Consider the following 144,179-nt stretch of genomic DNA (forward strand, 5'->3'; position numbering starts at 1 on the left):
TCCAAGGGCTTGGTGTCGCTGATTTCCTGTCAATCTTTGCATGTGGTAGCATTTCAATAACGAATGAATGTTATCCGATCTTGGTGGATTTTTATAGGGCAAGAAATGGGGGAACGCATGTACATTTCAATTTGCACGAAACTCACGTGCATCGGGTTACCATGGCCGTTGCCGTGATGCGTTTGGGCGATCGGTTTTATTTTCATCTGCTTTGTTTTTTTATCATCAAATTTCATTTTCCCGGACAAGGTAATGTTAAATTTTAGAAACTTTGACAAAAATTAGCTAAATATTTAAATGACAACTTTTCATGCAATGTTACTTGGGGTGACGTTTCTTTTGCGGTTTAGTATATAAACGTATATGATATTGCTGTAAACTACATGTGTATTCCATATGCCCATAGTGCTGCTGAACGTGTAGTACGTGCAGCTCCATGGCTCTTTTGTTAATGCACTGGGTGCGTTTTTTCCGAATCGTACGTGTTTCCCAACTAATGATTTGCATGTCATTGTTGTGATCATTTTGATCCAGGAAATTTGTCACTGACACTATTACACATTAAACCTCTTCAATTAGCACCTCTTGGTCCGCTTTTTTTGCTTTTATGGCCCAAAATATCCTTATTGCGTTTCTTTTTTGAAGAGTATATTTTAAGTAAGTTATCTCATATGTTGTATTATAAATGCATAAACCGTTTTGGGATGTTGAATGTTATGTATTGACTGTAAGTGATGAGGAATATAGAAGGAAATTGTGCCTACTGAGATTGCATGAGCTGCCTGTACGCTGTAATGTACGGTGGCCCATAAGGGACATAGAGTCTGTTTTTCAATATTTTGATGTTTCACTTACTTTTATGGTAATTTACCTTTTGCAAATTAACACAATTTGTCATACAAATATGTGATAAATCATGTATAAAAACAACCGAAATCATGGAAAATGTACTTTCAAGTAGCTATTGAGTCGCTGAAATGTGAACCGAAAAATGTCAAAAACTAAAATGGAAATGTCAAAAACCAAAACGAAAAGGTCAAAAACTAAAATGAAAATGTCAAAAACCAAAACGAAAATGTCAAAAACTAAAAACGAAAAACCACAGAAAACTATTTCCACCGCGGTGATAATATTCCCACCGCGGTGTAAATATTATCACCGCGGTGGAAATAGTTTTCTGTATTTTCATTTCACTTTTCAGCGATTCAATATCTTCTTTACACATGATTTATCACATATTTGTAAGACAAATCGTGTTAATTTGCAAAAGGTTACGATAAAAGTAAGTGAAATATCAAATTATATATACAGAGATAGATATCAAAATATGATGGTTTATCTGCAATAACGAAAGTTGTGTGTTCGATCCTTAGAAATATGAAGAAAACATTTGTCTTTTGGTTTTACATTTAAAATTTCTAGCGAGAAACATTCATATGTTACAATTTGCACGTAAGTTGTATTAATAAAATCCCTGGAAAATTGTAACATCCCTGTTTATGAGATTTAACACGACTGGAGAACATTAGGATGACGTCACTGGAGATTGATAAGTATATTTATATATTCATACTTATATGTACACTAATCATGTTTCATTATTGCCCAAGGAATGTAAAATGTATATATATATAAGATAGCTACGTGATAAATCGCCAAGAGCAATGAATAGCGAAGAGTGGTTTCTTTCACGATAAAACATTGTTCTATCATGACGTCATTTCTGGAGATTCGAAGATGAGCTCGCTACTTGATGAGTCGTAAATTGGACGACGTTATCTTTGAGAGGGAAGTGTCTGGGCAGAATTCCCCCATAGATGTAACTGGGCAACGTAGATAATCGCAATGGTCGAACGATTTCACCCAAAGTGGAAGAGATATGACAATCGGTATTGGGAGGAAGGGTACAGATAATCAACGTGAAAATCGTGAGAATATGCAGGAAAGACCAAATCTAATCCCCCTGTTCCTAAAATAGACTTGTCCAACATTGCCGAAGTCGGATTCTATTCATGGAGTCACCATTATTTAAATAGGGTAAATAATCTTAAAGCTTGTACATTTTATGAACGCCCTTACAGAAGCTTTACATAATATTGATATCTCATATAAGAAATAAACCCCGAGTGGGAGATGTTTATCGTACAATAAAACACTGCAGGGAAATTTAACCATGAGGGTAGAGAAAGACATTGGTTAAACCAATCATTTTGATCCATAATGTTTGCTTGTTGTTTTACGCCGCACTCAGCAATATTCCAGCTATATGACGATTGTCTGTAAATAATCGTGCCTGGACCAGACAATCCAGTGATTGACATGAGCATCGATACACATAATTTGGACACAATGACATGCATCAACCAAGTCAGGGAGCCTGACCACACGACCCCATTAATCGCCTCTTACGACAAGCATAGTCGCCTTTTATGGCAAGCATGTGTTGCTGAAGACCTATTCTAACCATGGTTTTTTTTTTCAAAAACTCAAAAATGCTTTTCCCAATAGATAAGGGGGCAGGGTAGGCCCAGTCCTCTAAGGTGAGGCAATTCACTGTGCAGAGTTTAGGCCTGCCAGAAACCTATGATTGTGTGTTTGAATCCCAATTTACTCTGATTTGTTCTTGGTTCGTCAGCACCATTCTTGTGCTCCCAACCCCGGGGTAGTCCATGGAGAGTATATAGGTCCCCAGGACCCTAAGCATGTTGTAATGGGTGACTGAATGGATCAAATGGTCAGACTCGGTGACTTGGCTGATGGCATGTCATTGTATCCCAATTGTGTGGATCGTTGCTCTTATTGTTAATCACAGGATTATTTACAGACTGCTGTGATATAACTGGGATATTGCTGAGTGCAGCGATAAACATAAATACATTTATTTTGAAAAAAATAATCTGTATTATATATAATTTTACCAAAAAAAATTAATAACTCGATCACTCTGGATGTATTTGTTGTGGGTAAGAAACAATTGTTTGTTCCCTCATTTCAGAGAAATGATTGTATTTCTTTAAGCGCAAAGTGGAAAAATATTATGTCTCATTCAAACATCCCAGGCCACCACTCTTAGAATTATGCATGGTTTGCCCCAAGAAGCCCCTGTTACAGAGGGATGCTGAATAACACTTCCTCCCATGATCCATGAACCATGCCATCTCACTATGGTCAGTTAAACAGCAGAGAGCTGTCTACCACGAAGCATGACATCTCACTATGGTCAGTTAAACAGCAGAGAGCTGTCTACCATGAAGCATGCCATCTCACTATGGTCAGTTAAACAGCAGAGAGCTGTCTACCATGAAGCATGCCATCTCACTATGGTCAGTTAAACAGCACAGAGAGCTGTCTACCATGAAGCATGCCATCTCACTATGGTCAGTTAAACAGCACAGAGAGCTGTCTACCATGAAGCATGCCATCTCACTATGGTCAGTTAAACAGCACAGAGCTGTCTACCACGAAGCATGCCATCTCACTATGGTCAGTTAAACAGCAGAGAGCTGTCTACCATGAACCATGCCATCTCACTATGGTCAGTTAAACAGCAGAGAGCTGTCTACCATGAAGCATGCCATCTCACTATGGTCAGTTAAACAGCACAGAGAGCTGTCTACCATGAACCATGCCATCTCACTATGGTCAGTTAAACAGCAGAGAGCTGTCTACCATGAAGCATGCCATCTCACTATGGTCAGTTAAACAGCAGAGAGCTGTCTACCATGAAGCATGCCATCTCACTATGGTCAGTTAAACAGCAGAGAGCTGTCTACCATGAAGCATGTCATCTCACTATGGTCAGTTAAACAGCAGAGAGCTGTCTACCATGAAGCATGCCATCTCACTATGGTCAGTTAAACAGCAGAGAGCTGTCTACCATGAAGCATGCCATCTCACTATGGTCAGTTAAACAGCAGAGAGCTGTCTACCATGAAGCATGCCATCTCACTATGGTCAGTTAAACAGCAGAGAGCTGTCTACCATGAAGCATGCCATCTCACTATGGTCAGTTAAACAGCAGAGAGCTGTCTACCATGAAGCATGCCATCTCACTATGGTCAGTTAAACAGCAGAGAGCTGTCTACCATGAAGCATGCCATCTCACTATGGTCAGTTAAACAGCAGAGAGCTGTCTACCATGAAGCATGCCATCTCACTATGGTCAGTTAAACAGCAGAGAGCTGTCTACCATGAAGCATGCCATCTCACTATGGTCAGTTAAACAGCAGAGAGCTGTCTACCATGAAGCATGACATCTCACTATGGTCAGTTAAACAGCACAGAGAGCTGTCTACCATGAACCATGCCATCTCACTATGGTCAGTTAAACAGCACAGAGAGCTGTCTACCACGAAGCATGCCATCTCACTATGGTCAGTTAAACAGCACAGAGCTGTCTACCACGAAGCATGACATCTCACTATGGTCAGTTAAACAGCAGAGAGCTGTCTACCATGAAGCATGCCATCTCACTATGGTCAGTTAAACAGCAGAGAGCTGTCTACCATGAAGCATGCCATCTCACTATGGTCAGTTAAACAGCAGAGAGCTGTCTACCATGAAGCATGCCATCTCACTATGGTCAGTTAAACAGCAGAGAGCTGTCTACCACGAAGCATGCCATCTCACTATGGTCAGTTAAACAGCAGAGAGCTGTCTACCATGAAGCATGACATCTCACTATGGTCAGTTAAACAGCAGAGAGCTGTCTACCATGAAGCATGGAATTATAACACCACTTTAGAAAAAACACTGTATTTCCCTTTTCATACACACAGTTTATATACACAAGTCAATCAACTACGTTTTCCATTCCCACAAGCAAAATATTCCCACAAGCAAAATAGTGTTCTTAATCCATTGTCACAATCCTGGATAATCTACAAGAGAAATTTAGGACACTGCACAGTCCTATAACCATACATATATACACCTAACAGGATTATATCTGTCTTATTGCCAAACAAAGTGCAAGGACAAATCTTCAATAACAACCACGCTTTAACTTAACCTATTGGTAATTCATTTCCTAAGCTCGATGTATGTTACTTTGATTTGATAACATATTTGTTATTGATAATGATTGAGTTTATTTAGATTTTTTACTTTAATCTTTAGCAATGTTTAGGACTGAGAAATATTATATGTTGTACAAACATGAGAAGAACGGTCGAGTTAATGGTGGTGTCACTTCACATGCTCCATTGCCAAAGGGAGGTAACTAGCATCTATTCTTCCCACTCATCTCCATATTTGTTCTTGGGTTTGCCTGGAACAGAGAGATTAAAGTTTTATAAGCATCATGAGGTGCATCTTCCCGAGGCAAGGGAGATAACTGACCATAAAAGTCCAGTTTCAAGGCTGGAATTATGGAGTTATAGTTTGGCTGGACTTAGAGTCTATACATAGTCCAATCAAAATCACGAAACAAAATCGCCTTCCTGTTCATAAACTGCTGTGCACATTTCAGTTGATTGCAGGGTTTGCAAAGCATTTATATCAACAAATATTTTAATGTTATAATCAAAGTGCTGACGCAATTTGATGCCCTTCGTGAGGTAAGACCCATTTTATTATGATATAGATCTTGATTATCGGTCTGATTGTCTTGACCTTGGCGTTACCATTTTGCTTGAAGCAAATGCACGTGATATCAGAGGTGGAATCTGCTTGCTCAGTAGGAGGGACATAGAAGGGACATAGAAGGGACATAACTCATAATAGCCACTGGGGGCGTTACGATCGAGCCCAGAAATTCCAACCTAGTTTGGCAAGGGTGGAAACTGGAGTATATAGTCAGTTAACTCTCTTGCCTCAGGAAGATGCATGAGGTGAAATACAGACTGCTGGTTTAAATTTCCTGTATACTACTCAACATTTGACAGGGACACACTGAATGTCCAGGTGGGGGATTTATCAACAGCAGACAACAATGTACATAAATGTTTACGTTGGTTTATTATGAAATGAAGCATAACATGCATCAGTTCCATGCCCAAATCACATCCCTTTTGAACGCAAATAACTCCCAACAGCCAGTCAGATTTATCCCCTATCTGGCCACTCTATCTGGAATATCCTTATCAAATGTTGAGTAGTATAGAATTGTATATCAGGGTCCAGGGGACACAACATGCTAAAATAGATATGGAGATCCACAACAGAAATGTGTGAGTGAGTGAGTGAGTGAGTATGGCTTTAAGTCGCTTTTAGCAATACTCAGCAATATCACAACAGGGGACACCAGAAATGGGCAATATACCCATATAGGGAATGGAACCCAGGTCTTCAGCGTGATGAGCAAACACTATAACCACTAGGCTACACCACCGCCCCCTAACAGAAATGTAGTGCTAGAGTGAGTGAGTGAGTGAGTTGGGTTTAACGCCGCTTTTAACAGTATTCCAGTTATATCACGGCGTGTCAGCTTAATGTGGGAGGAAAGCCCGAAGTGATGCAGGTCTCAGACGTTTACCACTTCGGTGAAACCCACGAGCATGGGTATGGTGCTGACAAACCAAGAAACATAATCGGGGCGAACCGGGATTCGAACCCACTATCGTAGGTTTCTGGCGTGCCCAAGGGACGCAACTCTGCACAGCGATGTAGTGCTAGAAGATTGTGAAGCATTCTAATGTGCTTGGTATTTTTGAATATCAATTTTTAGTGGTACCAAATTACAAAATAGCATCATTCCTTCTAAACATTCATACAAATCTTTTGCCCTTTGTATTTTAGCATATACTGTAAACAACATTAAGGCTGTTCCACTATATATGTATACATGAAAATAACAAGCAGACATATTAATTTCAAACACTGCTATGTTGTACCCAGGGTTCAAAGCTCTACAAGAACATGCTGTCACATGACCTTGTTCTTTAACGGGATTGGCCTAAATAACAAAAATACATTTCCAATAATTATTCTTGCAGTGATATACTCTGTTGTGTTACCCAGTGCCACAGGAAAATTTGAGTGTGTTGAGTGTGATTTCTATTCTAAAAAGGCACACTTGATATCAAGAATGTCCTGTGCGAGGTATGATTTCACTGCCAGGAAACCTACTTGTTTCTTGTCGTGGGGTAGGCCTTGTGAATGGTCTCCCTTGAGAAGATGGTGGTGCTGGTGCTGGCCATGGAGGCTGGTTCAAGGGGCTGTCACTGGACGCCATCTTCCGCTCGAAGTCCATGCGGTTTTGGTTCCTGAGGTCGTCATATGACTTGAAGCTGGGTGCAGCCTTGTCCTGAGCTAGTAATGGAAAACCTGGAACACAGGGAGTAAGTGAGTGAGTGAGTGAGTGAGTGAGTGAGTGAGTGAGTGAGTGAGGGGAATGCGTGAGGTGAATGAGTGAGTGAGGTCAATGTTTGAGGTGAATGCGTGAGGTGAATGAATGAGTGAGTGAGTGAGGTGAATGTTTGAGGTGAATGCATGAGGTGAATGAATGAGTGAGTGAGTGAATGTGAGTAGGTGAGGTGAGGTGAGGTGAGGTGAGGTGAGGTGAGGTGAGGTGAGGTGAGGTGAGGTTAACATGGCAATGTCAGCTGAATGTGGGAGGAAACTCAAGTGATGTGGGTGATAAGTTTTTGCCCACAGGGATAAAACCCACAAGCATGGGCATGGTTCTGGCAAACCTTGAAACACAACCTGGGCGAATGTGGTAACAGAATCTATGATCCCAGGTTTCAGACACACCTGTCGGTGTACTGCTGTAGCTTCCTGAGGTCGTAAACTTCATGTCTAACCATGGCACGACTTGAGAATCAATTATAAACTGAATAGGAGATAGTCTTATATGTGATAGCGAGTGTCTAATACACATATCTTATCAAAAGAGTTTCCTCAAAAGCAATTTCCAGTATTTTCTTTGCAACAATAGCCTCCCAACCATCCCAGACGTACCTTCCTGATCTAAGCTGGGTCTATCATTGATGTCTAGCCCCTTAGGTGTCTGCGCTGGTGTCTTATCGGTGTCAAAATCTGTGCTGCGCATCTCATCCTTTGGTAGATCAGAGAGTTGTCCCCCTTCCACAGGTGATGCTGCCTGATAAAGATTCCTGAAGTGGAGTAAGAGTCAGTTTGAGGTAGAACCCTTTAACAGGTAAACAGCAGTTAATATCAGCAGAGCATTCTCAACATGAAGCTGGTTGTTGACATTTGCCACTTTGTGGAAACCAATGATCAGATTATTATAAGAGCATCGTTCATTTCAGGATTTTAGTTTGAGACATTTTATTTTTTCAGTACGCGCTGCAAGAAATGCAACATTTTTCCTGTAAAGCACCAAACAAGTCTGGGGGAACTCTTATTTTTTTTCAGGACATCCATTATAAAAAATTTACATTGTTCAGTAAAACCATCTTCCTGGGGCAAGGGAGATAACTGACAATAAAAGTCCAGTTTCCACCCTTTCCGAACTAGGCTGGAATTCTGGAGTTACAGTTTGGCTGGACTAACAAGTCTATAGTAAGACCCGTCTTATTACAATATAGATCTTGATTATCGATCAGATCATCCTGACTGAGCGCTGCCATTTTGTTTGAAGCAAATGCAAGTGATACGAGAAGTGGAATCCGATTGGTCAGTAGGAGGGTCAGGGAAGGGACATAATTCATAATAGCCACTAGTGGTGTCACTATGATCAAGCCTGGAAATTCCAGCCTAGTTTGGCAAGGGTGAAAACTGGACTTATATAGTCAGTTAAAGCCCTTGCCTTGGGAAGATGGGTAAAACTAGAGGGCAAATAGTTTTTCCAGCATTTTCGTGTACATTTCGTTTTTCTTCAAATAATCTCAGCCCCACCATCAAAATATAAAAGGCTCCCTCTCTTACTTCGAATCCTAATTCTGTCACCCAAGTACAAAATCCAAGTATGACTATGCTTGTCGTAAGAGGCTATCAACGGGATCAGGTGGTCACTGACTTGGTTGATGCATGTCCTCGTATCCCAATTGCGTGGATCGATGCTCATGATATCAATCACTGGATTGTCTGGTCCAGATTCGATTATTTACAGACTGCCATCATATAGTTGCCGAGTGTGGTGTTAAACAACAAACAAACATCAAAGTGCAAGATCCGATTTGAGTAAGGAAGTAGTGAGGGATACGGTTGTCCCATCACTGATACATGATTCTTCTTGTACTCACATTTCATCTTCAGGTTTTAGTAGTCCTCTTGCAGCCAAGCCCATGTGACTGTTAGGAATCTTAGCAATTATTTTCTTCTTACATGTCTCAAAGTAAGACATCTTGCCCACAATGAAGCCCAAGATACAGGCACCTTCATCAACAGAAACACAGATCATCAACATTACAATGTGCAGAGTTGGATCCCTTAGGCGAGCAAGGATCCTATTTCTGTGAGTGTGAATCCTGTTATTTGTTTTCACAAGACAGCCCCCTACGTCAACATAACACAGTTCGACATTACACTTCTGTTTGTTTCTTCATTTCCTCGGAACACATTGTGCAGTTATGTCCCTTAAGTGTGCAAGGATTCTATAATCATGCATTTGATTCCTAGATTATTTCTAATAATGATCCTTGGTTTGTCACCACTATACCAGTGCTCGTGGGTTTCTAGTGAAATAGAAAACGTCTGAATCACTTTGGGCTTTCCTCCCACACGAAGCTGACACGCTCTAATATGACTGAAACACTGTTCATAGCACTTCACTTGGCAGTCTGAATGTCAGCAACTAGCCCAAAGTCCAAGTTTAGTAAACCATAAATGTAGCTGATAGACAGTGTACAGAATTCCCAAACATTCCAGTCAGACAACCGGACTGGCAAAGTTACCAGACCAGATAAAATTCTAGACTAACGAAAAACGGTGGCAAAAAGGTAAAGACAAGAATAGTTCTCACAAAATAAAGTGCTGGATTGTTATCTTAGTAACTGTAACTCGACCATCGGGGGTGCAACTTTTAAAACATCCATCAGCAATACAGGCTGTCTTGGACTATCGGGCAGGAAAATACATATATAAACACAAAAGTATACTTCTGGCTTCTGTCAGTCTGTTCACGCTCACTCTTCATTCAGCAGTCTGTGATGTAAACTATTTGTCTGCAATTCGGGCCAAGTAAAATTTCTTTCAGTCAAGTAAGCATAGCCAAATCTGTACATTAAAAACTGTAAATGGCAACAAGTAACGATTTGGGGCAGGTAAAACCAAACATTTTAGCACCAACTGTGTTGGTTCACAACTTTTAGAAATTATTGTCTTCACCAATGATATCTTGAACATACATGCTGATGCTATTATCACAAAGTACATAAATTACGAGCATGTAGTATTCGGTTGTTTTCTACTCACCAATATGTTTGGGATAAACTCCATATGATGGAGAACGTCCTAAAACACCTGAAACAAAGGACAAGAACAGTGAGTGAGTGAGTATGTTTTTACGATGCTATCAGCAATTTTCGAGCAATATCACGGCAGTCGGACACCAGAAAAGATGCTTCACACATTTAACCCATGTGGGGAATCGAACCCGGGTCTCCGGCGTGACGAGCCAACACTTTAACCACAAGGCTACCCCACCGCCCCTGGACGAGAAGAAGAATATATGGTGTTAATACACACACAACAAATGTGACACAACCCTAACTTTCCCACAACAGAAGATGTCCTATATACCACTACATGATGTGACAATTCAGGGCACTTGCCTCCATGCTGCAACAGGTGTAGATCTTACTGACCCAATACAGGAAGGTGTAAACTCAAATGTTTCTTTCAACACTTGCCATTTCAAAATATAAAAATCAGTTCAATAATTTGATTAACTACTTTGCTTGATGTCAACATGATATCAAATATTGACAGAGAGAGGCATCAAGTCAGAGTGCAAGATCTTAAAGGATATGGTAGAAAGTGTACAGACATTTGCTTGAAAAAAACCCACAATGTCCATGCCCTCATTCACCCTGATCGATCTTCTTTTGTTCATAAACTCAAAATAATAACAAGATGATGCTAGAATACCCATGAGTTATTCACGACCTCATTTCATTTGCTTCCTTAAACCAGACATGTGTGACTACTACAAAGCATTGCGGTCGATTTACAGTGATGAAGGTTGGTTGGTTGGTTTGTTGTTTAACCTTTAGCCTGCTGAATTATTTTCACACTTCTTACCCCTGCCTGCTGGATTAATTTTAGCATAAGGCGCTCTAAAGAGGGTGGGTGATTTCAAACAGTCAGTGCCTCATTAAACAAGGGCCAATTGAAGAAATATTTTGCACATTTATTCCTGATAGAAAACTACACAGTACTATATTTGTTGTTTAATGCCGCACTCAGCAATATTCCAGCTATATGATGGCAGTCTGTAAGTTATCGAATCAGGACCAGACAATCCAGTGATTGATATCATGAGCATCGATCCACGCAAATTGGGACCGATGACATGCATCAAATAAGTCAGAGAGCCTGACCACACGATCCCGTTAGTCGCCTTTTACGACAAGCATAGTCGCCTTTTACGGCAAGCATGGGTTGTTGAAGACCTATTCTACCCCGGAATCTTCATGGGTCCAGTGATGGAGGAACACAGTGTATACAAACGTGTGAAGTGATGAAATTGGGTTTAATGCAGTGTTCAGTTTCATTCGACTTCCATAGCGATGTGCATGCACATGTGTCTGTGGCTGCTTGTACTAGTCCAGACTAATGCTGGTTTAATAGTGCTAGCCCACTGAGATACCATGCCACAGTTTAACACGGATACCCCACTCAGAATCTGAGCTGACCAGTCCTTGTTTTATAAGTACCATCTTTTTAATGTCTTTTGGTATGATGCAGCCTGGAATCTAACGACAGACCTTCCTCTCTCTGGGCAGAAGCTAAATCTATTAGACCATGGAGGCATCCATCTATGAAGCTTGCACAAGTATTGTGTTCATACATTTAGCATCTTGCCACCAAAGGGAGATAATCCATATTTATTTCTGATTGAAATTCTTGACTGTCTATATCATGTTGAAGTATTGTGGTTGGTCGGTTGGTTTGTTGTTTAACGCCACACTCAGCAATATTTCAATAATACTTATTCAAATCTGGACCAGACAATCCAGTGATTGAGTGAGTTTGGTTTAACGCCGCTTTTAACAGTATTTCAGTTATATCGCAGCGTGTCAGCTTAATGTGGGAGGAAAGCCCGAAGTGATGCAGGTCTCAGACGTTTACCACTTCGGTGAAACCCACGAGCACAAGCGTGGTGCTGACAAACATAGAAACATAATCGGGGCGAACTGGAATTTGAACCCCACAATCATAGGTTACTGGCGTGCCCAAGGGACGCCGAATCACGGCGATTTAGACGACTGGGCCCCCAATCCAGTGATTGATATCATGAGTATTGATCCATGCAATTGGGATTGATGACATGCTTCAACCAAGTCAGCGAGCCTTGACCACCCGATCCCGACCCGTTTTATGTACTGTGCATTAGGTGATGAAAACAGAACAAAAAAGCATGTAATCATAACATATAATACACAAAGGTAGAAGAGCGCCGGAGCGCCAATGAACAACATCGATCTCTCAAAACCAAACGGGTCATTCAGCAAACCATGGTCAGAAGAAAGTACAAAAAGACAGAATGGTGAAACATAACATTCCCCGACTAAAACAGAAATGAACACCGATTATGTGTGATGGCGGAGTGTATAATTTCATGATTACACTCTTTTGAGGTCTTTCTTTGACATAAATATTTCAATGCTAACAAGGAGTTACAACGAAAACACAACCAACTCTACATGTGATGAAATGAAACAGGTGGTTCGAAATGTTATGGGTACAAAACTTGAGGCAAAAGGTGAACAGATCACTCGAGGTGCACGATGACAATGGAATAGTTCATATTGATAGGTGGTTTCAGCTATACGACTGCAGTAAAACATGGTTAGATGAATAGTGAGTGAGTGAGTGAGTGAGTGAGTTTGGTTTAACGCCGCTTTGTGTCAGCTTAATGTGGGAGGAAAGCCCGAAGTGATGCAGGTCTCAAACATTTACCACTTCAGTGAAACCCACGAGCACGGGTATGGTGCTGAAAAACCTAGAAACATAATCGGGGCGAACCAGGATTCGAACCCACAATCATAGGTTTCTGGCGTGCCCAAGGGACGCAACTCTGCACAGCGAATCGCGGCACCTTAGACGACTGGGCCACCTGTGCCCCCGTTAGATGAATAGAGTGACCTCACAACAAGTATTTATTGTGAGAGTCGGACTAACATACATACATACCCCTGTTAACAAGAAGCTGAACGCCGGCCATCAGACTCAGGCTGAGAGGCAGGCCTTGTGGGATACAGAAAGGAAAACATGTCATTATTTCAATTAACAGTAATATTGCAAATAGTTAGGAGGAAAAAAAGTTAACATCCATATCAAATTTATTTAATTAGAATTACTGACATGTACATTGGGAAAAGCACATTAATTGAAACATGGGCAAATATTCCATACAAGTTTATTTCTTTAATGACAGTGATGCAAATGTGGCAAATATCTTACGAAGTTTATTGTTAGTGATGGAAGATCCTGACTGTAATTACTGGATTGAGGCTTCAAAGTTTCAAAGCATTCTTGTGTCTTCCACACAGGGTAAAGTGGCAATGGAGGAAGTTGTAAGAGTAAGAAGCCACATGTTTTATTTACCCTTAAAAAAATATAAAAGAATTGGTTCTCAGGCAATGGCTTTTGAAAATATAGTGCAGGTTGGCGGTGTCTTTTTGTTGTTGTTCAAACTTGTATGTAACCAAATAAACAGTTGTGTACACTCAACCTGTGAAGGGCCTACATAAAAGTATTCTTTGATGAGTTAAATACTGGAATACAGTTTTTGACTACCCTTGGACTCGGAATGATTAATTATATTTTTTTTTAAATGGAAATAAAAATGAATTTGATGACTGAGAACCAAGACTCTTATTTTTTTAGCCTTAGATTACACTGATTAACAAGATTAAACAGGAGTTCAAGGGTGGGAAAAAGAAGACACCTGTAAATGCATTCAACAAACCATTTTTGACATCAACTTGATCAGATGTAATTCTTTTGAAGGTACAGTCATTCATATCTTTTGCTAGATGTTTATAATTACTATCACATCAAGAAATATATTTTCATTATTGTATTTTGTTGTCAAGAAGCTCTCTTTAATGGTGAATACTTACATCGATAATAGAAACTTTCTTTGTTGCATTCATTGATCACCTCTTGTTCTTCCTTTGTTAAGGTATGGCGCTGTAATACAAGAGGTCAATCTGGTTATATTTTACTTTCTATTTTATCTCCTTCGTCGGGCAGTTAATTGAAGACCTCAGGCTTCTGCAAATGATAATGCCCTGACAATAGCTTTACCCTTACAATGTATGCCGACAGTCAGTCTAGGTATCATAAAAGACTCAGACTTGTGTTTAGTGTAATGTAACATGTTAGCAATGGACACAGATTCAGAGTCTATGACATGTCGCTTCATCTTTGTAGTGCTATTTCAATACTTCATCGTAATAAAGGGTTTTGGGAGAAAATACACTGAACAAACGAACCAATCTGTGTTTTGCAATCACTTGTAATCCATGCGTCCAAGAAGGGGATCATCCTAATTATATTCTTCACTACCATTGTACGTGTTCGAAATCACCAATTCATCTCTTGGGAAACATTAACATTAGGGCTGGGACAGGTAACTCGGGTTGGGTGGGTACTGAGTAGGACCTGGGTACGCACAGGACTACCCCGACCCAAGGTTAGCCACGTGATAAATTGTTTAATCATAAAAATTATCTAAAACTCTGTGATTACACAAGTCACTAATGTTCACATTTATTTCTGACTATGCACACATTCCCTCTGACTTGTATATGTTTGAATAATGATAAAACTTATGTCAACTTCAGTGTATACATGACCATACTTAACATAGGCTTACAATAGTCGTAGCGCTAAGATCGCTTTGTGCAAGTGGGCCCAGATCGTTTCATACCGTGTATCTGAATACATTTTGCCAGGGCAATAGCTAGAAGTAGAATATTGCTGAGGGCGTCGTTAAACACTTAAGTGATTACATTTCATCAAAAGAGCATCGCTAGTAATGGTAGCAAATAGACATGGCAACATATACCAATACCCTGAAAAAACATGTGGGAAAACATAAAGTGACCTGTGAATACTACCATGCAATATCGTCAAAACTTTCATCACTGGAGCCTCATCACTCCTAAGTGTTTATTTCATGACAGTTCAATTCTTAAATATAAATTAATGATCGACATTGCCCTGGACAAATGGTTAATACAATTGTCCTTTAAACCAGAGGCAATGACATGAGGCAACGTACGAGAATTCATTAAATTGTCATCTGATTTGGTCTGTCGTTATTTCGGTTATGTATTGCATGACAAACAACGATTAGGACACGGTCATTTAACCCTAAATACAAAAGTAATCTTTGTGTCTTGGAATGAGGAACCAGATACGTACCATCAGAGGCCGCTGCCCCTGTTGTTGCCTCTGATGTTGTTGTGAAGCATTGGGCGCAGACATCTTGAAGGCGATGTACTTTTAGAGTTACCCGCCCTTGTCTTTGCATTAATTGAAGCGGTCGTAAAATAAGTAACTCTTGTTACAAAGCAGAAGCTGCAAACCTACTCCACCAGTTCACATAGTGATCAAGTTTTCGTTCGTGTATAATTTAACCACCATTAACGTATGGCCATCTGGGTGTGTTTTGCTGCAGGTTGGGACGTTCTGAGCATGTTTGTCTAAGAAATTCTGTGGGTGGTCGAATCACACTATGACTGAACTGTTTTATATTGTCTTGTCTTGACTGTCACAATATGAACACTTTTAGATGCGGAACCAGTTATCAATTTGTAATATGAGTGATTTATTTTTAGATCGTACTCTGAAACCATACAATCTGATTAAATTAAGATATCTTGGTTCCCAACTACATCATCTAATTTACGGATGATCTGTAGGCCACATCACCTGAAAACTGGCATTGATCCACGTTGGTGGTCAATCAATCAAGTTTGTTTCGTAGCTCGTACAATTGTTAGATGAATTATATTTTAGATCACGTGTCCAGGGTGCTACACCTTTGACGATCTCATTTTAAATAATATACATACAAATAAAGCTTTCAAGCGTAGTACATTAATATCCCAGGAGTTAAATAAATTTGCAAACGTTATATTACCTTTATAATGTTTATATAATGAGGTACAAAACTGTTTCTCAAGTGAATATATTTCCCAAACACAACAAAAGATATGGTATTAACTAAATCTACTAAATGAAATTACATATATATTCTGTATGAGGCATATTTTACGAATAATGTCTCAAACGTTAACACATTGCTCTTACTAATCGTTTATCTCTGAGAACAGTTATATAAACTTCGGTTTGCAGAAGAGCTTTTATACAAACATAACGCACCAAAAAAGCTGACGATTCCAAACTGGGGTACCCTGTTTGGAATTAGAAATCTCTTAAGCGCCTTCTTAATGCAGACAAAAAAATGTTCTTGTCACCAACATCTTAGAATAACCACACATCCGCAAGACCTCTATTAAATAACATTTGTCTCACATACGATGCCCAGCTGACTTTTCAATTCTCATATAATATTATAAATATAACATAACTTTGGAAGGCTAATGCAGCACTTATTACCCTTATTTGCGTATTTATTAACATCCAATGACGTCCAGTTTCAACCAGAATAGCTTTGCTGTAAACTTACCAACACCAAGAAAACGTTTAAAATAACATGTTTGTATCTTTGCTCTAGACCATATTAACCGTGAGAGAAACAAAATTCCAAGATATTTATAGTACGTTCAAGTTGCCGTCCTTATCTTCACATTATCAAGTGTCCATGCTTCACCCTGAGTTTTTATCCCTCCGGCAACAATTCAGTTTACCGCGCGCAGCCCGAGCTCTACCATCCGCTCAATTACCGCGCTATAGTGCCATCGCTGCCTCGCTTTTACCGTTACAGAGCCTCACGCTCCGGTCTCTCGTTTCACGATCCGACACCCGTTTTCGGTCTTTGGGAAACTTACACGTCTTAACGATCCAACACCCGTTTTCGGGCTTAGGGAAACTTACACGTCTTAACGATCCAACACCCGTTTTCGGTCTTAGGGAAACTTACACGTCTTAACGATCCAACACCCGTTTTCGGTCTTAGGGAAACTTACACGTCTTAACGATCCAACACCCGTTTTCGGTCTTAGGGAAACTTACACGTCTTAACGATCCAACACCCGTTTTCGGTCTTAGGGAAACTTTCACGTCTTAACGATCCAACACCCGTTTTCGGTCCTCAGGGTAGCTTGCTTAAGGCAAGTGTTAGCCATAAATTCTTACCTTTTCAAGCGTTAATCCGGTTAATCCGATTGGTCGGTCATGTTGGCAATTCATTGTTTACTGAAGTACGCATGTTAATGGGGTGCTAATGACCCGTTAAACGAGCACTGATTACATGTGATAGCGCTCGTGGTCAGTGATAGAGCGTCGGCTAATAAGCTAAAGCCCCCACAGCGCTAATTGGATGTGAAAAAGTGCGCCCGGTAAAGTGCACTACCCCGGTAAAGTACACTGATTGTGTACACATATTATCTCCAAATAATATGAACCTAAATCTATTTTATATTGTCTTTTTTAGAGTTTGTTTGTTTTGTTATTTAACGCCGCACTCAGCAATATTCCAGCTATATGACGGCGGTCTGTAAATAATCGAGTCTGGACCAGACAATCCAGTGATTGACATCATGAACACCGATCCACGCAAATTGGGACCGATGACATGCATCAAACAAGTCAGAGAGCCTGACCACACGATCCCGTTAGTCGCCTTTTACGACAAGCATAGTCGCCTTTTACGGCAAGCATGGGTTGCTGAAGACCTATTCTACCCCGGATCTTCACGGGTCGTCTTTTTAATGATGTTAATTCAATACCACCATGGCTAATGTGCAAGTTGCAGTTAATGTCTTACCACACACTCGTGTCAGTAGGTTTGCTTATGATGGACAAAAGTATAAATTGAGTAGGATAAAAGAAGATACTTCTTGCTGGATCATACCAAAAGACGTTAAAAGATGGTACTTGTTGTTACCCTGTCTGGCGCTCGGCATTAAGGGGCTAAAACAAGGACTGGTCGGCTCGGAGTCAGTATACTGTGTCTGTAGGTTTGCTTATGATGGACAAAAGTATAAATTGAGTAGGATAAAAGAAGATACTTCTTGCTGGATCATACCAAAAGACGTTAAAAGATGGTACTTGTTGTTACCCTGTCTGGCGCTCGGCATTAAGGGGCTAAAACAAGGACTGGTCGGCTCGGAGTCAGTATACTGTGTCTGAGTGGGGTATTCATGTTAAACTGCGGCATGGTATCTCAGTGTGCTAGCACTATAAATCGGCATCAGTCCGGACTAGTACAAGCAGCCACACACACATACACGTGCATGCACGTCGCTATATAAGTGCAATAATCTTGGACGCGACGTTAAGCCCCATTTCATCTCACCTCACCTCTTGCTGGAAATGTAGTATTCAGCAATACAATGGAACTATTCAGACCATCAGTGACCGTATTATCAAGACTGTACCGGCTCAGCATTACCACAAGGCACTGGATACTGAACATGCTACAACGATACAGAGTATCACATGTATGTATATATTTACACACTATATTTAGTGTAGTATAATTATGGCTACATATGTGAACCACTTCACTTATTTCACAGTCCGATGAACACCGTCACTTTACACCGAACAAGCTGACTGTCAATAATAAAAGATCTTCACTATTCAAATAGTTCATGTTCCCTCAGCCAGAACGATGTTTGGATGAAAAAATATAAGTGACCTCATCGTTCCTAGCCAATCAGAAGCTATTAAGAAAATCTATTGGTTAAATACATCCAAAAGGACACACGGCATTATTAGTCAGTGATTACGCGGCTTCACGTTTCGGCAAAAATCAATTCCCTCTACACAATAGTGCCATATATACTGACGGGCGAAAGAACGTTTACACTTGAAAACAAGATACAAAAAATATTGTTTGTTTTTTAACGCTGCACTCAGCAAAAGTTTTAGCTATATGACGGCAGTCTGAAAATAATCGAGTCTGGACCAGATACTCCAGTGATTGTACGCAATTGGGATATGATGAAAAATTATCAAAGGGTTACATGGCTGAGAACAGTTGCCGAAACGCTGCAAATGAAAGTTCCAAAACACAACTATGGTTCCCGTATCGAATATATCACCATCGAAAAACGATTTCTTGTTTGTATCATTTTTAGTCACCATCGAACATGGGTATATATTTTCTTTTGCCCGGCAGTTGTTTTGATGGTCACAGTGACCGCTCGTTTGTTCGGATACCCTTACTGTCATCAATTGCGTGGATCGATGCTCATGATGTCAATCACTGGATTGTCTGGTCCAGACGATTATTTACAGGCCGCCGTCACATAGCTGGAATATTGCTGAGTGTGGCGTTCAACAAAAAACAAAAAACAACGGTCAGCAAAAAGTTAACTGGGGATACACCTTGATCAACACATGTTTACCTGGGTCGTAGGGTTTTGAAATCGAACGCAAGCACTTTGTCAAAGCAGCGTGTTTACACATAGTTTTCTTGTGAGAAAAAGACTAACAATGGGAGTGAAAAAATGTGTGAATATTTTTTTTCTCATTGAGACTCAATGTCAGCTCCAGTGCAAGGAACATCATCCGTGCGTGCGTGATCGCAACCCAACACGTTGCAGACAAATATGAGCATGTGTTTTTTGATTGGTTGTAATTTAGCCAGTCTCTTTGTTACCGCCCTGATTGGCTGGCGCGCCTCTCACTCCAATGAACACCATCTCTACCTGTATTCTGCATGAGTGAATATAGAACATGTTTTCCAAGACCCACAATTAGTGAGAGAGAGAGACAGTTATTTTATTAACGTTTCACATGTTACAAAAGAGAGATATATGCATGTTCTTTGGCATATTAAAAAGTAACAACCAGCCATTAGGCTTATGAGACACAATAAAACATTATATACATTATATACTATAAAATACATTGACAATAAAATTTACATGTCTAGCTAAATGCCCAGCTAAATGATTGCTTACGTTTAAACATCTTTAAAAGTGTACTGGCTAACAAAGGCTGGATTTCTTTACATTTTAAAATATAAATGAAAGCGTCATCAACGCTAATATTTTCAAATAACGGATTTAAAACAATACATTCTCTTAGTAAAATACTTCTAAGATCACCATATAAAGGACATAACATTAAAAAGTGAAATTCATCTTCGACAAAGTTTTGATGAACAAATTTAAAACAGTGCGGGCAGATTCTATTTTCTAAAAGGGTTGGTGGAGTTTTAAAACGTCCTGTTTCGATAGCCATGGGTAAAGATCGAGATCTAAAACTAGCTAAAATGCGACGGTGGTCCCTGTATTTAATACTTAAAACATATGGAGCAACAACGTTACGATCATGAATTGCCTGTAAGTTCTCAGTTTATTACCATTAACATTATGTTTATCGTTCCAAAGCTCTGTTCTCCATCTCCAAAAGTTAATCTTTTTGTATGAGAACGTTTTTAATATGGGCAATTTTCTTCTGTCGGGACATTGGAGCAGTTAGAACATCATAGATATTAAGATTACAGGCGATTTTAACAACTTTAGTGTTCCATGAACTTTTATAAGACTTAGACATAGTAAACATTTTCTTAATCAAATCGTTACAAGTACTGTTGTTAATCTTGATGTACAGTCTGATAACATTAACATGTAATTTAACAAACGGGGAGGAGAGACCCATGTCTCCATTAGTGGTTATATTGGAGGTACGTTTACTAACACCAAGAAAGAATTTACCCGCTCTATTTTGGATTAGATTAACTTCTCTATAAACGTTCAATCCCCATATGCTAGAGCCATAAAACATTACCGGCTCAACAAGACTTTCATACAATTTCATAAAAACATCACAAGACATACCCCAGCAGAATAAAACTTAGATATTAACGAAGACAACGCACGGCTGGCAGATTTGTACAACTCTTTAACAGTTTTCTTCATATCTAGATGCTCGTCAACCCATAGTCCCAGATAACGATATGATTCTACACAGACCAGTGTTTGCCCAGCGTAGAGGAATGAAACAGATATTCTCGGCTGTGATACATTTCTAAAATGAATTACATTTGTCTTATTCATATTCACTGACAGTTGCCAACGTGTTGACCATTCTTGCAGTACATTAAGCATGGATTGTAATGAACATTCATCGGGGCAATTTATGCAATATCGTCAGCATACATTAACATGGAGAGCATAGACTCATTAACAAGTACACCACAATTGAGATTGTTAATATCCTCAGCCAGGTCGTTAACATACACAGAAAATAAAGCTGGGGATAATGTACAGCCTTGCTTTACACCATGATTAACAGTAAAACGTTCTGTAAGAAATTCTCCTACACGTACAGTACAATTGATATCTACATACAATGACTGGATAGCATACAATATCTTTCCTCGAACTCCAATGTTCCTCAGCTTCAACCACAGAGAATCTCTATTAACTGTGTCGAAAGCCTTTTTTAGAATCAACAAATGTAACAAAGGTTGATTGTTTTTTGGTTGTTCTATACTGAATTATAGACGTTAAAACACATAAATAATCAATAAAATCTCTTTTTGATCTAAAACCATTTTGCTCATCTGCTGGGATATTGTTCTTTTCAAGCCACTCAGTTAGTCTTGAATTGAGTACATCAGCATATACTTTACAGGGAATAGATGTTACAGTGATACCTCTTTATTCTAAAGGGTTTCTAAAATCCGTCATACCACTCTTAGGAATAGGATGGATTATACCGCTGGTCCACATAGCTGGTACAGTTCCATTTTCAAAGCAATAGTTAATAATTCTGTACAAAAAAATCAACTGAATTTATATTTTTTAACACTTCAGCAGGAATATCATCTACACCTGCAGCCTTTCCATTCTTAAGTCTAAAAACAGCCTTTTCAACTTCCTGCACTGAAATAGGTTTATTTAAAATGTAAGTAACGAACGCGGTGTGTCAGCTTAATGTGGGAGGAAAGCCCAAAGTGATGCAGGTCTCAGACGTTTACCACTTTGGTGCAACCCACGAGCACGGGTATGGTGCTGACAAACCTAGAAATATAATCGGGGCGAACCGGGATTCGAACCCACAATCATAGGTTTCTGGCGTGTCCAAGGGACGCAACTCTGCACAGTGAATCGCGGCGCCTTAGACGACTGGGCCACCCGTGCCCCCTCATCTATGATTGACACATTGTACATATTGAGCAATCGATCATGCACAAACACACCCACCCCGCCAGAGCCACGCTTAGCAAGTTTGTTTATACTTTTTCTGTTGTTACCAAACCACTTGTAGTTATCTAAATGAAGTACATTATTCACCCGCAAGAAGGTTTCACATATACATAGTATATCAAAATCGTAAAGTGTTGCTGTATTTTTACGAAAAGTACCATTTTCGTGATCTAAAAGGGACCAGCCGTTAACATTCCAGGTACCAACCCGAATTTCCTATGCTGAATGTATTTTCAAGCCTTTTTTTGTTATGAATTCACCCGAGTTGACCTGTAAGACCCAGCCTTTGCCTAACTCGCGGATGATAGTTCTCAAATTAACATTTTCTTTCAACTCAGCGGGTGATTTCCAATTTTCTATGTACACATTTCTGTATTTCTGAATATGTTTGAGTACTGGATGACTGGCTGCGTGGACTCAACATTTCCAGGGACACATTGCACTTTGGAGAATTCACAGATACAGATGTGTCAAGTGTATTATCATGTATACAATATATACAGTATCTTATGTTTACCATGACAAATATTTGTTGTTGTAAATGATGAATGTGAAATGGACAAAAAGCACTCCGAGTAGCATTATTTTCGTTTCTCGAAATAAGAAAATTCAATGTTTATCCATGTTTATTAAATGTCGCTGTTGTCAATGCAAGTAGACCGGATTCATCACGCTTCAAACTCGGGCATCCCGGGGGATAACAAATATATTATGATTTGTAGAAACGTTTTTATGTATTTAGACCCTACCGAGAAGTTTAGATATGATCTAGTAGTTGCTTATAGCTAGAGAGTGTCTCAATCAACTTTGTCTGAAACCAATCATCGATCTTAGTTTCATTCAGGGTAGCTGAACTTCCTGATATGCCAGGCGATCACGTGTCTGTGTTAGCCTCTGATTGGCTCGCTGGCCACAAGAATTCATTCATTATAACCACAAGCATAATGCTTCACTGTGTCCGTGTCAACCGTTATAGTAACCCAGTCAGTTGGCTTTGTGCAGTCGTGCAGCGCTAATTGATCTCGCTGAATATTTACAGAGACGGGCCAAGGTCTCTGGCTCAGTGAACAGGTTCAAACGCAGGATGGTGACCAACTGATTTTCACTAATCCTCCATTGTGACGTCGTGCGTTTCTCGAAATCAGACACGCAGATGTCTTGCTTAATCCGGATGAAAAGTAAGCTAAAAGTAAATGATTCAGAGTTTAACAACTTGTGTTATTACAATGTCTACATGAGCGTACACATTGATTTACATCACAGTTATTGTCATTATGTTTCATTACAATACCCATAAACAAATACACACTCAAACTGTGAAGGTGTATATATTTAGCTAGTTTCTCTGCGTACAACAACTTCAATACGCTAAAAATATTCTCAAAATATACCTATCATAGAAAAATATTATGTCCAACCATCAATCACAAAGTTTAATATACTAATGTAATGTAACAGTCTTGAAACATTTGACTACTTTTATATATCGTGCATGAATGTAAGAAAATCCCTTTACATTGAGATTAGTTTCATGCTGTTTACAAATTCCTACCTAAAAATGAAACACGGACATTAGACTGCAACCAGTCTCTGTTTCCCAAATAATCTGTGAACATAATAAAAAACAAACCGAGGCATTGTAATTTGCATATATATTGCATGTATCAGGAAAGATCATCTAGGTAAAATCGGACACGGTTGACGTTTATGGAACACATATTACCGGATTCTATTCCTGACAAAACCAAAGAATATTGACAAAAACAATCGATTTCACGCTATTCACCTGGATATGATGCTGAACAACTTGTTGCAAACGTTTGTTGGCCTTCGATAACAGTATCAACTTGCATACATGTACATTGTATTTCTTTCTAAAGCCTTTACCAGAACACATAATATGAAAGTGTCTCAAACATGCAGACACCTTTCAAAATAAGCAATTTCTCCTATTATGACACAGTACATGCTCATCACAGCAAACTCTTACGTCATCCCGAACCACAATCCAGGGGGAACCTTATGATGAAAGCTTCTTTGAAGAGTATTCCTGTTATATCACGGGGTATCTTAGACGCTTACTAGTTTCCTGAAACCTACGACCACGGGTATTGTAATGACAAACCAAGGGTCATAATCAGAGCGAAACGAAGATTTGAACCTAGGACCTCGCCTAAACATGCCTGCACAGCAAATTAGACTTAGACGACAGGGCCACACGTGTCCCCTTATTCACATTATGTATATATGTTTACGAATATGTCTTAAAAGTTACATTTGTTAAGAACATGTAATATTAAGTTTCGCCTGGGGATAAAAAGAGTGTTCCTTCTTACTGTGAACATAAAAACTAAATAAATTGGAAGCCCCGGATTCTGTAATTATTTTTGGCTATGAATACATTTCACAAGATAACAGATTATAGATTTTGTCATTGATGCAAATACATTTTCATTGAGCATAATGTGTTTTCTGATTTGCGGGTCTTATAAAGTTTTTGATGCCAGGAATATTCAGCATGAAAACTTCGGGCATCTAATTCTCAATAACATCCGCAAATCTGAAACACATACTAGTTATCTTCTTATTATATAGTTTCACCTTCGATCAGCGGGAGAGATTTGAGAAGGATTGTACTTAAAAAATAACGGCCCACTCTGAGGGCTACATACATGACAAATTCAACGCACAAGTCTCTTAGTGCAGCTGGGACGGAAGGTGCAGTTGATGACGAGAAGCTATTCCAGGCATTTCTTTGTTTTAAATTGACCTAATATAAAATATTTATTCAGGCTGAACCATTCGGTGGAAAATAATGAACCCGGGTAACTGAATCTTCAGCCTATGAGAAACAGGCCATGAACAGAGCCAAGTTAACAGGCAATCTGAGCAAGTTATTCAAAACGTACTTTGTCTGCCAACTCAAATTTAACATATACATCGAAATATGAGTTCTTAACACCCTGATTACAGAGCGACAATGTCTCAATTTCTAAAATTTCACCAATAACAATGTATGGGCTGGAAATGACTTTACACAGCGGACTATTTTACTACCCTTTAAATAGCTAAAAACGTGTACAGGAAACTAAATAAAAGGTACCGATTTATTCAACAATTGATTGTGTTCTCTTTAATCGGCGATTTTCAACCAAAATGTCCAAAATCATCGAAACATGTATGTCACCTTTAAGAAAAATAAAACATGTTTAAGATATTTAGAAATTCGTGTCTAAATAAATTCCAGGCTCATACATACGCGAAGGGTTGTTGTGAATGTCAATAAAATATCAAATCTATCACCTTATATACCTTTCCGCAATACCAGAAACTATACCTGCAGGACACAGCAGATTTGCCTTATATCAAAACATTAATATTATACCATTACCTTGAAAAGTCATGTCTCATATCAATTTAGTAATGTATGTCTATTCCTCCACGTTGCGTATACATTGTGCTACAGTCTGTGGCCTCCTGAGTACGGACATAAAACAATAATTGATCAGTTTCGTATGATTTGGAGGACATTTCTACATGAGAAAATAAAGGTGTGAACCAATAACGTATATTTTGTAAACTTCTAAAAAATATACAGGGACACCCATAGGAAAACAAAAGTGGATGACCTATAACAGCGATGAAGGTTTATAAATGTGTAATTTAAAATATTATTGAGTAAAATAGTTTCAACTTGTTAGACTACGAATTCCTCATGTTACAAAAAGGCAACCCTGTTCTAAATTTATCAAGTCGTGTGCGAAGACAGCGAAGCCTCCATAATCTAAAAATAGAACTAGACCGGTTGGATCTCCTTATTATATATTTATACCGGCTTTGAGACGCAGAAAATCTTATATCACAAAAGGTAATCCTGTTATTAATATATCAAATCGTGCAAGAATACAAGGTAGCCATTCATAATCTGAAAATAGAACTAGATACGTTTTCGCCTGATCATTTTCTTTTCGAGTTTGCGGACGCAAAGCAACGCTCATGACTCACGTATTCAATGAGCGATGACTAAAATAACTCTCAGCGCGCGCAAGATCTCTGAAGTCAAATGCTACCCGGATGTCACAACCAGAAGTCAAATGCTACCCCGATGTCACAACCAGGAAGTTTCCCAGCCATTGGTGGAATCGCTCTCTTGGGTGGTTCCATAGACTATATAAGCTGCAGGGAGGACGAAGCAGCAAACGTCTCCAAGACTGCAAGACAACTCAACCGTAAGCTGACGCGCCGGCATCCACTAACCAGCCAGGATCATCAAGATGAACCTCCAAATGGTAAGTCAAATTTGTTTGGTTTTCATTTTGCATTAAGTTGTATTATAGCATTTGAGCATTGTAAAATTCGCTTCGAAAGAAATATTTTTCAAGATTTTAGTCAACATTGTACAATTGTCATGTCGCATCGACTTAACATGTTTAGATGAAATTGCTGTGACAAATATGATTGATTAAAGTAAGAATTCGGCAAATGTAAAGAAGTTGCAAATATCCTATATTCCGATTTTTACTTGTTGTAGCTAAAACCTAAAGAAAACGTTAAATCACTTAATATTCAAGAAATGTGTAATAAATAAATTACATTAATTTAAACCTGAACGCGCCTAATGCTTGTCCAATATTTCAATAAGTTTCTTAATACAGTAAATAATGGTTTCGGTACATATGCGAATTTGATTTGATTTCATTACCTATTTCCAGATTGTCTACCTATTCAGTGCATGTGTACTGATCAGTGCTGTGGCTGGACAATGCCCGGCTCCTGATGACAATGCTTTAAATTTGGAGCCCAACACCACCCTAGGTGTCATACGGTCATACGCTTCTCTCAGGTGAGTTCATGATTGGAAATACTACAGCAATGATGACACCAGGTTTTCGCTTAACTTTGCGCGTCCTACATCATAACGTATCCACGAGTGACATAAGTTCTTGTAACAGTGTTATTTTAAAACTTTGAAGAATTAAAAAAATAAAGCATAGAAAATGAAGTCTTTGAAAGGCATTTTGAAATGATACACATAAGGAGGAGAATTTATGGATGTCAACTTCTTTATTATGAGGAACACAACGTTTCGGAGTACATGCTTACTCCTTCATAACCTGATGAAGGAGTAAGCATATACTCCGAAACATATGTTCCTCATAATATAGATGTTGACATCCATAAATTCTCTTCATTATATAAAATGAAACCTACATGCATAATTACTAAACTGCCTGACAAAAGAAAGTATACATAAAAAAACCAATACATGGTTACAACTATACTATTCGATGGTGGTGTGTTTAATACGGGTGTCATAGTTGTGTTTTGGACTTGAAGTTTGCAATGTTTCAGGGACTATTGTCAGCTGAGTAACGTTTTGATAACGTTTGTAATTACTTTCAGATCCTTGAATACTTCTTTTGCCCGACAGTTTATTTATATAAACTACATACTATATTTCCAGACGACGTATATCAGCGTCTGCAACAGATCGACAGAGCCAGATGTTTCTCAGTGGTCTCGAGGACAGCAAATGCGCGGAGCCCAGGACAGTCTCTGAAGACAATCCCGACATCATATCAAGGTATACAAATAATACATGTAAATAAAGAATAAATATAATTATGATCTTGAATCCTGACGAATGAATCATTACCTATCATTAATAGTTCATGATTATTGTTTGGTTCTAGTCCCTTTTCTCGATTCCTGCAGGTCGCATTCCAAGCCGCTGTTTGAGGTCAGTCTCGCCGCCAGTGCATGTGAGCCATGTCCACCAAAGGTTAATTTCCTCGGCCGCTTCTACGGCAGCTGCTACGTCATCAAACCCAGCGAGCAGCAAGTCAGATACGTCTCCTGCGGGTGAGTTTACACGGGATCGTCAAACTACAGCCAGCTGACATAAATATTTGTCACTTCCAATAAGGCGGCTGTTTGTTTGCAAAATTTCGCTTTTTTGAAGAATCGAAGTTTGAAAGAAATTTTTAATGGCCTAACTTGGTCAAATTGCTCTTGATACGAATGACTTCATAAGAATCCTAGCTGGAATTGTGGAATACAATTGGCGAATACTAGTATACTCCAGACCAATATTGATCCAACTGTCATTGATAGCCGTGAAAAATTCAGCGCGGTTACCGATAGTTTCAGCCCGTGTTTGAATACATCTTTCGATTTGTGTTTGATTATTTGTTGTTTAACGCCGCACTCAACAATATGCCAGCTACATGACGGCGGTCTTTTGATTTTTAAGTAAATGTTCTCAATGATATTGAGATCCGGAGACTGTGCCGGCCATTCCGTCCCATTGACATTATTGTTTTCACAGCGCGTGCCCGCTGAACGGGAGCATTGTCATCATTTGAATGTGTACGCTTTGTTGGTAAAAACAGGCCCGAGATTATTTTCAAGAATGTCAATACATTTCAGAGGATATTATATTGCCTCAGTGTTTCGACACCTTCATAACATACTCACCCCCCCCCCCCCCCCCCCCCCCCCCCCAACACACACACAAAGCATAACAGATACCTTCCTTTACGAGCACACGAGATGGTGACTGTTGATTTCATTGTCCTTCCTCCAAATGAAAACTCGGTCGTTGGAACCAACCACAACCTGGCACCACCATCTTCATCGTCGTCTGCGATAGCTCATACCTAACCGTTTCTCTCTGGACAGTCTTTTGACAAAAATTGACTTCATTTCCCTCATTAATTATATTAGTCATTTCTTGCAAAATTGTTTTTCTGTTTCCTTTCACTACCTGTGACATTCCGTCTCATCTCTAATGCTAAAAGACTTCCTCCGCCAAATTCGTTCAAAATTTTCTACCGAACCGGCCATAATTTCTAGTAATACTGTTGATGGTTGTCCTAGGTATGCCGAATATTATTATTGCCAACACTTAGGGGTTTCCAGTGTGGTTTGATACTTTTACAATATTTTCTCGCTGCCCACTGCACAATTCAGGTGATTTGCGACCTATAAATCCTGCGGCTGACTGTGTAAAAACTGAGACAAGCAGACGACATAAGATGGCTGTCACGTGACTTGCACGTTACGTACAGAGCACACGTGATTCAGCTGGGATGTCCTCGCTCTTCGTGTTTCGTCACATGTTTTGCAAAGCGACGAATATTGAAGTCCAGTAACTGTAGCTCAAATATTTACATATGGGTAAAGTGATTTGTTTGAGAAGAGAATTTGCTCTAGGGAAAATATAATTTGACATGACGTATTACTGGAATATAAATCGTCTGCTGGACATGCTGGATGTCCTGAAGAAAGAGTGAAAAAAGTTAAATTGTGCGGCTCCTCCTTTCAAAGAATATACATGCGTGTTTCCAGGCAATTATCTGTAAGTTTGATTTAAACTGATGCTTTTCTCCCCACAGCAAAACATGCAAGCAGCCGTGCATGTGTTCCCGGAGCTATTGCCAGAGAACTCACTACACCAAGGTCTGGTTCCTATCTTACTGTACAAGAAGGATCGGCGGTTTCCAGAGCGGTTTGAACTTCCGTTTCCTGTGGCTCCCACAAGACTGTGCGTGCAGAAACTATTAACTCAATGGTTGACCTCGGCCTCAAGAGTTATTGGTTCAATGGCATTTCTCCGTAACAGCAATCTGACTTAATGTTACAGAACTCCTATTTGTTTATAAAACATTTTCCGTGAGTGTGAAAATATGTCATGATCAACTTATTGGTGTATATATCTGACTATAGAAAAGCACATTTCCTATATATGCATCTTGATGCATCTGTTCCACAGTATATCATTTCGAGCAGGCATTTTTACATGGTTTACAAATTACGCCATTCCAAAATGTTGAGAAGTTTTGGAAATCTAATAGTTTTCTTTCCTTCGATGTTGGAATTTCGGCCATAAAAAATCACACACATCAAATTTGGCCAATAACAGAATTAAAGACAGAAAAAACCGTTTTTATTTGTTGTTTTCATTGATATTGTTACAAGTGTTGGTGTGATGTTACAATCATATTATTATTTTGTAAAATGTAGTCAGTTCAGTTTGGTGTGTCATAAAAGAGAAAAAGATTATTCTTGTTTGTGTTTTCTTCGTTTAAAATACAAGCTTGCAGACGACTATATAATATACCTGGCTCACTTGAATATATATGTCTTGTCTGTGTATATTCACGGGTTGTTCAAGGAAGCCAGGTGTATTATATAGGAGTTCTTTTGTTTATGAATCACGATCGAATAGTGTCGTTAGCATGTGTTTATGAAAAGGTGATCGCATCCTGTCTCACCGCTGACACTATCACAAACACACGCAAAGGCAAGTCAATTGTTCACTGAAAAGAAACACTTGAATGAGTGAGTTGGGTTCAATGCCGTTTTTAACAGTATTCCAGTTATATCGCGGCGTGTCAGCTTAATGTGGGAGGAAAGCCCGAAGTGATGCAGGTCTCAGACGTTTACCACTTCGGTGAAACCCACGAGCACGGGTTTGGTGCTGACAAACCTAAAAACATAATCGGGGCGAACCGAGAATCGGACCCACAATCAGAGGTTTCTGGCGTGCTCAAGGGAGGCAACTCTGCACAGCGAATCATGGGGCCTTAGACGACTGGGCCACCCGTGCCCCCAGAAACACTTGAATTTATGGTACAAGTTAGAATAGGGTATTACATGGGACCTCATGTTTTGTCACTGATGCGTCAAATTTGGATATGTCCTCAACATTAGTCATTCCTCATGCCATACAGTCTTCATCTTCCCGAGGCAAGGAGTTAAGTGACTTTAAAAGTCCAGTTTCCACCCTTGCCGAACCAGGCTTGAATTCGTGGGCTCGATCGTAGCACCACCATTTCCAAGGACACATTGCACTTTGGGGAATTCACAGCTACAGATGTGTCAAGTGTAGTTATAATTTATCATATATACAATATATACAGTATCTTATGTTTACTATGACAAATATTTGTTGTTGTAAATGATGAATGAGAAATGGAAAAAAGCACTCCGAGTAGCATTTTTATCGTTTCTCGAAATAAGAAAATTCAATGTTTATCCATGTTTATTAAATGCCACTGTTGTCAATGCAAGTAGACCGGATTCATCACGATTTAAACTCGGGTATCCCGGGGGATAGTGAAAATACTAAGTATATTACAAATAAATTAAATTTGGAAAAGTAGGTAATGAGTAGTCAGTGGTTGGGGAAAAAGTGATAAATTGGAAATGATTTGTAGAAACGTTTTTATGCATTAGAGGTTAGACTTGATCAAGTAGCTGCCTAGCTAGAGAGAAATTGTTGGACAATTTTCTTACTTGTGTATAAATCAACTAAGTTTGCAACAAATCAACGCTCTTTGATTAATTCCGGTAAATTAAACTTCCTAATTTGCCTGGCGATCACGTTTCTCTGTAAGCCTCTGATTGGCTCGCTGGCCAAATGAACTCACTGTAACTTCATTGTAATGCTTCATTGTGTCTGTGTCAACTGTTATAGTAACCCGGCCAGTGGGCTCTGTCCAGTCGTGCAGCTCGTGTTAATCTCGCTGAATATTTCCAGAGACGGGACAGTGTTTGTGGCGAAGTGCACAGGTTCATTCGCAAGATGGTGACCAACTGATATTTCACAAATCCCCATTTGGGTTGTCGAGCGTTTCTCGAAATCATGCATGCAGATGTCTTGCTTAATCCGGATGAAGAGTCTAAAGTAAATGATTCAGAGTTAAACAAATTAGATGTGTTATTACATTGTCTACATGAGCGTACACATTGATTTACATCCCAGTTTATGTCATTGTGTTTTATTACAATATCCATAAACAAATACAGAGTCAAACTGTGAAGGTGTATAGATTTAGCTGGTCCGTCGTGGGAAAGACTTTCTCCGTAAAGTTGAATGTCAATACCCATGTCTTTCTGAATGCTGTCAGTGTTCAGGTAAGGTATGTGCGTTCTTAGTGTTAGGCGGATAATAGGCATACAATACAATTGAGGGGTTATTCACATAGGGCGGACCATTTCAAGTGTAAATGAAAAGACATCACTTTCAGATATAAATCTTTTTTCAATCATTGAAACATCCACTGAGAAAGGTACAGTCTTGATGGACGAGGTTTTACGGTACAGCAAACAACTTCAAAACATTAAATCTTCGCCAAATATACCTTTCATAGAAAGTTTAATATACTCAATGTAATGTAACAGTCTTGTGATATTTCACTACTTTTATCTACCGTGCATGAGTGTAAGAAAATCTGAGATATGTTTAGTAATAATACAAGAGCTGTTAAACCATAGTTTTTAATGTACCGAGCTGTGGTGCCCTATAATATACGGTGGGTCTATGGCCTACATCAGTACTGAATGTTAAGTTTACAGAAATAGAACACAGTGATTCTGCTTTCTGTCCACTCGTGAACAAAAGAGAACTGTTTATTTTAAGCCTGGTAAGCCTGGAGTGGGTATGCCACCTGTAGGTGAAGACATATTCTTTACCAGAACACATGATAAGAAAGTGTCTCAAACATACAGACACCTTTCAAAAAAAGCATTTTCTCTCATTAAGAAACAGCACATGTCGAGTCACAAAGCCTGGCTGCCTCATCCTCAAAGCCAACTTTACGGCCTTGTGAACCACAAAACAGGGGGGACCTTATAATGAAAGTTTTACTGAAGAGTATTCCTGTGATATCACGGCGTATCTTAGTCGTTTACCAGTTTGTTGAAATCTACGACCACGGGTATTGTTATGACAAACCAAGGATCATAATCAGAGCGAAACGAACATTCGAACTTAGGACCTCACATAAAGATGCAAATTAGACTAAGACGACAAGGCCACGCGAATCTCCTTATTCACATTATGTATAAATTATATGTTTACAAATATGTCTTAAAAGTTACATTTGTTAAAAACATGTAACACTAAGTTTTCGCCTGTGCATAACAAGATTGTTCCTTCTATCTGTTAACATAGAAACTACTAATAAACATAAAATGACACTTTGACAATGTTTAGTACATACAGGTGCATTTTCAACCCTTGGGGTTATATGTTTTGTTTGTTTGTTGTTTAACGCCGCACTCAGCAATATTTCAGCTATATGATGGGTGTCTGTGAATAATCGAGTCTGGTCCAGACAATTCAGTGATTGACACCATGAGCATCAATCCACGCAATTGGGATCGATGACATCGCTGAATTGCGTATATCGATGTTCATGATGTCAATCACTGGATTGTCTGGTTCAGACTCGATTATTTACAGACCGCCGTCATATAGCTGGAATATTGGGATTGATGACATATCCCGTTAGTCGCCTCTTACGACAAACATAGTCGCCTTTTACGGCAAGCATGGGTTGCTGAAGATCTATTCTACCCCGGATCTTCACGGGTCTGATATACCATGAATAAGAAATTACTATGAATAAGGATAAAATGTACAGTACTCATCTCTAAGCGTGTAAGTGGTAACACGTATGTAAGAACATATTTCAAAATATGACATGGACATGCGTGCTAAAATGTGATTGGTTGAAAACAGTTAAACGAAAAAGGTTAACAGGCAATCTGAGCAAATAATTCAAAACGTACTTTGTCTGCTGACTCAGATATTACCATATACATCGAAATATGAGTTCTTAATACCGTGCTTATACGTCCTTATTCAACTGCCTGACAAGTAAGTATACACCTTTGTTTGATGGTGCCTGAGCATAAAACAAACCCAATAAATTGTTACTAGTATTCGATGGTGATGTATTTGATAAGTGTGTCATAGTTGTGTTTGGGAACTTAAGTTCGCAATGTTTCAGGGACTATTTTCAGCTGAGTAACGTTTTGATAACGGTTGTAATCACTTTCAGATACTTGTATTCTTCTTTGCCCGCCAGTTTATTTATATAAACTACATCCTTTATTTCCAGACGACGTATATCAGCGTCTGCAACAGATCGACAGAGCCAGATGTTTCTCAGTGGTCTCGAGGACAGCAAATGCGCGGAGCCCAGGACAGTCTCTGAAGACAATCCCGACATCATATCAAGGTATACAAATATTACACAGAAATGAAGAATAAATATAATTATCATCTTGAATCCTGACGAATGAATCATTTGCTATCATTAATAGTTAATGATTTATTGTTTGGTTCTAGTCCCTTTTCTCGATTCCTGCAGGTCGAATTCCAAGCCGCTGTTTGAGGTCAGTCTCGCCGCCAGTGCATGTGAGCCATGTCCCCCAAAGGTTAATTTCCTCGGCCGCTTCTACGGCAGCTGCTACGTCATCAAACCCAGCGAGCAGCAAGTCAGATACGTCTCCTGCGAGTTTACACGGGATCGTCAAACTACAGTCAGTTGACATAAATATTTGTCACTTCCATTATGGCGGCCGTTTGTTTACAAAATTTCGCTTCTTTGAAGAATCGAATTTTGAAAGATATTTTTAATGACCAACTTAAAACGTGGTCCGATGCCTCTTTATACGAATGACTTCAAGAATCCTAGCTGGAATACAATTCAATTGGCGAATATACTCCAAACCATTATTGATCCAAATGTCATTGATAATCGTGAAAACTTCAGCGCGATTACCGATAGTTTCAGCCCGTTTGAAGACCTCTTTCGATTTTTTTTGTTTTATTGACGTTATTGACGTTTAACGCCGCACTCAGGCAAAATGCCGGCTACATGACGGCGGTCTTTTGATTTTTAACCAAATGTTCTCAATGATATTGAGATCCGGAGACTGTGCCGGCCATTCCGTCCCATTGACATTTTACTTTCGATGTTCGCTTTCACAGCGCGTGCCTGCTGAATGGGAGCTGGTACCGACGATGTAAAAACAGGCCCGAGATTATTTTCAAGACTGTCAATATATTTCAGAGGTGTTTCGACACCTTCATAACATATTCAAGGCCTGTGAAAGTTCCGTCTTATCTCTAATCTCGTTACAAATTTCCCGCCGAACACTCTCACCCATGTTTTCTAATTATACTGTTGATGGTTGTCCTAGGTATTCCGAATATTCTTGCCAACTCAGAGTAATTTCCAATATGTTTTGATGCTTATACAATATTTCTCACAGCCAAATGCAAAATTCAGCTGATTTTCGACCTGTAATTCCCGCGACTGACCGTGCAATAACTTGGGCAAGCAGACGACATCAGTTGGCTGTCACGTGACTTGCCATTCTATATATAACACACGTGATTCACCTCGGATGTCCTTGCGCTTCGCGGCGCAACAGTAAAGGAATGTTTCGTCACACGTTTTGCTTAGTGTTTTGCAAAGAGACGAATACTTATGTCCACTAACTGTAGCTCACATATTTACAGATGGTTAAAGTGATTTGTTTGAAAAGAGAGTTTGCTCTAGAGAAAATATAATTTGACGTATTACTGAAATATAAATCGTTCGCTGGACATGCTGGATGTCCTCAAGAAAGAGTGAAAAAAAGTTAAATTGTGCGGCTCCTCCTTTCAAAGAAAACACATGCGTGTTTCCAGGCAATTATCTGTAAGTTTGATTTAAGCTGATACTTTTCTCTCCACAGCAAAACATGCAAGCAGCCGTGCATGTGTTCCCGGAGCTACTGCCAGAGAACTCACTACACCAAGGTCTGGTTCCTATCTTACTGTACAAGAAAGATCGGCGGTTTCCAGAGCGGTTTGAACTTCCGTTTCCTGTGGCTCCCACAAGACTGTGCGTGCAGAAACTTTTAACTCAATGGTTGACCTCGGCCTCAAGAGTTATTGGTTCAATGGCATTTCTCCGTAACAGCAATCTGACTTAATGTTACAGAACTATTATCTGTTTATAAAACATTATCTCTGAGTGTGAAAATATGTCAGCTTATTTGTGTATATATCTGACTATACAAAAGCGCGGAATTTCGGCCATAAAAAACAAACAAAACACACACAATAAAAATCGTTTTTATTTTTTGTTTTTTATTCATATTGTTACAAGTGCTGATGTGATGCTACAATCATCTTATTTTGTAGAATGTAGTCAATTCAATTTGGTTTATGATAAAACAGAAAAAGATTATTCCTGTTTGTGTCTTCGTCGTTTACTATACAAGTTTGTGCACGTCAATATAATAAACCTGGCTTACTCGAAACTATATATAATATAAATCTTGTGTGTGAACATACAAGACATGGATTTTCGAGTAACCCAGTTTTATTATCTGGGATATGTCCTCCACATGTCTACCACAAAACTTCTTGAAAACTTTACTTAAAGGCCTTGGAAGCTGTTATACCGTGATCAGAAACCTTTTGAGAAAGAGCCGTTTGAGACTCTTCGTAGAAAGTGTAAGCTCGATTGTACCTCAAAAGTTTAAACACCAAAGGCTGAAACTGCTGGAACATTGCTTGATATAAAGGAGTCATCCCTCTTGTTATAGTCTTGTCATTCTGGTATATGTTTCTAGATGAACATGTTAGGGCTCAATCACAGATTCAGGACGTTTACTGCCGACCTTGACAGGACCATTCCCGATTAAAATTTGTGAAACGTCTGATCAAGATCCTGTGATTCGTGGTGGGGAAATTCTCAAACTATGAGATATTGTTCAGGAAGCGTCCCGATTCAGCCGTTTCCAACCGCATTCGTCCCGATTCTCCCGTTCTCAATCCGAATCTCATCCGATTTGTATCTTCCGCATGGTAAAAAAACTGTCCCGATTCTCCCGAATACGATCCGACAGAGATCGATCAGACAGTGACCGGACAGTGAATCGACAAAATCGGTTCGCATTCGGCAAGATCTGGACGCAATCTGGACCCAGAAACGGCAATGAACAATTTATGCCCGTTCATTACGACAGCGTCCAGATCCACAGGACATCGTCCAGACAACACAGGACATTGTAACGATTATGATTCGATAAAGCAGAATCTGTCATGACATAGTCACGATTGTAATCCAACTTGACAAAATCGGCTGAGTTTCCCGAATGTTATGGGACGCACCACACTGTTGGAAGTGCTTGGCCGAACTCTCTGGACCTTTCCCGATCCGTAGGACACTGATACGAACGTGTATACGACTGCGTTCAGACAATGATAGGACATTCCAGATCATTGAGGATCGTAATCAGACTTTTTCACTTTTCGTGTCGTAGCGCTGTCTGATCTCAAACGGGAGCTATAATCGGCACTGTGTGAACCTGGCCTAAGTTAGGGTAGGGAGTTCCTGATCTTTTCACTGGTATTTAAGATACAAATGGAAATCTGACAAATATACATTGCCACACTAAACAATATTCTGGCGATATGTGACCGACTTCAGTCAAAACGATTTAGACTTTGTGCCTTCCGATTAAATGTTCAGAAATGTTTCTGAAACTTTACGATACTACTAGATTCATAAGAATCTAAATCGACATATATTTTAAAGAAATTGTGTTTGGTAAGCTAAGTTTGGTTGATGTATTGCATGAAATACATGAATGCGATATCAAAATATCAACGGCCGATGTGGTCAGCATACTGCATACTGTTTCGGTAATATTTATACAAGCTTCTGTACCCCATACTGTTTCAGTATTGGCTAAAATACTTTTTCAACTCATTATGAAATAGGTAACTTTATCCTATGTAACTTCTTCTCGATGACTTACATTGGTAAACAATCCAGTTTGTTTTCAATGTTATCAGTTCATATGAATATAAGTCCTTCAAAGTGACAATACCGGAAGAAAAGTCATGCCGCTTAACATTAGGTAGATGGTCCAATCGTATCAGGCGTCGTACAGAGTTACGTCCCATAGGCGTACGAGAATCTTTGATCATGGGTTCAAATCCCTGATTCGACCTGATTAAAAGTATTGGCTTACAGGTTCTACTCCACCAAATCAGAACCAGTTTGTAAACTGCGGTTTTCGTAGGGAGCCTTCAGTGCAGATCGAGAGATATCTGCAGGCTGTGATTGGAGGATATTCTGTAAGATTTTTTTTGTCTTTCAAATGTACATCAATCCAGTTATGAAAACTGACCATGTTTTTCTATATTTAGTACTGTCTTTTTCAAACTGATGACTTATGCTGAATGTGACCACAGCTATTTTCAAGTAGGTGACATTTGGTGCGAAACTGGGGGTGGTGTGTTTAGCTTCCGGTACTCGGAAAAGGAGCTGAATAAGCTAGTCATTTTTATTGTTTTTATTGCTGCTTTGAGGCCAAACTGTGCACACACGTACAGGTAATAGCTGTTGAATGCTTAGTTATTTAAACAAAAATTATAACGTTACTATAGAAGTCTATGGGAAAACATTTGGTTGTGTGTAACCTTCAGCGCCAAACCCGTGCTCATGGGTTTACTCAGTGTGGCAAACCTCTATGACCTGCTTCACTTCGGGCTTTTCTTTCACATATACTTGTAGCTGACACGCCTAGATATAACTGAAATACTGATTAAAGCGGCTTAATCCAAACTCACCTGCTCCATTAACTATAGTGAGATTGGAAAGGATAACGTGACGCGAGAATGTATTTGAAACAAGGTTTACCAGAAATACATGACTTACGTGAAGAGGATGGTTCATTACATTGTTTCTTGTACTTAAATTCAAAACGTGTATGTTACTTTGTAGGACACATAGTCGCTTTCAGCGTTCTGTAAACGTTTCAGTTTGATTCTTAAATACGTTTGTCCGATTCCTGTTTCAAATCCTCAACTGGAACTGCAAATCTAATTTTCCTGAACAGTGGGTCTCTAGAAAAGTATTTTCCTATATTTCCGAGCTTGTATTATTTGGAACATACGTAACCATCTACGTCATTTGAATGTTCGCTGATGTATTTTCATGGACAAGATTTCTTGGTGTAGTAGAACTGTAGACAAATCAGAATATATTTGCACTTGTCAAATCTGTGATTTATGTATTGTATATATATGTAGCTTCTCAGATAAAAAATGGAAATTGGATTAAACTTCACTACTTGTTCCTATCCAGCATGTCTATATGGCACCAGAATACATAGTTTTGATGCAAAGAGTTGTGAGAGTTTAAGGATGTACACTTCATCAATGTTTTACAAAAGGTATTTCTGTATTAATAAAGAGGTTTCTACCTTCATGCCTTGGCCATGGGAGTTAATTCATATTTCATAAAAGAAGGGGGTCAAGGGTCAATTCTATAAATGATTGAGGCTGCATAGATCATATCACCCTAAAATAAATTTTTCGACTAAAAAAATTGAACAAATCTTTAAACCTCAAAACCAGTTACAATACATATTTAAAATTGAGTAGTGGTCTGTTGTTTGCCTTACTTTGCTGACATCATCAGAACATAGCAGAGTCTGCTACATTCATGGAATATGGTTTTGACACTCATGACATGATGCGATTGATATTGTTTGGGATTGCTCGAACTTACACCATCCATTGTTTATATAATTAAACACTCAAATGGCTGTCAGCATTTGGTAAATCATCAAGGGGGGGGGGGGGGCAATACTTTTAATCAGGCCGAATCTGGGATTTGAACCCATGATCAAAGATTCTGGTACGCCCATGGGACGTAACTCTGTACGACGCCTGATACGATTGGACCACTGATAACATTGAAAACAAACTGGATTGTTTACCAATGTAAGTCATCGAGAAGAATTTACATGGGATAAAGTTACCTATTTCAAAACGAGTTGAACAAGTATTTTAGCCAATACTGGAACAGTATAGGGTACTGAAAGTCGACAATATGGCCAAAAATTAATAACTGCTACTTAATTTAAATTACCATATTATTTGTCTTGAGGTCGTTTTAAAAAACGTTTAACAGTACAGAGATTTCCGTTACATCACAGTGCGACAGCTCAATGCAGGAGGAAAGTAAACCGTTACGCAATTCACAGAAATTTATGACCTTAGTGCAACTTTTGACGTGGGAACATCATAATCGAACAAAGATACTTCATTTCTTTTAAAAATACATGAGCGGCGGTCGGGTAGCCTAGTGGTTAAAGCGTTCGCTCGTCACGCCGAAAACCCGGGTTCGATTCCTGACATGGGTACAATGTGTGAAGCCCATTTCTGGTGTCCCCCGCCGTGATATTGCTGGAATATAGCTAAAAGCGGCGTAAAACCATACTCACTCACTGTTACCCGAAACGAATATGTCACAACGATGAAGTCTTTCTGATTGCAGATCCGTGTAGTAACACAACGATGTTACCCTCTATCGATAAACGTCAAGCTGAGGACAGCAAAGCCTCTATAAACGACAAGACGCTTCAAGCAGGCTGGTATGCTGTTCCCAGAGGGATGAAGCCTTTGGACCAACGACCTAAAGGACAGACCGCTTGTTCATCATGGTATCCCATTTATGCTATAGGTGGGGGCCGTGCTTTTGCGTCTTATCTCATAAACCATTTCAAGTTTATGTAATTTGATATCGTGTCACATGATCTTCTGGTCCACCACTTGATTGGCTGGTTTGTTTTGGCCGCCGTCGCAGCGCAGGAGTACTGCTGTGCGGTGTCGGGCAACAAACACCTACATGTACCTTCTTATGCAAATTGTGGGAGTGGCGTATACTAAAGACGGGGTAGGACATTCCTAACTTTTCTTTCTTGCGTGAATCGATGCGTATGATGTCAATCACTCGATTATCTGGCCAGACTCGATTATTTTACTGACCGCGGTCATATAGCTGTAATATTGCTGAGTGTGGCGTTAAACAACAAACAAACAAACAACATGCCTTAGAAAGTAAACTGAGTTGCAAAAGAAAGTATACCGAGTTTTTTTTTATGTAATTGAAAACTGATAAAAACTTGCTATATTTGACTGTGTCTTTTTAACCATCAGTCATTTCCGCAAAAGTCTGTAAAAAGTAATCTGTTGCTGGGTTACATCACAGTGCGACAGCTCAATGCAGGAGGAAAGCAAACCGTTACGCAATTCAGAGAAATGTATGACCTTAGAGCAACTTTTGACGTGGGAACATCATAATCGAACACAGGTACTTCATTTCTTTTAAAAATACATGAGGGGCGGTCGGGTAGCCCAGTGGTTAAAGCGTTTGCTCGTCACGCCGAAGAACCGGGTTCGATTCCCGACATGGGTACAATGTGTGAAGCCCATTTCGGGTGTCCCCCGCCGTGATATTGCTGGAATATAGCTAAAAGCGGCGTAAAACCACTAACTCACTTACTTAATTAAAAACACAGGAAAGGAAAAATAGGTCTTATAAATACAAAACTTCTAAAAACTATTTTGACTTTGCATGTTTATTTCTTTGACACAGCTACAGGTAGTTGATTTAAGCAGGAACAGTACTGTTGCAGTAGGGGTCAAAAACCGCAGTAGAGATCGAACTCAGGGCACCACCCACGTCAAATATGTGATCCTTTGAAGACGCGATCTTCGCGATACCAGCCTTATCCACGCTCGACGTCACTGTGACGACGAACACCTCCGCCTTTGCGTGCAGCGCCTGTATGCTCACGACAGCATCATCTTTGTATTTGCCGTCGGTGATGATTAGAACCACGTTCCTCGCATCTGGACGATCCCCCCTAGACTCAGTGTAGATGTTCGCGTTGGCCAGTTTGATGGCGGGATCTAGGTATGTCCCCCCACCCGTACCCCACTGAGAACTTAGAGCTGAGAGAACATTTGTTTTGTTGTCATATGTATTCAAATTGAAGCCAACGCGTGCCTTTGAAGAGAAAGTAATAAAAGCGACGTTGCTTTCCTCCTTGCTGATACTAGAGCCATTGACAAAATTCATGACGAATTCATGTGCCTTATCATTATCATGTTTCTCAACGGAAGAAGAGACATCCTCGATGATGAGAAGATCAACAGGGCCTGGGTTGCATTCTGCAACAAAGAATATACGTATTTGTGTTCATTTTGTTCTGCTTTCTAATTAAAGATTATCCAGGTATTACAGCTCTATTGTATGATGATAAATACTCTGGACCCATTCAAAACCAAAGGACTCGTGAAGATCCGGGGTAGAATAGGTCTCCAGCTACCCATGCTTGCCGTAAAAGGCGACAATGCTTGTCGTAAGAGACGACTAACGGGATCGGGTGGTCAGGCTCGCTGACATGGTTTGATGCATGTCATCGTATATTCCCGCTATTTGACGGCGGTCTGTAAATAATCGAGCCTGGACCAGACAATCCAGTGATTGACATCATGAGCATCGATATACGCAATATGGATACGACGACATGCATCAACCAAGCCAGCGAGCCTGACCACCCGATCCCGTTAGTCGCCTTTTACGACAAGTATGGGTTGCTGAAGATCATTTATAACCCGGAATCTTCACAGGACTGACGTTATCAAGTAAGACAGTAAGAGAGTGAATGAATGCGTTTAGAGCCGTTTTCAATATTATTTCAGTGAGATCAGGAAGCGTCACTTTCACTGAAAGAAAACCTTAAAGTGATGCAGGTCAGGCCATCGTTGACCACAAAAGTGATCCTCGTTATAATTAATGAAACTTGTATAAGTATTACCGAAACAGTATGCTGACCACGTCGCCCGTTTGAAAATTCCGTACACCTCCCTGTCTTCACATTTTGTTACCATGGTGACGAAGGGACCAGCACATGCTGTATATGGCGTACCAGTGCACATGGCGACCTGGTCACCTTTCCTCCCTGCAAATCATAAAACATAATTTGAGAAAAACACACATTGCTCAAGAAGGTATGAACCGATTAATTCAATAGCTATAGTTGAACCCGGAGACGATTTCGTCTTCAAGAACCCATGCTTGCCGGAAAAGGCGACTGTGCTTGTCGTAAGAGGGACTAAAGGGATCGGGTGGTCAGGCTCGCTGATTTGGTTGATGGATGTCATCGTATCCCAATTGCGTGGATAGAGGCTCATGATGTCAATCACTGGATTGTCTGGTCCAGACTCGATTATTTACACACTGGCATCAAATAGCTGATAAATTGCTGAGTGTGGTGTTAAACAACAAACAAACTATAGTTGACTTGCAAAGTCCATATAAATGTGATTGTAAACACGCCTACAGTGTATATGTCTTTCAGTCATTCCTTCACAAAAGCCCGTGAAGATCCGGGGTAGAATAGGTCTTCAGCAACCCATGCTTGCCGTAAAAGGCAACAGGTGCTCGCTTTTAATCAATTAATAATTAATGTCCTTTTGTGTGTCATAAGATTGGTTGGTTGGTTTCATTGTTATTTCACGCCGCACTCAGCAATATTCCATCTATATGGACCCGTGAAGATCCGGGGTAGAACAGGTCTTCATTAACCCATGCTTGCCGTAAAAGGCGACTTTGATTGTCGTGAAAGGCGACTAACGGGATCGGGTGGTCAGGCTCGCTGACTTGGTTGATGCATGTCATCAACCCCAATGGCGTGGATCGATGCTGATGATGTCAATCACTGGATTGTCTGGTCCAGACTCGACTATTTACAGACCGCCGTCATATATAGCTGGAATATTGCTGAGTGCGGCGTAAAACAACAAACCAACCAACCAAAATCCAGCTATATGACGGCGGTAAATGTAAATAATCGAGTCTCTCGACCTCGATCCCCGCAATTGGGATCAATGACATGCATCAACCAAGTCAGCGAGCCTGACCACCCGATCCCGTGTCATAGGAGATTTATGTTGGTTTTGGTTTGGTTTGGTTTGGTTTGGTTTGTTGTTTAACGCCGCACTCAGCAATATTCCAGCTATATGACGGCGGTCTGTAAATAATCGAGTCTGGACCTGACAATCCAGTGATTTACATCATGAACATCGATCCACGCAATTGGGATCGATGACATGCATCAACCAAGTCAGCGAGCCTGACCACCCGATCCCGTTAGTCGCCTTTTACAAGCATAGTCGCCTTTTACTGCAAGCATGGGTTGCTGAAGACCTATTCTAGCCCGGTGTCTTCACGGGCCGATTTATGTTGGACATCTTATGTTTTTATATAAGTTTGCTTTTTTCCGGCACAAATTTACATTTAAAAAAGGGCTAACTTAATTTCTTACCCCAATCTTTTTTGTACGAATTTATTTTTACACAAAATTGCCCAGCAACAGATTACTTTTTACAGACTTTTGCAGAAATGACTGATGGTTAAAAAGACACAGTCAAATACAGCAAGTTTTTATCAGTTTTCAATTCGGTATACTTTCTTTTGCAACTCAGTTTACTTTCTAAGGCATGTTGTTTGTTTGTTTGTTGTTTAACGCCACACTCAGCAATATTACAGCTATATGACCGCGGTCAGTAAAATAATCGAGTCTGGGCCAGATAATCGAGTGATTGACATCGTGCGCATCGATTCACGCAAGAAAGAAAAGTTAGGAATGTCCTACCCTGTCTTTAGCATACGCCACTCCCACAATTTGCATAAGAAGGTACATGTAGGTGTTTGTTGCCCGACACCGCACAGCAGTACTCCTGCGCTGCGACGGGGGCCAAAACAAACCAGCCAATCAAGTGGTGGACCAGAAGATCATGTGACACGATATCACATTACATAAACTTGAAATGGTTTATGAGATAAGACGCAAAAGCACGGCCCCCACCTATAGCATAAATGGGATACCATGATGAACAACCGGACCGTCCTTTAGGTCGTTGGTCCAAAAGCTTCATCCCTCTGGGAACAGCATACCAGCCTGCTTGAAGCGTCTGGTCGTTTAAAGAGACTTTGTTGTCCTCAGCTTGACGTTTATCGATAGAGGGTAACATCGTTGTGTTACTACACGGATCTGCAAATAGAAAGACTTCATCGTTGTGACATATTCGTTTCGGGTAACAGTGAGTGAGTATGGTTTTACGCCGCTTTTAGCTATATTCCAGCAATATCACGGCGGGGGACACCAGAAATGGGCTTCACACATTGTACCCATGTGGGGAATAGAACCCGGGTCTGCGGCGTGACGAGCGAACCCTTAAGTTATGTAACTGTGCGCATTAATACGCCTACATAAATTTTCGAGGCATGTGCACTAGTATTTGGAACGTCATACTATGTGCTCCCTGGATTGGTAATCAAATATCCCGTCATCCTTCATGCCCACTTGTAGCTCAGTACGAAAAAATCATCTACAGCTCATTTGCCTTAAAATATATCGACATATTGCTTGATTCACACAATGAAAATGTATGTTTGTTTTTTTATCAATCAAGTGTTTATTCTCCTAAATCCGTGTGATCTAATTAACCAGATCAGCCCTTTGTATGATAAGGTCGGGATCGTTCAATGGACTCTTTATGGTTATAGAAAGGGTTTTAAAGCCTTTATTTATTCTAAACATAAACAAATATCACTGCATCTGATTCCTGGGTCCACAAAGTGAATCACTCTCATATTCAACATGACTTCTTCCAATACAGAAAGTGTGTTAATAAACTTTGACTGAGACGTATTGCAAAACCAAAACAAAATATAATATTATTCTTGTGTTTGATTTATATACTCAACAAAAAAAGTTCCTCTGACACCAATATTTTAGTGTATTTTTCAAACAAGTAAAGTTTGTTTTTCAATATTGTAGTACATGTGTGGAATCAAGTCATGATCATAAAAACGCAACTGCTACAGAAAAGCATGCATTCGATGCAAGCCCCATGCATTTCACTACCCAAGAATGGGTATAAGAACATGTGCGTCAAAGGGATTCCATATGCATTGTTTAGCATCGTGCTGACAACAACAACTCAGAAAAACAACAAAATTACGCAATTATTCAACATTACGAAATGCCACGCCTGTCCGAAAATGAGCGTCTGCGACCCATTGGTATGCTTGAAGCAGGATCGAGTCAATCGACAAGACAACTTGATTCGAACAACACACCTAGGAAATCGATTCCAGCCAGCAACAGTGACTGCAAGAAGTTCCTGGCCTTACACGAATATCTTCACAAACCGTACGTCGTCGCCTCAGATGTGCAGGGATTGTCGCCAGAAGACCCGCCAGACGTCCCATTTTGACAGGAAACCACCGTCAAGCACAGTGGTGCAGACGGCGTCTACGCTGGACGGGCATGCAGTGGGGACTAGTTCTATTCACTGACGAGTCTCGTTTTCACCTCAGCCACAGCGATGAAGGGTACCGACGTCGTGGTGAACGTTACGTGAATGTCATCCCCTGGCCGGCTCGCTCCCCTGATCTCTCACCAATCGAGCACATGTGGGATGAGATGGATCGGCGCTTCGACGTCAACCACGTGTTCCACAGACACTCCAGGAAATTCGAAACATGCTCCAGCAGATATGGACAGATGTCCCACAGGACTGCGTGCGACGCCTGGTCCATTCCATGAGACTAAGATGTGTTGCTTGCATCGCAACCAGAGGTGGACTATTGATTTGTAAATTGACATTTTGGCATGTTCATGTTTTTTTATGAAATCACGCATTTTCTGAAGTCAGTTTGGCAAATTAAACCATTTGAACACTTACAGGGGTCTTTTATCTGTTGCAAACAGAAATTGTTTCAGATTTGGTAAAAAACTTAACTTTGCATTAAATCTTATTCAATGTCACAGGAAATTTTGTTCAGTATAGTTGAATTGTTTGAGTTTTTATGCAGAAAACACACCCACCTCCTTGACAGGTGGGTCCTGAAAACCCGTCCGGACAGCTGCAAGAAAAACCTTCCAGCGTACTTGTGCAGTTGCCTCCATTCTGACACGGTTCATCCTTACAAGCATTGGGTTCTAGAATGTTTTGGAATAAGAAGGTGGGTGTAGGTTATTGGAGGCGAGGTTAAATAGGGTTTGAAGTCGCGTTCTCGCGAAAGAGAGAGAGAGAGAGAGAGAAGAGAGAGAGAGAGAGAGAGAGAGAGAGAGAGAGAGAGAGAGAGAGAGAGAGAGAGCGAGCATGTACAAAAGTCCATACGTACTCTCAATGAGATACCATGCCGCAGGTTTGCATGAATACCCAACTCTGGCACATTAAGCTGATTCCGAGCAGCCCAGTCCTTATCCCCATAATGCCGAACGCGAGCCTCTTTGGAACACATATTTCATTTAAGATTAAAGCGGGGACATTCGAGAGGATAAATTCTTATTCATTTGAATTTCATATATATATATATATATATATATATATATATATATATATATATATATATATATATATATATATTTATCATATAATGGGTGGGTTTCTCGGCAGGATAAAGCCAACGGATAAAAACGATATCCGTTGGGGTCATATGCGGATAGAGATGCAAATATCAAAGGTCAAGTAGGGACTACTTTCACTGTTTATAAACAAACATGGCGTCACCCTCGTCATTCGGCGATCTAGTCAGAATTAAACATGGGGAATCTGGATAAACTACAGGGATAATTGCTATCAGTATCAAAAGTACAGTCTAATACACTGAAAATCAGTGTCTAACTGTGATGTAGCTAAGGCATTTTATAAGTTTTGGCAACCTTGGAGATGTAGATTTCGAAACAATTTTGCGAGGGCACCTGGCCCAGCCAAGCGGGATCAGTAGCCATACCTGTGCTTGTAGACCTCTGCGGCTTGAAACCTTCTCCACAAATTACATCGTTCGATTTGGCCGAAATATGTTTGAATTGTTACCTTGTTTCGTTTTGTCGCTGTGTGTACTGACTACACTTCTTAACGTTATGACAGGACAGCCCGAATGTCAACAACGTCTGACCGTTGCCGAGACGTCTCATAGACTATAGGGTTAGAGTAGCTTCCCTTTGACAAAGGGCAGTTACTCGAGCGGACAGACCGAAAACATTTCAGGAAAACTCGCAATGTTTCGGTAATGTTTGTGAGAAAGGGAAAGCGATTTTGAAGCACAGAATTAAAGAATGACATTATATGATAAAGAGGTTATCACGCGAGTGTGTTTGGGGATGGTAAATATCCTGCATTAGGAATAAACATTGTATTTAGCGAGCCAAGGCTCGCTAAATACAATGTTTATTCCTAATGCAGGATATTTACCATCCCCAAACACACTCGCGTGATAACCTCTTTATCATATAATGTCATTCTTTAATTCTGTGCTTCAAAATCGCTTTCCCTTTCTCACAAACATTACCGAAACATTGCGAGTTTTCCTGAAATGTTTTCGGTCTGTCCGCTCGAGTAACTGCCCTGTAAAAGTTGCCGTTTCCCCATGCATCTAAATGTTCACTGAGTGGAATCGCGCGGTTGTGTGGCTGCTTTATTTGTCAACGATGAAGATTCATTCTTCTTTTTAATTTAAGGTTCTGTCTTTCCGATATACATTTCATTGCATCCACTACAAACAATCAAGTAAATAACATTTCTAGTATCACAAATCATATTTTGTTTTACAGTAAATTTACTGTCCTTTGTAATTTGGACTGAACAACCTTGAATTATATTGCTGCAAGTTAGGCAACGTTTGTCACCGCACTTAGAAACCTGTGGAGTGATGACAACAGAATCAAATTTAGAACTTGTCAAAATCTTTCTAAGATTTTATTGGTTGTCTTTGGCTGTTTATAATTTTGTATTTGCTCAATATCTTCTACATTTTATATATAAATTTATATATATATTTATATATATAAATGCCGGATTAGGGAATCATACTTACGAAAACAAAATACGCTCCCAACAACATCGGTGCTTAGTCTGTACACTTCACTGGTCTGGCATTGCTTTGACACTATCTCCATTTCTTTGAAACAGGTGCTTGTCTCGTTTTGAATGCATACCACGGAAACACCATCGCCTCTTTCTAGAAAATAACACGGGTCATATGTACTCATTAGACATCAGATATTTATAGAGGAACAATCATGCTGTCAGTTCACATGATGAATTCCGTCAGGTGTTAATTAAAATGTATATGGGAAAAACGTGTTAATATTAAGTTGTCAATGAGAAAAATACATATTTCCCCTTAATGGCAAATTCGACGTGATGACTATCCTCTTCGGCGGTATGCTTGTGGTAAGAGGCGATTAACAGGATCGGGGGGTCAGGCTCGATGACTTGGTAGAAGAATGTCATCGATCCCAATTGCGTGGATCGATGCTCATGACATCAATCACTGGATTGTCTGGTCCAGACTCGATTATTTACAGACCGCCGTCATATAGCTGGAATAGTGCTGAGTGCGGCGTAAAACAACAAGCCAACCTCTTCGGCGGGGCCACGGGTGGTAATTCACTGCATAGTGATGAGTGTCTTAAGCGGTTCCAGTTCGACAAAACATGTCGTAAGTACGTGTATATGGTAAAATATTGGAGTAACGATCGTCTTAGCGCTACGGTTGTCGTAAGTACGCGTGTATGTTAAATTATTGGAGTAACGTGTACGTGTATATGGTAAAATATAGGAGTTACCATTATCTTAGCGCTACGTTTGTCGTAAGTACGTGTGTATGTTAACATATTGGAGTAATGTGTTCGTGTGTATGGTGAAATATTGGAGTTACCCTCATCTTAGCGCTATGTTTGTCGTAAGTACGTGTGTATGTTAAAATATTGGAGTTATGATCGTCTAAATGCTACGGTTGTCGTAAGTACATGTATTTGATTTGGTACATGGCTCAGTGAAACGGACCAATCAGAATGCGAGTTACAAACCAGCCTAAACGTTTGGTTGGAGAAAATTGGCATTACGTGAATGAATAATGCTTACATGGATGTGTAATGCTTACTTCGAGTAGTTCCTGCTGGGTGACCCCGTTTGCATTTTTATCAGATCGTGATACCAAGTTTTTCGTATTGGTTTATCTCATCTATTTCACTACCCATTAAAAAGACATTGCATGAGATACATTATCGTGTTTACAAGCAACAAATTCCAGAATGTGCCACAAATGTAGACAAGCAAATAAGTTCAACATAACTTATGATATATTTTTTCCCACGATTCGCTGTGCAGAGTTGCGTCCCTTGGGCACGCCAGAAACCTATGATTGTGGGTTCGAATCCCGGTTCGACCTGATTATGTTTCTAGGTTTGTCAGCACCATACCCGTGGTAATTTATATACGTCTGAGACCTGCATCACTTGGGGCTTTCCTCCCACATTAAGCTGACACGCCGTGATATAACTGGAATACTGTTAAAAGAGGCGTTAAACCCAACTCACTCACTCACTATTTGAAGGTATGAGTCCGAGCTGAAGTTACCTTTTCTCCAGATTGGATATTTTCCGCCACAATAACCTACACCAGGCGCATATTCCAATAGAGACCCTTGATCATTTGCACTGAAGGCTTTCGGCTCTAGTGTTGAATCGTCCATTGAACCTTCACCTTTGATAAACGGCCATCGTTTTTGAAGGTGGTTCACTGTGGCCATCCTCTCTCTGCAAATGTCTAGTAAATGAAACATGTTAAACATAGAGTCTTTTCTTGACAAATAACACGTTTATTTCAACTCATGACAAAAGAATGGCATTTAATTCGTGGCTGTGTCACTCTTGAAAATATCCACTTTGTCAGGTCTTTCGGCGAGATTACCATTGACAAGAAAAATAAATATTCATCGATTATGTTCCATGTATTGAATTGTTCTGTGCCTTACTTGTATTTTATTGAAGGACACTGGACGCTGCCTACCGCCACAGAGTGCAACACAATGATGTTACGATGTCATACAGTCAACACCATAATGTTACGATGAATACAGTCAACAACATTGTTTTACGATGACATACAGTCAACACCATAATGTTACGATGAATACAGTCAACAACATTGTTTTACGATGACATACAGTCAACACCATAATGTTACGATGAATACAGTCAACAACATTGTTTTACGATGACATACAGTCAACACCATAATGTTACGATGAATACAGTCAACAACATTGTTTTACGATGACATACAGTCAACACCATAATGTTACGATGAATACAGTCAACAACATTGTTTTACGATGACATACAGTCAACACCATAATGTTACGATGAATACAGTCAACAACATTGTTTTACGATGACATACAGTCAACACCATTATGTTACGATGAATACAGTCAACAACATTGTTTTACGATGACATACAGTCAACACCAATCCGAGTGTATAGTGAACAAATTAACTGTCACGCTCACTTGGGCCTGACACGTCAGATTAAATCTACCCATTGGTTTCAGTCTTCAAGAAAGTGCAAGTGTAAAAGAACATTTACTGTTAATGGTATAGAAAACGCATTTTATAAACCTTTCCCTCATTTAATATGTAACTGCATGAAGCCAGATCTAAACTGAGGGTTAAAGAAAGTTTGTTTTCATAGTAATTGAAAAATAAAATTAAATAAATTTGATTTTGTCAATTTAACCATCACCCATTTGTGCAACAGTTTGTAAAATGTAATCTGTAGCTGGGTAATTTTGTGCAAAAATGAAGACTGGGCTATGAAATAAATTTGCAACCACTTGTCCCTACCATGTTTGAAAATGCTGTAAATTTGTGCAGCAATAAGACATTACCGTATTCGACATAATAAGCGCCCGACTCTAATAAGCTCCCACGGCGATATTTGCTAATATATTGGCTAGTGAACAATCCCAATTAGCACCCCTTCCACAAGACTTATTTATTCGCACTCGTGTGTTATATGCACCCTTAATTAGGGCCATTTAAATTCTGGAAAAATGTATCTGTCGTACATAAACATTTCAGGCTGTCAGCATACACCTTGAAATTTATCTTTCAACTCTTTCTTTCTGTCTTTTTTCACCAAATAATATTCTAATAAGAGCCCCCTATTTCTAAATTTGAGAGCGCCCTGGGCGCCTATTAATCGAATAAGGTAATAGATTTTCTATCATAAGATGTCAAAGATACCCATCAGGAATTGCGAAGGCTGCGAATTTTTATTTTTATGTTTATTTTTCAAAGATTTTCAATCTAATTGCATATAAATAATAAAATACGCAGAAGTCTTCTATGACCAGTTAGTTTCTTTTTCTTGGATATAATAACGCTGAATTAAAGGGAAAGAAGGTCAACACTGTAACTTTGCTTTTTTTAATACTTTAGGGTATACTTAATCAAATATGTCTGCTCATCCATTAAATTACCGTATCCACAACTTATGTCACCTGAGATGTCTTCGGTTGTTTGCTCAGGGAATTAATCCTTCGCAGCCATTTGATTTTGGAATAGGGCCCCTTTGTTTTATTACCCAAAAAGATTTTTAGTAATAAAACGCTAGTTACCGAATGTTAATTGCTATATAATATTAATTATTCACAACGTCAAGATCAAACGTCTCTTCACACATTCAACAATATATGCACCAAATAATATTCTAATAAGAGCCCCCTATTTCTAAATTTGAGAGCACCCTGGGCGCCTATTAATCAAATAAGGTAATAGATTTTCTTCGGTTGTTTGCTCAGGGAATTAATCCTTGGCAGCCATTTGATTTTGGAATAGGGCCCCTTTGTTTTATTACCCAAAAAGAATTTTAGTAATAAAACGCTAGTTACCGAATGTTAATTGCTATATAATATTAATTATTCACAACGTCAAGATCAAACGTCTCTTCACACATTCAACAATATATGCACCAAATAATATTCTAATAAGAGCCCCCTATTTCTAAATTTGAGAGCGCCCTGGGCGCCTATTAATCGAATAAGGTAATAGATTTTCTATCATAAGATGTCAAAGATACCCATCAGGAATTGCGAAGGCTGCGAATTTTTATTTTTATGTTTATTTTTCAAAGATTTTCAATCTAATTGCATATAAATAATAAAATACGCAGAAGTCTTCTATGACCAGTTAGTTTCTTTTTCTTGGATATAATAACGCTGAATTAAAGGGAAAGAAGGTCAACACTGTAACTTTGCTTTTTTTAATACTTTAGGGTAAACTTAATCAAATATGTCTGCTCATCCATTAAATTACCGTATCCACAACTTATGTCACCTGAGATGTCTTCGGTTGTTTGCTCAGGGAATTAATCCTTGGCAGCCATTTGATTTTGGAATAAAACGCTAGTTACCGAATGTTAATTGCTATATAATATAAATTATTAACAACGTCAAGATCAAACGTCTCTTCACACATTCAACAATATATACAATGTTGTTATTTTTGTTGGACTCCGGGGTAGAATAGGTCTTCAGCATCCCATACTTGCCGTAAATGGCGACAATGCTTGTCGTAAAAGGCGACTAACGGGATCGGGTGGTCAGGCTCGCTGACTTGGCTGATGTATGTCATCGATCCCAAATTGCGTGGATCGATGCTGATGATGTCAATCACTGGATTGTCTGGTCCAGACTCGATTATGTTACAGACCGCCGTCATATAGCTGGAATATTGCCGAGTGCGGCATTAAACAACAAACAAACAAACAAACAAACAAACAAACATAACGGCTGATAATCACAAGAAAGATAAGTGCGGCAAACGTATCAGCCACTGAAAACAGTTGTCACTGCTGTCCGACAGATTCAGACCACGTCCCCAAATGGGTTTGTTTTGGAAGCCGATTACGGGCCAGGTTGTTTCAGCACGTTCACTTGGACATTTAAACACTTCTACGAATATTATGATTTTTTCTCTCTCGGAAATTGACTATTAGTAATTATATTCAAGAAAATCAATATTCACCGAAAAATCTCCATATTTTATCTTCACTTTACTTGCCCTTTAAGATTTTTTCAATTGAAAATCAAACATATAACAAAACCAACTGAGAGGTATAGTTTCTTTTGCTCGTCAGTTTATATAATTAGTGTCATGCCCAAATCGTAGATTAGAGAGGGTGAATACATCTTAAATCACTAAGCCTTCCAAAATGACCTACCATTTATGGCTGACGTCAGTGGGATCAGGAACAACAGCAGTAGCGGCGTTCCCATCATGATCTGTAAGAATATATATAGCATGTATCCCCGGCCTTTCACATAATAATCATTCTCATAAACGGTGACGATGTGTGGTGATAAGTACCATATTATTTTACAAGGGGAATGAAATAAAAAAAATCAGAGCAGATACAATTAGATTCCGTCCAAATTGCTTCAAAGCCTAAGGTTTGGTTATAATCATCTACCAACATCGTCCTAATCATTTTCTTCTCCACTTTATTGGAAATACATCTACACTGTTTATGAAAACACAACTCCATTAATTATTCAATAGTGAATTTGTTTTCAGCCAGTCAGAGAAGAGCACGTGGTTTCCAGGTCCTCGGTCCGAACTCACGAAACAGTTAGAGCAGCAAATCTGTTTTCATCTTAAAGATGAACGTAAACAGAAAATAAATAGAGAAAATAATGGCAATATAATAATAATGTGAATATTTTAACCCCTCTCGTTTCTGAGCGCTTGTCATCTTCACCTAAAATGGTGTTCAGAGAGGAAACTTTTGTGTGGGTTTTCAATTGTTTCAGACCAAATTTTACGAATCGGTCCCGAGGAGGTAAAAAAATATATTAAGCAGACAACTGGGACTGGCAACGGATCAAGCATCTTCCCGAGGCAAGTGAGGTTATTGAATGCCAACCCTGTGGAAACTATACATTTTTAGTCAGTTAACTCCCTTGGCTTTGGAAGATGCGGATCGGGTTGATAATTTGGCTAAAAAGAACCAGCATGCTTCATTTTCATTTTGCGGTCAAAGGTCGCTCAGGGCTCAACTGACGTGACCTCCTTCGAAGGGCTTATCCGATTTTGACGACATAGGTATCAAATCGGAGTATGTTATAGTTCAGCAATATATGCGGATGGACGCCGATGGACAATAATACACTGTTCTATCACAGACCCGTGAAGAATCGGGTTAGAATTGGTCTTCAGCAACCCATGCTTATCTAACGGGACCGAGTGGTCAGGCTCGCTGACTTGATTGACGGATATAATCGAATCCCAATAGCGAAGATTGAAGCTCAAGATGTGAATTACTGGATTGTCTGGGCCAGACTCAGAACTACGACAAGTAGCTGGAATATTACTTATATTGTGTTAAACAACAAACAAATCAACAAAATGTTCTATCCATTTGGTTATGTGTGTCCATGAGTTTTGACAAGAGTTTGACTCCCACGTTCCTGCTATGTAATTGTCCCCTAACTTCGTTTGGCTTCCACCCGTGAAGATCCGGGGTAGAATAGTTCTTCAGCAACCCATACTTGCGGTAAAAGGCGACTATGCTTGTAAAAGGCGACTAGCGGGATCAGGTGGTCAGGCTCGCTGACTTGTATGATGCATGTCATCGATCCCAATTGCACGGATCGCTGTTCATGATATCAATCACTGGATTGTCTGATCCAGACTCGATTATTTACAGACCGCCGTCATATAGCTGGAATATTGCTGAGTGCGGCGTAAAACAACAAACCAAACCAAACCAAAATCGTTTGGCTTCCATATAGTCGAAGGAGGTATGGCATCACAAACATAAAAAGCACATGTCCTTACAGTGTTCAACATTAATTCCTCATTACTACTTTTTTTAAATGCCGAGAGATGAAACGACTGATTATTTTGTTCAAAATGTTTTAGAATATCAGATCAATTTTTTAAAACCCGTATCCCGTTCTACTGTTCTACAGGTAAACAAATGAGTGTAGAAGAGTAGAACGGGATCCGGGTTAAAAAAAATTGATCTGATATTCTAGACCATTTTGAAAAAAATAAACTGTTCCCGAAAAATTGCCCTCATGTTAAACACACGAAAATAACTCGTCCAGTGTACATGGTGGATGCTCTCGAAATATAATAGGGGCGGTCGGGTAGCCTAGTGGTTAAAGCTTTCGCTCGTCACGCCGAAGACCCAGGTTCGATTCCCGACATGGGTACAATGTGTGAAGCCCATTTCTGGTGTCCCCCGCCGTGATATTGCTGGAATATTGCTAAAAGCGGCGTAAAACCATACTCACTCACTCACTCTAAATATAATAGTGTGTGTCTCCTTTTTCCACAACTCTCGAATGGCATGGGCGTTCCCTTACCCGAACTATAATAACCTACCTTTTCTCTACCGTGCTAGAACTGCCTTCGCTGGGCGCTGGAACTGTCTTCAATGTTGAAAGTTCGGCCTTATTTGAGGCTTATTTAATTAATTAGATATGATATCGATGCAGTATCACAAGGTCAGATTTGGTTTTATATTTGCTCTACGTCGCTTGAGAAATATTAAAACACATTGATTTTTTCTTGTTTTGAAACCAATAATAGGGGAAGTTTGCTGTGTGGGCAAAATTGACCGGAGATTGGCTTACCGTTATTCGTAATTTGTGAGTCTTTCATTACATTATATTCAACAGAATGTCGCAGGGTCCCTATCGAATTTTATTTCAGTATCCCTGCTCTGTAACATTGTTGGCCTATTTCTGGCTTCGGTGACTAATATCTCAATGGAATTCGATAAACTGTGTCACTTATTAAACTATTGAAAGACACATCACCTACCTTTATTCAGTAATTCGTAGCTCACAAGCCTTTTTGTGCAAACGAAATACAATTTGGCTGCAAACAGTATAGAATACAAGATATGTTTTATCTTTAGCAGTGTTAACATAATGACATGCAATAAAAGTTGCAGTATTTGGTTCTAGAAACATTGGCATGAAACAAATACTTCGCTGTATTGACATTGATAACAGTTCTTGCGACAACAGTCGTGTATTAAACTTCAAAATATTTGGAAAGATGTTAAATTCTGGTTGGTGTCACTTTGCGTTAAGATATATTCATTTTCGATATGGTTTAAGATACAAACTTTACATTGTCTAAATTCGCGATGAATATTAAAATGGCGACCACGTTCACTTCTAAATTGTGAGAACTAAACTGAAAGCGAGTCAATGTGGTCCTTAATTTATTTACAGTAATACAGTAACTACTGAAAGGGTTTTCATATGAAATTGACGTTTTAACTGTGTATAATAGGCCATTTGTGGACTTTCGGATAAATCACTATGTCAGTTTGAAACCTGTAAAACCCTGTCTTTTATTCGCTGACGTAACATGTTTAAAACAAAAAATGGGTTTATTACAAAATGTTTGAATAAGCCAGACATCACCAAATCCTTAATTCTCTAAAAATAGGGGGCGGTCGGGTAGTCTAGTGGCTAAAGCGTTCGTTCGCCACGCCAAAGACCCGGGTTCGATTCCAGATATGGGTTCAATGTGTGAAGCCCATTTCTGGTGTCCCCCGCCGTGATATTGCTGGAATATTGCTAAACGCGGCGTAAAACCATACTCACTCACTCACTCACTCTAAAAATAACAGTTTTAATTTCGTTACCAAATTTACGTGGCTTTGTTCAACATACAAACATAACATATAATATTTCTTGCGTAAACGAGATTCCTGCATAAGAGACCGCTATATTTAAACACATTTAAAAAAGCAAGTAACTGAATGTAATATCTACCACACTCGTTTGTAACTTTACTTCAGAAATAAAAGACGAGTGGATGTTGTTTAAAACATTCTACCTGCTGAAAGAGTGAGTGAGTGAGTTGGGTTTAACGCAGCTTTTAATAGTATTCCAGTTATATCACGGCGTGTCAGCTTAATTTTGGAGGAAAGCCCGAAGTGATGCAGGTCTCAGACGTTTACCACTTCGGTGAAACCCACGAGCACGGGTATGGTGCTGACAAACCTAGAAACATAATCGGGGCGATCCGGGATTCGAACTCACAATCTTAGTGTGAATTGGCACGGCTCAGACTCAGCCCAAGGCCTTAGGCGTATTCTTAATCAAAACGGAACTAATAAAACGCATCTAAAAACACAATAACCTACCACATCAAAATCACATAAACAAAAAAAACATCCACCATACCCAGCTCCCTTAGTTCTCCTCCCCAACCCCATCGGCATCTATTCCAAATCTCAAAATTCCCAAATTCTAAAAAGCAACCCCTAAAGCCCCCTCTTGGGTTGCACAGACCACTTTCGCCCCTTTCGGAAACACATTAAATGGCCTGGCCGGGCCCGTGTGCGAAATACGCATCAGTCGGAAAGCGCACGTTAAATCTCCAAAGTAAGTAAGTAAGTAAGTAAGTAAGTAAGTAAGTAAGTAAGTAAGTAAGTAAGTAAGTAAGTAAGTAAGTAAGTAAGTAAGTAAGTAAGTAAGTAAGTAAGTAAGTAAGTAAGTAAGTAAGTAAGTAAGTAAGTAAGTCACCTGATGAAGGAGTAAGCATATACTCCGAAACGTTGTGTTCCTCACAATAAAAAAGTTGACATATAAGAAGTTAACTTTTCATATGTTCAAAACAAGTGCTCAACTTGAAAAACTCTACACTCCAGCTGTGTTCATCCGTCCTCCAACGTTACTAACTTAATTCACCTACAGTTCTTAAATGAAAAAAATGTAATTTACCCTAATATATCCAATAGAAATAGAGTCGATTGTCCAATTCCGACTATATCATGAGCACGTGTTTATGGATAACTATCAAATAGTAATATCAGGTGTTCGCGAAAAGGTGAGTCTATCCTGCCCGAATGGTGGCACCCGTCACAAACACATGCAAAGGCAAGTCAAATGTTCACTTTAAAAAAAACCATGGGAATATGTGGTACAAGTCAAAATAGAGTATTGCGTCGGACATCATTTTATCACTAATGCGTCAAATTTGTGTCCTCCACATGTCTACCATAAAACTTTTATAAAACACAGACGACCATGGTTGTAATCAATTGGACACCAAAATTCTTTGGGTCAGTTCCACTAACCAATTCGTTTGTGGAAAGCTGAAACAGAAAGGGACTAAGCATACACCCTTGCCTTTCACTCGTGAAACAATCAAATGCATCAGGTACTCTGTTGTTTGAACAGACACAAACCTTTACATGTAGATGGATTGTAAATTATTACCTATTTTAGTACGTGGCATGGTCGAATTAACATCCCAATGACAATTTAAGGGAGCCTTGACCACACCTATTCCAACGCATGGCCCAGTTCGGCTCACGTATTGGGTGGCCTTTGACGTCTGCGTCCACGTCTGTCGATCCGTGGAGATTCCGGGGTAGAATAGGTCTTCAGCAACCCATGCTTGCCGTAAAAGGTGACTATGTTTGTCGTTAAGGGCGACTAACGGGATCGGGTGGTCAGGCTCGCTGACTTGGTTGATGCATGTCAACGATCCCAATTGCGTTGATCGATGCTTATGACATTAATCACTGGATGGTCTGGTCCAGACTCGATTATTTACAGACCGCCGTCATATAGCTTGAATATTGCTGTGTGCGGCGTTAAACAACAAACCAACCAACCAACTAGAAAACTGCGATTTGATTGGCTGTTTGAGCTCTATTTGTATAAACCTGGTTTCTGATTAATCGATCCTTGGCTTGTGCCCCTGTGCGGTGCCGATCATTATACATTTGTGTTTCGCCCATTTCTGGTGTCCACCGCCGTGATATTGTTGGAATATATTCAAACAATACTCAGTCACTTTGGCAGCAAATGGATTGATTGAATCGTACCACATCAAGTTGTGGAAGTAACCTTGACAGCTAGTAGTTTCGAGTGACCTCCTTTAGTTTTTATATTGTCCAAACTCCGTCCCAGTACTTGACACCTTCGATACCCTCCCGGTATAGAGAGCTCCGTGGAGGAGATTGTTTACGGTTTGTTTACTGTTATTAACTCCCGGTACAACCCACATGATTAGAACACCTTCGAGGTAGCAGTTTCCAAAACGGCTGGCTGTACCGTTAATCGCGAGACTATGTCGATTCGAAGCCTTGTTTTACCATCTGACTTGGGTCTGATCTACTTGCCCAGTGGGGACGGGATACCTATCGGAAAACACCGACTTTTCTGTTTCCAACACTTTTCCCTGAATTCAAGAAAAGAGCATGTGCCTCATTTTAAGACATTCGACTGCACATTCTGAACATACGTGAGTGCATTTATTTGTGTAATAGGGCCTGTTGTGTATTGCTGCTGCCAGATATAGGAACCATTTTATTGCATTTTAATGATTTAATCCTGTGTGTTTCAATATAATGTATGTATTAATCTTTAATAATTAATATGTATTAGTCGCATTTATATTGAGTCGCATTTTTGGCTGGGGGTCTGCAGTCGTATTCATTTAGAGACGCATTAAGTTCAAGCTTTGCAGTGCTTGAGCACTATGATGACGTCTTATACATTGTCACGATGGAGGCAAGTTTGCAGAAACCTGGAAAACAAAAACTTGCAAATGACAGATAATTCTTTTATATTAGAGGCCTTGACAGAGATGTAGCAGCTATTTTATTTTATTTATAAGTGAATTACCAATATTATCCAGATCTTCAATTTTGCTGGCAACAGCGGATAACTGGACTTAAGAAACTTCCCATTCTGTCATTTCGCTCATTGGACGTTCATCAACATTCTTTTGTAGAACCGCCTCCGTGGTCTAATGGTAGAGCGTCCGCCCGGAGAGCGGAAGGTCCAGGGTTCGATTCCCAGCCGCGTCATATCAAAAGACGTTAAAAGATGGTACCCTGTCAGGCGCTCGGCATTAAGGGGCTATAACAAGGAGTGGTCGGCTCGGAGTCAGTATACTTTGTCCGAGTGGGGTATTCATGTTAAACTGCGGCATTGTATCTCAGTGAGCTAGCACTATTAATCGGCATCAGTCCGGACTAGTACAAGCAGCAACACACATACACACACACACGTGCATGCACGTCGCTATATAAGTGCAATAATCTTAGACGCGACGTTAAACCCCATTTCACCTCACCTCACCTCTTTTGTAGGATCATTTTTATTTGTTGGTTGAGCAAAAAGGATTTTAAAGCATTTTATACCCCACTTACGGCTACGTATATGTCGGTGCTCAGGACAAGTTCCATTCACTACAATCGTTAGTATTAATGAAATACATCTACATTTAGATAGGTAAATCCCCTATCAATAACAAGGCCAATCCGAGATATTAATATATATAAACTTCCCCGATAACAAGGACGCGTTACGTTGATACGTTATACTGTATCGTTGAATATTGGACTTATGAGATATAAAGTTTTATATACAGTAAAATACGGTCATAACGAACTCGAAGGGACCACTAATTTTAATTCGTTATAACCGTTGTTCGTTATAAACATAATTTTATGTACAACATCTATACAGAAAATGGACGGCACCAAGAAACAGTTCGTTATAACGACAGTTCGTTATAAGCGTGTTCGTTATAAACGTAGTTTAATATATATATATTTTAAACTACGTTTATAACGAACACGCTTATAACGAACTGTTATATCTAAAGATATATCATAAGCATGTGCTTGTGAGTCACTATCAGTGATGATACCAGATGTTCACGAAAATGTGAGCGTGTCCTGCTTCACTGTTTGTATCGTCACAAAAGACGTTAATAGAGGTTATTTGTTGTTACCCTGCCTGGCGCTCGATAATAAAGTGGATAAAACAGGTTCAGAATCAATGCACTGTGCTTGAGTGGGGTATGGTATCCATATTAACCTGCGGCATGGCATCTTAGTGAGCTAGCACTATAAAATCGGCATAGGCCAGGTCAAGTAGAAGCACACACACACACACACACACACACACACACACACACACACACACACACACACACACACACACACACACACACACACACACACACACACACCTACCTACACACGCACGCACGCACACACACGTGGATGTACGGCGTCATGAAAGCGCAATAATTAAGAGCGCGACGCTAAACCCCATTACTCGATTCATCACAGACCCCCTTTTACAAGTCTGCCTCACTTCCTTCTTGGATGCCAGATTATCCGGGTTAAAGATAGCACGGGCGCAAACGAGACAATTGAAACTTAATTTTGTGAGAGCCATTGTAAGATAACTTAAATCGGCCGATGCAAACTGAAGGTCGTACATGGTTTTAGAGGGATATTATCTCAGTCAAAAGTCCAAATTTCGACAGTTTTCCTTTGAAACAATGGGTTGTTGACATTGAAGTCAAGGACATGATATTATTAACAATCAAGGATAAAACCAGGACCCGAAGGCTGCGGTTACCACTCGGAGATCTACCCTCAGTAGAATAACGCCCTCGGCAGGTTTAGTGACTGACTTGCTTAAATCACGTCAACAATGTGGATCCCGTCCGTGACTGTTCTTCTCTTCCTAGCTATCACGACCAGCATTTCAGGTGAAAATTGTCCCAGCGGTTTTGTGCGCCACGTCGAATCCTGCTACAGTCTCATACGCTTCACTGCCACATGGGCGGATGCTGCCGTGTACTGTCAGGCCATAGGTTCCCACCTTGCCTACGTCGAGACAGCTGCTGAACAAACCTTCTTGGAAGGGTATCTCAAGCGAGAATCTTCAACAATACATTCAAGTGGAGTCTGGCTTGGTGGTTTGACGTACTTGACAGAGAACGAGTCACTGCAAACACGAAAACGTCGTTTTTTTCCGTATATGGTCATTGGACGGAAAAACGACTAAAAATTCATTAAAATTGATTAATTGGTCAGCGTCTAGAAAGTGTCCAGAAAAGGGTCGAGTTTTTCAAGCGTAAAATGGACGGAAAAACGATGCTTTTTGCTCCGCCTTGTACAACTGTTAACGGCCAATCAGATGGCGCTGGTCCCCCGACGCACGTGATGTCCAAGGCTTCCTTTCGGAAGCTTTAGATTTCGTATTTCTGGCATGCCTTGCTCTAGTATCTGTCGCGCGCAGTGCAGCGAGATTTGCTGATAAGCTAGTTTTAGGATATGTTACATGTTAATGGAATTCATACACGCGCCAAGAAGTCAAACCAAACAATGTTACTAAGTTTATTGTGGTAACGGCTATGTACAGTTACCCCTATCGGATAATGGGTTGTGTTTCATTTGGTTATAACAATAACTAATAATTTTTATTTTTTAATGTGAAGTTTACAAGATATACGACTTGGACGCGAGGTCGGTCACATGACGTTCTTCACGTGACTGTATTCTTGAAAAGGCGTAAACACTGACTACTTCCACATTCCTGGGGAAAACCCTTGGAATTCATACAGAAGCGTGGTTGCAAGCCTCGCTACAACCCATCCCAGAGAGAAAAAACACGAAAAAAAATCCAAATTGTCGCAGTGACAATTTACAGAAATCTATGAATTTACCTTAGTATCTATTTGACACATCTTCACAATCACCTTTCAATGATCGGCCAATTGATCAGTGATGCCAAAGGCTTGAAATAGCCACAGGTTAATTAACAACTTCGAAAATATCTCCCGTCACGTTTATCGTGTCGGCCATTTTGACGTATTGTACTTGATGTAAATGTATTACGACGCTCTGTCATTGTAATTGACTTACTGAGGTAATTCTGTAAAAGATCTTCTCATCTAATGAGGATATTGTTTGGAATATATTTCTTGTAAACATACTAAAACATATGTTCCTCGCTTTGGGGGGAACTATTTTATTCCGGGGTGGCCCATTAAATCTAGTAGTAAGTCAAGGCACCATGCGTGATCTGTTATTTTATGTGTTTAAATTACGATTTGGGGCGTTAATAAAATACACTGACGCAAGTATATTCTATTCAAATCAATTGGACAATTGAATATGCTTTCTTTTACATATTACATAACATCACTGCACAAAATATGAACAGTTGCAGTAACACACTACGGTAATCGCATTAAACATCATTTTCAACTGTACAGTATTTCAGTATTTCAGTTATATCATGGTGTATCAGACTGATCCGAAGTGGTTCAGGTCATCCAATGGGTGTTCGGGAAAAGGTGCGCGTATCCTGCCACACAAGTGGCACCCGTCACAAACACATGCAAGGACAAGTCAGTTGTTCACCTGAACAAAGCACGGAAACTCACAATGATGCCCGTCCTCAGTTTTACCGAGCATGTAAATTATTTTGTCCGTCAAAAACATGGACGAGTATAAACAATATGTTCATTCACGTAATACATGTCATACATTTGACAAAATGTATTGACTCGGAGCATTATTGTTAATCACAGCGTATGCAGTTGAACTCATCACCCATCCCATTATTGATAACCCTTCTTGAAGATCTATGAAATCAGAAGCTGCAACACCCTATCTTTTAACTGGCATGTCAGACTTCTATTTCATTACTCAGTTTTATTTGCACGGATTACTATGGAAGGGACATTGTCTCGTTGTCGCATTGTCGCATTGACGCCTTTACAAAAACAAGCAAAACGTGTCAAAATTAACAAAAGCGCGACAATTGGCCATTTGTCGCATTGTCGCGTGTTCGCATTGTCGCTCTTTGATAATCCTTTTCTTTATTTTACAAAAGGGCGACGATGCCGTAACGCGACATTTTCAAGGTCAAAATATGTCTCGTTGTCGCATTGTCGCCCCATCACAAATGTGTATAAAACGCGTAAAGTTCAGTTATTGTTACAGTTAGGAAGTTCAACCTGATAAATGTACGTCTTGAAAACACAAGTCCGTCCGCGAGTCCATAACGTTTTATTGTGAGCTCTTCTCTAAAAGTGCTTAGTGTTCAACTCCCAGTTCCACACACGTAGTACCTCCTCAAAAATCCACATACCTCCAGTGCAGTGGTCTTCCGGAAGATCTTACTCTTGACCGTATTAGACAACTGACGAGTGCACGCCTGACCTGTGACCTCGTTGCAACCCTCGTGATGTGTTTGCCGAAGGGAGAGGTGTAGGAAATGTGTGCTCCAGCCCAGCACAGAGCTCGCGACACACTGTATACTGATGTATACAGTATATTGCAGTTGATAAACTGTATACTGCATGTGATACTTATTTGCGGAAATGTTACAACTTTCAAGATTCAAGATTCAATTTACATTTATTTCATATACAACAGACCGCCGTCATATATCACTGGAATACTGCTGAGAGCGGCGTTAAAACAAATTGTTTTCCTAATGGAGCGCTGCAGTCATTTAAAATAGAACCGTATACATATGTACATGTAGTACCAACTCACTCTATTTGTTTCGAATATTCAGCAGAAAATATATTATAACCAGGTCTTTGGGAAAAGATATCAGATTTTTATAAGCAGCCACATAGGGATGATAAAGGACCCCTCGCTGATTAGGTTCTTGTTTACTTAAGAGCAGAGTTGGCCATGTTAGTTGATATAACCAAAATCCAGGCGCTTCGGCGGGGGGCAAGCTGGTCTTGTTAGTGTATGGTATGAGCTGTGACGTTGACCCAAGAGAATAATGTAAAACATGAGACCAACTCAAGTCTATAATGATTGGGAAAGTCTAGATTTCCACAGCTCTGACCTGAAATTAAGAATTGTTCTATGCTCCATTTTAATTGTATTATTTTCATTTTGTAGACATGGATGGACCAACCAGGAAAGAAATTAATGGAATATTAATATCACATGTTACCACTGATCCAGTTAAATTCATCACACAATAATAAATTAGTATTTGACATTACGGCATTTGATTATTGGGGCATGATCATGTACATGTTCACTGTAGTAATGTACACACCAGTCAACTTGATTATAATTTTTATCAAAGTGTAGCGCGGCATCAACGATTACTTTATGATATCCTCACTTGTCATCGATGTATTGACATCGAACAATGGACGGCAATTCGAAATTCTTATGGATAGCTTCAATAGGGACAGCGCCGGTGTCAGTACAATTTTCCTAGTTAAAATAAGTATCTACAAAATATAATCTGAAGCAGACAAGAACAATATTTTTTTATTAATGCTTACTTTCATGGATAGAATTAAGGCAATCTAGGCTTGCCAAATCGTTCTAGACTTGAGCTGGATTCCTTTTAAATTTATTCTGTATGGTCTGGGAGACGAACGGGCGTCAGTATCGCATGGAGAACTGGGACAGCCTTAATCAGTGTAATCGGATATGTTGTGGAGTTTCGGTTTGGGGCTGTTTGCTGAATATATAGAATTGCGAGTTATGTATACTCTGTATTCTTCGTCATGGTAGCATATATATTTTGTACAGTTTAAAAGTCAAATAATGGCAAATTGTGTATCTTTCTACATTTTGAATTAATTATATTTTCTGAAATAAAACCTTAGCATCAGATAGTGATATACACGAATATGATCTATACTATTATAAATGAATTATCAATTTCGTATTATGAATTAGATAAACAAAAATATGATAGTAAAACAAATTATTTTAATCTATTCTTGTGAGTAGGTAACGAGAGATCTAGGCAACGCACTAACGTAGCCATTTATGAAAAATGAAATATTAAAAGTTTAGGGGTTTGAACATGCACATTGAATGATAGGGAAGAAAGCAACGCAATAATTAAATTATGAATCAAATTATGTTATAAATATAACAGAATATTTAGAAAATATAAGTTTAATTTCTGATTGTTGGAAGGTGTTTAACAATTATATACTTAGATTTTGTTTGATTGTTTGTTGTTTAACGCCGCACTCAGCAATATACCAGCTATATGACGGTGGTTCGTAAATAATCCAGTCTGGACCAAACAATTTAGTCATTATCATCAAGAGCACCGATCTACGCATTTGGGATACGATGACATGCATCAACCAAGTCAGCGAGCCAAGTCGCCTTCGTAGAAGCATAGGTTGTTGAATGCCTATTCTAAACCGGATCTTCACGGGTATTTTTTTAAATAATAAGGTACAATGAAATTCTGTATATGTCCATAATAAGTGTGTATAAGTAGATGGATAATATGTCCATACACGCCAAGTAAATGGTATATGCATTAATTTAAATGCAAATGATTCAATGATGAGTTCTTTCACAAGTCCATATTTCAAGGCATGTATTTGATATTCATAATAACTCCACAAAAGCTACATAATGGCAACAAAACAGTACCAGCATCACAGATACCAATAATACATGAGATACATATAATTACTTTAAAGTTAAAACATGTATCTAAATAGAAAATTAGAAGGATACACTTCCGACATTTTTCGTATTTTGTTTTCGTTTGGAGAGAGAAGTTGTGATGTTCAAACAGGTGTTCCCTTCCGCCCAGGCCTTGCGGCAATGCTATAGCCCAAAATGAAACAAGCCTTGTTCAATAGGTTCAGACTCAAATTTCTATCCCACTTGGGCTCCTTTTAAATTTAAATATAATTTCTCGTGTCGATATGTGTCAGAAGAAATGAAATATTACAGCACTGGTGAATAGGTTATATGCGCATGTCAGCGTCGATCCTATAATATCCTTTTATGCAAAATACATATATACTGATGAAATAAGGTAGTAATCCTACGCAAATATATGTCCAGATGCATACATCAGTATCATCTCGTGATCTTAATTCGTCCTGCACTCTTTCTTAAAAGATAAATGTGAAGCATTTCCTCTGTATGGATTTATATAATGTAGTATCGTTTAAATGTAATGCTGATGCAGTAAACGTACCACAGACCTAATCCTAGAATAACATCTAATTTCTGAAATGAACATATTTTACAGAAAAAAACAGTTGTTTAAACAATACTTATAACATATAAGAACAAGGAGCCAAGAGCCAAATATTGGGCTGTGTTGGACATATTTGTTTCGGGGTCTTATGACAGACAAACCTGATGCCTTTAAGTATAAAGATAAGTAAGTATAGATGTTGTACATATTCAAATATGTTCGTGATTAACCCAACCTTGAAAAATATTGAAAGATTAGTGGTAACTATTTATGCCATTATTTCAAATTAGAATGAGAGCACATCAGGAAAGCATGGTACTTTAATATACGTATCTTGTTAACCCAATATTCTTTTTTAAGTAAGAGCAGCATGTATATCGAGAGTATAGGTTTGGTGCGTGACTTATCACACAGTACTTTCAGAAAGTGTGCATATTCTGTTTATCGGCAATAAATAACATAAGACGATTCATACGGGTAAATACGATTTACTTCAGAACTAGTATAGATTATTTAAGGTTAGGGGGAAATGTATGTAATTAACAGATCTTTGGCCGGGTTTGAAGGATTTGGGTCCTGGCTTGGGCTTTGTGTTGGACGTGTAGACGGCATTTCCAGGTTTGATGTATCAATGACAAAAATGATGTCAGATGCAATTCTCTGCCTTTTCGGGTGAACAATTGGCTTGCCTTTGGATGTGTTTGTGGCGGGTGCCACTAGTGGATCGGAATTAGCTCGCGTTTTTGCGAGCATCCAATGTCATCATTTATTATGATGAATCATGAAACATGCTCCTGATGTTGACGCAATGGTGCAGTTGGCGCTACTTTTGGCAAGGGTTTCTCATGATAATGGAAATGCTTATGTCGCTTTTGTTGACCGATAAACTTGAAAAGATATAATGTTAGTGTATATGGTCATGTAATTAAGAAACAAACGACGATAAACAACGACCGAGACTCGTTTATTTCTATATGAGATATCAACATTACGTACAGCCTCTTTTAGGGTGTTAAATTAGGAAAAAATACACGCTTTATAATATTTACCATATTTACTATCATAATTATCATCATTATTTATGTTACTTATCCTCAAGTGAAGTAGTCCTCCACACTATACATTCAGTGAAGAAGCCCATGAACATATGAACTATGTAACATACATTCATGGAAATTAGATGAACAGTTGAAGTTAGCAAATGAAATTATTCGGTCGAACGTCTATCAGCCATCTATTCTATTCATGAAGAACATTTCACGTGGGACCAACATAGGGAATTATGACTATCGACTTGCTAATTATTTTTTATATTCATGCCAGCTCAAACGATCTATTGGCTTGATTTATTGTTATGGTATCCACAAAATAAGTAGGATCCGATTTTTTCCGTTTTTGTTGAAATAAAACTGAATAATATTTGCTGTTTACATATCAAAGTTTGCCAAATTCTTACAAAATGTTTGCCCACAGCAAGGCTACGTATCCCTAACATATTGTGCTAGGCACAGTATCACTGGACTGAGGGAGGGCGGTATTCCTCCTTGTGGGTCACCTGCTTGGCAATATGGGACGGGAAATCTGCAGGGGGTGAGGGCAGTTAAGTTGATGGTACAGACAGATAAGAGATATCATTTTACAAATGTGAAACCTCAGTCCACAAAGGAAGAGGCGAAACTTGGTGAGGTTTACAGAACAAAGGCAGTTATTTCTAGTTTCTTACTGACTCTCGAAGATACATTTAATAAAACAATTAATGTGTGTGTGTGTGTGTGTGTGTGTGTGCGTGCGTGCGTGCGTGCGTGCGTGCGTGCGTGCGTGCGTGCGTGTGTGTGTGTGTGTGTGTGTGTGTGTGTGTGTGAGGTAGAAGAAGAACAGTATTTGAGTGAAAGAAAACACTATAAGTGAGTATCACTCGTATCACAACGCATGCACGCATGCACGCACGCACACACACACACACACACACACACACACACACACACACACACACACACACACACACACACACACACACACACACACACACACACACACACACACACACACACATCACATTCTTCTTTCCCCACCATTATGTCTACGTCAGCCATCATTGATCCATGCGCATGCTTTCATACATAATCCATCCTCCCACCATTCCCCAACATCCATCGAACTATAACTATATCCGCCCTCATGTATCGGTATTCGTGCTTTCATACATACATACACACCCCTACCATTCCCCTACATCCATCGCAGTATAACTATGACTATAACCGCCTTCGTGCATCCGCACTTATGTTCACATTGCATTGCATATGCATCGAATTACACGTTTAAAATATCGTAAATATTTTACAACATGTACACATTATATATCAGCAAACAGACATTATTATAACGCAACAGATTTCATCCGTCAAAACATCACAGAAAGAGGGGCAGCCTGGAATTTTACAATGGCATCTGAATGCACTAAGACGTTCAACTGGTCATCAGGAGGTGAGAGTTGCGGAAGATTACGGTAAACTTCAGTTACAGATCTCCATTACGAATATCTAAAGTATGAATTAAGACCACAGCTTGCTGTGGCGTGTACGTCATGCCTGCAGAATTAGCAATGTCCTTAGCACTAAATTGTATGTCTAAATGCTTATGTAGACGAAGACCCAAATGTATATAGGCATGACCATATTATATTCTACGCAAGTATCACCACATTTAAAAACAAAGCTAGATTGAGTCTTTGAAGGGCATTAAGAACTGATACACACAAGGAAAAATATTTATGGATGTCAACGGAGGAACACTGCGTTTCGGAATAAATCCTTTCTCCTTCATCAGATGAATATTATTAAATGCTATGAGGCAGAGAACATATATTTGTACCTGTAAGAACAACAAAAGTAAAAAGATAGCAAAGAAGGGAACGCAACAAGGGAAGCCAACAGATAACTGGCATGGCGCTGATTACCCCGCCTCCCGTTTGCCCATTGTCCATTTCCCATTACCAATCATTCATAAGTTAAGTTTTGGCTTTAATTTGTCCATTGATAATCAACCATCAACGTCTATTATCTCCACCCTAAAAATATGTAGTTTACTGAGAAAGTGGTATCCAAATATAATGTGTGTTACTGTTGACCACTTTCTTAAAGGCATTGTTGGTTCAAAGCTTTCGGTCATAGAAGCCGTGCCATTTTTCTCTTGTCAGAGGAGTACACAAAGTATACGTCATCTGGACTAACATTTTTGGTTCGGTGGCTGGGTTAGATCGCCAACTTTGTGTTCCGGCGATTGGGTGCCTCACTCACAGTGTGGGTTCAAATCCCGGACGGGACTCAAGCCAAGAAAGTACGAGAATCTGTACTTTACTCAGAAAGTGTTATCCCAATTATAACATTTGTTGTCAAGAAAACACAATAAATGTATATTCGGCTTTGGATGGGTAATGATATCACAGAAATATACGGATATTGATGATGACTTGGAGGAGTTTCGTAACGCACGTCTTCTCAATTCAGGGATTGGTAAATCAAAATATATGTGTGCGCGTGCGTGCGTGCGTAAATGTGGGCCTGTTAGATGTTACATAAAACATTCATCTTGAGCGGGATGGTAGTTCGAGTTCGATTAGCATGTTAACTATATCATCTTCTTTAGGCAGAGAATGCTGCGCATGAATGTATTGATAAAATTCCTAGGTACATGGGGCCTTTTCGTCCCCAGGAATACCCAAAGTGGAGACTTCAATGGGGATAGGGTGTACACAATGTGCTACCTGGTAGATTGTGTGTCATCAGACCGGACAACGTTGGTCTTTGACTGATTGTGGCGTAAAACACACTTATTCATTTACTTATATCGGAAATGGAATGTTCATCTTAATTGTTATTGTTGAACATGTAATATATTTTAAAAGAAATAAAACAGTGACATAATAACTACAACTTTATGTGAGCGAGAGTAGCTTTTTTGGAATGAGATGAATAAGTCTTATAAAGTTGTAAGCTTCTTCACAATCGTGTTACTATGAATTGACTTTATTGGGTAATCAAATAAAAGATAGGACCTAAAATAGCCAAATTTCATACGATTTCACTTGTCCACCATCTTGGATGCAAGGCGAAAACATTTCAGCGCGTTTGAAGCCACTGAAAATGCCCCCTGCAGAGTTGGACGAACATTCTGCGGTGGCGCGGCTGAGTTGACCAGAGGCTAACAGCAGTATTTCCTGTCCAGGTTATTTAGGTCAGTTGTTTGTGTGTGTGTGTGTGTGTGTGTGTGTGTGTGTGTGTGTGTGTGTGTGTGTGTGTGTGTGTGTGTGTGTGTGTGTGTGCGCGAGCGCGTGTTCGTGTGCGTGTTTGCGTGCGTGTGTGTGTGTGTGTGTGTGGGGGGGGGGGGGGGGTGAGATTGGGGGGATAGATGATAGGTCATCTTGAGTGGGAGGGTATTCGCAGATGAATTAGCATATGAATTATGATTCTCTTTAGGCAGAAAATGAGGATCCATGATGTTCGACCTGGTAGAAGTGTATTATCAAACCTCACAGCATTGGTTTTTTGACTGACTGTAGCGTCAAAACAAACTCATTCATTTACTTGAACTGAATGTTCATCTTAATTGTTATGGATAGTCACGGAGCCATGATCCAGAGAACAGGGTGTCATTAGATAGAAATAAACTGAGTAATAATAGGATTACCAGAAAAACGGGGTTTTACACACAAGCCAATAAACTTCGCTCATTAACACCAGAGTAAGTCAGTACAAGATCGTAAACTGCCCCATAATTATGTATGACATGCTTGTCGGGTATTGCTACATATATATGTGAAAACAAAGTTATTAAAATGAAGAGCAAAACTGATGGAAGTTAACAATAAACGTGTATACGTGTTATATCGTCACTGCAAAAATAATGATTGTTTGTCTTTAGTATTAACATTCAAATACGTTATATCTGTATTAGCGATATTGTCTTTGTTCCACCGGTGAGTCAGCGTTAGCCGTACTATCTCGTAGTATAATTGAATTTCTGAAGACATCACGATACAGTTTTTACGATGCATCACGTCTGCACTAGCGCTTGATAACAGCCTTGTGTTTGGGTGTTTCAGTGGTTTAAATCGCTGCTCTTGATATTGTTGATTAAACTTTGATACTATGAACAATATAATGTTATGTGAGAGGTTGACTTTAGAACGGTAACATACTAATAGTATATAGGATGACATAAACAGAACAATGAGAAGTTCGTCCAGATTAGTGTATAGGCAACATTTAATAATTAAGATAATTACATTCAACAACTCCCCTTTTAAGTCCATTTTCCTGACTTATAAGTAAATGCAAGAACAATCGGCCGGAATACAATGTATAGTTCTTGTCCACTTCCATGTGACTATATAGCATACAATAAGCTATCCATTTAAATGGAGTTACTCGTTACGATTCCGAACCTTCACGTGACTGTGTTTATGAACCATTGTCAAATAGTGGTGACATTAAATCTAGGAAACAATACGCGAAATCGCGCATGCACAGAACGAAAAATTTGGTCAAGGCATTAAGTAATCCGCATGCGCAGAACGATTGATTTCAGTACTTCCGCTAAGCGCTTCGAGTGCAGCGTCAAACGCGGGCCTGTAATCTAACACGCGGGACTGACCAATGAAATCTGAGAAGTAGAAATACCGGTAGACGCTGTTGCTTGATTGACAATGTCAATCAAGAAAGGGAGGAGCTTAACGCTATCGTTCTCTCCCAGTAAATTCCGATGTCAAATAACGACGTTATTTGGACGGAAAAACGATGGTTTGAAAACGTCCAAATAACGTCGTTTTTCCGTCCAATGACCATATACGGAAAAAAAACGACGTTTTCGTGTTTGCAGTGAGTGGCAGTGGGGATTTAAAGGCGGTCGCATCACCAATACCTGGTGGTCCCCGGGAAACCCAAATCATGACGGTGACTAGTTTTGTCTCATGTTGTTTAAATCACAAGCGTTCAAGTGGGATGATGCTCTCTGCAGCTACGGCCATTACTTCCTGTGCGAGTTGGAGCTCGAAGATGCGCCTAACATAACAGGAAAATAATATAACTGTTACACTAAGGATCTGCGAGTTGCGATATAATTCTACTTAGCAGGCAATACTGGACACCATCCTGTACACAGTAAATATGAGGATGATTGATTCCGAGTTTGGAATAAGACATGCGTGTTTTGGAAACTGATGTGTCGGATTCGCCTTCGAATTTTGACTTTTATTGTTTAAGCTTCCACATGTATACAATATATCAGTTATAAAAAGTATTGACAGTATTTACACTTTCGATAGATATTCAAAGATTAATCATTCACTTTTTATTCGTTGAAACCATCTGTGAAGGACACTCCGTTTCCATTTTGTTCACAACATTGTTTACATTGATAGCTGTCGCTTTTTTCATGTCGCATCGGAACCTTTAAGGGTGCCGCTCTGTTTGCGTGAAGAGTTTACATTGAAAATAAAACTTCCTGGCTAGCAAAATGTCCGGAGTAGCTGGGTGTTCGTACTAGCGTGGTTTACGGATTATTGGGGTTTCCATACTACCAAGTTTTCTGGATTATTCCGGATTAGCGGGGTTTCCGGACTAAAGGGTTTTCACTGTGTAGTGAATGTTTGGTATATCAGATATTTTATAATCTAAGATCAAATATAATGTAAGATCAAAGTCAATGGTCACGTTCATTGTGAAACTATTCCTTATATACAGTACACCTCAGACTTGGATGGTTGACATCTCTGGTGATTCCTGTCGTTACTTACTATGGACCGCCTCCGTGGTCTAGTGGTAGAGCGTCCGCCCGGAGAGCGGAAGGTCCGGGGTTCCACACACACACACACACACACACACCCACACACCCACACACCCACACACCCACACACACACACCCACACACACACCCACCCCCCCCCCCCCCCCCCACCCCACCCCCCCCCACCCGGCTTTTCTATGACTTCAATGTTTGTTTTCTAGGTGTTGTTTCGGAGAGAGAAATATGTCTTGAAGAAGTGACAGAACATATGTTAAATGATCGGCTCCTGTGTATCTATCAAACCCTAGGACTTGAGGTGCAGTCCTTTAGTTTTCTTTTACGAGCAACACGTGAAACAATTCTTGTATGTATTTCGGTATACCCATAACAGCTGTGCTAAAGTAAAGGTTGTTCTGACATATTGACATATTAAATACGATGTTTTTTGGCTTAGATATTAAGCCTAACAAGTTATCACTCCAGCATAGATAGACCTTAAACGTCATTAGGTGAATACATCTTTCAAGTTCAAAAAGATAACACCAACGCTAAGAAGGACGGTGTTAGCTTATTCTAAACAGGCAGACACTGACAGATCCTTAACCGAGGATCCAATTGTATGGCAGCAATGCTTTTAGAGTGCGGTTTTATCAGGTATGCTGCAGGAAGAACACATTACATATCTCGCTGCCCGTTCACACAGAAAGACATTAAGATTGTCCTATACCGAGAACCCAATGTGTTACAACAAGAATATGGTGTATTTGAGTCCAGGGCGGACACATTATACATTCCGCTGCCCCTTGACACAGACAGATAGTGATACGGCGGCATACCGAGAGCCCAGTAGTTATAACGAAAATATGGTGTATTAGAATCAGGTGTTCTGCAGGATTTGTGATGCTCCACACAGCTCGAAACATGGCTGTTAATACCAGTGGTCCAGTGGCATTCATCATTGGCAGGGGCGGTCGGGAAGCCGAGTTGTTTGAAGCGTTCGCCCGTCACGCCAAAGACCCGGGTTCGATTCCCGACATGGGTACGACGTGTGAAGCCCATTTCTGGTGTCCCCCGCCGTGATATTGCTGGAATATTGCTAAAAGCGGCGTAAAACCACAATCACTCATCATTGGCAACAGTGGTATTGAAAGTAAAGTTTAACATATACCTGCTTTTTCCAACAACCAGAATATGATGAGAAATATAAAATAGGAATCACAATACACATTTGAAGAAACTCTTCACGACAAAAACATATACCCCAGAAACCTGTTTTGTTCAGTATATATAACACGAACATTCTTTAAATGATTCAAATAATTTTTTCAAAATTCATTCTGGCAGGATTTATTGCAAATTCTTAACACTCTCGTTAATTGCTAAGTATACACTTCTCCAATGTAAAGTCGTTGATGTATGTGCTAAAACATTCCAACTATTGACTGTAATATACTTCATTCGGGTGCACACAGTATGAAACATGTATTTCTTCACACGAACATTATTAATATACCTTGTGTAATTACTCATGACAACACAATCAAGGCCAATATACAAATTATATAAGGTTATATTTCGAAAATTTATGTTGTTTTTCTGAACATTTCTAGACCAGTTTAGAATGAAACAAGAAGGCGATGTGATCAGGCTTGACAGAGGTCCGCTTCAAACATAGCCGTTAATAAGGCAAGTGTTAGGGAAGCCGGATGTTGAGAAAGCTATTTTACTTTTATTAATTCTTTGAAATATACTTTAACACAAAACCACAATTAAATAGCATAATAATTTTTCGACCCCGTGTGTTGTATTATATAATTAGGATAAAATAAAAGCAAGAAGATAGATGTATTGTTTTCTTCAGAAGTACATCCGTTATACGATGCAGCCTGGCATATAGGACAATCCTTCAAGTGGCAGCTGGCGTGGTAGCTGACGTTGCACCTGACGTTGCACCTGACATGGCACCTGACGTGGCAGCTGACGTTGCACCTGACGTTGCACCTGACGTGGCAGCTCTCGGCATTGTTGTCTCAGGAGCGGTCCTCTCCACGCCCACTGTCCGGCTTTTAGATGTGGCCGCTTTAGCAACTGCCTGGAAACACGTGCAGAGCAAAGCGATGGTAACGAACGCTGCAAAGACGATGATAGTTATTGCCCATCTGAAAAGAAAAAGAAAAAGAACAACAATGTTTGTTGGCTCCACTAATTTGCCAAAGAAGAAATATCATCTCTCTCAACTGGGTATCAGCAGCATTAACACTGGTACTTCTATCCATATCATCTTGGGGATTCCGAGTTAGAATTCGACCAGGCAACTTATGGTGGGGTGATCAGGTTTGGTGACTTGGTTGATGTCGTCGTACGCAGATGACGTGAGGCGTTCACAGTTGTATTGTTGACACTCATAATTATAATTCATTCACGACCATATGCTTATTCTCATACTAGATCTCATAAAAACACTCTCATTCACATTATACAAATAATTGCTCTTGATGCTCGTGATGTCTCCATTACGTAAGTTTGCAGAAGTGTAGTATAGTCATTCTCCGGTATGACGTGAGGTTACATTTCTTGCATTAATGAGAAAAGGACGACAACACGTCAGCCATTGCTCACAGCGTCACAGACTGATCACGTTAGCACGAAACCCTCAGTGACGTTTCGTGGCATGCTTCCTTTTCATTCTTTGAATGGATGATTGAAAAATCCCCCCCCCCCCCCGAATTCCAAACTTACGGATACGCTGTCCCACTCGAATGAACGTTGTAGCGGAACAGACACGTAATATTACTCTTAAGGGTAGAACCATCGCGTGTAACAATTTCCGACATTTGTGATTATCAGTGCTGATTTCCAAGTTGAAGCGCGTTGACGTTACATTGCTTTATTGTTGAGAATAATATGACATGACGTCAACATTGTTTATGACGTCGCAAATAACGTCATTTGTACAATATGTTGACCAGTGCAGTTACCCTGTAGTATTGTATTTTTTCAAATGACGAATAAGATACTTCATGTAAGAATGCTGAACACCAAAACTTTGAGATTAATTACACCATTTCTTCACCTGGTACCAGTTAATCCTTAATTACGCGTTTCGAGCACGTTATTCTCTAAACACTCATTTGTTAACCCTTTACCGTCTTATACTTACTTGTTTGAAACACAGCAGAAGATATAAACAGCATCCTCACAACAGCCGAAAATGCATATAGTTGATGAATATCGACCATAGCAAGTTTCCGCTGACGTTTCTGAAAGAAATTAAACATATTACATTGGATTTTTTGTTTATCTTTTTCGGAAGATACCGGAGAAATTAATTTGTCCCAGGGATTAACAAACAAAATATATCATTCACTAGAAATGCTGGACTTCTGAAAGTCAATTGTTTGGCTGCTTTCAGAGAAAATAACTGCCTGAAAGAGCTGTCTACAAGCATGGCGATCCATTCAAATATAAACTGGTAAAGACATTTTGAAATGTTTTGTTGTTGAGAGATGAGAGATGAAACTCCAGAACGATAACTGACTTGCAGAGCAAACACATTTTGGCCGATGATGACGTATTGACGTGCGAACAAACATGCTGGTTTGAACATCTCAATACCTGAAAAAAATCACTTTTTCTTTTCAAAATGAATTTTGCTTTGAAACATAAATTGCCAAACAAAGGCCAAATGTGATTTGTAGGTTCCACAATTAATATTTGCCACCAAGTATGTACAAAATCTATAAAACCATGACAATAAGATCAAGATCATCGTCATTAAATTATTTAACACTAAAAATGAAACAAACTTTCAGTGGTTTTGTAAGATTAGATCAAATTCAACACAATTATTCGTTCGTTTGTGCACTTCAAAACGAACCATTTAAAAAAAATATGAAAATAATAGATATATCGCTAACAAGCCGCATACAAGTCGGTTGAAAAATGGTCACGGTAGTCGAGTCGTCTGAAACGCCACATTTTGCCGTGCGTTGCATCCTTTACGTCGACCAAGTTGATTGTTGTGTGACTTAATTGTGATAGTTTGGTTACAGTACTGAGTGTGTGTCATCGTGTTGGTTTAGTGGACCGTTTCCATGCTATCAACCACTAGTTTGTATGGGACATATTTAATTATTTACAGGCCGCCGTGATATAGCTGGCATATCGCCAACTGTAGTAAATAATGTGGAATACAGCGACACACACTGTCTCGGCCATCATAGAATCATTTGCAACCGACTTGATCCGTCTACTCCCTATCTGACAACTGTTACAGTGAAATGTCAATGAATGACGTTGTACTTGTTAAACGGAAGCCTAGTTATGACTGCAGGTGTTGTCGATCCTCACGATTAAGAAGCCAACTTGCATTGGACACCTTTTCATCATTAGTTGTCCAAGGAACCAAATCGGTAAAAGACATTTTTTAAATAACCCTTACCTGTAATAAAACACACCAAGAGCGTGCATATGATCGTTACAGCCATTCTGCGCACTGGCTTCGAAGATGAACCTTGAGAATATACCCTTCAAAAAAAAAAAATGAAGTTTAACCCAGAAGTGATTGGTTTCTATTATTTTGTATTCGCGACGATCGATATTTAAAGGTGCACAGTCTGTTGCAGTGCCCTGGAAATGTTAGTCCTTTCACTAACAAACCCTTTCTCCCTGTAGAAATGGTGAGGTGAGGTGAAATTGGGTTTAACGTCGCGTCCAAGATTATTGCACTTATATAGCGACGTGCATGCCGACCATATGAATAAATATGATTAAGTTAATGGATATGTTGATGACATCTTTAAAAATCCGCCGACAAGATCGTGAAACATTGCATTGGTATTCGTTTGGAAAAAGTTTGATATGTGCGTCAATCAATGTTTTCCGGTAGCCATGAACGCGCCAAGCTAAACACACAATTAATACCTGAAGACCCGGGTCGCTATGACCCGTCAAGTAACTACGATTGGGTATTTGGTGCATGTGCTTAACTGCCAGGGCATTCGTCTTAATTATAATACAATATAGACAGCCTTAAACCAGACAACATAATACATACTTTGCTAATCTGTAGTTGTTTCACTTCATTATTGTTGACGATAATGAAAGAGCATATCTTATTCCAATCATATGGAGATTTATCAGAATATCCGAGACACTACAGGGTTAAATAATGCTTATTTAGTAGTGTGATTTGTATGTGTTCCAACCAGTAACCTGTCCCCACCGGCAGACGGTTGTGTTTTGGTGTTTTACAGGTTTAATATTTAACATTGATGGTAGGCTCTCCAAGCTTATTTGTGGAGGAAGAATTAATCATTTAGAAATTTAATGCACTAGGATCAGTTTCACTAGAAAAGACAAACAATTTGTAATAGGAAATGTCAGTACAAAAATATAGGATAAATCACTTTACAGTGATGACACTAGGTGTTCTCGAAACGGTGAGCATCCTCTGTCCTACTTAAACGAAGACCAAACTTTCACGGGGGGAGATTAACGGGCTTCACACATTGTACTCATGTCGGGAATCGAACCCGGGTCTTCGGCGCGACCAGCGAACGCTTTAACCACTAGGCATAAAATATCCTAGCATAATCGATCCAGTCATCTGATGGTTCTCTGTTTCGTTTTAAGAAAATTCCCGTTCAGCTTCCATTTATTGTAGGAGTGGAGGGGTAGCCAAGTGATTATAGCGTTCGCTCGCCATGGCGAAGGCCCGGATTTGATTCCCCACAAGTGACTTAAATGACTATAAAAGTCCAGTTTCCATTGGATTTGTAGAGTCAGTTAATGCCCTTGTCTCGAGAAGATGGGTTGTGAACTACAGACAAATGGCGGACCTTGCTGGTTGCCTGCGTTGAACGGCTGGATTTAGAAAACAGGTTCCAACTCACCGTCCCCTGCCAAATGTTCCTGACAAAATCGTTATCTATAACCTGACAAATACTGTACCGCAAAAGAAACGTCACCATGGATAGATATCTGAGAAACCTTATTTGTCCGAACACTGTAAACATACTTTGAGACATATTGAAAAGATGAAACTTGGCAAAAATCATCAAGGTTGAAATTAAAGTGTCAAATGTTCTTAAAGTGAAACACAACACTAGTCTCTGAGAAAATGGCATCACAAGGCATTTGTTTCGTTATTATCTCGTTTGTTCGCCAGGTGCATTGCTGACTGCCGAGCAACGTCGATACATGGAATGGATGATGCGGTTAATTAAGGCCATAGGCACTTGAGCCCACACTCTGAGGACTGCCTTACTCAGTTCAGCTGCAGCTGTCGGCCTTGGTCGGACGTCATTCAGACGTCTTTGAATCTCGTCCCACTGGTGCTCAATGGGATTTAAATCGGGACTGAGTGCAGGCCACTACATGGTTCTGATGCCATTCTGCTCGAGGTAGTCTCTTGTTGCTCTTGCAGTGTGGGCACGGGCGTTATCATGCTGAAACTCGTGGTTGCGGCGACGTGCGAAATGAGGTATGGCGTGTGGTCTCAAGACTTGATCAATGTACCCAGCTGCTGTGACACCATTGTCTCTCCCTGGACCGGTGTTCTGGAAGACCACAGGGCCGACCCTCTGCGCAAGACCAATTCCTTCCCACACCATGATGCTCGGACCACCCCACGAGTCTCTATCAACAACTCAAGCATCCGAATAACGTTCCCCACGGTGTCGCAAGACTCTCCCTCTGCCATCTGCTGTTGAGATACAGTAACGGCTCTCGTCTCCACTGCTGTGGCGCCAGTGCTGGTGCTGTGCTGCCCACTGAAGAAGGCCCCTAGTCAGAATGGGTCCTCGGTGTGGCCTGTGACAGTGGAGGTGTCTGCTCGTCAACGAACGGTGTCCGCACTAATGTGTCGCTGATGTGTCCCAATGGTCTGTCGAGCAGTTTCCGCAGCAGTAACAAAGCGATCTTGAAGATGCTGTTGCACAATCTGACGATCCTGACATCGGGTGGTGACCTTTGGTTTCTCTGTGGTTTCATAACATGAACAAATACCCGTGTATTCAAAAGTTATGGTTTGTTTCCCATACAGACAATGTATTGTTAATTTCTACATCCACACGTTCAATTTTATACATGTTATTTTAAAAGCAGCTTTTCGCAAACAAGTTTCGTTAGCTTGTCATTCCACAAAGAAGTTAGTTCTCAATATTGCCTCGGTCGACCCAATTAGAAACAGCCATATGGGGTCCTCTGAACTAGTGGACCAATTGGCATTGTCTTGAACTTTAACCAGCGGATTAAAACTTTAATAAGATGACAACTGAATTCTGTCTACATAACATTAAAAAGTAAACTTAATTCACGTTATTCAAAAATCAATCATATAAAATAGAAATGTTAAGCTAATGTAAGCGAGAATGGTGTGCGATTGTGGTAATATTTTGTTTGTTTGTTTGTTGTTTAACGCCTCACTCGGCAACTGTCGAGCTATGATGGCGGTCTGTAAATAATCGAGTCTGGACCAGACAATCCAGTGATTGATATCACGAGCATCGATCCACGCTATTAGGATACGATGACATGCATCAGCGAGTCTGATTCCGTTAGTCGCCTCTAACGACAAGCTTGGGTTACTGAAGACCAATTCTACCCCGGATCTTTACGGGTCTGTAGTAATACAAAAGGGACCGACAGATATGGGTTGTCGTTGGTTGCAAAAGACAACATTGGATTCGTCCCAATTTCCCGAGGTGGAAGGTATTTGATACATTTGATATGTAATACGTATCACGTTCTATGTACACTCATAAATGTTCGTTGTATACCTTGCATTGCAACATAATAATATACGCATGAATAAATAGTGTGATTTTATATAAAATAAAGCTACCAATTCAAAATCACTTTTATGAAGAAAGTGCGTTTAAACCATTTTAACACAGTGGCAAACCATCTTCGAAGGCAACTGAGGGCTGCTACAGGAACAACTGTCAGTGACCAAACCATAAGAAACCGTATGAGGGAAAGAAACATCAGGCCCCGAGGTCAAGCCGTTAAACCGCTTCTTCTTCCGCGTCACAAAGCAGCCAGAGACGCATGGGCACGGCAACACCGACAGTGGATAAGACAACAGTGGTCAGCAGCTCTTTTTTCTGACGAATCTCGGTTCTCACTGCAGCATAATGACAGTCGTGTTCTTGTCTACAGACGGCGTGGGGAACGTTTTGCTGACGTCAACGTCCGTGAACACAATCGTTTTGGTGGTGGCAGTGTCATGGTGTGGGTCGCCTTCTCATTTAATCACAGAACCAGTCTGTACGTCATCATCGGGAATTTGAATGCTCGCTACAGGGATGAGATTCTGAGACCAATGGTGATTCCTTGTCTTCATCGAATAGGCCCACAGGCGGTCTTCCAGGATGACAATACTAGACCTCACCGTGCACGCATAGTCACTGACTTTCTGGGACAAAACAATGTTACTCGCATGGAATGGCCTGCATATTCACCTGATATGGCACTCATTGAACACGTATGGGATCTATTAAAGAGACGTGTTAGGGAGAACCACCCTCCACCTTAGGATCTGCGCCAGCTTGCTCAATAGCTGAGTTTGGAGTGGTATGCTATCCCACAGAACACACTACAGAGGTGGAGAGGTGAAATGTTGTTTAACGTCGCGTCCAAGATTATTGCACTTATATAGCGACGTGCATGTACGTGTGTGTGTTTGTGTGGCTGCTTGTACTAGTCCGGACTGATGCCCATTTATAGTGCTAGCTCACTGAGATACCATGCCGCAGTTTAACATGAATACCCCACTCAGACACAGTATACTGACTTCGAGCCGACCAGTCCTTGTTTTATCCCCTTAATGCCGAGCGCCAGACAGGGTAACAACAAGTACCATCTTTTAACGTCTTTTGGTATGACGCGGTCGGGGATCGAACCCCGGACCTTCCGCTCTCCGGGCGGACACACACTACAGACATAAGTGACCTCCATGAGGCGTCGTTGTGTTGCATGTGTGGCTGCTAGGGGCGGACACACTCGTTACTGACTTTTCTCTCATGGCCTGGATGTCCAATTTTGACCCAAGTAACATTATTGACATCAACACTTGTTCACGTTATGAAATGTAGTGGATTGTTCATGATCCTTTCTTACTGTATACTCGGTCATTATTGAATTTACTACACGTTCTCGTCTCCCTTTTTTATTTTAAGTGCAAACATATCAGTGTTCCCTAACTTCTTTTGAGTAGCATACATATTCACTGGAACATATATACTCGGACCCCATGGTACCGAGGCATTCATCGTATCGCGGTATTTGTGATTTCCGGTAGTTCACGCGGGACACGCCTCTTATCTTCTGTCTATTAATGCAAATCAGTAACCAGTAAGTGCACACTTCAAAACAATTTCAATTTCCTCGGAATGTTCCGTCTGCTGTAAGTAAGCTGTTATTAATGCGTTGATACATATTTCTGGCATCTTTCGTAATATTGCTTTAACCCCATCTATCAATGGCCAACGATATAACCCGCAGTTCCCAGAGTAAACTTTATCTATCGACCTGAACTAGATCATCTGCATATTCATGGCGACTAATAAGGTAACGGAAGTTACGTCGTCCGCACATTTTTTTCCGCTCTGTGTCCAGAATCTATTGGGAGATCAAAAGGGCCATAATGTCAAACTTAGAAATACGTTCTTCACTAGAAGCCAAAGATAAATACATACTTAGGGCATACTAGGAGTGCTTTTTATATATTTATTGTTAACGTTTAACATTTTTCCATTATGTGACAAATTATTGTCATCCAATTTTTTTTTATATAAACGATCATAGAATATCATTTCTAATATTTTGTTTTTGATTTTTAAAATATTTTCTCTTACTTTTCTGTAGACATGCATTGAATACCTATATAATCATTAAATAGATAACTCCACTTGGATTTCGAAGTAAAAAAGCGTCTTATCATTAATATTTTTTTAGCCTGGATTGTTGCTTTAATGTAAGGGACATTGAAACCTCCATCCTTTTTTCACAAATGATTTGGCTTCTCTTAATTTTGTCAGGCTTATTCTTCCAGATAAACTTAAAACAATTTCTTTGAAACGCATTAACAACATCAGTGTTTGGATTTGGTAGTGAGCTAAATAAGTAATGTAGCTTAGAAATAATTAATGACTTTAAAATCGTGTTTCTGCCAAGGGGAGTAAGGTTGCGGGCTGACCAAATAGACATTAACCGTTCAAATATTCTAATCTTTTCTTTATAATTTGGTACTATCATATCATCAAGATCCTGGGTAAATGTAATTCCTAGAAGGTCAAAGTCACTTTGGTTCCAATTGAGATTAAGTTGAGGGCATAATTTCATTTTTGAGCGTTTTTTTGATCCAATCCATATGAGACGCGTTTTTTCAATGTCAACTTTTAGACCTGAAAATCTGTCAAAGGCGTATAATACATTAAACACAGCAAAGAGACATTGTTCGGAACCGTCTAAAATACACGTTGTATCGTCTGCAAACTGATTGATTAGAAATTCTCCATTGTCTATTGTTACCCCTTTGATATTTTTTTTATTATCATTATGGCAAGAATCTCTGCACAGAGAATAAATATGTATGGAGAGAGTGAATCACCCTGACGACATCCCCTTTGTATATCAAACATAGGCGAACCATAACCATTTACAAGTACACTGGATTGTATCCCGTTATATAATGTAATGAACCACGAACGTATTGATCGTCCAAAATTGAAAAAGCTAGTGTCTTATCTATGAGGGACCAGTCAACTGTATCCAATCAATCAATCAATCAATCAATCAATCAATCAATCAATCAATCAATCAATCAAATCAACTTTATTCAGTACAAAGCCTTTGGTCCATGGCCACTATTATTATTTAGAAATAAATTTATATTTATACCCAACTCTTAGGAATCATCAAATACGTTCGATATATCCGAAGTTCTGTATTCACGCAAGCAATAACACTCATCATTCGTGTCTGATTATATTCACCATACCCAACTTTGTTATCGGAGTTGACTAGTGTATCCACAAACCACGTTTCCCGTCTGCATACTAGTTAAAGCTAAAAACCTATCTGGTTACCGTTCAATGTTGTCAACGTGACCAACTTCGGGTCACCACGTATTGAAAATTCAGGCCCATGTTAGAGAATGGGGACATCACAATGGACACGTGAAACCCAATATATCAGATCCGGGTACAGGTTCTCAGATCGTGCTTAAACCTATGAGCAGTAGTAACGTCGTGACTTGCAGATCATCCGCGTACACGATTACAAAAGCAATTATGACATACCTGTTTTTCTGTGTTTTGCTTCAGCATGTCATATACAATGCAAAGCCTTCGTGTGTGGTTCAGAATTTACAGCGATTGGGAGTTATTAATACATTAAAACTTGCCGATCGAGACTGCCATTTGTATTTGTTACGCATAAAAACGTGTTCCCTTGACGGCAATGAGATATTATGTTTGCTGTAGGTTCAAGAGGGATTTTTTCGTAGAGAATGTTGAATCGTTGGGCTTTGTCATTGCCAAAAAATCCAGCTAAATGACGTCGACCTGTAAATAATTGGGCCTAGTCCAGACAACCCGTTCATTGTTATTGTCATACATGTACTTTTACGTGTAAACATTTACAATATGTACGTACAGGTTTACATAAATATTTATGAGCATAAAGTTAAAAGTTCAAGTTACAAATCATTAAAGGAAAACCTTATTGGCCAGCATAAATGTCATACAGTTCATTTTAGGTGTATACGTTTACAAAATGTACATACGGATTAACGTAATTAATAATCATAAAGAAATTTAAAGTTGAAAGCTATGAGCAAAGACCAACGCCGTGCGGGTACGTTGACACGCTATGAACCAAGTCACCGAGCCTGACGACCCGATTCTTTAAGTCTCCGCTAACGACCAGCTTATGTTGCTAGGGACTGCAACTTCTATTGCCAACAGAGCACTTTGCCTTCAGTGTCAAAACAACTCCATGGCTCAGGACACACAATAGCAAACCCTTCATCCATGTACCGCAAAGAACTTATCCATGCAATGCCATTGTCAACAAACAAGGAATACTTTTATACTTGTAGTTTATTGTTTCTATATTAACATTATAAAGGATGACAATAGATATTTGACACTTCTCAAACTCAAAGCATTTGCTTGACAATTTACAAAACAATTCCATGTTCAATTCTGCCAAAATATTTGTACACCACTATCCCACATGACAAGCTTAAGGAAATAATTAATTCGTTGATCCAGGGGGTACGGGTGGCCCAGTCGTCTAAGGCGCCGCGATTCGCTGTGCAGAGTTGCGTCCCTTGAGCACGCCAGAAACCTATGATTGTGGGTTTGAATCCCGGTTCGCCCCGATTATGTTTCTAGGTTTGTCAGCACCATACCCGTGCTCGTGGGTTTCACCGAAGTGGTAAACGTCTGAGACCTGCATCACTTCGGGCTTTCCTCCCACATTAAGCTCACACGCCGTGATATTACTGGAATAATGTTAAAAGCGGCGTCAAACTCAATTCACTCACTCACTAATTCGTTGATCCATAGTTTCAATACGTGGTGATCACAGATACAGTTACATATCTGTATTCAGAGGTTCATTACAATTTGTCATAAATGAAAGCAAATGTCGTCTGAAGTTCACTGAGAAAACACTATGTGAAAATTATATATATAATGCTGGACTTCCTCATTGATAACATCAATAAAAACATTTGGGGAAAGACCATTTCTACCCTAATTTATCGTCTCTTACGACTAGCAGTCTTGTGCTGGGGACACCTACCATGGGGGTTCCCTCCCATAACGTAGACCTCCAAAATGCAGACCTCCCAAAAAGCAGTTAAAATTAGTACACTGGATTCTATCCCGTTATATAATGTAATGAACCACGAACGTATTGATCGTCCAAAATTGAAAAAGCTAGTGTCTTATCTATGAGGGACCAGTCAACTGTATCGAAGGTTCCGTCCCATAACGTAGACCTCCAAAATGCAGACCTCCCAAAAAGCAGTTAAAATTAGCTCACTAATTAATTGGGCCATGCTGGTCACACCTAATTAATGAATGGACTGGTCCACTCCCCTGCTATGAGGGATTATCAATATGTTGAGACAATGAGCAGTAGTGAACAACAACATTGTCTTAAAAAAACTCCTCCTTTCTTTAATCTGCTCCCGGTACATCACAAATCTTATTCAAACATTACCTTTAAACAAGTTGTGGGATTTGTGTAAGAATATACCAAATGTTCTCAATCACTAATACTTCCTTCTCTTGTGTATGGTATAACATATAAATATATTTGAACATGAGCTTCAAACTCATTCCGGAACTTCCGGAAGCAAAGGCAGTCGTCCTATCAGACTCCCTAAGTGTACTTCAGGCCATCAGTGGCAGAAACTCAAACTCCAGGCCAAACACAGTCAACAATATTCTATACGAATATACAAAACTATCGGACCAAGGGCAACAGGTGGAGCTGTGTTGGATCCCCTCTCACATAGATATTCATGGAAATGAAAAAGCAGACTCACTGGCGAAGCTAGCTCTAGACAAAGCGGATATACAGCCTATTCCCTTTAGTAAACTAGAGATAAAAAGCAAAATCAAAGCCTTCACAGCAGAAAGATGGCAAGCCCAATGGGACGCAAGTAAGATCGGCAGATGGCTATACAAAATTCAACCCAAGGTCCAACAAAAGCCAAACTCACACCCAAATGAAAGGAAAATTGAAATTGCTATCTCACGCCTCAGACTCGGTCACAAAAAGCACTATGACAAGGTTTGTTCATCTTGCAATCAGGCTGGAACCATTGATCACGTGTTACTAGAATGTCAAGACCATGCCCTGAGAGATGGACAGCTACTCGAACGTATATAAACAGAGCAGCCAAGGATAGAAATGAAATCATATCAATATAAGAAAATAGAAATCATGTCAATACAGAAACAGAAATTATGTGAACACCAAACTCACAAAAGATAGGTGTACCCTACTCACACACAGGAGTCCAAAAGAGGGACAGGTCAGCCGAAATTGCCTAGGCAGAAGGCGACCTCCTAAACACTTAATGCAACAACAACAACGCTTCAACCTCGTCCAATTAAGCTATGGCCGGACTTACGAAAGTTGAGTATGTCTTGTCCCAGAAAGGTGCCCCACAAGTTCTCCTAGACGGCTACACGTATGTAAAGTACAGGACGAAGAATGAAAATGTGTACTGGAGGTTACGACATGGGTTGATGACGATGCCCGGTTCCCACCTCGACTGAGGATTTACCATGCGACACAAGGGCCCCGTACAAACAACAACCTAGAAGGTTTCCACTCCAAAATCGGCAAGTCCCTCCAGCACAAGCATCCAAACATCTTCAGATTTATCGAACTGATCCAGAAGGTAGAAATTTCGGAGAGAGCGAATCTAGCGCCGATTCAATTTGGAACAGCACCGCCACCCAGGAAGCTTTAAGGTTGTCTACAGAGAGAAGGAACAGCTTCATCGCCGTGGAAAGACACCCCTTCAGTACCTGGATGCAGTTGGTCCACTGATGATAAACAAGTGAAAATGACTGATAATCTTAAATGACAATGAAATAACATTTGAATAACAAATTGTGAACTCTACCCAGCTTTCTTTCTTGTTACATGGGCGATACCATTTTACTTAAGGGTACAGGGTACTAAATACTGATGCAACCAGCCATTACGAGTGTTGTTTTAACGGGTCTGCGTTTTGGCAGGTCTACGTTTTGGGAGGATACTGTATCGAATGCATTTTCAAAGTCGATTACTAGCAGTAGTCTAGGAATTTGGTGTGATTCTGTGTATTCCATAAGGTCATAAATTAATCTCGTTATCTCGCCGATATACCTACCAGACATAAAGCCTTTTTGGTCGTCGCTAATTGATATATGGAGCACAAATTTCATTCGTTTGGAGATAGCAAGTGAAACTATTTTGTAAAAAACTGATAAAAGTGAGATAGGTCTCCATTTTTTTAAGTGAGGTGTTAATCTGGGATCACCCCTAGGAATTTTGCGGATTTTTCGAATTTGATTGGTTTGCCTTTAATGGAGCGACTGAGTAATGGCACCTTTCCCCTTTACTTGCGTTTGAATAGAACTCAAACAGTTTTTTCACTTGAAAGTGTGAACGCCAATTTATTTCGCCATTGATTTACTCCGTCCAGGGCTGACTGGAGTGTTTTCGGATTTGTGAAATAGCTTTGTGTTTTACCAATATTGCTCACTCATCAGCGAATTTAGAAGTTTGGGTAGGAGAGTCGACATGATCAAATAGGTCATTGATCATGATGTTAAACAGGGATGGGCTTATAATGCTGCCTTGTGGCGTGTCATTGTCTTGTGCACAGGATCGAGTGATTGTTCCCTAGTTTAACTGACAGCGACCTGTCTTGCAGGAAGCTGTCTAGTTTGCCATGTTCCCTTCTGCTCCATTTTGTGCTAGTTTTGTGAGGCGTCCCTCATACCATACCATTTTGAAGGCTTTGTTTTAGTCCAGAAATACTGCGGCTGGTAACTGTCTGTTTCATTGAGCTTTTTTTAATTTCATTTTCCAGTCTCAGTATGTGATCTATACATGAGTGTCCCATCCTGAAGCCGCTTTGATCAGGTGGCCAGTTTCAAGGCGATGCATGAGTCTTTCTGTACCCATCGCTCCCATAGCTTGTACATGTTTGAAGTAAGTGAGATCGGTCACTTAGAGTTTTGTAGGGCTTAATCTTTCCCTTGCTTTTGAAACAGGACAACTGCAGCATGTTTCCATGCTTTTGAGACTTCTCCTTTGGACCATAACTCAGTGAGTAGGCTCTTAATTGCCAGGAAGGTTTTTTTTTAATATCTCATAACTGGTTGAGTCAAGACCAGGTGCAGTGCCTTTTCTATGTTCTATTGCATTATCAAATTCTGTCACAGTAACGGGTATATTGTATACCAGATGCTTGCTTTGCGGCTGTTTTCATATTTTAGGCATATTGTTTTCCTGTTTGAATTCTTTTCTGCATTTTTTGTTGCTGCTGACAATTGAGAAGTGATCGTCTAGAATTTCGGTCTTCTTCTTCGACTGTATGGTCGTTGTTTAAAGTATATGCTTACCCCTGATTGGTTCAAAAGTTCAAGAGCTTTCGCCTGCTGATTCATGAGGTAGGATTTGAACAAAAAACACCAGAATTATCTCCTACGTAGGACTTCCTATCTCCTACGTAGGAGATACTAAGTCCTACGTAGGAGATAGTTATTCTAGTCCATACTAAGTCCTACGTAGGAGATACTATCTCCTAAGTAGGAGATAGTGATTCTAGGCCATACTAAGTCCTACGTAGGAGGTAGTAAGTCTTACGTACGAGATAGTGATTCTAGGCCATACTAAGTCCTACGTAGGAGATAGTAAGTCCTACGTATGAAATACTAAGTCCTACGTAGAAGATACTAAGTCCTACGTAGGAGATACTTAGACAAAAAAAAATCCACCGTGGCCCTTAACGCTTCCGTACTTTATCATTATCATAACTTCATCTAACTGTAGGCGAAATTCAAAACAGTATGGTTCAGACAAACCAACAAGTATAACCGGAGCATGTTTCCACGATTATAGGATTCTGGCAATCCTGAGGACCCAGCTCTTCTGGCACAAAGAGGAACATTGAAAACACTACAAGTGTACTGGAATTATTCCTAATTCAATAACATAATTACAAATATGACAAAACATAATACCTTAAAATGTTACTGTGACTAAAACGTATATCTGAACATAAGAGTATACTTACTGAGCACCAAAGCTGCTGTAGTTATCAGACTATGTTGACTGTCGTACTGGTGTGTCTGTGATCACGTAGTCGTTGTTTGTTATATGCCCCATATAACAAACAACGACAACGTGATCACTGACATACCATGCAACATGATTGACATATTCCATGCAGCCTGAGATTTTCAGGTTAGGATTGGTCCCCAACAACCCCTGCCTTCTAATGAGGTTATTTAATGGATCGGGAGGCCAGGAGCTCGGTTTGTTTGTGTGTTGCTTAACACCGCACTCAACAACAGCAACAAAAGTACTTTGTCTTTTTTTGGTGTGTTTTATCTGGTGTTTCATGGGCTGAAACTATCATGGAAAACACGAGGACAATGCACGAGATGGTACGTCGTTTGGACTGTAAGTGACACAGACGAACTGAACACTTACCATGTTGGTGAAACATGTTTTTTCAACAATTTGTATATTTCATATACGTTTCCAACGCAATAAATTAGAGTCGATTTTCCGTGATGTATAGTTTCATTTTGTTGTTGAGTATATATGATGGCGGCGGTGAAGCTTTGGGACTTGGTTGATAGCGTACAACCGAAGTAGAAAAACTGCGACGTTCTATAAAGTCCTGTATGCTTTAATTGATTAAAGAGTTTTAAGTTTCATGATTAAGTTATTGTTTGAGAACACCTCGAAAACAGTATCAGTTAACATGCCACTTATTGATATATACAAAAGAAACATTTGTGTTCTGGGTAGTTAAGGTAGGTCAAGGTGAACTATTTCTTTCAAATCGTGTAATTTAACACAAAGTCCTTTGAAACGACTTTCTCTTGTACAACATTTGGATCAACAGTCAATCGGATTGTCATTGTTCCTCTATCACGTCACCACTGAATGTTTAATGCTGAAAAGTGTGTTGTACAAATATTTCCGTTCGTACATTTTCCGAAATTGTCTATTAATTCAATATCTGCGTTACCCTTTCCATAGTCATATGAAATCTCAGCAAAGCCTATTTGTCTCTGGCATAGTGACGGTAATCAGATAAAGGCTGAAATGTGAGTGAATCCACCAGTAGCACCCGTCACAAACACAAGCAAAGGCAAGGCAACAATACCTTTGAATAACGTAATTATTCACGAATATACATTCATTGGACGACATCTCACGTCCGAGCTCCATCCCTACAATAACGGACCCGTGAAGATCCGGGGTAGAATAGGGCTTCAGCAACCCATGCTTGCCGTAAAATGCGACTATGCTTGTCGTAAAAGGCGACTAACGGGATCGGGTGGTCAGGCTCGCTGACTTGGTTGATGCATGTCATCGTATTCAAATTTCGTGGATCGATGTTCAAGATGTAAATCACTGGATTGTCTGGTCCAGACTCGATTATTTACAGACCACCGTCATATAGCTGGAATATTGCTCAGTGCGGCGTAAAACAAGAAACCAAACCCTACAATCACGAGTTCAGAACTCATAACCAGCCTATTACCAACACACAAACGCCTATATAAATTTGGTTATTTGTTTGGTCTTTAAGTCCGCACTCAGAACTACCCCCCCAGCCTCCTCTTGCGACAACAATCATGGGTTGCTGAAAAACAATTCTAACCCAGATCTTTACGGGTCTCTATGTATGTGTCATAGTAATGGTCCTTTTACAAGCCCCTTAAATATTCAATATTTCCATTGTTTCTCTGTGATCCTATAACGTATTTTGTACCAACTCTGGAAAGAAATATTGCCTTTTATAAAAAAAACGAGTTGTGCGTAAACAAATATTTAGTCTCAGATATAGATCAGATAAATTATTCAAAATATTTCATCGAAATGATCAATTACGTTTACATGTCTGTTAGTAGTAGAGTGTACTAGAAAATCAGTGGATAAATCACGTCAGCACTTCATATTCAAATCATTTCAGTGAAAGCAATTGAGCTATTTTGTTGTAAAACATATTCCAAACCAAGATTTGTAAAAAAATATGAACTTATATAAGCAACTTAATAACTCTGAGGAACGTATTTATTGAAAAATGTTTGTTGAAAGAAACGTTTATGCCATCACAGATGTGCTACCAGGCAACATCAGTACTTTTAAAGTACTACTAGTAACTAGGCGTTATAGAACATGTGACTCTGATACAGTAGATACATTGTACCTTATCGAGACTGCATTGATTTGTTCAAGTTCGTGGCATGAAACGTGTCTATGAGTATATTTCTTATAATTACACTACTACCAGGAAGAAATTGGAAGAAGGGGCTAACAAAAATAAAATATTAATTGAGTGAATGTTTTCGTATGTCAACATACATCTTCACCTGCTTTAATACTTAAACTGCAAATACTCTTTTCCCACGTGCCTCGACCTCATGAAAACATAACAAGAGCTGAGAGATATTGGATATTGCTTGGTACTAATAACACCATGCAAATTATATATGGGGATTGTGTTGGTTTAAGATGTACCTTCTTATATAATCAAATGACTACATAGTTATGAAAATCACTTGTATACATGCCTTTTAGAGAATGATTCATATACATGTATCCGACCCGTGAAGATCCGGGGTAGAATAGTTCTTCAGCAACCCAGACTTGCCTTAAAAGGCGACTATACTTGTGGTGAAAGGTCACCAAGGTCACGGGGTCAAGTTCATTTATGTAGTCTGTTGAACGAAAATGTACTTTTTTTGGCGAGCTCAGACGCGACTGAAATTGCTTGTATGGTAGAAGCGACTGGTTTTTATGCTTTACCCTGAACTGTTGTATCATGTGTATACGTCAAATTTGACGAAAGATATGTCCGCCGTCCGTCCGCGGATCTGTCCACTAAAACCTTGTTTTTTCATTTAGATATATTTGAAACGTTATTTGTCCAAACACTGTAAACATACTTTGAGACATATTAAGAAGATGAAACTTGGCAAAACTGATCATCAAGGTTGAAATTAAAGTGTCAAATGTTCTTAAAGTGAAACACAACACTAGTCTCTGAGAAAATGGCACCACAAGACAGTATCTCATGTGTCCGCCTTGTGCATTGCTGACTGCCGTGCAACGTCGATACATGGGATGGATGAGGCGGTTGATGAAGGTCATAGGCACTTGAGCCCACACTCTGAGGAACGCCTGTTCTGGAAGACCATAGGGTCGACCCTCTGTGCAAGACGAATTCCGCCCCCACACCATGATGCTCGGACCACCCCACGAGTCTCTCTCAACAACAGAAGCATCCGAATAACGTTCCACGCGGCGTCGCCAGACTCTCTCTGCCATATGCTGTTGAGATACAGTAACGGCTCTCGTCTGAGAAGAGGACTCTTCTCCACTGCTGGTGGCGCCAATGCTGGTGCTGTGTTGCCCACTGAAGACGGTGCCGGCGATGACGTGGTGTCAGAATGGGTCCTCGGTGTGGCCTTTGACAGTGGATGTGTCTGCTTGTCTGCAATTCAATAACGAATGAATGTTATCCGATCTGGGTGGATGTTTATAGGGCAAGAAATAGGGAAACGCATGTGTATAATATAATGGCAGTGACAGTGGTAATTGCAAAAGTCAGTCATAATAATATACTAGTATTCACCCAGCAGCAAGCTTTCGAGAAATGCCTTGGCAGGGAATCTGGGGTGATAAGTGATCTTCACGCGAAAGCTGGTCTTGATAATGACAGATAAAATCTGAGATGAGATGTGATATGAGACAGGGGCACGCGCCCACTCCACTTATATAGTCCAACTAGCTTCCAGAACTTTCCACACAGTCAAATCACGTCACAAAATATTCAACATGTTTCTTTCAAGCTTGGCATTCCGGAACTTCCTCACCGCTGCTTACATTAAATAGTTCTACATTCCTGACAACTAATCATTGTCCAAATACAATGCAATAAGCTTCTACCGAATCTCAACAGGAAAAATGTAATACAGTTACAATCATTGTTTAACAATAACATTCACTGCCACATAACACACGTCATGCACCATTTGTGTATGATTTGTTTTGGATGTGTGTCATTCGATGAATGCCAATTGAAGCATTAAAAGGGCTGAGCATTATACATCCAATATTTTGAAATTTGAAGATGATTCGATGACAAGTGAATATCCAAGACAGGGGAAGGGCCATTGGCTGGCCACAAGATGGACAAACTGAGAGAACTGGCTCAGCATCTAAATGTAAGACAAAGCATTGTCGGCAGACTCTGGGCAACTAATGCTGTTCTGGAACCGCTTCCTCATGACAACGTCGTTGCCACAGCGCTTTGTGACTGCCAGACATCTTCGGGATTAAAGCCGGATGCATCTTCCTGCAAAAAGACACCTCCAGCACCAATGTCTCTGGCATCTACTTCCAATTTGAAAGATTTTTCAAAGTTTAGTGCTTGGAGAACAGGAGAGTTAGTGAGAATGGCTTTAATTTTCACAAAAGCAGCCTCACAATTGCTGTCCTAAACAAATTTCAACTTTTGGCCCAGCAAATCAGTGTGAGGGGCTACCAAATGTAAGAAATGTTGAAGACTTTACAGTAGTCACCAGCCAAACCCAGAAATCCCAACTTGGAATCTTGAAACATCTCAGAGGTTTGTTTGTATGGTCTGCACCTGACTTTGGCCTAATACGCTACCTAAAAGTTGCCCGGCTGTGCAAATTCATTTTTCACTAAATTCATGGTCGGCTTGGCTTCAGTGGGTCTCCCGAAGAAGGCTTAGATCCTCTTCAGGTGTTCGTCCCTCTCATTGATGACCCCCCCTCAAGATTGGCTGTATTTACATTTCTGATATGCTGGAAGGTGCCTGGAACATTCTCGAGGCCAAATGGCATCACTTTGTACTGATACAGTCCATCTGTCAGAGCTACCAGAGGAACTAACGTGTCCGACTGGACCATTAGGAATCATCTGTGAGACCGAGTTTTGCCATGCCGGCTTCCTGCAGCCTGACCACGGCTACTTGAGCATCACAGAAGGATTGGCCGAGATTGGTGCAGACGTCACATCTGGTGGAACCATTGTCGGTGGGCAGAGACAATGTTCACAGATGACTCACGGTCATCGCTCCAGTTTAATGATGGCTGGGCCCGTGTTTATTGTCGTCAAGGTCAGATATTTTCTAAGGTCAATGTTGCTTAACGTCTACCATAAGGAAGAGGAAGTGTGATAGTGTGGGTTGGGATATCCAATGAATCAAAGAACCCCTCTGTAAAACTTCCGATGAACAGCATGTACCGAAGTTGTCAAAAACACGTGAATGCTAAAGATGGCTATGCCGGTTACTGAAGCTTCTGCGACTTGTGTGAGACAAGACAGATTATGTTTATTATGGCGAGGAGAGAAGTATTATTATATTGTGCAAACAATATGTATTCATTAGGTTGATATCAGTGAATACTGACTAAATTAAAGGTCACTTTCTACTTACTTGATTAGATTGGATGTCATTAGTTCAATACTAACATTAGTGAGTGAGTGAGTGAGTGAGTGAGTGAGTGAGTGAGTGAGTGAGGTGGAGGTATTCTACTTCGGAAATATTATGGCGTGGAATCTCAAAAGGGACAGGATAACTTCAATTGCCAGCATTACTGGTCAGTAGCAATAACATTTACAGTTGAAAACAGCTTGAATCGTAGGTTGCAGTTATACATGTACGTGTCTGTTAATAATCATGCAGGACGTCCGCTTGAAACACTACCACTCCTCTCAGTATGATCTATTGATTAACTCTAAAACACCTTCACGCCACGGAAACCAGGTTGAATCAGATGTCTGGATAAACAACACATGTAGTAATCACCTCAGAAAGTGGACATGACGATAAAACTATGTCCCATTACAATAACACGCGCTTCCTCGCCAAATGACACATGTAACAAACGCTTGGTGACAAACAAATACAGATGTTATCAACGAATATTCAGCTGTTGTTGATGGGACAGACACAGTCAACAGACTTGCCTACTGTGCACGATGTAAATCTATTCCTACACGTCAAACATTTGCTTATTGATAAATGTTATGGATATTATTTCGTTACATTCGATATTTCATTTTGTAATAACACTGGTTAATTGTGTTATGTTTCTCAATTATTTTCCTTGTCATGATAATAAATGTACAAAATGTAAAATAATGATTAAATGTTTGTATGATAATTAAACAACCGACATGCACATATCCTTCTAAGTGAATTTTACTTTGAATTTATACGTCGTACTTCTCAGTGTAGAAAGGACTTATCAGGGTTTCCGTGTGTCTATTTGTGATCAGATTTGTGCAGTTTGGTGAAGGTTTAAATTCAAATACCCTGGATTCCGCCCATTACACACACATTAACACCCCTATTAATCTATTGTTTGTATATTGTACATTAGTGTGCGATATGACAACAATGATGATTTGTTAACACAAACTCTCTTCTGTTCACCTAATATTACAACTTTATGCATATCATCAATCTAATACCTATCATTTGATGGAGCTGATGCTACATTCTAAATTCCAGATTTAATGTAAATATAAATGTAAATGTATATGTGCCATTAAAATTTTAATCTTTTGCATATAAATCGCGCCATGGTATAGTCAGCGATATTCATGTAACTAGCAAAGCTAAAACAAAACCATTTCAACTAAAACTGAACATTTGATCATACTAGGGTTCTGTTTCTATAGATCAGAAAAAATATATATGCCGTACGAAGATCAACGTTTATATGCAGCTAACACCCCTTTGTTTTGTTTTCCTTTTTTTGTGTGTGGAAAAAAAATCTTAGAAAATATCATTGATATTATATTATTACTCGCCAGTTAAATAAACATACATCTGTATTATACATAGTGAGCAATGTGAATGTATATACGTTTCTATATCTCTTTTATTTCCTATCTGTCATTTGATTTATTAACTGTAAATAAGCATACATGTAAATATATGAGAGAGGGCGTTCTAAGCTGTGATAACTTGCGCCCAATCCTTTTCATGAGAATAAAATATGTTTAAACTAAATACACATTGTGTATAACCAAAGCGAGTGTTTATGTACTGTGGGAACAAGTTTCACTGACAGTGACACATATTGTAATCTCCCAACATCCCTTGGCTGATTCAACGACATTGCGTGTTGAGATGTTAGATCAAGGAGAGGAACTTATGCAGTGGTGTTCCACAAGGCGACCGTACTGTCGTGCAGCGAGAGTCGTAGGTGAAGTCAAGTTAAATTTGTTTTATAGACCGTATACATCCAAGCGCACAATGCGCGGTTCAACATTTCAGATGAAACAAGACTGGAGACTTGCTCCCCTACCAAACCCGACCCACCAGACCAACTCACCCCACGAGTTGCCTGATTTTATTCATAATTACAAATATTTTCATATCATAATACATTCTTTCTTTCATTCATAATGTGCGACACACACTTTGCAAATCGAAAAAGGACATTTCTGCGACAGTCTTGCATTAACTGGAAACGTTTGAAAACACTAGGGTGTACATATGAGTTATGTGGCATATACAGCCGTCTTAACTCCATATATTTTGGACACATTATTAAAACATGGTATTCGTGCTCTATATTAATTTCACAAAATGAACATAAACGCTGTACTAGCCAATCTCCCCTTTTCAATCATGAACATATGTGAACTGAGCCTAACGTGTTAGAGATTCTCAGTATTTTACAACATCAATACTATTCAGATACATTTCAAAACATAAGGAATCCTTCATTGATAGGTACAGTTTGGTTTCGCTAAGATTATATAATTGGTTCAACATCTGTGTATGTGTGTGTGTGTGTGTGTGTGTGTGTGTGTGTGTGTGTGTGTGTGTGTGTGTGTGTGTGTGTGTGTGTGTGTGTGTGTGTGTGTGTGTGTATGTGTGTATATAAATCACGAATTAGCTGCATAAATTCAGACACAAATCCAGTTTTATTTACAATAACTTGACCAAGCCAATTATCCGATACGAATTAAACAGAACTAATATATCTATTTGGACCACACTTTAAGATTTTCATCCAATATTTAATACGAGCACACTTTTCAATGCTTGTACTCCGAATTCACCATAAACATATATGCCGATGTGTAGATAATGTCTTTTATCTTTATCTTTTTAAAACCTTTTTAATAAATCTAAGGTGTACTTTTCAATTGCATTAGCCTCCCTACATCCCCGCACCTCACATCCATAACAATATGGGTTGAAATAATGATGATGATACATATTGAGCAATATCATGAAGAAACAAAGAGAATAATATAGTCGACAAATATTCATCCTGCCTTACTCCGATACCATAACTGAAATAATCCGAATGCGATTCATTCGCCATTTTAACACATGACTTAACTTCTAGGTACATACTGCGTAATAATTTCAACATATTGGAACCTAACCCTGATGATTTAAGTTTATACCAAAGAGCCTCACTGTTTACGCAATCGAACACTTTGCGGAAATCTACGAATGCTCTGTAAAAGTTTACACCTCTTGTTAATGAAATGTACATCAAACATCCCCGCACCTCACATCCATAACAATATGGGTTGAAATAATGATGATGATACATATTGAGCAATATCATGAAGAAACAAAGATAATAATATAGTCGTCAAACATCATGTGTACATCGAACTATGAGGATTGAAACATACAATCAAATAATGCTATTGCTCCCCCGAAACCCCATGTTCAGTCATAACGAAGTCAAAACTGCAAATAACTCACGCTTTCAAAGCAAGATGTCTCCAGATTGAACGAACCCTTTTGAATGATAAATGTAAATATGTTATCTGAAGAAAATGCACTTATACTTGACTATTAAATACTCCTATAATGGATGTGTATGAGATTTAACCAATTTAATTGGATGTATGCAAATAGAAACTTGTGCCTAATGGAAGGTTTACTGTACAATGGCGTTTGAAGTGTTGAATGTATCTATTAGCTATGAACTTAAAACATTTGATGCACGATATCCTGCTTGCATGCAAATAAAAACGGCAGAACCATTTCTATCTTCATAATAAATCTCTGCTAAAAGCAGAGTCCGTTGTACGAATCCAACTATATCAGAACCATGTGTTTATCTATCGTTATCAATTACTGATGACACCAGGTGGCACCTCGTATCGTTCCCCACCGGTGGCACCTTCGAGCACAACAGTCACCTTTTCAAATTAGTTTGATACCCCGTCAGAGAGCATGTAGTGTCAAATGCACTCACTCGGTAAAGTGGCTGCCACATGTTCTCTTCATGTAAGCTATTTTTCAGAAATACAATCCCCAGGATGATATATTACAATGACGCATGTATCTTATGAATATGCAAAGGAGGCTTCATATAACGGCGTCAGCTGGGGACACCATCTGCAAGACCACACGTGCACACGTCGCATATCGAAGTGAAGCTGGTTCTTTGGGCTACCCGGGGGTGTTATCAGAATTGACTTGGCTGCCATTGGATCGAAGCCGTGGGGCACGCAAGTCGTCGATGTACGGCAGGTTTCACGCTTCACGCAACTCTTGTGTTTCGTCCATTGACGACAGAGTATCGTGGTCACTATTGATGGAAAGCCCAGTGTCTCAGCGTTCATGTCACATAGTCGGGTGTCGTCACGTTTTTCTTCTCCGAAAACCGTCCGAAAACACGTTCCAAGCGTATGGCGGACACGAATGAAGCACGGAATTAATAACAAACATTTGTGCATCTTGTTTGCCCCAACCGATGTCACACAGAGAAGGCACCACATACACGCATATCACATATCAAAATGTAGCCAAGTGCATCACCTACTGATTTCCTCCGGGTCAACGTACGACATCGTCCACGTCCATTTCGCTATTTGTTATAGATAGATAACAAATGAAAGCTATCTATCGAATGATTTAACAATGAAAGAGAAAATTACAGCGAGTATTGCGTACATAGCTTCTGTCAGAGGATGCAATTTCAAAAAAGGTTTCGAAAGCAGCAGATAAAGGACAATATGTTGATATATAGCATGTCCGTGTGTTGGAAACACAAGAGGTGAAACACCTTGTCTCTAACGTGGAAGTTCACCCTGGTGTGCGTCTTTCTCAGTACAGTTCGTATTCACCACAAATGTATCGGACACCACGCACGCACGCACGCACGCACGCACGCACGCACGCACGCACGCACGCACGCAAATGACTTAATGACGAATGACACTAACACACACGCTTCAAAAGGGTTTCTAACGCACAATAAATAATGAGACCATGAAGCCGAGGGTATAGTGTCTTCTCTAAGCTACGTTAGCAGTACTTGAACCCGTTCCAAGTTCCATTGGGATTGTGGTAACCCGATCCCGTTACTCGCCTCTTACGAAAGAAGATTTATTAGATTTGTTTATTCTCGTATTATTTTATTTGATAGCACTGTCATTGGTCTCCAGAGGTTGATTATAGGTTAATACGAATAAGACTAAAGTTGTAGTGTTTCGAAAGGCTGGTCGATTCAGGAAGTATGAAAAGTCAAAAGGAAAGGTCCTTGATATTGTCTCCACATACAAGTATCCGGGTGTTAATCTTGCTAGCTCAGGGTCAGAAAGTTTTATCACAGCAGGCATAGGAAGTTGTGCTTATATTAAAACCGAGGTATCTTTAACTTTAATAAGTTTCCATTTTACGGCAAGCATGGGTTGCCGCAGACCTATTCTAGCCCGAAACTTCACGGTTAAGGAGATATGTAGGAGCTATACCTGCTATAACTCAATATTTCTGAATAAAGCAAAGTTAGGGAAAACGCCGTTTGGGCGTTTTAATCTGGTCTGGTACCAGACGCAGCAGAATATTCACGTTTACATATTTAGAAAGAGCGTTTCATCAGAATTCCGACACGGCAGAACATGCATAGATGAGACAGATGGCAAAATGCAATTCCGTATTAGTCCGCCGGTAGAAGAAATTGACAACCATCGCGACCTGCGTGGAAGAAAATAAGAAAGCTCCATATCACGTAAATCTTAATTGTTAAACGATGGTAGTATAGCCGTATAGCATGTAACACGGCCTGTGGGCATTGCCTAAAAGTCGGGCCGGGCCGGGCCAAGACGGGCCAAAGTGTTACTGGCTAATTACTTCATTATCGGCGATCATACCTACATATAATTGATGCAAACAATCACCAAACAAAAAAAGTGCACCATAAATAAGTAATTCGGAGTAAATCGCTTGAAAACCAGAAAGTGGAGCAGTGTGTAAGCGTCGCTGATCTTGGTAACGAAATCAGATTTGAAACGTATCAAATACTTCTAGCTATCGTGATACAACGTTCCATCTGTGCGCCTAGTGTTTATATTTATAGGAACGTTCTATATATAAGTAAATACCACTTTATAATGTCACTGATCGTCGTATTTAAAGCAGACACGTTGGTTAAAGTAGACCTCTTCTCCCTATACTCTCAACAGTCACACAGGTGTTCGGTCCGACTTGGCCCGGGCTGTCAAAATCTACTTTAAACTCACATATGTATCATCAAATGGATTCAGATCTATAAACTAGTATAATATCTACCTAAATACCACTTTATAGTGTCTCAGATCGCTGTACTTAAAGAAAACAAGATGCTCAAAGTGAAGCATTTTTACTGTATTTTCTTTAGAAAGTCTCTGTCAGAAGTGTTGGGTCCGACTTGGCCCGGGCTGTCAAAATCAACTTAAACCTTACAGATGTATCAAATGGATTCATATGCTTAGATTAATATTATATCTACCTAAATACCACTTTATAATGTAACGGTACATCGTATTTAAAGAAAACAAGGTGTTCAAAGTGAAGCATTTTTACTGTATTTTCTTAAGAAAATCTCTGTCAGAAGTGTTCGGTCCGACTTGGTCCGGGCTGTCAAAATCAACTTAAACCTTACAGATTTATCTTTAAATGTGTTTACACCTATAGACTAGTGTTATATCTACCTAAATACCACTTTATAGTGTCTCAGAACGCTGTACTTAAAGAAAACAAGGTGCTCAAAGTGAAGCCCTTCTCCCTCTACATTCTCAACATAGTCTCTATCAGAAGTGTTTGGCTTGTGTTGGGTCCGACTTGGCCCGGGCTGTCAAAATCAACTTTAAACACACAGACGTATCTTCAAATGTGTTTACATCTATAGATTAGTGTTATATCTACCTACATACCACTTTATAATGTGTACGGTAAATCGCATTTAAAGAAAACAAGGGGTTCAAAGTGAAGCATTTCTACTGCATTTTCTTCAGAAAATCTATGTCAGAAGTGTTGGGTCCGACTTGGCCCGGGCTCTCAAAATCAACTTAAACCTTACAGATCTATCTTTAAATGTGTTTACACCTATAGACTAGTGTTATATCTACCTAAATATCACTTTATAGTGTCTCAGATCGATGTTTTTAAAGAAAACAAGGGGCTCAAAGCATTTGTACTGTATTTTCTTAAGAAATTCTGTGTCAGAAGTGTTCGCGTATTTTTGTGGTTAAGTCACTTGGACATTGTTTAGCTTCATAAACTGTTCATAAGAAAAATGTCAGACATCTTTGACATCATTGATGACTTAGTCTTATGAGATGTGTAAACCTTAGGGGAAATGAGCTCAAGTAAATACAGAAACAGAGGGTCTAAAATTACCACAGTGGTAGGCCCGTAAGTCTATTTAGGATTTAAATTGTGATTAAGGAAGTAGAGAGAGAACAAGATAACAAATCTTAACAAAACCTACCTTCCAAACAAGTGCTAGTTTGTTCGTATCCGTAATCCGTCACAAACTGTGATGAACGCATAGTGTGTTCGATGAAGGAAATACAGCCCTTCAGATCTTTGTTTACTGAATACACCTGGACCTATGTTCAGTGATATAATCTATAAGATATTGAAGCTACATGGCCGCCCATAGTTTCGAGGAAATGTCCTGGCTACACTTCAAGGTTTCGTGCTCAACAAATATATATTAATGTATATGATGTCTCATCTTGATGTACTTTAATAATGCAATTCGACAAAGAAGATGAACAGATGCCTCGACAGCATTTTTGGCAGTCAACTACAAGTACAGGTAAACATGGCTTTTAATGCTCATGTGTGTCAGGTTGCCCTTACCTCGCCGTCACATCTGTACACAAAGCAAGTGCATAGTCTAGACTAGGCTACATTTGCATTTCTTTAGCCGTTTACAGATGCCTCGACAACACATGAATGACTTCAACCTTGGCTCTCAACTAGTACAGGTAAACATGGCTATTAATGCTCATTTGTGTCAGGTTGCCCCAACCTCGCCGTCGTATCTGTACACAAAACAAGTGCAAAGTCTAAACTAGGCTACATATGCATTTCTTCAGCCGTTTCAATAATGCAGTGCGCTGTCACAGCAGGCTGTGTAGGTCTGTACAGCACAATGTATTTTATTAGTAATTGGTCGATCCTTCATAAATCATATTTTTGCCATTCATTTCACATATGCCTCGGTATAACTGAGGTAGGGGAAGGACTTCTGGTCAGATAACAAGGTATTCAGATATCCAGAAACTCGTTTATCCGGACAACATTTTAGAAAATTGTCCGGATAAGCGAGGTTCGACTGTATACATGACAAAACAGATGTGTTAGGACCTGATTCGCACTTGCTGAAGGGATACCAATGGACCCTGATCATAATACATTGGTTGCTTACTATTATTATTATTATTATTAAACATATTGTATTGCCCCAAAAGACCAAGGGATTGGGCACAAGTGCAGCACTTATTACCACCTTCTCCCTATATACAGTTATACATAATATTGCATAATGAAAATTAACAATTTACAGTTGAAGCATCACATTGTGGAAACATAGTGCGCAATATAAATTTATATACAGTGCTCATATGAAGGATATGTACAATGCGCTGGAAAGTGAAGACAGTATGCATCTCATACATATGCTAATATTATACATGTAAGTGTTGTATATAGATTTAACAATGTTAATGATTAACAGTTTGGAAACAATATGCTAGCTACTGAATCTGTTAGTCGTTTCTATAAATTTGTGTACAGACAAGAATATGTTTGTATTCAGGAAAACATCTAAGCTTGGATCACAAAAAAAGAATACAAATTAGAGTTTTTTGTCCTCCAAGATTATCGATAGCTGTCAGTAATGTCTCCCTAATATCATCATATAAGGTACATTGGAAGAAGAAATGGAATGTATTTTCACAAGGAGCTCAGCATTTACAGGAAATAGTATCAGATAATTAACACGAAACAGGTTGGAATTTAGTGTGCTACAATTGTGTCTCAATCTAGTGTGCAATATGTTTGTAGATCTCTCACCGCAATTATAGTGCATAGGTGGTGATGTAGGCTGCTCAGATGCGACAGCTTTAAAATAAGATATTGACGGACTATCCCTGATTCCTGATGATATAATATAAGACCTTTTAAACGTAGATGTCCGTGCAAATGGAACTACAAAATCATGGCGGTTTCTGAGATTATAACTGACCTTCTGTGACACAGCTGGTGGTATAAGATCAGTTATATATGAAGGACATGGCTTTATACATAGTTACAAGTTTGTTGACGTTTCTTCTATACGCTTATATATATATATATATATCCACGTCACACACACCTAGAACAAGTACACTTTTTGAATATTACTAATATTACATGAATGTTACTGAGCAGTCAGTTAGAGTTTATATCTTTGCGCTTAATCAGCAACATTAAGCCTTTCACGTATATTAAAACTTTGTAAGTTAACTTTCCTTTCCAGAAATACCATAGCATGGTGACAGAGATGAACTTCTACCCCAAGCGATGTGTCATTAACTAAAATCTGCTTTGTTAATTTGATTTCAAGTGATAGCCTTCACCTGGAAGGAATTTATATTTGTATTATTTCAATTTTTCTTTTCATATATATCCCTCTTAATTTTGGTTTTTGAAATAGCATGTCGCAGAAATAACACCTGTTGGACCCTTAGACTTGCAAGAATACTCTAATCATTGGCCGAAACATGCCTCATTTGTGCTTCTTGCTTTGTCAGACCAAACCCATACTGTTGAATTTCTCACAAGCTTTAAAAGGGTTAAAGCTATTTTTGGAAGTATAAATGAGTTGATTGGTGACTACCACAGATGTAGCAAATGGAGTTATGTCCGATGAAATTCTCTGTTTTGACTTGTGCTAATCGTTTCCGTGTTTTTCGGGTTTAACAACTAACTTGCCTTTGCGTGTGTTTGTTCCACCGGTGGTGCAGGATACGATGACCTCTATGCAAACACCTGTTATCCTCACTGTTTGATAGTAGTTAATACTCGCAAGTATGTATAAGTTGTATGTCATCTTAATATATCACTTGTCCTATCCCTCTATTTGGGGTGTACTACAAACATAAATCAAAGTTTCTTTTGAGCTATCATGAATATCATAAAATACTTAGCAAGTCTTTGCTTATCATTCCCTCTACTCCTACCAAAGGCTCTAATTGTGGCTAATTGTTACATACTCTTCACGAATACTGTAAATCATGAAACGTGTAACCAAATTAATGCGAGTTTAGACCGCTGGCTAGACTAACATCTAGTTTCTGAAATGAACATATATTTTACAAAAATAAAAACAATTGTTTGATTATATTGATAAAATATATAACTGCAGTAATCTAGTCTTGCCAAATATGATTGACTTGCATCGGCTGTATTGGATATATTTGTTTCAGGAACTGTATGACAGGCCTAAAATGCGTCACGAAAGTAATGCGATTCACTTTGCTTTTGACCTGTAAAAGCTAACCAGCAAACGAAAACACGGCGCCGTTGTTTACAATGAACGCATGTCTAAACAAACATCCTTTTTTATATACTTAAGTAGAAGTATCACGATGAAAAGTGCATACAACTGTTTGGCAAACAATATCAAGCAATATGTTAGATTCAGAATCAACATACCATGACATAACACAAACATATATATTAAATTGTATATATTCATATTTGCCGCTATTCACGATAAATATATTTTACCGTCACTGTTTAAAACTACTCTGAACTACTTGTATGTATAGATCATCTTATTTGTAAACAGTAGGCGGAACTGAAGTACAAAAGAAAGTACACACCCCACTATTCTGACAGTAAAAGAAGACAGGGCAAACTTTATTGTGATTGTAATGTTTAATGTCATTGTTGAGTCATTTTCAAACATGTTTAGAATGGATTTAAAGATTTGTGGCCACATAACACTTTTCAGTTGACAATAACGTCCATGGGCGGTCACTCATCAAAAATCACACTTGTAGAAATGATGACAGTCCCAGGTATGAAGGCCATGCGAGGGGTCTCAGTACCTCGTATGACCCCCATTTGAGTTAATGCAAGCCAGGACACGCCTTCTCATGGAAAAGGTCAACCGTCGGATGACGTCATTAGGGATCCGCTGCCACTCTTCTCGCAGAGCCTGTTCCAGCTGTGGTATGGTGGTTGGTGGCTGTGCACGTCGTCGCAACTGTCTACCTAGATGGTCCCACAGGTGTTCAATGGGTGACAAGTCCGGAGAGCGTGACGGCCAAGGCAAAAGCTGAATGTTCTGACGGTTCAGGAAGTCCATAGTGAGTCTAGCGGTGTGTGGTCGGGCGTTATCTTGCTGAAAAAGAAACCCCTGCCTTTGCCCCTGCATGAAGGGGATCACCACCGGCTGTAACACTTGGTCCCTGTACCTCTGGGCTGTCAGGGTCTGGTGGAGAATGACCAAATCCGTCTTCTGTTCGCCGCAAATGCCTCCCCAAACCATAACGCTGCCTCCGCCAAAAGGATGAACTTGTTGGACACATGCTCCAGCCAGTCGCTCGCCTCTACGTCGGTAGACTCTCACTCTACCGTCAGCATGGTAGAGGTTGAATCGACTTTCATCGGTAAAGAGGACTCGTGACCAGTCACGACGTTGCCAGCGTCTGACCCTTCTTGCCCAGCGAAGACGGCTGATACGGTGTTGAGCGGTCAAGGTCATCCCACGGTATGGTCGATAAGCCCGGATACCGGCAGCTCGTAGTCGTCTCATGACTGTGTTCCTGCTGATGTGGTGACCTAACGCTGTCGACGCTGTTGATGCCATGGTGAGGAACCTGTTGCGCAGGTGTAATGTGCGTATGTACCGGTCTTCTGCAGGGGTCGTCACTCTCGGTCTTCCTCTTCTTGGGCGGTCGGATGTCTGGCCAGTCTGGTTGACACGACAAGGAGTCTGATAATGGTTTGCCTGGTACGCCGAGGGTCCTTGCGATGTGACTGTTCGACGCCCCCACTTGGGACATTCCCACGGCTCTCTCTCGCTCCGCTGCTGTTAAACGTGGCATTTGTCTTGTGTTGTTTTCGTTGAATGTGTAATGAACGATAGAATCCACTGCCTTTTATACTGTTTCTACGCATATTGCACGTGCAAATGGAGAAAATTGCCATTTTCACAATGTGTGCTTTTGTTGCCTATCATAATGTCAAGGTTACGTTTCTGCGATATGCTCTCAATGGTTTTGTTCATTACATTACGATAGCGCAAAAAATGTAACAACTTTTTCAACCATATGCGAAATATATGATATTTTAGGGGTGTGTACTTTCTTTTGTACTTCAGTTTATATCTAACAGTTACAAAAGTCTGCTGAAATCTTCTATTTCTTTATTATGTAAAACACTCCAAATATAGTTGTCATAATGAACATAGTTTTAAAGTATATTTGTCACATGCAATAATACTGTCCGGTATTATGAGTAATATTTTCAATATCAACCACATATTGTGAGAATCCAGTAAAAAGGAACTTAATAAAGCAGTGGTAAAATCTATCCATATATACAAAATTGTATTTTTTTGGATATACCATATATACAAAATTGTATATTTTTGGACATACCATATATACAAATTGTATATTTTGTATATATTGGAATTTTCCCTTGTGATACTTTCACTGGCCACTGACAAAGATTAGCAGTATTAGAATAAGAAACTACATTAAATCCAGTATGACGTGATGATGTGTAAGCATACAGAAAACTAAGAGAGCCCAACTTACTTTAGTTTCTGTACCGTACTAGCGTTTACCTCCTTTTGCATCCTGCGTATCATTCAACCTGTCGGATCGACTTGTCCCGGGTGGTTAATAATCTTAAACATCACGACTGTAAAACAAAGTTGCTTACTTACTTACTTTGGAGATTTAACGTGCGCTTTCCGACTGATGCGTATTTCGCACACGGGCCCGGCCAGGCCATTTAATGTGTTTCCGAAAGGTGCGAAAGTGGTGTGTGCAACCCAAGAGGGGGGTTTTAGGGGCTGCTTATATGTTGTTGTTGCATTAGGTGTTTAAGAGGTCGCCTTCTGCCTAGGCAATTTCGGCTGACCTGTCCCTCTTTGGGACTCCTGTGTGTGAGAAGGGTTCACATATCCATTGTGAGTTCGGTGTTCACATAATGTCTGTTTTTGCATTGATATGATTTCTATTTTCTTATATTGATATGATTTCATTTTTATCCTTGGCTGCTCTGTTTATATACGTTCGAGCAGCTGTCCATCTCTCAGAAATAGAGTTAGTTTGGCCTTCGCTATTGCATCTCTTGGCTTTAAGAGATCTATGACAGAGAGCGGATCTAACTGCAATTCTTGTTTTAACCTAGCCCGGGCTGGGGCATGGTCTTGACATTCTAGTAACAGGTGGTCAATGGTTTCAGCCTGATTGCAAGATGAACAAACCTTGTCATAGTGATTTTTGTGACCAAGTCTGAGGCGTGAGATAGCAGTTTCAATTTTCCTTTCATTTGAGTATGAGTTTGGCTTTTGTTGGACCTTGGGTTGAATTTTGTATAGCCATCTGCCGATCTTACTTGCGTCCCATTGGGTTTGCCATCTTTTTGCTATGGAGGCTTTGATTTTGCTTTTTATCTCTAGTTTACTAAAGGGAATAGGCTGTATATCCGCTTTGTCTAGAGCTAGCTTCGCCAGTGAGTCTGCTTTTTCATTTCCATGAATATCTATGTGAGAGGGGATCCAACACAGCTCCACCTGTTGCCCTTGGTCCGATAGTTTTGTATATTCGTATAGAATATTGTTGACTGTGTTTGGCCTGGAGTTTGAGTTTCTTCCACTGATGGCCTGAAGTGCACTTAGCGAGTCTGATAGGACGACTGCCTTTTCTATCGGGAGTTCCGGTATGAGTTTGAGTGCATGATGAATTGCCTCGAATTCAGCCGTGAATACTGACTGACCATCGGGCAAGCGAACTGAATGTGCTTGGGGTTTGGAGCTGTGGATATGGATCCCGTAACCAGCACTGTTGTTGATAGGATTCTTGGATCCATCAGTGTATATATGGGCCCAGCTGTCCCAGGTAGTTTGAATTTTAGTGATAGCTACTGATCGTAGTAGGGTTGGGTTTTCTCTTTTAGTGACTTCTGATGTTAAAGCAGTGTCAACTTTGGGAGTTTGTAAATCCAGGGAGGGTGTAACCCTTTGTAGTGACTTTCTGGAGGCTGAATGTCATCGCAATTGTGACTTCGAATGAGTTCACGTACTAATATCCCAGATGGCTTTAGTGAGGGATTTTTTCGAGCTAGGGCCTCATCTCGAGCGTTTTTGTCTTGCCATATCTTTTTAACCAAAGGGTTTGATGTTCGTCCCCAGAACGATAATATTGCCTGCTCTCGTCTTAGTTTCAATGGGAGTTCTCCCGTTTCTACTTGTAGTGCTTCTAGTGTGGTGCCTGTCGCTGCGCCTGTGGCCAGTATTAGGGCTTTGTATTGTATTCTGTCTAGTCGCCTCAAGACAGTATTTGATGCTGAGTGAAAAGCCTCACAACCATAGTCAATTTTTGATCTGATAAGAGCTTTGTAGAGGTCCAGCTGAGTGTCCCTCGATGTGCCCCAAGATGTGCCTGAAATTGCCCGTAATACGTTCAGGTCTTTTTGACATCTGTTTTCCACATATTTCCGCTTATATGAAAAAAGTTGCTAAATATATAGAGAACTTTAATTTATGGCGTCTTTTAACCATCACGACAATAATACTGAGTGGTCCAAGTCAGGTTCAGGAGAAGTGTGTTTTCACAGAACGAGCTGCTCGGAGATGCAGCACGTATTCTCGCGGTATGGCAGATTACAACTGTCTCAGATAATCCTGTTTTCCTAAACACACTCATTGATAATAGAAGCATTAAGCAGGGTTGAGGGCGAGGTTTATCCTGAAATGCAAAGTGTCTCACCTTACCTTCTCCAAGTGTTACCCTGTGAGTATGATCCTTGAAAAAAACACACGACGGATTAGGTAAAAGCAAGGGATTTTCCGACCAGGCACATACCATGAAAAGAAGGCTTCACTTTAAAGAGTATACTTCACTCCAACACATTTGGTGAAATTTTCTTGAGAAGATACAGTGAAAGTGCTCGACTTTAACAGACCAGTTTTCTTTGAGTTATCTTGCGACATTATTAAGTGTTATATAGGTACATATAATACTAGTCATGTTGAGAATGTAGAGGAAAAAGGGCTTTACTTTGAACTCGTGGTTTTCTTTAAATGCGATAAACTGTGACAGTATAAAGTGGTACATAGGTAGATATAACACTAATCTATAGATGTAAACACATTTGAAGATACATCTGTGTGTTTAAAGTTGATTTTGACAGCCCGGGCCAAGTCGGACCGAACACTTCTGACAGAGATTTTCTTAAGAAAATACAGTAAAAATGCTTCACTTTGAGAATCTTGTTTTCTTTAAATACGATGTACCGTGACATTATAAAGTGGTATATAGGTAGATATAACACTAATCCAAAGAAGTAAACACATTTGAAGATACATCTGGTGTGTTTAAAGTTGATTTTGACAGCCCGGGCCAAGTCGGACCCAACACAAGCAAAACACTTCAGATAGAGACTATGTTGAGAATGTAGAGGGAAAAGGGCTTCACTTTGAGCCCCTTCTTTTCTTTAAATGCGATACACTGTGACATTATAAAGTGGTATGTAGGTAGATATAACAGTAATCTATAGATGTAAACACATTTGAAGATACGTCTGTGTGTTTAAAGTTGATTTTGATCGCCCGGGCCAAGTCGGACCCAACAAAAGCCAAACACTTCTGATAGAGACTATGTTGAGAATGTAGAGGGAAAAGGGCTTCACTTTGAGCCCCTTCTTTTCTTTAAATACGATGTACCGTGACATTATAAAGTAGTATATAGGTAGATATAACACTAATCTATAGATGTAAACACATTTGAAGATACGTCTGTGTGTTTAAAGTTGATTTTGAGAGCCCGGGCCAAGTCGGACCCAACACAAGCAAAACACTTCTGATAGAGACTATGTTGAGAATGTAAAGGGAAAAAGGCTTAACTTTGAGCCCCTTGTTTTCTTTAAATACGATGTACCGTGACATTATAAAGTAGTATATATGTAGATATAACACTAATCTATAGAGGTAAACACATTTGAAGATACATCTGTGTGTTTAAAGTTGATTTTGACAGCCCGGGCCAAGTCGGACCGAACACTTCTGACAGAGATTTTCTTAAGAAAATACAGTAAAAATGCTTCACTTTGAGAATCTTGTTTTCTTTAAATACGATGTACCGTGACATTATAAAGTGGTATATAGGTAGATATAACACTAATCCAAAGAAGTAAACACATTTGAAGATACATCTGGTGTGTTTAAAGTTGATTTTAACAGCCCGGGCCAAGTCGGACCCAACACAAGCAAAACACTTCAGATAGAGACTATGTTGAGAATGTAGAGGGAAAAGGGCTTCACTTTGAGCCCCTTCTTTTCTTTAAATGCGATAAACTGTGACATTATAAAGTGGTATGTAGGTAGATATAACAGTAATCTATAGATGTAAACACATTTGAAGATACGTCTGTGTGTTTAAAGTTGATTTTGATCGCCCGGGCCAAGTCGGACCCAACACAAGCAAAACACTTCTGATAGAGATTATGTTGAGAATGTAGAGGGAAAAGGGCTTCACTTTGAGCCCCTTCTTTTCTTTAAATACGATGTACCGTGACATTATAAAGTAGTATATATGTAGATATAACACTAATCTATAGATGTAAACACATTTGAAGATACGTCTGTGTGTTTAAAGTTGATTTTGATCGCCCGGGCCAAGTCGGACCGAACACAAGCCAAACACTTCTGATAGAGACTATGTTGAGAATGTAGAGGAAAAAGGGCTTCACTTTGAGCACCTTGCTTGCTTTAATTACAGCGATCTGAGACACTATAAAGTGGTATTTAGGCGGATATAATACTAATCTATAGATGCGAATCCATTTGATGATACATCTGTGAGGTTTAAGATGATTTAGTCAGCCCGGGCCAAGTCGGACCCAACACTTCTGACAGAGATTTTCTTAAGAAAATACAGTAAAAATGCTTGACTTTGAGAACCTTTTTTTCTTTAAATACGATGTACCGTGACATTATGAAGTGGTATATAGGTAGATATAACACTAATCTATAGATGTAAACACATTTGAATATACGTCTGTGTGTTTACAGTTGATTTTGATCGCCCGGTCCATGTCGGACCCAACACAAGCAAAACACTTCTGATAGAGATTATGTTGAGAATGTAGAGGGAAAAGGGCTTCACTTTGAGCCCCTTGTTTCCATTAAATACGATGTACCGTGACATTATACAGTAGTATATAGGTAGATATAACACTAATATATAGATGTAAACACATTTGAAGATACGTCTGTGTGTTTAAAGTTGATTTTGACAGCCCGGGCCAAGTCGGACCCAACACAAGCCAAACACTTCTGATAGAGACTATGTTGAGAAAGTAGAGGAAAAAGGGCTTCACTTTGAGCACCTTGTTTTCTTTAAGTACAGCGATCTGAGACACTATAAAGTGGTATTTAGGCGGATATAATACTAATCTATAGATGCGAATCCATTTGATGATACATCTGTGAGGTTTAAGATGATTTTGAGAGCCCGGGCCAAGTCGGACCCAACACTTCTGACAGAGATTTTCTTAAGAAAATACAGTAAAAATACTTCACTTTGAGCCCCTTGATTTCTTTAAATACGATGTACCGTGACATAATAAAGTGGTATATAGGTAGATATAACACTAATCTATAGATGTAAACACATTTGAAGAAACATATGTGTGTTTAAAGTTGATATTGACCGCCCGGGCCAAGTCGGACCTAACAGAAGAAAAACACTTCTGATAGAGAGAATGTAGACGGAAAAGGGCTTCACTTTTGAGCACCGTGTTTGCTACTGCAATATGAGACACTAAAGTGTTATATAGGTAGATGTGATATTATAATTAGTCTATAGATGTAAAGTATGTGTTGTATTTTCAGAAGCGCTTCGACAGTTATTAACACGTGTCGTGTCAGTGAGTGAGTGAGTGAGTGAGTTAAAATTTTACATCGCATCGGCAATATTGCAGCCATATTGCGATGAAAACAAGTTAATTATGATTAAATATCCGTCGACAAAGGACAGTAAAACAGTAAGTCATGTATCACAGTTAAGGTATAAAACAAACCAGTTCACAATAAAAACAAAGAATTCTTCAGTAGATTTGGTACAAGATAAAACTGGGCTATATACCTCTGGCAACCAAAGCTAGACCACCTAACTGGGGATCATGGGGACTTACAGTGCCTTAGCTTCCTGCATGATTCCCAGCAGGATTTATGTCATCATTTTGGGCACAAGTGGTCATCTGCAATGCTAACCAATATTAAAAGATCAAACCATAGTCAAGTAGTTAAAACACTAGTTGATATTACACACTTTTGTGTCGTGTCGTGTCAGTCCTATGACATTCGCGAATATCCACTTGCAGAAAACATCCTGTGTTGGTTTAACATGAATTAGTAAAGGTTAATTAGGTATGCCAAACACGTTAATTAATGAAAGAAGAGTAGTCAAAACACTGTCATTTCGAATTCCTGCCCAGGACATCACACCCCTGCACGCTAAGGTCGGTGAGAAACCTCATCAAAGTAAAGACACTGACTTTTCGGTATGAACTCTCGGTATGTAGCTATAATTATCAGTTCATTACATTGCTGAAGATATATTTTGATTCAAACTCAATTAAATGAGCAAAACTATCCGTTTCTGGACATTTGAGATCTGCCTAGATATGCACGTTTCGTTTTATTATTCTGCAGTCCATTTTTAGTATTACCCGCTGGCCCGGCCCGGCCCGGCCCGACTTTTCTTGGCCCTACTTTTAGGCAATCCCCGGCCTGTGCGGCTGCCAAGGGGCCGCGCTGAAATCTGTGTATTAGTCAGGTAAATTCATATGGTAGCAGAATGCACACTTTCACAGTCAAAAGGCAGTTCAAACTCCCTATGTTGTTAGCTTACACTTTTAAAGTTATATAGCGCTTATCGTATCTGCTAAAGGTCCTCTACAACCGCTCCGCCTGAATATTTGTTGTCCTGCTCTGAAAAGATGAACAACAGAGCAGGTCGGCTCGGAGTCAGTATACTGTATCTGAGTTGGGTATTCATGTTAAATTGCGGCATGGTATCTCAGTGAGCTAGCACTATAAATCGGCATCAGTCCGGACTAGTACAAGCAGCCACACAAACACACATACGTACATGCACGTCGCTATATAAGTGCAATAATCTTGGACGCGACGTTAAACCCCATTTCATCTCACCTCACCTCTTGTGACCATAGCTGCTGCAGCGTGTTTGTGATACCAGACACAGACTCATGCAAGACAATGGCGTTGGCAGTTACGGGCACATGAGCTTCTTAAAATGATGAATTTTTAGAAATTGTTTAAATGAGGACAAGAGTTCACTTATTGCTTGTATATCAGTTACAACAGAAAAAAGCCAAAGGCATCACATCTCATTGCCGTGTCTTATGGTTTCAATAAAAGGCGGCATGTGTAATTCTTATATGTATATTAGTTTCTTTCTTCTTTGTATACTGATATGTTCAAAGTTTATTTTTTTCGGGATTAAATGTCGCTTAACTCCAAAAGTCAGCAATAATCCAGCTATATCACGGTGTAAGGAATCCTGTACGGAATCGTTTCTGGTCCAGACAAACTAGATTGGGAGTGTCAACGTGTCACCGAGTCTGTCACTTACTTATTTCTGTCGTCTCTTATGGCAAGCAGATGTTTCTAACAGTTTCACAAGAAAAGACGGATCTCCGACATTCTGATAAGTTTGTCACATTCTGTCTTACGGTACGCTGTTATGTGCATAGTTTTCATCTACCACGAACAATGATTCATGAGCCATAGCGGGTTCACCCGAAGTAAGTTCCTGCAGAAATCACCGACTATCTGGTAATGTGATTTATCCTGACGTACAGGAGTCGCTATCAATTGGTGATAATATAAATATAAGGCGTTCGTAAGAAGGTGAGTGTGCCATACAATGCTGTCAAACTTGCGTGATATAGTTCAAATCAACAATCGGTCATTCAACAAGCACATACACTATTACGTTGTATTATCGATATCATTTGACATGCCACATGTTTACAAAATCGATGGGAATGACACTTCACCATATAGAATAGGCGACTACCCTCAGTGGTAAAACATCACGTGGACCAATCAGAAGGCCGTTATTTGGAGGTATCTATATAAGTTGCCATCGATACTGAATCAGCGTCAGTTGCAAGTACACTCTGGGTCTCGCATCACAGTGACAATGAACGTCTTGGTTTCAACTGCTGTAGTTTGCTTGATTATCAGTGCGAACCTTGGTGGGAGCAGCTTAATTGGTTACATAAAGATTTAGAGCCCTGGTGAATCTAATAACAGCACAGGAACTGGAGTCCTCATATCATTTCTTGCATGCGAGCTTTTGACTAACGATACCGGTATAAGTTTCTGGTTTTTGTAACATTAGTAGTTGCTTCATAACAATGCATACCATGTGTCTCTTATATAATTACGGTTCAAATTCAAACTCAGAAACGCTGGGCGCCGTTTCTAATATCGCTTATCGATGTGAAGCTGAGTCTTTGAGCCACCCGGAAGTATTATCAGAACTGACTTGGGTGTCGCTGAGACAACCTGTTCACGCTTCACATCGCTCTCGCTTTTCGCATATTGACGATAGAGCGATAGTTAAGTCCAATGTCCCAGCGTTCATGTCATATATGACATGTGCGTGTGTCGTCACGTTTTCCTGTACCGAGAGAAGCCAGAAGCCCGTGACGGATTCCATAACTAACAGATCACCTCCGTGGTCTAGTGCATAGAGCGTCTGCGCGGAAACCGTACCAAAAGACACGGTACTTGTTGTTTTCCTGCCTGGCGCCCGGCATTAAGGGGATAAAACTAGGACTGTTCGGCCCGGAGTCTGTGTGGGGTATCCATGTTAAACAAAGTAGTGTCTCACTAGGTGTCTCATAAGGTAGGCTAGCACTATAAAACCAGCTCTAGTCCGAACTAGCGCAAACGGACACACACACGCACACAAGCATGCAGATCGCTTTATAAATGCAGTAATCTTGAAAGCGACTTTAAACCCAATTTTCACTAATAAGGCTTCAAACGTGCATCTCCCAACTTCTCTAGTGCGTAGGGATATCAAAATAGAGCCAGAGACTATGCCTATTTGGTGGTCGACGTCGTCAAACGTCCTCGTCCATTTCGCCTTATGTTACGAACTGTTCTCCCTTCTCTATAGAATGAAAATTTCAGCGAGTATTGTTTACATGGCTTCTCTGGCAGTGACACTGTCACAAACAGCCACTGAACACCAGGCCATTCGTCTAAACCACCTATCATAACGGCATTAAAGACAGATGTATGACATGCAACTGTAATGCCTGCGGATCATGTGATCTGGGTGATTAATGCTATCTGGTGACTAACAATGGAACACGTGCGTTCGTATGTGCCATTTATGTTCCTTCTTAACAAGTAGGTGTCACATGCAGAAGCCATCAAGTGAATGAGTGAGCGAGTTGATAAAAATGCTTCTCCAAACTCGATACCAATCGAAATGGATTCTTCACGCGAAAACACCATTACAACTCTTCTCAATGGTCGCTCTAATACCCGGATAAAACTCGAGGATGTATACTTGCTTTTATCAAAATCGTCTTTGATCAACCATCTAGACTCGAACTGTTTTTTCAGTCTAAAACACCATTACACTGCCATCACCACTATTCAAGGGTCGCCCCATCACCCCGTATGAACTATGAACATCTGTTTTTCTGCCATGCCTTTGAGACACCTGTCAATATTTGAACTGGTTTCGACCTGCCAGAACATCATTACATGATCTTGTTAATGTAATGAAGGTATGTGACACGGATCTGATATAAGACAGGTGTTTGTGTAGGGGTATCTTAGAAACCAGACAATCACCCAAATATATAATTTTTTATACCAATTTATTCCGTCTAAAATATATTACCACTACCCTACGTTTCATTAGAAATACCCCGTTACGAACTAATAAAGCAAAGTTAAACATCATTGTTTAAGTACTAGTTATGGATGTGGACTCACATGATCAACACTGAACTAAAGTTCATATGATCTAATCATCTGTATTATTTATGTTTAACGTAGTTCATTCATTTTAAGGATAATTGACACGTTTATGAACATGTAAGCTTTAGCTGTACTTTTGAAATATAGACGAATGTTAAATTAATCATTTTATTACGACAACCATCCCTTGTTCAGTGAAGCGTTAATATTAATTTCGGAAATAGCGGAACTAACCCTACCCTAAGGGGCCATGTTACATGTTGCACATCAACGTATTCTTCTTGATAAGTTGTGAAGTGGTGGATGACTTCAATGATGTTCATTTACATACATTTGAACAGGGGTTAGTACAGCATATATAAATGTAAGCTACATAAGATGTTGTTTTTATTTATTACAAATAAATACATGTTTCAACATCACATGCATGGTTCAACCGTTCTTGGTTATAAACAGAGAAACATTTCTCAAAGAAACATGACAATATGTGTCGTTCCACTCGTTTCAGAATTCGGCGGTATATGATTATCATTGAAGAGTAGCATACATGGGCTGAATTACCCGAACATGTTCTTGCAACAACATGAGAGCAATGTATTAGAAAAAAAATATATAGATAAAGACTTTATGTTTGTATGATCTTACTCGACACATATTGATATTGATTAGGGCGCACATTTTATTAGGAAAAGTTTCGACTTATTTTCCTTAGGAATACATATTATTAATCCCTGCTTTTGTCTTACTGATAAAGATTCGTTCCTATATGCATAATTAACAGACTTAAGCCAAAATTGTCCAATATCATTCCAAAAAAACTTTAAAAATTCTGTTGTGAAACCATCCGGGCCAGGACTTTTTTCATTTTTCATTCCTTTCAGTGCTTTCAGAGCTTCTTCATTAGTTATCTCCCCCTCTAATTGTAGGGAAATAGATTTTGGTAATTTTGTCACTTTATATCCCTCAAATAGTTTATCTAAATCTATTTGTGTACAATCTTCACTTGTGTATAATTTTTTTTATAAAATCTTTTTGTTTCGCCTAGAATTTCCTTCTGATTTTTTATTATATTTCCATCTGTTAACGGCTATTCACAAATTCCTATGTTCAAGGTGTACGAAATATTTACTAGGTTTAGTTCAATATATTCTTGATAGTCTCCATCAATATGCAAGGTCATGTTTCCCCAATACATGTTGTAGTGATCACTGACACCTCTTACCCGGAAATGGATTGTGTTGTAGAGCCATAGACAGTTTATCATGCTCATTTGATTGCTGATTCCAATGGATCCTGACTGCAACAGGGACTATCTAATTAACATATCTAATTTGCATACTTATGTCATTGGGGTATGACATTGATGTTTATGTGTCATAAGCTTATTTCATGAATAAATGCTTTAGTTAAATGATAAATATATTATTATAACACCATCACAATAAATGTGATGGAAATGTTAATACACGAGGAAAGACAATACTGACCAATCAATAACAGAATGTGTTTGGTATAGTCTGGCCTTAAGGCTAATAGTACAGATGATTAAATATATTTTTTGGCACATTGTGACAGAGTGCTTCAATTTACTTTGGCTTTGGAATTTCAACATATTTCTTTAAATAAAGAGCTTTTTGAAATAAAATGCTGTCATCATTTGTTGTGAGTAACGATACAATTGCAAACTTGTGCATGGTAGGATATTGATAATAATACGAGGGCAAATACCTTATCCTTAAGTTAGTGGAAACAAAAAGTGCATGGTACTCATAATCTAAGTCGTCTCTACAGAAATTACATAGACTATCAGCAAAATCATAGTCACTGGACAAATTTATGTATTTTAAAATCTTTTGAACATCTAAATGTTGTTAAAGCTCTTCTTAATCGATGATAGATATTTTTCCGGTTGTAATAAGGATTTGTGGGTGCACTATATATCTAGTCTTGGTGAATTAGATATACACTCTGACAATTCCTGCATAAACAAATCTCTTGTGTTCTGTCCTTAAATGTATAAAATATCAACTAACGCCCCAACAAATAATACACATATAGCAGCATAAACACTAAAATCACTTTGTGTAAACGAGTATGTGTACTCTACTGATGATGTTTTAGAATACATGGGATGTTACCGTGAAGACGGCAATAGGATGCTCGGTGCTGTTTGGCGTCAAGGGGACACAATGACCCATGGGTTGTGTTTCAAGCTGTGCTCCAGAGGTGGTCACAAGTATGCAGCATTGCAGGTAAGCCTTTATTAAGACCATTATGTGTGTGTGTGTGTGTGTTTTTGTGTGTGTGTGTGTGTGTTTTTGTGTGTGTGTGTGTGTTTGTGTGTGTGTGTGTGTTTTTGTGTGTGTGTGTGTGTTTTTGTGTGTGTGTGTGTGTGTGTGTGTGTGTGTGTGTGTGTGTGTGTGTGTGTGTGTGTGTGTGTGTGTGTGTGTGTGTGTGTGTGTGTGTGTGTGAGTTTGTGTGTGTGTTTTGTTTATTAAACGTAAAAATGCATCTGGCTGAATGCTTCACCCATCTCCAATCCCCGGGTCTGATGTTTTCCAGGAGTTACTAGCAGTCGCCCTTGAACAAGTTGATATTGTTACATTGATGTTAAATATTAATCTGTTTCCAAACCGTGACACTGACATTGAATTTGATATTTGAGCCTCGTGAAGGGGATATCTTAATATTTTAAAATGTTCTCTGGTTACGAGATGCAAAGTCATAGTTTTTCTGTTTCAGTTCTGCAGCTATTGCTTCTGTTGAGACTCTGATGTATTCCGGGAACTACACTAGTTTTAGCCCTTGGCCAAGAAGAGTTCTCTTGTTGTGTAAAGTAAAGTGATTATTTTCTCCGTTTTAGATCTCCAAGCAATGCTTCTTTGGAGATTCCATCAACATATTCAGATATCCAAAGAAACCGGAAAGTGACTGCAATCGACCTTGCAGGGGAAACACAAGTGAGATGTGTGGCGGGACTTGGAAAAATTCCCTTTACATGTTGTTCTAACAATAAAATCATCTGCCAATCAAACATTGAGCTTTTTACAATTCTATGTTAAATATATATATTATATTTGATTTGGAGTTTTATCTCTTTAAATCGAACATACAATAATGAATAATGTATATCTGTCACAATAGTATGCATCTGGGAAGGTGGCATGCAAAGATGTAAGCAGCACCATCATCACTATCTCCTGAACGGCCAAACATCTGACTAACGTACCACTTTATACACGTGTCAACGCGCATGTCATAATGTAAAATGGTGTGTTAAGAAAATGGTACAACAGACCGCTGTTACGCATGGATTACATCATGTTGAATAGTCCAGATTTCCTAAACGATATGTTCTCAACATTTTTCAAAAGGGATGTTGTTCAGAAGCTACATCCTTTTACATTGCGTTGTCCAGAGTGCAGTTAAGTCACTCTGTGACAATTGCCGCCCTCTTGAGAAAGACATGTCCTCATGTCGAGATAAGTCGCTGTTCATATGTTTAAATATGAAGGTGAAATTGTCAGTTATCATAATATTAAAAAGCATAATTATCCCGAATGCGAACGATCTGTTGCACTCTGGCCTGCATGTAGGCCACGTGGGCATCATATGGGGATTCTTCAAATGGTTTAGGCCCAGGTACACATTTTTCATTAGTGTCCAGGTATGCTACGGCGACACTGTAAAGCTTAGCCTCAGTGATCCAGGTGTTTTTGTGTTGGGTAGATTCTGCCATTTGATGAGAAATTCGGGTTTGTTATTCTTGACTCGCCGCTTAAGAACTCTTTCTGTAATTCGGGTAGAACTGGGTTGGTCAAGTGACGACTGTGTAGTTGTTTTAGATTTCAACACTGACGTTGCAGTTTCTATTTTAGTTGAGGTCTGAGAACCAACACTGGCAAACGAGACCGGGTTCGTCATGGCCCCAGGGTTAACTGATGGGGACTTCTCAGATTAACATGACGCATCACTGTACGTAGGTGTTGCCTTCTTGTTGATACACTTGGCAACTGTACTGACACTATTTACATTTAGGGTGCTCAGCGAGGGACATTCATCAGCATGGAGTTGGGCACATTTTCTCTTCATATAACTGTTATGGCGTTTCCTATCTCGCTCCATTTTGGCCCGGGACTTCATGGTTGACGACTTTATTATGACATTACTCACTGTGGCTGCAGGCTGTTTCCTCCATTTTAGGTTCACTTGAAGGTTGTCCATACTTTCTTGGATGGTCCATTCAAGATGAAGGTGCTGGAGATCCATGTTGATCAGGACGCTAGCGATTTCATGGGGTAGACACAGTACTTGGGGATTCATCCTCGATATATACACGTATGTAGATGGTAGGCAAGTGGAGAGGTTACGGGATCGGGAGTAAGCTCAAAAGTTACTCCAGCCGGATTCTAACACCAGTTGTCAACGCGCACGTGTGTTGACGGGGAAATTAGCTCAGATTGAAGACGAAGAATACATTGAGTCCAAACTTCTTTAGTCGGCAATAAAATAAATACAATTACTAATAGAAATATGTCGAGCGGAGATTCCAACTCAACAACTACATGTACAAGTGAAGTCCAGCAAGCAGGCGTATCCTACTCGCGGCTGTACATACAGGTGCTGTCGGAATACCAGACTGACTAACAGTAAATATGTAAACAGATATATACACTATTGGACAACAATAGACAGACAAAGAGACAATAGCGTTGCCCTGGACATGGGGCTTATGGATGTGATTACAGTCACGGCCTAGGGGAAAATTGATTAAGGCTATAAATGTCATAATGTAAAATGCTGTGTTAAGAAAATGGTACAACTGACCGCTGTTACGCATGGATTACATCATGTTGAATAGTCCAGATTTCATAAACGATATGTTCTCAACATTCTTCAAAAGGGATGCTGTTCAGAAGCTACAATTTTTACATTGCGTTTGGATATAGTGCATACATGATCTCTCCAGATTCAAAAACGTTTTGGAATTCAGCAAATCAGTCGAGCTCAGACTTCAGTAATAACAGATAACAGATGCTACTGTGTTCGTCGACCCGTGAGGATCCGGGGTAAAATAGGTCTTCAGCAACCCAGGCTTGTCGTAAAAGTCGACTAGGGTTGTCGTAAGAGGCGACTAAAGGGATCGGGTGGTCAGGCTCGCTGCCTTGGTTGATGCATGTCATCGATCCAAATTGCGTGGATCGATGCTCATGATATCAATCACTGGATTGTCTGGACTCGTCTATGTACAGACCGCCGTCACATAGCTGGAATATTGCTGAATGCGGCTTTAAACAACAAACCAACCAACCGACTACTGTGTTCGTCTATGGCCAATATGTTTATTGCAGATGGCATTAAAGTAGCCCTGAAACAGTTCCACAATATAACAGATGTAAAACAATATACTACAAAGATATCTATACACATCACTTCATAAACATACTGACCGCCGACGTGGTCTAGTGGTAGAGCGTCCGCCCAGAGAGCGGAAGGTCCGGGGTTCGATCCCCGGGCGCGTCACACCAAAAGACGTTAAAAGATAGGGTACTTGTTGTTACCCTGTCTGGCGCTCGGCATTAAAAGAGCTAAAACAAGGGCTGATCTTCTCGGAGTCAGTATACTGTGTCTGAGTGGGGTATTCATGTTAAACTGCGGCATGGTATCGCAGTGTGCTAGCACTATAAATCGGCATCAGTCCCGACTGGTACAAGCAGCCACGCACAGGTGCACTATATCAGTGCAATAATCATGGGCGCGACGTTAAACCCAATTTCACATCACTTCATAAACATACTAACACAGAAGGTAGTATATATTGTAAATGCACCAATCTCATTAAAATCAGATCTTAGTTCTCGCTACCGTTAAACAAAGATCTGAAGACATCCCTTTAGGGGTCACGTCAGAACGACCTTTCATTAGACCAATCAATGCGTCGCTTACCAAATTATGAAAGTGACAGTCGGAATGTGATTTCTAATCATGCAATCTCGAAAACTTTAACATGGGGTATTCCGAACGATAGTTACGGGTTTAACGACTGAATCCTTACAATCTATACCATTCCAGAATGGTTTTTGTTTAGGTTTCAAATTTGTTATCGAGAAGCGTAGTCTCCAGTTTGAAATTTGTGTCGTAATGCAGGAGAAAGCTGCCTTCTGATTGGTCATTCCATTGGTCGGTCAAAGTTCGCGCAAGGTCGGTCTGACGTGACCCGCAATGGGATGTCCTCAGTTCTTTGTTTAGCGGTAGCGAGAACTAAGGTCTGATTTAAATGAGATTGTAAATGCACTGGCTATGGTTGTCAGTGTTTGATACTGTCAAGTTTACACATACTGTTTATGTGCAAGTAAATACATCATCATATACATATATATGTCAAAAGTAGTTCTGCCTCGATATATAACCAAATGCTTACACTAGATATACAATATGCACAGTTAATAATTTCATATTAACGCTACATAGAAACGATACAAAAGCGACATGTAAACCTACTAGGCGTGTGGGCCTTAGTTGATACCACACCTGTCGCGTATCCGTTATGGCCATAATTACTGATGTCGGTTTTAGAGTGTTAACCTACTGAGATACCATGCGGTAGTTTAACATGTTTAGGTGCAGGGAATGTGTCAAAACAAACTAAGTTTCACATACTCAAACCATTTAACACAGTATGATATAGGGATCATTTTCTAAGAGCAGTCAGCCAATCGGCAGCAACCTGTTGCATTTATATGCTCGTATTTGTCTACGTAATTGAGGTAGATAACCAATTTCAGACAGGTATGGTACATATTTACAAGTAACATACTTTACTATTTCACGTCATTAATATCCATTGTCATCATCCCCTAAAGACCGGGCGGCGTGCTGTAGTTATCTTTACCCTTTTAAATAGTGTTAAAATTAACATGATTTTGATATAAGGGATGTCAAAGTTTCACACGATACATATTAAATACGATACAATAAGAAGAATAAATACACATGTTAACATAAAAAACAAATATAGTGAAATAAAATTAATAATTAAGAAAAAGTAAAGGTTCAAATACTCACATACTCACAGACGACGAAACTGCCGATGTATTGGTCAGTGCAACTACTGACTTGTGCCCGAACTCCTGGCCAGTAAACATTTATTTCCTTTCCCATTTTTTTTATCCGACTGACAGAAGTAACTAAAACGGACATAAAATATTCACAACAACACATCCGTAAAACAGAACCAGTTTCCCTATGCCTGTGATCTGTGGTTGTCGTTCTCAACTCTTTAATGTGCGACTGTTCGTGACAGACCTAAGCTGTATTTAACTAAGAGGCTATGCAACTCTTCATGAAGGAAGTTAATGTTAGTTCAAGTAAATTTTACAACATGGTTTATTAAAGACTGGTTCCTTATTACCGTGAGAGTGGTTTTACGCCGCCTTTAGCAATATTCCAGCAATATCACGGCGGGGGACACCAAAAATAGGCTTCACACATTGCAGCAATGTGGAGAATCGAACCCGGGTCTTCGGCATGACGAGCAAACGCTTTAACCACAAAGCTATCCCAACGCCACCCCTTATTAGAGAGATGGAGGATAATGTGGCAGAGGTGTCACGTGCACTTGTTTGTATACACAACATGACTACGTCACACATAACAACACTGTGACGTCCAACTGCTGTAGTGATGGCAGCAGTGACATTTAAACCTAAACCTCGTTGTAAATGATGATTACATTCATTTTGCCTTTGTTTATTAAATTTATAATTGGGTGGTCAGGACCTATGACCCCGATGGCGCAAGACGTTCACCATGATATCAACCAATGGTATTACACAGATGTTGTAAGACACTGACCACAATGGCACATATCCGGTTCAGCTGGTTGGTATACATTGCGTCGACTCGTGTGACCAGTGACATCGGTTACTATGTCATGACATACGCTGATTTGCTTAACTAACTTGCCTGTACAAATTGCACATTTTTTTATACTTATCTGTTTTTTTCCCAATAGTTCTTCATAACAGGCAGGTCATATTCGATATCGAACCTATGAATACTATCTTTTGATCAGTATTAATTAGGTAAACAATTCTTGGATGCCATTATTGGTCAATTGGTCATCATTTATGGAATCTTACATGAAGTGTCAACGACTGAAATATTCTAGAAATGGCTGCCATCTCGGGTGGAACTGTAAACCTTCCAGTAATTACTACTTTCAATTTGCACACATCCGATTGAATTGGTTAAAATACATACGCCTTCATCATAAAGCCTTAGGTTACTACAATTAGGAACTCCCATTTCAACTGCAGTTATGATTAACAAGATATCAATATGTCTAATGAACCCTTGCTTACAACTGCCAAGGAGGACGTTATAATAATACGAGTATCAGTGATAATGTGCCAAGGTTTATGCACCAAATATATACTTTGAACACGCAGGAAAATATTCCAGTTGTATATCAAACACACTAGATCAACGTAAGACATACAGCAAATGCTATTCTGTTTTGTTATGAAAATGGAAAATAAATGTTGTCCCCTGTTATGTTTTAGTTCAAAATCCCATCTTTCGGCTTGACTAGTCACATGAATACCGTTGACTATAATATAAAACAATTTATATGCAAAAGAGTTGATTCACAGGGCACTTATATATCTACATGAATGGATAGTTTTCATGTTATTACATCTGGAATTTAGAATGTAGCATCAGTTCCAACAAATGATACTTGAAAGCATGATGATAGGCGTACAATTGTTGTATCAGGTGAACAGAATAGAGTTTGTGTTATCAAGTCATCCCTGTTTTAAGTAACACTAATATACAATTAGAAGCAATATGTCAATAAAGATAGATGTGTTAGTGTTGGCGTCATGGGCGCGATCCAGGGTATTTGAACTTTAAACATTCACCAGTCTGCACAAACCACATCACACATAGACGTACGGAAACTCCAATAAGTCGGCCAGCTAGAAACATAATAGTCTCATTGTTAAATTCACTCGAGGAGATGTGCATGTTTGTGATTTAAATGTCATACAAACATTTAAGTATTAATTAAGTACTTTTGTATAATATTATATACTCACACGCAAAAGAAACGCAAGTCGAGTATGCAGTATACATGTTATTTTTTTTCAACAGTAAAGACAAGAAATACTAATAGGGCAAGATTGACAAAAAATTGACAGTTTAATGGATTAAAAGGCAGATGGCATAATTGTTTTTTTCAAATGTTAAGGGCTAACACAGTTTCGGGTCAATACCCAAAATGTCAGTCAATACCTGGTGTGACCACCATTAGCATTGATCACTGCCACACATCTCCTGGACATTGAGTGGATCAGACGATTTGTGAAGGCCCTAGGGATCCTCCTGCACACATCCAGAGCAGCTGTGCGTAGTTCATCGGCAGTTGTAGGGACTGGGCGCACATTGTGCAGACGCCTTTGAACCTCATCCCACAAGTGTTCGATTGGGTTCAGATCAGGGCTCAGGGCTGGCCACGGTAGAACACGGATGTTGTGTTGTTGCAGAAAGGCCATGGTAGCTCTGACAACATGGGGACGAGCGTTGTCCTGCTGGAAAATGTGTTGTTGATGTTGTGCAAAAAATGGAACAACGTCGGGTCTGATAAGTTAGTCGATATACCGCTGAGCAGTGACGCCGTGTCCCCGACCTTGACCAACACTCAGAAAGCACATGGGTCCAAGTCTCGCATTAAGTCCAATCCCTGCCCATATCATGACGCTAAATCCACACCATGGATCCCTCTCTGCAACATTTCTGTCAGCGAAACGATCACCTCGACGACGCCAAATTCTGACTCTTCCGTCTGCATGGGAGACACAAAAGCGACTTTTATCAGAGAAGATGACACGCCTCCACTCACGATGACGCCAATTGTGATGACCCTGTGCCCACTGATCTGAAGTCGTGCTTGTCGATGCCGTGGTTGGAGAACAGGACGGCGTGCTGGTCGGCGACATCTGAGGTTGTTGGAACTGAGACGTCGGATCACAGTGTCCCGGCTAATGTGTCGATTATGAGTTCCTATGGTCTATCGAGCACTTTCACTTGCAGTTAGGAACGGATGTCGCTGGTGTTGACGGGTAATCAGCCGATCTTGTCGCGGTGTGGTGACCCTAGGACGACCGCTCCGAGGAAGGACATCTGTGGTCTGTGTTGTATTGTATCGATGCAGGAGACGGTAAATTGTGGTTATGTTAACGTTGAAATGACGGACAACATCTTGGACAGACTCTCCAGCTTCCAAACGTCCGATAGCCTGGTTTCTCTTAATCTGAGTTAGGCGTGGCATTGTTAACCAAGGAGTGGTAGATCCAAGAATCGGCCACAGTTTTATACCCACTACAGTTCGTGACAGTTCGTGTATTTTCGATTTCGCGAAAATGGGTGCATGATATCCACATATTCATTGAAATGGTGCGTTTTGGCGATTCGTTTTTTATGTTGCGTTTTTACTCGGGGCTTCCAAAATGCAACCAAAAATATTGATAACACCATCAGGCTTCATTACATGCTAAAACTCGTATCAATTTATGGTTCCGCGTTTGTTACCTATTTGCTTAAAACCACTTGCGTTTCTTTTGCGTGTGAGTATAAATAATCATGCAAATTCATTCAGTAACATAACAAAAATAATAAGCGTCATTATAAAGTGAAATATTGCATATGACACTGAATAATATATAAAATCTTGAATTGTTGAATACTCATATCATGAAATGTAAAATACATTCACATCGTATGACTGGTAGCTGCAAGGTCCTCAAGTTTGTGTCTGTCCTGTCAACAACAGTTGCATATTCGTTGATAAACGACCCGTCTTTTACAACGCGATTGCTACATATACATGTATCATTTGGTATGGAAGTGCGTGTCATTGTAATGGCAATGGGGAAACTAGTTCTGTTTTACGGATGTGTTGTGAATATTTTATGTCCGTTTTAGTTACTTCTGCCAGTCGGATAAATATATGGGAAAGGAAATAAAATTAATGTTTACTGGCCAGGAGTTTGGGCACAAGTCATGATAATGCCAATAATTATCGTAGTTGCACTGACCAATACATCGGCAGTTTCGTCGTCCGTGAGTGTGTGAGTATTTGAACCTTCAATGTTTTTATGTTAACATGTATTTATTATTCGTATTTTATCGTATTTATAATGTATCGTGTGAAACTTTGACATCCCATATATCAAAATCATGTTAATTTTAACACTATTTAAAGGGGTAAAGATAACTACAGCACGCCACTCGGTCTTTAGGGGATGATGACAATGGATGTTAATGACGTGACATAGTAGAAGTCTGAAACTTGTAAAATATGGACCAAACGTGTCTGAAATTGGTTATCTACCTCAATTACGTAGACGAATACGAGCATAAAAATGCAACAGATTGCTATTGATTGGCTGACTGCTCTTAGAAAATGGTCCCTATATCATACTGTGTTAAATGGTTTGAGTATGTGAAACTTAGTTTGGTTTACGCCTACATAAACATTCCAAATAGATATTATGTATATCTTGTGTTTCAGGGCACGAACAAATATCTACGGAATTATACCACGACCACTCGGTAATCATCTTATCCCTATGACAAAGAACAAGCAGAATATAATACTCAGATTCAAATATGTCACGGTGCATCTTTTTATGTATTCAACAAATACGATGCTACTTATCAGTTGCATCTGGTATGATATAAACAGACCAAGATCACAGCGAACCTTTGATTCAAAACACTGACCAGCAGTTCCTGGCACGTGCAAGGGACGCGACTTTTAACAGAGACGTGTCGTGCCTTTTACCACTTGGCCTGTTGCTCGAAAACGCAAAAACATAGGTAAGTTTCACTTGGCCACGTGAATGTTATCCTCAAGACATTAAGTCCGAGTGCATCACCATCCTCCAATTTCTCATCAGTTTTCGTCTAGTCTCAACGCAACATAGTGACTCAAAGAGACCCAATACACAACAAACAAATAAGCATATGAAATACCGGACTTCCTCATTGATAATATCTATGTAAACTTTGTGGGTAAAACATATAGACAATAAGTAGGCATTCACATGGGTACCAATTGCGCCCCACGTAATGCAAATCTGTTTCTCAGTAAAGCTTTCAAAAGTTTTATGGTAGAGGACATTTCAAAATATCAGTGACAAAAACTATGTCTGAAGCAATTCCCTATTTAATCTTGTACCATATGTTTCCGTGTCTGTTTCAGATGGACAATTGACTTGACTTTGAATGTGTTTGTGACGGGTGCCGCCTCGTATCACCACTATTTGATAGTGAATCATAAACACTTGCTCGTGATACAGTCGGAATCGTACAATAGGCTCTGTTTTTGACAGAAATCTCTCTCTCTATTTAAACATCAAGTTTGTTTTGACATTTTCCCTGAACGAGGGGCGTTCAATAAATTTTGCAACTTCAACATAAGACCAAGTCGCAGAATATCTTTTGCACTTTTAGTTTTCAATATGATCTCCATTCACCTGAATACACGTATTCTATTTATCTCTCAAGCTTTTAATACCACTTTAATAGAAATCCACTGATTGGCCCTCTAACCACGTCTCTGTGGCAGCCTTTATGTCCTCGTCATCCTGAAAGCGTCTTCCACCTAGGGCAGATTTTATTTGCCGGAACAAGAAATAGTCACTGGGGGCTAAGACTGGGCTGTAAGGTGGGTGATTTAACTGTACAGCCCAGACTTAGCTCCCAGTGCAAAAGATATTCTGCGACTTGGTCTTATATTGAAGTCGCAAAACTCATTGAACGCCCCTCGTATCTCAGTAGGTTAGCACTCTAAAACCGGCATCAGTGATCATGGCCATAACGGATACGCGACAGGTGTGGTATCAACCAAGGCCAACACACCTGGTAGGTTTACATGTCGTTTGTGTATCGTTTCTATGTAGCGTTAATATGAAATGCATTAACTATGCATCTTGTATATCTAGTGTAAGCATTTGGTTATATATCGCGGCAGAACTACTTTTGACATATACATGTACATGAATGTGTATTGACTAGATCATAATAAGTATGTGTTAACTTGAAAGTATTAAACACTGACAACCATGGCCAGTGCATTTACAAAACAATGCTACCTTCTGTGTTAGTAGGTTTATGAAGTGATGTGTATAGATGTGTTTGTAATATATTGTTTTACATCTGTTATATTGTAGAACTGATTGGCGATTGACGAACACAGTAGTTGGTTTGTTGGTTTGTTGTTTAACGCCGCACTCAGCAATATTCCAGCTATATGACGGCGGTCTGTAAATAATCGAGTCTGGACCAGACAATCCAGTGATTGATATCATGAACATCGATCCATGCAATTGGGATCGATGACATGTATCAACCAAGACAGCGAGCCTGACCACCCGATCCCGTTAGTCGCCTCTTACGACAAGCATAGTCGCCTTTTACGGCAAGCCTTGGTTGCTGAAGACCTATTCTACCCCGGATCTTCACGGGTCGACGAACACAGTAGCATCTGTTATCTGAAGTCTGAGCTCGACTGATTAGCTGAATTCCAAAAGGTTCTTGAATCTGGAGAGATCATGTATGCACTATATCCAAACGTGGCCGTTCAGGAGATAGTAATGATGGTGCTGCTTACATCTTTGCATGCCACCTTTCCAGATGCATACTATGTTTACAGATATAAATTATTCATTATTGTATGTTCAATTTAAAAAGAAACAAAACCCCAAAACAAGTATTTAAAAAAATATTTGACAGAGTTGTAAAAAGCTCAATGTTTGATCGGTTGATGATTTTATTGTTAGAACAACATGTAAAGGGAATTTCTCCATCCCCCGCCACACATCTCACTTTTGTTTCCCCTGCAAGGTTGATTGCAGTCACTTTCTGGTTTCTTTGGATATCTGACTATGTTGATGGAATCTCCACAGAAGCAATGTGTGTAATACTGAAACAGAGAAAATAATCACTTTTCATTACATACTACAAGAGAACTCTACTTGGCCAAGGGCTAAAACTAGAATAGTTCCCAGAATACATCAAAGTCTCAACGGAAGCAATAGCTGAAGAACTGAAACAGAAAAAAAACTATAACTTTGCATCTCATAACCAAAGAACATTTTAAAATATGAACATCTCCCCTTCACACGGCTCATGAAATATCAAATTCAATGTCAGCAGTTAGCAAGATGCATTTTTACTTTTAAATTTTATGACATTTGGATATGCTTAATTATAAAGCTTACCTGCAACGCTGCATACTTGTGACGACTCCTCCTGCAATGATTTAAACACCACCCACGTGTCATGTCGTTCCGTTCAACCCAAATAGCAGCGATCATCCTCTTGGCGTCATCAAGGTAACATCCCATGTATTCTAAAACATCATCAGTAAAATACACGTACTCGTTTATACAAGGTAATTATAGTGATTTATGCAACTGTATTTGTATTATATGTTGAGTTGTTAGTTGATGTTTTATACATTTAAGGAAAGAACAAGATATTTGTTAAGTTCTTATGTATGTTTATTCATGTACATTTCAGTTATATATAGTCACACACAATTGAGGCAATTTACATTGTACACAATACTAAGTGTATAATATTAGGTCTTTGTACGTAATAATAGAGCTTCCTTCACATACTTACCTACTTGTTTGAGTATTGGCTATTGAAGCGATTGCTAAAGGTACTACTACATGGATTGTTATAAAATGTTACAGGAATATACTGTTGTCTTAATGATGCGTAAAACGGGCAGACAAACACAAAATCAACTTCGTCCTCAATACAACCATTGTTACAGAGCCGACAAAAGAGTTGTGAATAAACAATATCCTCACTTCTGCCCAGATTACGCCGTATAGGTAATCTCAACAGGCACATCATATGTCTATGGTCTCTGACAGCTGTTATCCAAGGTACTTTTCGCCCCTTAATTACAGGTGTTAATTGGTGTTAATTAACCGGAGTGTAACAGTCGTTACCTCCTCACCTGTACCACGGTAATCCCCTCGTTCTTGGTGCTGACAGACTGGGATGTTACGAGAGGTACAAGGTCAGTACCCGAGGGCCTTGGATGAATTACCGTAGTTCTCCCAATGAGCACAAAGAGTTTCTTTCGTTGATGACTGTTTATTCAATCACTAATGATTGATCACCAACTTCTGGTCACGATGGTTTATGAACTTTAGCCGCAAAGCTTCAGTCCTGGCCGAAATACTGGAGGTGTAAACTGGTGTTTTTCAGAGTAAGGTCGAGATCGTGGTGCTCAATTGGGATCCTCCAGTCTCCCCGAACCTTGGGTCTCCCCGTCCTTTTTACCCCCAGCTTACGTCAAGGTTTTACCCATTTTTTCCTATTTCATTGGTCAAACACCTTTCCGCCCTTACCTTAGGTCGTTCTTCCCCACTCTTCTCTAATAACCAGAACCTTATTCGGACTTGCTATCATGTAACTTCTTACCCCTTGGAATTCGGACTATTTTCCCCCCTCAGACCATATATGTCCAAAGTCCCTGACGTTCCCGTACCTCCCAACTCTATTTTTCCCTTTTATCTATTTCTCATCTGTTAATTATATTTCGTTCATGTATAACCCTCGACCTACTGCCCTCGTCCCTGGATCCTCGTGGCCCGGCATGCTCCCGTAGTCTTCAAGTAACCAGAGCTGCCTGTTTTATACATTTACCTATTCCCGACTTACCGACCCCAACTCTCCCTCTTGATCTTTTATAGAATCAGAATGTATCTTAATGCTTATTAATTACTTTAATTACTTGCTAATTATCTAAATGTATATTACATTTTTATGCCTATAATAATGCCTATAATACGACCCCCGTTTTGGCGAAGAGTGTGTCCTCACACTCTAAAGACGTGGAGATCCAGGTTGGCTCCCTTTTTGAATTTGAAATACGTTGGGGATACCATCGTGACCATAAATTGGTTGACCATATACAGTTTTACAACAATAACAAAACTTCAATCAATGTGCAACATTATTATACAATAACAAGTCCAATATCTAACAACAACTTTTTCCATAGCATTCATGCTCATACCAGGACTAATTCTAATTCAATTCTAATACAAATCTATCTTCAAAGGTACTAACAATATTTTTACTATGACATTCGTAATGTAACTACATTGCCGTATATATATTGGCTTAAGGTCTTGATGGCCACCCTGTAGACACGTGGGCCTCCCCTGAACGAGTACTTTTAGTCCCAATTTAGACTTATCTTACTTATTATTAATATTTGCTTCCCTGATGCAACCGAACTGGTACTTAGTAAGTTTTCGGTTGTTTTTAGAATTCCGCTTCCCAGTCCCTGTTGTACGTGTGTCTCGTGACGGGTTCACCGTCCCCGCCGTTCCACAGGAACTCATCCCAAAAGGTCGAGCTTTGGGGAGGGTAAAATAGGCGTATTTGTGCCTCCCTTGTTGCCGCAAAGTTCATTCGTAGAGGTAATACGATACGCCTTGCCACGTCCGTTACCTCCCTCGAGAGTTCCATTGGGGGGGAGGCCCCGCCCAAATACAACCGGACCGGTTGCCGTGGTCGTACTCGTACCGACGTTGGCCTAAAATAATTTATAAACGTTCTCACATCAAATCTATTCAGTGGGTGCTGGGGTGGATCCATGGCTGGATTGTGCGTCAGCAACGGGGGAATTGCGTCCGACACCTCTCCGCAATTTAGTCCGAATGGTACCCGACAAACCGCGCACTGGTCTAAATTAAAATTGAAGTTTAACTCCGGGGGATAACAGTTCTCCCACATCCCTCCGTGCGTCAACGCTTCGGTCACGTGAACCGGAGGGGGGAGGTATAAATCTATAAATCGGCGAGGGTCTTGCGCCCCCTTGTCAGGTGTTACTGTCCGGTAGGATATACCAGACAGTTTCAAGAGCGCGACAGCACATTCCGCATGCTGCACCCGACGACACCATTTACAAAATGTTATCGGTGGGAAGTTGGTCCCCTCATCCGTCAATGGGAATGTTTCATCCATACACAGGGCACAATTTTGGAACACGAGCGGCAATACAAATTTTGTTCCCCGGCATGGGAACCTGGCCCTTGCGAATCTTAAACTTCCCGCCGTATCTGGTGTAATCGGTCTGGACAGTGTATACCCAATCACGGATCTGGGAATGTCCAGCAGCTGCCAGAACAATTCCGCATAAGCTTGCACGTCGGCCCCCATGTCCGTCTGAAGCTGCGTCAGCTGGAAAAGGATTCCCACGTCTAACGTGCGGATTGCTGTCTTGACCCCTAGGTCTACCAGGACTGGTAAATCGTAGTATAAGCCGTACATTAAAAGTACGGCCGCCCCTATATCCGTTGTGGAAGACATGTCCGTCGGGGGAGTCTGGGATGCCGCTAGGGTAAGGGCCCGTCCTATGCGTTCGGCCAAATCAGGGGGGCTGGGTACAAACAGTATCGGGGGACTTAACGTGAAGCGCAGGCGTTTATAGGTTTTAAACTTCCCATTAGCGAGATGGGTGGTGCCCCATTGCGCACCCAAATTAAAAACGTACCCCGCTATGCATTTAAACACGAGGGAGAGATGGCATAGTTTTCGCCATACTTTCCCTGGGATTAGAACAGGGGAGGTGATGTTCCCAAATTCCTCGTCAAAGGGAGTCACCACGTGTTCAACCCGGTGGTCCTCCATCACGTTATAAAATGACTAAGTACAGATAAATACAAATAGATATACACAAGAGAATAATAGAATGAAAACGTAGATATATTATTTTCCTTCGTGAGATGATTGCTGCTGGCTTATATGTCAATTTTCAATATTGTATGGATTGCAGTTCGGGAGTAACACTCCTGTTGAACTGTATGTCAAACTTAATATTCCTTGGCTGGAGATAATCGCAACTGACTTATCTGTTGATATGTACGATCGTGTGGATTGCAGTTCGGGAGTAACACTCCTGTTGAACTGTATGTCAAACTTAATATTCCTTGGCTGGAGATAATCGCAACTGACTTATCTGTTGATATGTAAGATCGTACGGATTGCAGTTCGGGAGTAACACTCCTGTTGAACTGTATGTCAAACTTAATATTCCTTGGCTGGAGATAATCGCAACTGACTTATCTGTTGATATGTACGATCGTGTGGATTGCAGTTCGGGAGTAACACTCCTGTTGAACTGTATGTCAAACTTAATATTCCTTGGCTGGAGATAATCGCAACTGACTTATCTGTTGATATGTACGATCGTGTGGATTGCAGTTCGGGAGTAACACTCCTATTGAACTGTATGTCAAACTTAATATTCCTTGGCTGGAAATAATCGCACTGACTTATCTGTTGATATGTACGATCGTGTGGATTGCAGTTCGGGAGTAACACTCCTATTGAACTGTATGTCGAACTTAATATTCCTTGGCTGGGAATAATCGCAACTGACTTATCTGTTGATATGTACGATCGTGTGTATTGCAGTTCGGGAGTAACACTCCTATTGAACTGTATGTCAAACTTAATATTCCTTGGCTGGGAATAATCGCAACTGACTTATCTGTTGATATGTAAGATCGTACGGATTGCAGTTCGGGAGTAACACTCCTATTGAACTGTATGTCGAACTTAATATTCCTTGGCTGGAAATAATCGCAACTGACTTATCTGTTGATATGTAAGATCGTACGGATTGCAGTTCGGGAGTAACACTCCTATTGAACTGTATGTCGAACTTAATATTCCTTGGCTGGAAATAATCGCAACTGACTTATCTGTTGATATGTACGATCGTCTGTATTGCAGTTCGGGAGTAACACTCCTATTGAACTGTATAGTAGTGACTATAATGCCATACCTAATTGTACCGTACGGAACACCGATCCTACGTTATAGATACTGGTTATTGAAGACTCACTCACGTCAAGCATGGAGTGACCCCTCATTGTATGCGTTATACGTGTCCATATGTACGTGTGGTGGTGTGTTTGTTGTGAGTCCCTAGGAGTGTGTAATAGAAGTTGTCCTATATGATTAGACTGTGCGGTTGTGTGGTTGGTCAGTACCTCCCGGCTTGTGAGAGAACAGTATTTTGGTGTATGGCAATTCCTATCGTATGAGGCCTTGGAAGACAAGACATTTAAACGTTTAATGCTGGATATAGTCCTCCCCCCGACCTGTTTTTATAGGGGGTGGCTGTTGGCGGGTGACTGTCAGAAGAATTTGAGGGTCCGATAGTAACGGGATAAGTCGTTCTAAATTGTACCAAGTACATAAACAGTAAGTATCTACCTTGGAGGACGTAATACAGCCGTGCAGCCACGTGGCGGGGAACCGTCACTACTACTGGGAGAGGAATTTGGGTATCGGTGAGTGTGTTACTCAGGGACACATTGCTCATGGGCCATTTGATGCGGATCTCTGAAGTGAGACAGTGATGTTTGATCTGGATATTTTCTGGTATATAGTGTGGTTTGGAAAGGGCCAGGACCATAGGTGGGGCGTCTACCTTTGAAAGATTGATCCTAATGTTATCATGTGGCGCTGAGAAACTCAGGCAGAGTGTGGAGGTGGGATTGGTTTGTACCCGGTAGAAATAGATTGCGAGGGAGATGAGCAGTATTATTACGAACAGTAGTATCAGCATTTCTAGATTCCATAGTGGTTTGAATATGGCCGCCACTGACAGTCCGGGTGTAGCGGTTGTCATTGCTGTGGTCGTTGGGGGCGTCCATACCAAGGGATTCTGAGGTATGGATATTCCCGCCGCCGTGGCTAACGCCGCCCTTAAGGTCAGTTGTGCCTGTATCGCCGCTATGCGGCGGTTCGTAAGGACTACTAAGGCGAATAGGACCGCAATACAGGCCCACATCGCGTAAGTGGAATAGGCTACTACGCCGAACCAATCGGTGTCCCCGTCAGTACTCGTCAGTGCATCCAGGTACAAAGGATCGGCCGGGTTAGTGTATATAATTTCGTTGGCCTTGGCTTTGGCGACGGCATGTTTTAAGTTAATACTGAGTTTTGTGTCAGTTTTCATAAGATTAGTAAACGAAGCGTTTGACAATCGAAATGGTGCCGTTTTGTAAGCAACTGGTTCTTTTGCAACTAAGGACGGTAGTCTCTTCAGGATGTCTTGTGTCGAAAAGTAATGACGGAGCAGGGCCACGTTTAACGTGTAATTTACAGCGGATGTGTCTTCTGGTTGTCTGCAACCAGTAAGGCGTGGGGGAAGCATCTTCCCTACTGCTTGGATAGAGCAATAACAGTAGATAGGCGCCAGGCAATAATTACATCCCTGCTGAATTTTTGTTACGTTCGCGCATGTGTAAATTATTTTGGGTATTTTAATGAGGAGTAATTGTCCTGTACCCAATTCGTATAATTGTGACTCCGCTCCATCGGGTACTAAGTGGAAGTTGCACAATTCATGTACCAGATCGATATCATTCTGGATGAGTGCAAGCGTACATGTAGGATTTACGAAGCTCCTTTCCGCTGGTAGACTACTACATTGTGTGGATGTTGTGTCTATACACGATTCGTACTCCTCCCTCGTAAACTCTACAAATCGTTTATCTCTTTGTGACACCGCGATGAATCTAGCGAGATTTTTGACTACGGTAGTATCGTTCGAGTCTTCATGTAGTGGGACTGGGATAGCTGTGGTCTGATAAAGGGTAGTGGCTTCCTTAAACGGGGTGATGGGGACTAATAGTGACAGGAAAAGAATATCCCCTTTCCGGGTGACTTTCACATGTGCCTGGGTGTAATATTGACGCGGGTCCTTATGTACGAGGTCAAAGTCGGGATAATGTAAGGCTAACTGAAGTCGAATTCTATTTATTACTAATCTGAGCGTAGATAATGGAATCAAGTCTTGTGGTAATTGACCTTGTAGGAGTTTTGATGCACTGGTCAGGAGGTCCCGTGCGTGTGCGTTCAGTTCATTGGTAAGGTGCAACTGTTGTGTGGTTAATGTGAGTAGGGTGGCAAATAATTGTTTGTACCAGTCATTCTCTCGGAGGCTACGTTGTGATGCCAGGACTATTTGGTTGTGATTAAGCGTTACAATTCTCACTAGGTTATCCAGGCGGGAGTTAGTTTTTGTCATATATGATGCCATGGCGTGCCCCGTGAGGTTAAAGGCTAGGTCTCGTAAGTGAACTTCATTTGCTAACAGTCTGACATGATCCGCAATGATCTTTAAATCCCTTTCTGTGGCGACCCCAGCGAGGCCCTTAGCTATGGTACCCAAAAATGGTAATAAGCTGCGTTGTTGGCGCGATTGGCTTTGCGGTTCTGTACTTTCTGGTATGAAATGTTTGATGGTGTCGAGGGTATCCTGTATGTGTTGGGTTGCAGCGTTGTGTATGTCCCGAGTGTAATTCAAGAGTGGTTCCGTTACGTTCTTTGTCTGTAAGCATCGGGCTGGAGTACCCTTAAATGCAGCGACACATCGCGGGAACTTGAATGTGAGATCTGTAGGAAGTGTCTTCGGCAGTGTCAGTGCAAATGTGTGTACCCAAGTTTGGTCGTATGTTTTGAGTCTCCCCAAATTTTTAAACAGGACCCCAAAATGTAATCTTTGGAGATCATTTTCCAGACTAAGTGTCCCTTGTGTACTCCAAACCAGGCTTAGGATGGTGGTCGTCAACAGCCAGAGCAACATCTCGCCTGGGAACAGATAAAGATGACCTTAGTGATAGTATTTGGGGCCCTATTGTGGAATGCAATAACTTCATATCATACACTCTTTTGTTCCCAATGTCCTAATGGACAAGGTATTGTGTGTAAGGTGAAGTTCCTGTCAGTGCATTGCCCGTGTACCCTGGACGTGATTGTGTCGGTGCAAGTGGCTGAATTACTTTACTAATTCCCATGGTAGCAGGCACTTCCTATTATTTGATACCAGTTTCCCACATGTCACCCACCTCCATTGCGCACTGGTGGTAGGCGACATGTACTTAATCCTGACCCCCTGATATCTATCCTATGATACGCTACATCACTGACTCCACCTAAATAATTATAACCCTGTTGACATTATATCTTCGACAAGAACCAAACTCGTCGGCATTACTTCCTCGACAAGAAACCATCTCGTCGGTATTTCATCCTTGACAAGAAACCCATCTCGTCGGCAGTACGTCCGTGGCAATAAACCATCTCGTCTGCATTACATCCTTGGCAATAAACCAGAAACCATCTCGTCGGTATTACATCCTCGACAAGAAACCCATCTCGTCGGCAGTACGTCCGTGGCAATAAACCATCTCGTCTGCATTACATCCTTGGCAATAAACCAGAAACCATCTCGTCGGTATTACATCCTCGACAAGAAACCCATCTCGTCGGCAGTACGTCCGTGGCAATAAACCATCTCGTCTGCATTACATCCTTGGCAATAAACCAGAAACCATCTCGTCGGTATTACATCCTCGACAAGAAACCATCTCGTCGGCATTATATCCTCGACAAGAAACCAGAAACCATCTCGTCGGCATTACATCCTCGACAAGAAACCATCTCGTCGGCATTATATCCTCGACAAGAAACCAGAACCATCTCGTCGGCATTACATCCTCGACAAGAAACCATCTCGTCGGCATTTCATCCTCGACAAGAAACCAGAAACCATCTCGTCGGCATTACATCCTCGACAAGAAACCATCTCGTCGGCATTTCTTCCTCGACAAGAACCCATCTCGTCGGTATTTCTTCTTGGTAGTCATTTTCAGCTTATGTTAAGTTCTAAGTGTACCCGCTACCATGCTATGTCTGTGTTTCAATTCCCTTCAATGTTTTTTTTTTTTTTCCATTCTCTTGATGTGTTGGTGTCGTGGTGTCTCAGGTGTCTTCTAAACTCTTGTATTTAAGCTGTCCCTATAGGGTATGAGTCTTTGTGGGATACTGAGTTGGGGGTTGTTGGTTGTGTTGTTGTCTGACGTGTTTTCATATTCCATGTGCGGCCAGCGTGGAAGTTCTCTGTCAACATGTCAGGGAGTATTGTGTGAGGAACCCAACGGCTCCGAGTCTCCCCCGCGTACTTAACTTTGTAGTGTCGGACCCTTCCCATTCGTTTGGATTGGAGTATTTTCTCCATGACCGGCTCATCCTTGGATAGGTCGTGGCATGGGGGTGCTCCAGTTGTTTGTGTAGTTTCTTGGATTTTCCGTTGTAGGATGGACAGTGGTACATCGTCTTCTGGATCCCATTCCTCCTCATCAGAGTCGGTGTTGGTGGGATCAAGGTCCTGTGTGCCAATGTGATCTGGCAATACCACATCCGTCGGCCGGTTTTCAGGTCCAAGGTATGGTTTCAGTCGGTTTGCATGCACTGGAGCCCGTAGGGGTCTGTGTGTTCCACAACGACGTAGAAGGTAGTTTGGGGTTTCGTACGCGAATACAATGTAGAATGGTCCTGTGTATGCTCGTTGGAGCTTCCTTGACACATGGGGTAACAGGTTGCCTTTCTTGAGCCACACTTTTTGTCCTACGGTAAAGGTCGGCACTTGTGCTTTGAGATCATATCTTGCTTTGTAGGCTTCCTGTGCGGCCTTGACATTGGTCTGTGCGATATTCCGTGCCATTTCTAAATTGTCCAGCAATTGACGGAGGTCAGTCCTGATTTTGTATGGCAGGTCCGCGGGAATAGGTTGAAGGATGTTATCAATAGGAAGTCGTGGTTCCCTGCCATACACCATGAAGTATGGGGAATAACCCGTGGAGTTTATTGCCGGACTGAGCCGATATCCCGCCATAATGCTAGGGAGTAAGTGGGGCCATGCGTCTCTGGCATCTTCACAGTAGACCCTGATGGCTTGAGATATCACACTATTCATGCGTTCCACAGCTGCATTTGTTGTGGGATGGAATGGTGACGTCCTTAGCCGTTTGACTTCAAGGAGTTTGCACAGCTCCGAGAGGATTCGTGAAATAAACTCCCCCCCATTGTCTGTTAGCAATGCTCTTGGGGTAGAGTGCCTGGTGATGATGCCATCGTAAAAAGCTGTGGCTACTTCCTTGGCTTTCTTGGATCTGAGAGGAAAAGCTTCAGGCCAACGAGAGGCCGAGTCAACACAGACTAAGACATACTGGTACCCTTCGCTGGTGGTTGTAAATTTCCCAAGGAGGTCGATAGACCATCGGTCAAATACATCCACTATTTCCAGTGGTTTCAGTGGTGCCGGATGGTAGTGGAAGTCCCGTTTAGCTGTTTGACAAGGTACACACGTAGCGATCCACATTTTGACGAAGCTGTACATACCCTTCCAATAATACTTCAAGCGGATGGCTGCATAACAACGGTCTACCCCTGGGTGTGCTGCCAGAAGATGGTCATGGAAGGCCCGAACAATGTCTTGTCTGAGGGGCTTGGGTATGCAGATTTGGCGATAAGTCCGCATAGGTAGCTCCGTGCGATCCCTTGGCGTATAGAAATGTACCAGTAGGCCATCGTCGAGCTCATAATCCGCAGCTTCTAGGATGATTTTTCTGGCTGCCTTGTCTCCATCTGGCAGTGTCCCATCAGTTAGGTAGTTCATGACATCTCTGAAGATGGGGTCTGCATTTTGTAGCCCTTTAAGGTGATCAGGTGATATTCCCTCCAGGTACTTTAATTTTTCCATGTTCCCGGGAGCCTCCGTAGCTACCGCCTGGCTACACGTTGTGTCGGCCGCGTCTGGGGTGTTAATGATTGTATCAATTCCCAACAGCTCTTCTTGTTCGTCATCTTCCCGGCTAGGGTAGGGGCGTCGACTGAGTGCATCTGCATTCCCGTTCTTGGGGCCTGGCACATAGGTAATGTGTAAATCGTACTGCGACAGTAGTATGCTCCAACGTCCCAGGCGTCCCGTCGCATCCTTGATTGTGTTTAAGTATTGGAGAGCTGCATGGTCTGTGATCACTGTGCAGCGGCTATCCGCCAAAAAGGGGTGGAAATGTTTGAGGCCCAGGACAATAGCAAGGCACTCCTTTTCTGTGATGGAATATTTCTTTTGAGTTGGAGACAGGCTCTTTCCCGCGAATGATATGGGGTGTTCCTTGCCGTCAGCATTCTTTTGTGATAACACGAAACCCACACACTGTTCTGATGCATCGCATGCCAGAATGAATGGTCTAGAGAAGTCCGGGTATGCTAATACCGGCGCAGAAGTCAGTGCTGTCTTCAAAGTTGTAAAAGCCTTTTCTGCGGCTGCAGTCCAAGTGTACGAGATGTCCTTGCGTAGTAAGAAGTGCAGAGGTTCGACAATGTTGGCGTACCCCTTGATG

At 40.0% G+C, this 144,179-nt stretch overlaps 6 protein-coding genes across 7 annotated transcripts; 3 read left to right on the plus strand and 3 right to left on the minus strand.

Moving 5' to 3' along the window:
- Positions 1-4,739: 4,739 nt before the first annotated feature.
- Positions 4,740-15,658, minus strand: LOC124145996 (OCIA domain-containing protein 1-like). Its single transcript, XM_046516005.2, has 8 exons — positions 15,505-15,658; positions 14,196-14,265; positions 13,264-13,317; positions 10,321-10,368; positions 9,150-9,282; positions 7,903-8,057; positions 7,069-7,266; positions 4,740-5,269 (listed from the first exon to the last, which is right to left on the minus strand). The coding sequence occupies exons 1-8, from the start codon at positions 15,565-15,567 to the stop codon at positions 5,229-5,231; spliced, it is 762 nt and encodes a 253-aa protein (XP_046371961.1). The 5' UTR covers positions 15,568-15,658; the 3' UTR covers positions 4,740-5,228.
- A 10,944-nt stretch (positions 15,659-26,602) lies between these two features.
- LOC124145986 lies at positions 26,603-30,494 on the plus strand. The gene is made up of 5 exons (XM_048387865.1): positions 26,603-26,725; positions 27,149-27,279; positions 27,901-28,020; positions 28,152-28,298; positions 29,834-30,494. Exons 1-5 carry the CDS (start codon positions 26,711-26,713, stop codon positions 30,000-30,002), a joined length of 582 nt encoding a protein of 193 aa, XP_048243822.1. The 5' UTR covers positions 26,603-26,710; the 3' UTR covers positions 30,003-30,494.
- Positions 30,495-34,351: 3,857 nt separating this feature from the next.
- LOC124145984 lies at positions 34,352-36,680 on the plus strand. Its single transcript, XM_048388040.1, has 3 exons — positions 34,352-34,468; positions 34,601-34,747; positions 35,976-36,680. Exons 1-3 carry the CDS (start codon positions 34,389-34,391, stop codon positions 36,142-36,144), a joined length of 396 nt encoding a protein of 131 aa, XP_048243997.1. The 5' UTR covers positions 34,352-34,388; the 3' UTR covers positions 36,145-36,680.
- Positions 36,681-41,647: 4,967 nt separating this feature from the next.
- Positions 41,648-56,402, minus strand: LOC124145983. Its single transcript, XM_046515988.2, has 8 exons — positions 56,349-56,402; positions 54,181-54,241; positions 50,533-50,721; positions 48,986-49,129; positions 46,992-47,105; positions 44,964-45,149; positions 42,912-43,055; positions 41,648-42,261 (listed from the first exon to the last, which is right to left on the minus strand). Exons 2-8 carry the CDS (start codon positions 54,236-54,238, stop codon positions 41,699-41,701), a joined length of 1,398 nt encoding a protein of 465 aa, XP_046371944.1. The 5' UTR covers positions 54,239-54,241; positions 56,349-56,402; the 3' UTR covers positions 41,648-41,698.
- Positions 56,403-75,873: 19,471 nt separating this feature from the next.
- LOC124145993 lies at positions 75,874-104,338 on the minus strand. Of its 2 annotated transcripts, none has more exons than XM_048388022.1 (4): positions 104,092-104,338; positions 78,990-79,075; positions 77,709-77,808; positions 75,874-76,707 (listed from the first exon to the last, which is right to left on the minus strand). In XM_048388022.1, the coding sequence occupies exons 2-4, from the start codon at positions 79,033-79,035 to the stop codon at positions 76,455-76,457; spliced, it is 399 nt and encodes a 132-aa protein (XP_048243979.1). In that variant the 5' UTR covers positions 79,036-79,075; positions 104,092-104,338; the 3' UTR covers positions 75,874-76,454. The 2 variants fall into 2 exon arrangements, with proteins under 2 accessions (XP_048243979.1, XP_048243978.1); XM_048388021.1 differs by lacking the exon at positions 104,092-104,338 and adding an exon at positions 91,371-91,497.
- Positions 104,339-104,618: 280 nt separating this feature from the next.
- Positions 104,619-121,885, plus strand: LOC124118277 (xylosyltransferase oxt-like). Its single transcript, XM_046480386.2, has 3 exons — positions 104,619-104,749; positions 120,997-121,127; positions 121,739-121,885. Exons 1-3 carry the CDS (start codon positions 104,719-104,721, stop codon positions 121,883-121,885), a joined length of 309 nt encoding a protein of 102 aa, XP_046336342.2. The 5' UTR covers positions 104,619-104,718.
- Positions 121,886-144,179: the final 22,294 nt, after the last annotated feature.

Source organism: Haliotis rufescens, unplaced genomic scaffold (genome assembly GCF_023055435.1).
Source record: "Haliotis rufescens isolate VD_foot unplaced genomic scaffold, xgHalRufe1.0.p SCAF_7, whole genome shotgun sequence".
Classification (NCBI taxonomy): domain Eukaryota; kingdom Metazoa; phylum Mollusca; class Gastropoda; order Lepetellida; family Haliotidae; genus Haliotis; species Haliotis rufescens.

What these genes read in the sequence shown, in the direction of transcription:
- LOC124145983 (XM_046515988.2), bottom strand. Translation starts at nt 54,238, where the DNA reads ATGATGGGAACGCCGCTACTGCTGTTGTTCCTGATCCCACTGACGTCA. An exon ending in TGGGAGCGTATTTTGTTTTC is followed by an intron (nt 47,106 to 48,985) that starts GTAAGTATGATT and finishes AAAACATTCTAG; the next exon opens with AACCCAATGCTTGTAAGGAT. An exon ending in GTATCCCATTTATGCTATAG is followed by an intron (nt 43,056 to 44,963) that starts GTGGGGGCCGTG and finishes TATGATTTGCAG; the next exon opens with GGAGGAAAGGTGACCAGGTC.
- LOC124145984 (XM_048388040.1), top strand. Translation starts at nt 34,389, where the DNA reads ATGTTTCTCAGTGGTCTCGAGGACAGCAAATGCGCGGAGCCCAGGACA. An exon ending in AATCCCGACATCATATCAAG is followed by an intron (nt 34,469 to 34,600) that starts GTATACAAATAT and finishes CGATTCCTGCAG; the next exon opens with GTCGAATTCCAAGCCGCTGT. An exon ending in GTCAGATACGTCTCCTGCGA is followed by an intron (nt 34,748 to 35,975) that starts GTTTACACGGGA and finishes TTCTCTCCACAG; the next exon opens with CAAAACATGCAAGCAGCCGT.
- LOC124145986 (XM_048387865.1), top strand. An exon ending in CGGTCATACGCTTCTCTCAG is followed by an intron (nt 27,280 to 27,900) that starts GTGAGTTCATGA and finishes CTATATTTCCAG; the next exon opens with ACGACGTATATCAGCGTCTG. An exon ending in GTCAGATACGTCTCCTGCGG is followed by an intron (nt 28,299 to 29,833) that starts GTGAGTTTACAC and finishes TTCTCCCCACAG; the next exon opens with CAAAACATGCAAGCAGCCGT.
- LOC124145993 (XM_048388022.1), bottom strand. Translation starts at nt 79,035, where the DNA reads ATGGCTGTAACGATCATATGCACGCTCTTGGTGTGTTTTATTACAG. An exon ending in CTTGGTGTGTTTTATTACAG is followed by an intron (nt 77,809 to 78,989) that starts GTAAGGGTTATT and finishes AATTTCTTTCAG; the next exon opens with AAACGTCAGCGGAAACTTGC. An exon ending in TTCTGCTGTGTTTCAAACAA is followed by an intron (nt 76,708 to 77,708) that starts GTAAGTATAAGA and finishes TTTTCTTTTCAG; the next exon opens with ATGGGCAATAACTATCATCG.
- LOC124145996 (XM_046516005.2), bottom strand. Translation starts at nt 15,567, where the DNA reads ATGTCTGCGCCCAATGCTTCACAACAACATCAGAGGCAACAACAGGGG. An exon ending in AGAAAGTTTCTATTATCGAT is followed by an intron (nt 13,318 to 14,195) that starts GTAAGTATTCAC and finishes GTATCCCACAAG; the next exon opens with GCCTGCCTCTCAGCCTGAGT. An exon ending in TCAGCTTCTTGTTAACAGGG is followed by an intron (nt 10,369 to 13,263) that starts GTATGTATGTAT and finishes CCTTTGTTTCAG; the next exon opens with GTGTTTTAGGACGTTCTCCA.
- LOC124118277 (XM_046480386.2), top strand. Translation starts at nt 104,719, where the DNA reads ATGCAGTGCGCTGTCACAGCAGGCTGTGTAG. An exon ending in TGTCACAGCAGGCTGTGTAG is followed by an intron (nt 104,750 to 120,996) that starts GTCTGTACAGCA and finishes ATGATGTTTTAG; the next exon opens with AATACATGGGATGTTACCGT. An exon ending in ACAAGTATGCAGCATTGCAG is followed by an intron (nt 121,128 to 121,738) that starts GTAAGCCTTTAT and finishes TCTCCGTTTTAG; the next exon opens with ATCTCCAAGCAATGCTTCTT.